This window comes from Cervus elaphus, chromosome 27 (assembly GCF_910594005.1).
Source record: "Cervus elaphus chromosome 27, mCerEla1.1, whole genome shotgun sequence".
Classification (NCBI taxonomy): Eukaryota; Metazoa; Chordata; class Mammalia; order Artiodactyla; family Cervidae; genus Cervus; species Cervus elaphus.
Window position 1 is genome coordinate 49261731 of NC_057841.1, and position 121896 is coordinate 49383626.

Here is a 121896-nt window from a genome sequence, read left to right on the forward strand (position 1 = left end):
GGTCCTTGAATCTGGAGCCTTCTCACCTCTGAGCTGTTTAGGAATGCAGAATTTCAATAACCACTTTAAACATATAGAATCAGAACCTGCTTTTTAACATCATCATCCCCAAGTGGTTTTTCCAGTAGTCATGGACAGATGTGAAACTTGGACCATAAAAAAGACTGAGTGCTGAAGAACTGATGCTTCCAGACTGTGGACCTGGAGAAGACTCCTGAGAGTCCCTTAGAGAGCAAAAAGATCAAACCAGTCAATGCTAAAGGAAATCAGTCCTGAATATTCACTAGAAGGACTGATGCTGAAGCTGAAATTCCAATACTTTGGCCACCTGATGCGAAGAGCCAACTCACTGGAAAAGATCCTGATGCTGTAAAGATTGAAGGCAGAAGGGGGGGACAGATGATGAGATGGCTGGAGGCCATCACTGACTCAATGGACATGAGTTTCAACAAACTCCAGAAGATAAGTGAAGGACAGGGAAGCCTGGCATGCTGCAGTCCATGGGGTTGCAAAGAGTCGGACACAACTGATCAAGCAAACTGAACTGAACCATATGATTTGCACGCACATTAAAGTTTGAAAAACATTTATACTTTTCATTTTCTTTCAGATGTGTCTAATCTGTACAGTTTTCAATCATTTTTACTTCTTCAAGTTCTATATGGTATCTTTTAGTATTAAATTGGATATACTTTATAAATTCATTCCTTGCATGTATTTTTCAGTCTTGTCTTTCACTTCACTGAACAAGCTAAGATGATCATTTTACAGCCTGTCCCTGATAATTTCATTACCTAAAGTCCCTGAAGGTTTTTGTTGTTTCATTGTTTCTTCCTCTTGATCACTGTAAACTGAAGTTTTTTGTTTTACTTCAAGCAGCTCATTTGGTTTGGAATTTTCTTCTGGGGTGAATGTACGTTCTTCCAGAGTGACTCTGTATTTATATCTGCCAGGTACCATGGGGCACAACCATTATGGAGGGTCACTAACTAAATTTTCAGGCTGAAGTTTTAGTCAAAATATCTAACACTATGCATTCAAGCTACAAGACTGTGTGAATATGAAGCCTTGTGGTAATTTTCCTCCTTAGCTAAAAGCTCAGATTCCTTGTGATTCCCTCGTAGACTAGGATTACTGCTACTTCATCTTTATACTAAAGGTACAGTCCTTTGGGCTCTGGTTCTATGGGGAGAAGATCACATAGTAGATAACTTAGGACCTCTGAGATTTGCTTGCTATAATCATGCCCCAGAGCCTGTGAAGACCAAAGTCAGGTTGCTCTGGTCAACAAATAATTGGTGAAGCCAACTACAGCAGAGTTTTGTCTTACTCTCTAGATACCCCATTTTACTTCTTCCTTGAGAATTCCTTGATTTTATACTAGCTAATCAATGCTTCAAAGCTTCTTTTAAAACATTTTTTTTTTTAAATATCTAAGACTCTTAGCTGTTCCAGCAGGAGACTGACTAGGTTCAAATAGGTGCCTGTTTGATCCCAGCCAGTTGGACAAAATCCATTGTTATCAGGCAATTTTTCAAACTGCTGGTTGACACAACTTAATGTGTTAGGAAACCAATGTAACTAACGGGTCACACTCAGAATTTCAAAACAGAAATAAATATTAGAATAGAAAAATAGCTATGGACTCTGCAAGAACTAGACACTTCAATTTAATGTGTCAGGAAAGCAATGTAGAGGGTCACAATCAGTATTTTCAAAAATAAAGATATTATAAATAACTAGCAAAATAGATACCTAAGTGAGCAGACCCATGAACATTCTGCAAGAACTAGATATGTCTCAATAAACACTACAGCCAACTGTGACAAACAGCACAGGAAAAACAGTAAAGAGCATGTGATGAATATATAAATGGAAGGAATAGGTCATTTAATCTTTTGTAGAATGTTATTCCATTTGATTTTCTAGCATATGAAGGTCAACTTCTATTAGAAGGGTTCCTGCTATATTATCTGAGTTTTATATTAACACAGTTTGTAGTTTATCAAGCTAAATGCACAGATTTATAATCTTCTGTTGGTAAACATGTCATTACTATGAGTTTCAATTATGGTAAGTTTGTTTTTCAGAAAGATCATCAACAATATTTTTAAGTGGAAAATAAGACTTGAAAGATATTACTGTATCATATTTCTTAACACTGTTAGCAATGTGAATGTATTTATGACAGTGGCTTAAACAAAACAAAATCAGAGTGTTATACATCATTTTTCCATCACAGACTTTTAATCACTACATTCCAGGAGAGAAATTTGAAACATAAAAAGTTAGTGACTTCCCTTCCATCCAAGAAGAGATTGGCTTTATCCTTCTGCCTGCAACAATCAAAATATCCTGAAAGTATATGGAACAACTGCTTCTTAGATGCTGGATATCAGGCAACAAAGGACAGTGATTCTTGAGAGCGGAGCCCTACCACTGCCCCAGCTCATTACCTCGCGAGTTTCCAAGCTGTAGCACAGTAGAGAAACCCAGGCAAAGGCCAGCAGATCCTCTGAATTTAGGAAATGGAGCTGAGAATCCAGAGACAAGGGTGGTGAGAATTTGCAGGACAGAAAACAGAGACAAGGAGCTAAACAGAGAGGGATTCCTTCTAGAATTCATCACAGTCGCTATCAATAAATGCAGGTAAGTAAATTATATGATGGGGGAAAAAATACAAAAGAATTAAGAGGGAATAATGTCAAGCACATAGCAGAAATGGTGCCTATTCCCAACAGCCACAGTCTAAGACCTCACAATTCAAGAAGCACTGCATATAATAACCAGGAGGGTCTTGCCTCATTATTGTGGAATAGCTAGCCTTGGAGAGATCACTGTTCTGGAGGCTCCTAAAAAAATCATAAAACCAAGACATGAAAGAATCAAGTATTTCCAAGTAATATAACTGCATCTCAAAACAATGCTCAATTCATTCATACAAACACAAATATATTCAGCACAACATAAAATTTACAATGCTTGGCATCTAAACAAAGATTACCAGGCATATAAGTAGTAGAAAAACACAATCCATAATGAGGAAACATACCAACCAACCAAAATCAAACCAGAATGGACCCAGATGTTAGAATTTGCCAACAAGGACAGTAGACCAGTTGTTATAATTTTATTCCATATATTCAAAGACTCAATTAGCAACTTGGAATATACTAAATATAGACCCTAAGTGAATTTCTAGAAATGAAAAATATACTGAATGAAATTACCAGATAATTCATTAATCATACTTTACTTAAATGTTAATGAAGTCATATATGCTTTTTAAATATGTAAGGACCAACACTGATTCCTAAAATTTCGTTTTTAAAATATAGTGTGTATATTGAGACATAACTTAGAACATATTTCTTACTATGGTCACATTTGAAAGTTTTAGAATCACTGACGTAGGGCCTTGTAGGTCATGGTAAAAACATTAGATTTACCCAGAGCGAGCCAGGGAAAACATTGAGGATTTTGAGCAGCGCGGTTACATGATCTGAATTGTGTCTTAAGAAAATGAACTTGTGGGGCCTCCCTGGTGGTTCAGTGGTAAAGAATCTGCCTGCCACTACAGGAGCAAGGGTTCGACCCCTGGTCTGAGAAGACCCCACAAGCTGTGGAGCAACTTAGCCCCAGTGCCACAAGTACTGAGCCTGTGCTCTCGAGTCTGGGAACTGCAACTATGCTGCAACTACTGAAGCCTGTGTGCCCTGCTGCCCGTGCTCTGCAACAACAGAAGCCGCTGCAATGAAAGGCCCATGCATCGCTATCAAAGAGCAGCCCCAGCTCCCCTTCACCAGAGAAAAGCCCATGGAGCAACAAACCCAGCACAGCCAAAAATAAATTAGAAAAAAAAAAAAAAACTTGTTACTGCGAGAAATAGGTATAGAGAGACAGGGATGAAAACAGTAAGATGCTTCCTACCGTTACAGTAGTTCAAGTGAGAGAAGACACGCAGTAGCATGACTGCCCATGTGGCCAAACTACGTCATAAACTGCTGAGACAAAACAAGGTTTTCCTCAAGAATTAAAACGCTGGGCTTTTGTATCCCCAACATGGAAATGCTATGAAGAGACAGCTAATCAGCTCTGAAAATGTGGTTTCCCCAAATCATTATATAAACCATCAAGACACCAGTACTACTTCACATTCCACGTTTTAAAAAACTAAAGCTCTCTTTCAACTTTGCTGTTGTTCAGTTACTCAGTCGTGTCCGATTCCTTGCGACCCCATAACTGCAGCAAGCCAAGCTTCTGTCCTTCACCATCTCCCAGAGCTGGCTCAAACTCCATATCCACCGAGTCGGTGATGCCATCCAACCACCTCATGCTGCCGTCCTGCCTCCTCCTGCCTTCAACCTTCTCCAGCGTCAGGGTTTTTTCTAATGAATCGGCTTTTCACATCAGGTGGTCAAAGTATTTGGAACCTCAGCTTAAACGTCAATCCTTCCAATGAATATTTAGAACTGATTTCCTTTAGGATTGACTGGTTTGATCTCCTTGCAGTCCAAGGGACTCTTAAGAGTCTTCTCCAACACCACAGTACAGAGGCATCAATTCTTTGGCACGCAGCCTTCTTTATGGTCCAGCTCTCACATCCAAACATGACTACTGGAAAAACCATAGCTCTGATTATACAGACCTTTGTCGGCAATGTTTCTGCTTTTTAATATAGTCTGAGGTTATTGATATTTCTCCCAGCAATCTTGATTCCAGCTTGTGCTTCATCCAGCCTGGCATTTCCCATGATGTACTCTACATATAAGTTAAATAAGCAGGATGACAAAATACAGCCTTGACGTATTCCTTTCCCAATTTGGAACCAGTCCATAGCTCCAAGTCCGGATCTAACAGTTGCTTCTTGACCTGCATACAGGTTTCACAGGAGGCAGGTAAGGTGTCTGGTATTCTGAAATACCAATACAACTTTACTGCAATACTCAGAGCAGCATGGCTGACCCAGGTACTTGGCCCCTTGGACATAGAGATTACAGGCAGAATTTCCCCAGCCTTACATATACAGTAGGCTGAGTCTACAACGGGTCCTAGGCCTTCAGGTTTAATAAACACCTACTGGCACATTCTTGTCCCTACTGTGCATTTCCCTACCCATCTCCCATTCCTGGTCCTCACCCCTGGAAGAGTTTGGAGTCTATTAGGTTAGTGAGCTCACTTCCTCCAAAAATCCCCAGCTCCTTTCAGCCATCTGCCTTCTCTTCTTTCCCTCCCTTGTGAATACCTGTTGCTCAGATGTCAAGTGATTTCTACAGTCAGCATAAGTCAAACACAAATGACAACCCACCATTTCTTCATTCACAAGCATTTATTGAGCACCTACTATATGCCACACGGTGTTTGGCTCTGGGATGCAATTGAAATATCACCCCTGCCCTCATGGAGCTTACAATCTAGCAGAGGAAACAAATACACAGTGAACTAAAACATAAAATAAACACAGGTTGTGCTATCTGCCACAAGGGATACAAACAGTGATATGGTTAGGATATTTAGGAAACACTTTTTAGATAGAATAGTCAAGGACGGCTTCTATGAGAAGATGGTTAAAAACTGCACATGAAGTCTGACTCCCTGCTTATATGCTACAAGTCACTTACCCTCTCAGAATCTGTTTCCACATTTGTAGAATGGAAATTATCACATAAAACTTGACCAATGCTCCTTATTATGAATCACCATGAAAAATCTTCAATAACTTCTTGCTATTGCTATTTTACAAGGTTTTTCATGATTTCTAACATAGTTCTCTTAACAATCCTTAGCAAACTTCTGGCTATTTTGGACATTTTCAGCCATCTCTCTATCTGTGTGCTCCTGTAGCACCCTGACTCCACCTTTAACCACTGCACTATGATCTCCCTATTCACTTATCTATATGGCTTTAGTTAGTTAGTATTACCCGCTCAGTCGTGTCTGACTCTGTGACCCCATGGACTATACAGTCCATGGAATTCTCCAGGCCAGAATACTGGAGTGGGTAGACACTCCCTTCTCCAGGGGATCTTTCCAACTCAGGGATTGAACCCAGGTCTCCTGCACTGCAGGTGGATTCTTTTATCATCTGAGCCACCAGGGAAGCCCCATCTACTGGGTGACAACTTTGGTGAAGGTAAGTCTCTATATATACTGGCATATAATAGCCTCTCAAATATTTAATGATATGAGACTTTTATAAGCCAAAAGCGGCAGCCAAAAGGTGGAAGACATAGAGGATAGAGGGAAATTCTCATGGAGGAAGGTCCTGAGGACAACAGAGGACATAGGAGTCGAAGGTTCACAAGGTTGAACTGGCCTTTGGCCCAACTCATTCTCTGAGGCTGGAATAAAAGATGAAGGTAAGCACGGAGGAAAAGAAATCATGCTGAAGTCCTGAATCTTCTGATTGAATTTGGAAACAAGATCACCTGCTAAGAAATGTGTGTTCTGAACAGGAGTGGTAGGCTGTCATCAAACACACACACAAAAGACAAGAAGTCAGTGTTAGCGAGGATGTGGAAAAAAGGAAACCCTTGTGCACTGCTGGCTGGAGTAAACTGGTGCAGCTAGAATGGAAAAGAGTATGAGGGATTCTCAAAAAATTAAGAAGTAGAATTACCATATGATCTGGCAATTCCACTTCTGGGTATTGTAAGTCAAGTGACTTCAAAGAGATATATGCACATCAATACTCACTGCAACATTATTTTACAATAGCCAATGTATATGGAAGCACCTAAGTGCCCACAGATGAATGGGTAAAGTGCATACATACATAACACAGCCATTAACAACAAAAAAGAAATCTTGCCATTTCCAACAACATGCATGGATCTAGAGGGTATTATGCTAGGTGAGATAAACCAGAGAAAGACAAATATCATATAATCTTGCTCCTATGTGGAATCTAATCAAATGAAATGAAAATACTCATACAGAGAATAAATGGGTGGTTGCCAGGAGGGAGGGGCTGGAGAGGAGAAGAAATGGGTAAAGGTAATTAAGACACATAAACCTCCAGTTATAAAATAAGCCACAGGAATGAAAACATACAGCATAATACATTACTATAACTTCATATGGAAACAAATGGTTACTACACTTATCACGGCGATCATAATACATGCAAACATCAAATCATGTAGTCCATCTAAACTTAACATAATTTTGTACATCAACTATACTTCAATTAAAAAAGAAAAAAGGAATATTTGCATTAATTGATGAGAATGGGGAAAGAACCATGCAGTGTCAAGTCAAAGGACTGGTAGGTGACTGAGAAAGGGGTCTGAGGACATGCTGAAGGATGTGATAATGAAGTTGGATAAGTACAAAGAAAATAGAGAGGGTTAAATAGGGAGTTTCAATGGAAGAAAATGTTGAAGGCAAGATAACCAAAAATCTCACCAGCCAGTGTTGGATGGATCATCTGTCAGAACATGAAGTCACTGAGAATACGACAGAATCAGAGATGGCCAAGTACACTGTTAGGAAGTGAGGCCTTCAGCAAATCAATGGGAATGATCGATGGTAGGAGCAGAGGTAACTGACAGTACAACTTCTTGACACGGGCAACAAAAGGGCAGATTTTTGTCAGAAGCCTTGGGAAATTATTTAGAAATTACAGGACAGAGGAAGGGCAGCCACCACCACCTCCTGAGATAGGTGGAATGTGGACACAGCCCACACTGGTGAGAGCTGCAGGCTATGGCAGGCCTTTAGGAGACAGCCAAATTCGTTATGACAAGGCAGTTAAGTGCAAATTCAAAAAAAACATCAACTTGCAGCCAAGCGCGTTTAAGGGAGAAGAGAGGGTGGACAGGGGGCTTCCCCGCGGCTCAGCAGGTAAAGACTCCACCTGTGACGCAGGTGACACGGGCTACAGTCCAACGGGAGCAAAGAGTCGGTCATGACTGAGCGACTGGGCATGCACAAGCGCAAGAGGGGGAGGCAACTGGGAGAGACCAGGACACATACAGAAGGGAGACAAGTGAGAGTAAAAATGGAGGCAGAGCAGCTTGCACTTCTTAAGGCTGCACAACAAAAATAAGCTTCTTGAAAACTGCCTTTCTGAAATCTCATCTTAATCATCAAACTCACCATTGTCTCCCCTTAATGACTATTGTCCATTCTACCTTGAGAAATGGACTCAGCTCTTATTCCTACATCCACTTAAAATCTTGAGTCTTCCTTTGAAATGGCTCCATCATCCACTCCTTCCTTATTCCTGCAGCCATCACCTGAAATCAGTTCTCGTCATTTTATGTCTAGATTACCACGCCAGTCTCCCAAATAGCCTACCTAATTAGTGTCACTTCAGTTGAGTCATAAGGCTTTTGAATTAATAGGTCTGTTTCAGACACCCAAGTCCAACTGCAAAATTTGTTTCTTCATTTGCAACATAAAGACAACACTACTTTCCTTTGAAAGACTGCAGTAAGGAATGTGACATTTTCTAAGTTTCTTAGCACATCTCTTAGTAGCTAAGAATTCCTGATTTTTGAAAACTTGTTGTAAGCCCTTTGAACAATGGGACCAGATCTGTTATACCAGTCTAGTCCACATACACTTTCAAAACACAGCGAAATCTTGTTGAATGGTTTGTGAAGGCCAAAATAAGTGGGATATTTTATAACACAACACTCTTCATGTAAAAGATTTGAGCTATGAAAACATAAAAGCAGCTTTAAAATCCATTCAAAAAGAAACAGTTCAGGAAACAACATGGTATGCCAATCAAGAAAGTAATACCTTGAGCAAATGAAGACAGCAATCTGCTTTTTCTTTTCCTAGAGCTACCCTGAGAACACCAAGATGGGGTGGGAAACACACACGAAAAAAAATGAAAAAGCAAAGCTTAGCTCTGCTTTTGTTGTTGCTTTAGCCTTACCACTTTTCCAGTTTGAGTTGGACTGCCTTTGGCTCAGAAGATCCTACTGGCTTTGGGGAACTCAGAAAGGCCAAAATGGAGCCTAAGGGAAGAGGAAAAAAAGAGAGAGCTGGCTACTAAGGGCTGGCCCCAGTGAAAGGTGGTTTCAGAAAGTCAAGACTTTCTAACTAAAAATGGAAAACGTAGTGTAACAATGGGCTACTTCATAATGCAAGTAAAAATGTGTGAAAAATCATTTGGATACCCTTATAAGCAGGTGTTTCTGGAACATATCATATAGATATATTTGAAACTGAAACATCCCAGGAAAATCTCTGCCAATTATCTCCAAATCAGTTACCCCAGCTCACCAAGGTCAGAGGTGGAAGGCCTTAATGCAGATGCCTGCATACAGTTAATGGTACATATTCTTGGAAAATATGGTTAGATAGTTCTTCTCATACCAAATGGTTAGCAAAACCACTTGGAGAAGTGCTGTGCACCAAAAACTACAGAAGTATTTACATCCTTGACTCAGAAGTTCACCTCTAGGAATTTATCCTAAAGAAATAATTTATGCACAAAGACACGCACTGCAAGAGCATCATGAGATACAACCTAAAATGTCCAACAGGGAAAGGCAACAGAAAGCATGGCACATCCATACAATGTAGTTTTTAGTGACATGAATAATGCCTGTAGACTGAGAAAAAAAAATCAAGATACAAATTACACACAGAATGAATAAAACTATGTAAGATCACAAACATGTAGCAAAGTGACCGGCAAGAAACATTCAAAACTATTTAAGTGCCCTTTCTACAAGCATGTATTACCAACACAAACAGAAAAAAAAAAAATACTGAATCAGGTAAGCATTAAAGCAGAATGGGCATTTTTATATAGCCTTATTGATTTCTGCTAGGAACTGGAGTGTAGTTCCTAACAAAAAAGTGGGGGCTTATAAACCAGTCATTCTTTAAAAAGCAGAGAAATTATTAAATTTCTTTCCTGTAAGTTTCACCATATTCACGCAGAAAAGTAGCAGAAAAGATGGTGAATCAGGTTCTGTCATGAATTACCAACCTAAATGACACCTCCATGCTCCCACAACACATAGACCCAGGGTCACAAAATACAACGTCAGGCTCAAGTTTTAAATGGCACGCTGCCCTACATTTTCCACGATGAAAAAGATTAGGAAAATAAAAAGTGTTTACTTGGGGCAGGCGGAGACTTTTTTCACACCCATTGGGGGCCAGAGAGAAATGAAAGAGTTGAGAACTAATATTTTATAAAATTCAACTTTACTTAAAAAGCCAAAATGTAACTAATAAATACTTTTTTGACAGAAGAAAAGCAGACAACTTGGTTACTAGATGACAGATGTTCAGGACTGCTCTGAAGGCAGAATGGCTGAAACAGTCTGTTTCAAAACAGTCTGTTGAGCTATCTTTCCTCTGAAATCCAACCTTTCTTCACATCCTTTTAAAATTCTACCCTAGGGAAATTTGCTTTATACCCAGTTATGGATCTCCTTATTTATATTCACAATCTTTCACTTAACCATGGTATTTCCATTCTAGCTTTTTGGACTCTACGGTTTCGTTTGGCCTTTATAATCATCCCACAACAGATGCTGAAAGAATTTATACCTTCTGGGCAGAAATGGAAACAAACTCCTAAAGCAGCTTACCTAAGAATCAAAAAGTTAGTCGATATAAGCAGACCTTAGGCGTGAAGCTACATTCAGTACCAATTATATTGTCATGAGTTACCAAAACAAGGAAACATAAAAACACAGGCTGGCTAAGTGTTTGTAAGAGGTTGGTAACTGCAGTTCCTTTTCTTAAACATCGTCAGATGGCAGATGGTTGGCTGCCATCTACATAACAGCTAGAGAAGACCTCCTCTGAAACGGAATTATACTTGGTTGAGCAGGTATCTTGGCTAGTAAAAGACACTACTACAAAGGCAGGGTCCCAGTAAAAGTATTTGGTGACCATACTAAAAAAAGGACAATGGCTTAGTAAGCATGCTGTTGTCATAGAGCCAAAAGCATAATAAAAGGTACTCACCTTCAAAGATACACACATAAAAGTCTCAATTTTAAGATTATAAACTTAAAAGTATATTTTAAAAAATGTGAGTTGCCTGTATGAGATAAATTAAAAATTTATGTAATTTAGTGTAAAGCACCAAAAATGAACAATAAAACTGTTCACATAAAATAGTGAAAAGAAAACAAAGTACAACTATAACAGCACAGCAGTTATCAGTTACAAGAATCAAGTAAATGAACTAATTTCTTTTTTTTTTTTCATTGACCTTGTAAAACTCTGTGGGTTAAGCTGGGGAAGGGAGCGTCTCTGAGAATCTAATGGATAACAAAATGATAACAAATATACAGCATTTCTTTATTAACAAATTATACCACACAAACCAGGTTACTTTTTCTGTCTGATTACAGAGTTAACAGAACTTGCATCCACATTTAGAGCAGCAATGTAAAATTTTACCAGGAATAAATTCTGTGTATGGACCAAAGGACTGCAACATGTCCTAAGAATTTAAAACTGGCAACTATGATGTAACGACTGCAAGATTCAGGTTTGTTTTCCATGTTTTTAACTCTCCAAAAGGGATAATACAGCCAAAGAAGGGATGATGTAGAAAATCACAGGAAATTAAATGAGTACAAAAACAGCAAAAGGGCGTGAGAACGCGAGAAGGTGTGGAAACCAAGCCGTGAGAAGGCAGCTCCCTGGAGCTGTACCAACCCCGACTGTCCCCTGTCCTGTATGAAACTGGCGACTCTGCATCTGGGCATTTCAGTCTGAGAAATCAGCTAGATTAATGATTTTTAAACAAAGGTTTACTTAGACACAGCTTAGGGAGAGAAAGCAAAACATTAGGAAAGTAATAACTCCTTGAGAAATCAAAATTGTGCAGCCAAATGAAAGCAAAGTATAAAATTTGGATAAAAATGTTTCTCAGGGTAAAATTCAGCTTCCTTAGAGATTTAAAATCAAACACATAGTAAGAGTGGTTTTCAATGTGGGTTTCAGGCCCATCCTCTCTTCAAACTTTTCTTATACTCAAACACTTCTAATTCTGTTTTTAATCTTCTGTGGTTTCAGGAAACATTTCTTTTTTTAAAAAACAGGAAATCTGATTCCACCTCCATCCCTTTGTTATTGTTTATTCTTTAAATTTAAAAATCACTGCTATGAGAGAAACGAGATTATGACATACTTTGTCAGTATTATTCATCGCAGATTTGAACATTATCCTATAAAACAAACAAGTAAAAGAAGTTCTTAGGAAGAAATTAAACTTTGCTATTCCCACTGCCCCTAAATCTGTTCTTCCACTGCCTCCATGCTCTCAATATTTCTGGACAGTGTGAACAAAATCTTAACAAACATTCCAGCCACACCTCAATCCAAAAAAACATTACAGTCAACAGTCGCAGAGAATTTCTTTTGAGAAGGTAAGCCCCTAATTTACAGACATCTCTAGAATGAGAATGTTCAATTACCAAAAACAGCACACATTATGTCAGGGCAGACTCTGCATAGTGTTCTTCAACATAATCACTAATAAGGAGCAGCCAAATCCCAGAACTCCACTCCGCACTCACGGGCACACAATACCAGAGTGGAAACAACCAACAGGGGAAATGCTTAGCACATAGGCCATTCTTCTTTGATGGAAACGGAGAAAAGTGGAACCCAAGCTTTGGCCACTTATCTAGACTTCATTACTTCAACAAAAACAGAACAAATCCATGGAAAGGACTCATTTGGCAAACGTAACTTCTTTCCGCATATTTTTCCTTCACATCAGGTTAAACGAGAAGTTGTCATTTTAGAATCACTGATTACATCTTTTCTTAATTAGAAAAAAAGTGTACTTGAATATTTACATAATTTTATTGCTGTGTATTACAACAAAAAAAATTTAACTGATTTGTAGAATCTATCCAGTATTATGAAATTGAAATCCATCTCTCAGGAGGATATAGTTACAGCTGAATGTATCTGATGCTCAAAGAGTACACCAAGAGTAAGAAAAATCCTTGCATGTCATGTGGTTCTTGTTGCGGTCATCTGTGTTCATCTCTCAGAAGGCAAACGAATCCATCTGACATTTCAATAAATATCAAAGTAATTAGCAAAAAAATAGCTTCCACGGACCAGAGATCCAAGAAAGAGCAGTTCTGATGAATGATTCCTAGAATCGAGCGAGTCCTTCTTCAGTCCAGTGAGATGACGTCAGGAATGTTACTCCCACTGCTGGCTATGACCCCTGTCTCACTCCTGCCGCTGGATGAGCTAACATGAGTACTGCTTTCATGGGGGCTGGTGGTGGTGACAGACGTGCTGCTTGCTGTTAAGGGTGAGGTGAGACTATCCAAAAACATAGGAGGACAGTACTGCTTGAAACAAACAATGATGCGGATGAGGAAGAGGCTTCATTGATCGTAAGTAAAGAGACTACACACTGTTAGATATGCACAAGTGACAGCCACATATTTAAATCTCGGTGGGATTTAAAAATTTCTCAAAACTTCACATCTTTGGATAGAAGGTGGCACGAATTTAACATTTTACATTATTTGATGAGTGCAGCATATTCTTGACTGTCTCAAAACAGAATCTGTTGACCAAATATGTAGGTAGTAGTACAAAAATGTCAACAATAACTACAGTTATTTAATACTGAATACTGGCCCCACAATTATGACTCATACTTAATCTTGAAAAGAATCTGCTCACTAAATGAATGGATTTATACCAAATTTAAAGCACACTGTAAAAGGCTAGTAAACTTATCTTTAATGGCTTTAAGCAAAAGTGCTAACGCAAAATTCAATAATTCTTTCAAAAGTTAGTATTAATTAGACCCTTAAGGAACAATGTTAAGACTGATCAGTGGAAAAACAACATCTGACTCCTATCTACATACATGTAACAGTACTTGTGTAATTAGAAGATAGCATACACTCTAATGTAGAGACTACACGTAGCTAACTACTCCGGGATGCTCAGAATGAGAACTATCGCATGTATTTTGAAATAAAAAACAAACAAAATTTTGGAATAAATCTTAAAGGAAATCTAATTGCCTCTGAGATGGCAGCTTGACAGCCACCTCCAAGTGTTTATAATTTTTGGTTTAAATCTTAGTTGCTGATCCCCAAACAAATTTCAACCTGAGTTTAAGTACTCTGATACTGACCAGGAGGAACAGAGACAAGCACTAAAAGCTTTATTTTATATTGCCATAGACCGTTTTATATGAGATACAACTGCACTAACTTTAGTATGGTAAGTGAGGTCCAGTATACACTACAAGAGGAGCGGTCCTAAGTTTGTGTTTAGATTGACCACATGAAAGAAGATCAGTAAGGACAGCTTATCAATATAATCAATTCCAGGTATTTTTTTATCAGCAAGTTAGCCTGACACCAAGCATGCTGAATAGCCCTATAAAATCAAAACCCTCAAGGTTCCAAGATGATTTTTTAAAAAAGGATGGTTCACATAAAAATCAGTTAATACTTTAATCCTGAAGAATCTATCTCCTAGAAAAATACCTAGATATTTTGCTATAGAATATACTGATGTAACAAAGTCAATTTAGGGTGAAAAGAAACTTCTCTTTTTGTGCCTGTCACCTTGGGCCCAAACTTCCAGTACTGTTTGTGTGATCAGAGTATTAAGCCAGGAAGCTGATACACCACCTGTGGTCAGCTGACTCTGAAAGGCCTACAAAAGCAGTGATCCGTGGTTCTTCCTCTCTCCGCCCCTAGTCTCAACGCTTCTCTCAAAGTCTCTTTCTCTGTCTGCTTTTCCCATCAGCTCTCCTTGCGCCTTTTCCTCCTCTGCTATTAGCCTATCAGTGGAGTCTGTCTGTGCTCATTGCAAGCTCTTCATGGTGGGACACTGGAATACTAGTTTCTTATCTCCGACAGAGAAAACACGGATGGCTGGTTTATAGCGATTTTAGGTGAGGGCTTCTTCAAGGTCTGAATTTGACTGCCTTTAAAAACTAGGAAGAATCAAGCTAATGATTCAATCTGTTTAATCAGCTTCAGCCATCGTCTATGTACAGAACAAGTGTTTCACAAATTTTCTCTATAAAGTTTCAACATTTCCAGTCGTCCAGCACTGCTTCCCCTCATTTTAATCACTCAAATGCTTGTTAAGAAATGCCAAATGATTATATTAAACTAAACAAAAAATAATTTAAAATGCTAGTAGTAAAGGTCAAAATATCATAAACAAAAACAACGTCATGCCTCCAAGTAAAATTGTGAAATATTTATAGAAGTACTTTCTTTCCATCAATTTAAGTAACTGAGAGTTGACTGTCCTGATTTTATGCAACTGGTCATTTTTAGTTAGTGACACAACCAACAATCCAATACAAATTAGTTGCTTAAATTCAGGATACATACCTGGGGATCAACTGGAATAAGGGAAAGAAAATCCAAACCTAAAACAAAAATGTTCTGTTAATAGTTGTCTCATATTTTGGAGACAAGAATTATTTCCCCAAATCATTTTTTATTTAAGTCATAGAACATCTGGGTTAAGTCCTTACCATTCTGCTGTAGGGAAGGTCTACCACAATCAGGATATTTCAGGATATTTATGTGCATAAAACCCAAAAATGTACATATGTCTTGACAAAACAACTGGAAAAACCATCCCCAAAGGCTTAAAAGGGGTAGAGGAGTCCAAAATTTAAATAGAACTAGTCAAAGCAAATTTTCACTTAGCAGAATGAGAAGCAAAAAAATGAAGAGATGATCATCTGGATTGAGACATTAAAAAAAACATGCTTAGCCTCTTAAGACACTTCACATTTATTTTTTAGAAATACACATTAAGCTTCATCTAAAATATCACTTCTTAAACAAATAAATGTCTATTTCACGGACAGCTCTCTGTCCCCCAGTTCCCACAACAAAAAGGAGTAGTACACAGTTCAACATGCTGCATAAAGCAAGCACTTCATAGCTGCTGCTTACTAACAAGCTAAATCTTGCCAGCGTGTACTGGGTTATAAGCTAATGCAGTTTTCTAAAGATTTGGGATCCTCCAATTATACTTTAGAAATAGGAAAGTGACAAAAGGTTGCCCAGTAATACTGTCTTGAAATATTAAAGTTATAACAATAAATAATAAAATCTTCACATCTGAAAAGTCTAACAATAAACTTCAAGGTCAGTTCCCCTAGGCCTCTGTTTGACTAAATTCTAAAACATTTAAAAAAAAAATTATATATTAGGTATAAGATTACTAAGGCCAATTTCTATTTATTCTATGAATTTTTATATCCTGGTATTCAACATCACCTCAAGTACAGCAATCGTAACAGAGTATACTATGATACTGGACTGTTACTCTAAATAGAGAATATTAGTGGGAAATGATATTTAAAATATTTAATAACCTGTGTGAATATAACTGATAAATCAGATGTTTAAGTAAGTTTATTCCCTTATAATCTCTAAATAAGGGTATAATGATAATACTTATTGAATAATACAAGCTGTAGCACCAATAATTTGAAAGAAGTCATTCAATTTCTAAATGATTTTTGAAAACTGCTGACCTGACTTGTCATTTCTTATGCCTATCACTAGCTATAAGATACAAGATTTGAGCCACCACTGAACAAAGGGAATCATAACCAACTTTTCCAAAGAGTTCCCCATTAAAGTGATACTAAGGAGGTGATGTACTTCGATAAGAGAGTTTCTCTTCACAGTAATAATATTGCTGAGTAAATCCTCTCTCTCCTGCAGCTGAACAGTAATTCAAAATCTGTCCAGCCCTTACAATATCGTCTGAAAGTTTTATATATTCAGCATTTCTATTATTGGATGATCATTTCATGTGTGCTAACAGCCTATTGATAAAATACTTTAAGAGATTTAACTGATCTATATCTTTTGATATCTCATCCAGGGATAATTGAATATGATAACTTATACAACGCCATAATAAAAGTATCTAGAAATTTTTCTGAAATTTTGGTTGAAACCCACTGTATCTCCCTAGCTGTATTATACAGATGCTGTCTAAACAAAATTCAGTAATGTTTCAATGTAAATATTTCTCACTGAAACCATTTTCTCTCCAACAGTAACACTGAAGCTTGACACAGTATTTCAGATGTTATTCCTTCTATTAAAAAACTATTATCAACAATGTCTTATAATTCTACTTTGTAAGTATAGACTATGAAAACTCTTACATGAAACGAAGAAGCTTCATGAATAGTGATTAAAACATTATTGCCTTAATATTTTATAAAAGTTCAGTAAAATGCTGTTCTTATTTCACCATAAGTTTGAACTGCAATGATATGTTGTACTGTGTTTTCACTCTTAAGTATTTCATAATTATCTTTAACTAAAAAAGCAGGTAGTTTTAAAAATTATGATAGTACATTCTAAATGCTTTTCTCAATACTGATAAATCTGTAGTTTTTAGATTTTAAATGCTTCTTCATGTGAAACTGACTCTATATGTCTTATTAATAACAACACATTTTACTTACTTGAGCCATGAAGTTTAACAAAACATAACTGCTACATGATTAAATATGTAAATGTTTAGCACTTTCAAATTTTAATGATACAACTTTTGAGCACCATTCACACCTGACAATATGGCACTAGCAATAATAAGGCAGTCATATTTTTTCGTGAAATAATCAAGCTGCTTTCCATTCCACAAATACAAATTATGTTTTATTTTTGCATTCACTGTTGCACAGTATCAGAAGATGTTCCAAGCTGCAGTTCATTATTAATATCATTTCTTCTTTGTTCTCCTGCAGATTCAGAAGATTCATGTTTATGATGTTTAAAAGGAATGTTAAGAAATGTATTAAGAGTTTGTCATCTCTCAATTCTTGGTATTCTATTTAATATTTTATTATAAATTATTAAACTTATAAATATCAAAACTCTGTACAGTATGACTAATTACATAAAATTATGCACAAAAAATCTCCAAAGTAATTACTAATTACAAAAGAGCATATTAACAGTAAAACCCAAATAAAAACTAAACTATTTAGATCAAGATACTACTACGTAATTCATAAATGACAGTAAACTGGTAACTCTCTAAAGTACAATAGATCCTATTCTAGTCTGTTTATCAACTAATAAAGTCTTTTAACATTTTAATAATCAGTATCACTATACTAGCTTATAATGGCTAAATATCAGTCTTGGATAATAGTCTTAGATCTTACCAGCTTGAAATGTATTTTATGAAATACACAATTAACATACTTTATTGCATTTTTCTCAAATCTGTACATTTTATAAAGTAAATAGTCTGACTTTATGCCCAAATTTTGAAATACAAATTCTCTGAAATTAAAAATTCATCCAAAATCACACAATTCAAAAACTAACAGAACAAGTGATTTGTACAATGTATCTATTCTATTGCTAAATGGCCAGAGTCACTTAGTAAACAGAGAATGTTCATTATCCTTTTTCTCAGGATTAATTTTTAATTCAAGATCTTCAGGAAATGAATGCTTTGGGAATGCTTATTTGTAACACATACTAAGATGACATGTGGAAACCTTTCAACTTCATTTAAAACTAGCCACAGTTAAAACAAACATGGCAGTTAGGAATTAAGACTCTGACTTTCCCTCTTTCTTACGGACCATGAAACTTCACCTGTAACTCAAGATCAAGCTTTGTATCAGCAATGACTCTGTAACTGGTGCTGTCTGGGTTTACAAACAGTTTTTTTTAAAAATAACCAATTCCCAAAGAACATGTGGAGGAGATATTTGAAAGAACCAAAAAGCTTTTAACATTTTTTTTTGATGGACACTATTTTTAGTCTACTCTTTTCCAATAAATTATATTCAAACTGAATAAACTCTGAACAAGTTTCAAGTGACAAAATTACACTGGACCAGATTACACAACTATCAACTGTTCCAACAACACAAATTTTACCCAATAATATATATATTGTGCTTAAAATAAAGACCGTACTAAGAGGGCCAAGAAGAATAAATCACAGGTCAAAATTAACTTCCTGAATCCAGAAAAGGAAACTAATAACAGGAGGAGGTAACTGAATTTCAATAAAAGGGCCCTTCAGAGAGAAGGGAAGTCTAGTCGTCACTGGTTCTAAACTTGTGCCAATTTGATCTATGAAAAAACTTGATACTAAGGTAACTCAGGTAGCCATGAAGTTTTTAACTGTTAATATATATATAAAAGATATCCCTAAACCAACACAACATTGTAAAGCAATTATCCTCCAATTAAAAAAAATTTTTATTTAAAGGATAACCCTAAATACTCAGAGGAGAGTATTGTGGGAAAAGAGCAGGCAGATCCTACTTTTACAGGGTAAAGCTGGTAGGCAACCTGACCTCACAGTACACAAGTATATTCTGCAGTTGTGATGGGCTACCAAGAAGTGATGCGCTTTTAGAAAAGAAGAGTATGAGAATTCTCCCTAACCTGTGAAGCATCCATGAAAAATAAACCAAGAAAAAGTCTCTCTGTGGTACATTCTCTATGCGGGAGAATAAATTCTGTACAATTTTCCCACTATCCTACCCTATTTCCTCCCAACAAAATCTACAGATTGCTCAGTAGTTAAAATGAGAGCAACTGAACGTGATTACTATTTAAAACAGGCATCACCTTCACAGGAACTCTTTTCTTAGCAATTTCCTTTGCATTTTTATTTAAGATACTTAAATTATATTTGCTTCACAGATTAAGATTAAAAAAATAAATGGTAAAAAAAAAAAAAAACTTGGTAAAAAACAAAACAACTCTTCACATACCTGGCAGATCTGAGGACATGCTTGAGATTGGCGTGTGGTGGAATGGTACTGAGTAGTCTGTTAATGAAGGCGGAATAGCAGCTGGATCAACCGAAGTCACACTGGGCACCCTTACAGAAGATGGCTGATACATGAGAACCCTGTTTTAAATAGCATGGGAAATTACAAACAATCTGGCTGTTAGTTCACAGGAGAGAAGGGCTGTACTACCGGGCATTCTCAATTGTAAGTTCACTAAGCTTCAAAACAACTATATGGCAGCTACTCACTACACAGAACTCCACTCACTCTCCTTTCATAACAGTCTTCACTTTAACATGAACATATGTTGCCTCTCAATAATATCTGTGACATAAGAGCAAGGTGGCACTAAAACATAAAGAACATGGCTGGAGCAAAACATAGAACTCTGAACCACAAATAGGAAGATACACTACACACCGCTCTTATTAATGTATGTGTAACATGCATGTGATATTAGTAAGTTATATATAAAGAAATTTAGAAATAAAATAGAAGACTCCTAAAATTTGTTTTAAATCAGGGTACCTTTATGAGTAAAGCTACTTACTTACTATAGCTCAACCATAATTCCTTTCATTGTAACATGAATCATGTTAATTATTAGCACTCTTATCTGGGAATCACCTGAGTAAAGACAGTCCTAAAGCCAGACAGTCTGATAAAAACTGGTAGCAATCAGAAAAGAAAGTATATTAAGAATAAAACATTCAGGATTTAAGACACACTAGCTACCATGATACCATCTACTCTTTTACAAGGGCTATGACTTTGAAATTCACTGTTCATGCCACTAAAAACACAAATTAAATATACTTAAGATACACTTTATTATTGGTCTTTATACATATATGTATACACACTGTATATATATACTATAATTACTTTATAATTTTAAGAAGCAATATGGTTAAGCATATTTTTGAAGAAGTTCAGGAAAAAAGAGAAATGATTTTGCATTCTTGCCACTTAATATTCATTACATCTTGGTCCAGAGAAACTAAGCAACGTCACGGACCCTCCGGCTGATGATTATCTTTTTGTCCAACATCTCAGTGAGGCTGCAGGGATAGCAGCTGCTCTCCAGTCTCTGAGATGCCACCCAAGGATGACAAGAAAAAGTCGATGCCAGAAAGCCAGCCAAGAAAGACACCCAGGGAACAAGTCTGGGGGCAAGGCCAACGGCAAAATATGGGACAAGCTCAATAACCTAGTCTTGCCTAACAAAGCCACATACGCCAGACTAAGGGAGTTCCTGACTCAGTTCAGTCCAGTCGCTCAGTCGTGTCTGACTCTGTGCGACCCCATGGACTGCAGCACGCCAGGCCTCCCTGTCCATCACCAACGCCCAGAGTCCACCCAAACCCACATCCATCGAGTCAGTGATGCCATCCAACCATCTTATCCTCTGTCGTCCCTTTCTCCTCCTGCCCTCAAACTTTCCCAGCATCAGGGTCTTTTCAAATGAGTCAGTTCCTGACTACAAGCTTAAAACCTCAGCTATCGTCTCCGAGAAACTGAAGACTCACAGCTCCTTGGCCAGGGTAGCCCTTCAAGAGCTACTTAGTAAAGCATCCATGAAAGTGGTTTCAAAGCACAGAGTACAAGTAATTTAAACCAGAAACACCAAAGGTGAAGATGCCCCAGCTTCCAATAAAGAGGCACAGACAGGTCCCACCACTGTACATTTTGAAAAATAAAACTTTAAATTTGAGGGGAAAAAAGAGAAGAGTAGGGGACGGGGACACATGGACATGAGGTCATTAGGACATTAAGGGCAGCATTCCAAAGCACCACCAGTAAACTACTGTGAGCCCAATGAGAGGGGCACAATCTCCACAGCTGAAGGGACCACTACAAAGATGACGCACATCTGATACAAACAGCGCGTGCATGTGTGTGATCAGTCGCTAGGTCACGTCTGACTCTGAGACCCCATGGACTGTAGCCCACCAAGCTCCTCTGGTCCATGGGATTTCCCAGGCATGAATTCTGGAGTGGGTTGCCATTTCCTCTTCCAGGGGATCGTTCCCACCCAGGGATCAAACTGGTGTCTCCGGCAGCTTCTGCATCAGCAGGAAGATTCTTCACCACTGAGCCACCTGGGAAGCCCTGTTATTCTGTACTATTTTTCAAAACTACAGATGTAATTGGAAAGGAGGAAAACGAAGTCATCTTGAGAGGATTTACGTGGCTGTGTTGGCAACTGCTAGACCCAGAAAAGCAAGTGAACTTAGACTCATCTATTTGGGAATTACAGGAAATATAGTATGCTTGAGATAATAACATAAGCTAAGTATTTCAAAACACATTTTCCAGACATAGGTGAAGACGGACAAAAAGAGCAACCTGCCTCAGTCAGAATCAGGAGGCTTCTTGGATGCCAGTGTTACCTGGCAATCTAAAACCACAAAGGTGGGCTCTGGAGGGGGAAGGAGAAAACCTGAGATAGCTCAAGTATGTATGTTACATTAAAGCACATCTTCTTCTGGAAGTCTGAAGACACTGGTCCTCTACAAGGATAAAAGTAGAATAGGAAATCACCAGAAGTGTTTCCAAATTACACATGATCCTACCTCCCACACAGGAATGTGTATCAGAAACTGGGGCATGGGGTCATGGGATTAAGAAGGAAATAGAGACTGGCATATATTAGTACTCACAAGGGGGCATAAAAAGTGGCTGATTATCTCACACTGGAGACTGTCCTTTCTCTTGATCCTCAACTGACCTTTCAATCTGGATCAGATTCACAGAAAACAACAACACTCACTCTCCCACCCTGGCTCTTAAACCTGCACAGAAGTGAGGTCAATATCCCAATGTACTCGTCACCATAGTAACCCTTAACTACTGCACATCTTCAGCTCTCCGAACATAAAACTCTGAGTGATTAGCTATTCCTTGTTTCACCAATATAAAGTGCTACCACAACAGGTGAAAATGTCACAATCCAGTGACAGTACAAAGTATTAAATCAACATCTACAATCTCAGCAAACATCTGAAAAATTAAACAATTTAGTGTAAGTTAAATCCGATTGCCTGAACTTTGTAACATTAACACAAATTCAACTTTATATAGAATGGGTAAAATTCACCATTTGTTAGGATTATCAAATTACCTACTGGTAGCAGAGTTTTGTCTCAATCAGAATCATCACAAAGATCACATTCGGAAAGGTAAACAACTTTAATGCCTGTGCAAAAATAGATGTATTTATAGATATGGAATAATAGGAACCATGGTGAAATCCAAATGGCTATGTCTGGTGGAATTGTGGGTTTAAGTATGTGATGCTATAAAATAATAAAAACACTTTTTTAAAGCTTTTGTTACTCCCTTCTCATAGGACTGGCAAATACACACACAGGCCTATATGTACACTATGTATTATGTACACGTATAAATTTTTATAGCTTTATGCATAGTATCAGTGAAAAGGTTGGCTTAAAACTCTACTTTCAAAAAACTAAGATCGTGGCACCTGGTGCCATCACTTCATGGCAAACAGACGTGGAAACAGTGAAAGATTTTCTTTTCTTGAGTTCCAAAATCACTGCAGACAGTGACTGTAGCCATGAAATTAAAAGATGTTTGCTCCTTGGAAGGAAAGCTATGACAAACCTAGACAGCATATTATTTTTTGTCTGTTTTTTGTTTTCATGTAACAAAAAGGATTTATTGGGCAGTTTGTCATATATAAGATGAATAATAACAACGGCCAAAATATGTCACTTTTCCAATGCTTTAGTGAGTACTGTCATTGCCATTATTTCATTCAATCATCACAATAACTTAATGAGTTGCACGTTATTATTATTTTTATTTTACAGATGAGAAAACTGAGCTTAGAGAATTCCCAAAGTCACACAGTTAATACATAGCTGAAAATGTTAGAGGTTGTTTACTGTCACCTTCAGTTCATCATATTTAAATAGAAAGTCATTATCCTTGTCCTCAAGTCAGCTCTATTTCTGTCAGTGATACCAGACAGCACATTATTAATAAAAAAGAAGAGACATCATTTTGCTATCATAGGTCGGTACAGTCAAAGCTACAGTTTTTCCAGTAGTCATGTACGGAGGTGACTGTTGGACCATAAAGAAGGCTGAGTGCCAAAGAATTGATGCTTAAGAACTGTGGTGCTGGAGAAGACTCTTGGGAGTCCCTTGGACTGCAAGGAGATCAAGCCAGTCCATCCTAAACAAGATCAACCCCGAATATTCATTGGAAGGACTGATGCTGAAGCTCCAGTATTTGGGGCACCTGATGTGAAGAGTACTATCTACTCAATGGACATGAGTTTGAGCAAACTCCAGGAGATACTAAAGGTCAAGGAAGCCTAGCATGCTGCAGTCCACGGGGTTTCAAAGAGTCAGACATGAATTAGTGACTGAACAACAACATAATTTCACAGCACAAAAGGAAATTGCTGGCATACTGCTAGATAGTAAATATTAGTATTCTAGAGTACTAGATCACTAAATTCATCATACTTGGCCCAGACTTAGATGTCTGAAATTTCAATAACTTGAATTTTTATCTATAAACCTGAAATTCACCAGGTGTTCCCATTTTATGATCATAAAAATATTTTAAAAGATTCAATTCTGCTACCAATTCCGAATGATTCTTCAGTTCAGTTCAGTTGCTCCATCTGTCCAACTCTGCGACCCCATGAATCACAGCATGCCAGGCCTCCCTGTCCATCACCAACTCCCAGAGTTTATTCAAATTCATGTCCATTGAGTCGGTGATGCCATCCAGCCATCTCATCCTCTGTCGTCCCCTTCTCCTCCTGCCCCCAATCCCTCCCAGCATCAGGGTCTTTTCCAATGAGTCAACTCTTCACATGAGGTGGCCAAAGTATTGGAGCTTCAGCTTCAGCGTCAGTCCTTCCAACGAACACCCAGGACTGATCTCCTTTATGATGGACTGGTTGGATCTCCTTGCAGTCCAAGGGACTCTCAAGAGTCTTCTCCAACACCACAGTTCAAAAGCATCAATTCTTTGGCGCTCAGCTTTCCTTACAGTCCAACTCTCACATCCATACATGACCACTGGAAAAACTATAGCCTTGACTAGATGGACCTTTGTTGGCCAAGTAATGTCTCTGCTTTTTAATATGCTATCTAGGTTGGTCATAACTTTTCTTCCAAGGCATCTTTTAATTTCATGGATGCAATGATTCTTAATCTATCTCTAATCTTTGTTTCCTGTCTTGAGAATACCTCTTTATTAATGACAAAGCAATCACTCAATTTCCAATGCATGGGGTAGGGACATAATATTTTTAAATTATCTATTAATTTAGAAAAACACCAGAGGTTTTCTAAAAGTCTTATTTTCCCTCTATTCCCCATTTGCTTACTAACACTGAGAAGCCCTATGATAAATTTACAACTTAGGGAAAATTTCCAGATGCTGACACAAAAGGGAGGACATGAAAAGAATGACCAGATACAAAACCAGAAAAAAAAGAAAAAATCTTAAGAGTTGGAAGGGATTACACAGATGAAATAACCACAGTATGGTCTCCACTGTGACCCCTGCACAAGTGGCATCTACTCTACCTTAACACAGAAAATGTGATTTTAACACAAAATATCACCGTTCTTAGCGTTCAGAAAACTCCAATGGAAAGTTTTCATGTATCATTCCTCTACAGGCCTTGTATCTGCCAAATGCTGTAACAAAGAATAAACTTAACCCAGTTCATCAGTGACTCCTGTTCAAGACCTACAAGGTAAATATCACATTTTCTCTTCTCCTGGCTTCACAGCTTCAGTCCTTAGACCCACTCATCCACCAGGCTAGTTTCCACCATTCACCATCCTCTTTCCCTCCTCTGGCTGCTCTCATTAATACTGTTCTTGATGAAAGCCCTGACTGAAATGGTCTAAGTGAAAGTCATTTAGCCTAAAACGGAACAGAACTGGCATGGGTATGTATCCTGGATACTGCTTCTTTTATTAATGCAATCTAAGAACAAATCAGCTCAAGTGGTAAACCATTAAGTGAATTCTGACACTTCAGAGAGCGTCTATCTAAGTGTGTGTTAATTTACAGAAGGCCATCATCTCTTAACATGATGATATACAGTCGTCCCTCAGTATTCACAGCAGACTTGGTGCAAGGACCCTCTCCCCAAAAGGATACCAAAATTTACAGATCCTGAAGCCCTTACCTAAAATACTGTAGTGTTTGCACATCCTCCATAAGTTAATTCATCTCTAGATTACTTTATACCTTATAATATCTAATACAATGCAAATGCTATGTGAAATAGTTCCTGCTTTTGGAAACTTAAAAACAAAATATTTTCCTCTAGCTATCTGTGACGATCCACAGTTGCCAGAATCCACAGATGTGGAGGGCTTAGTTGTCTATGACAAGATCCATTTTAATCAATGTATTTCCTAATTATAAAGCATTCTTGGATAAACTCTACTTGGTATTAAAGGATGCCATTTTAATATATTATTAAATAATTTACTAAGACTGAATTCAGAATTTTCATCGATCTTCCTAATGTAAGCCTGTTTCATAACAGTTTTCCTGTTTGGTTGTTAATGTATAAGTCAAGTTTGGGTATTAAGAATTATGCCAGCTTCGTGGAATGAGCGGGGTAGCTGCACTTTACAAACAATTTAAACCAAAATTTTCACGTGTTGCTGATTTAGTCACAAATTTCCACCTTATACTCTAAATGTTAGGTTTTTCCTTTTTAACCTAGATGAGACTCAACATCTCTCTCTGTGGTAGCTGATCACAGGTGTGAACTGTCCTGATTCCTCAGCGAGGTGAGGTCATCTCAGATGACCCTTACTGTGAGCCACCAGAGATACCCTCCAAGAGGACAGTAACCCTTCAACCTGGTGTGAATCCATCTAACTATATATGTAATACTGTGCAACCTACGTTTCCCCAGTGTGTTCTAAAGCATTTCATTGGAGAGTAAACTCTGGAAATATCACATATAAGCCAGTAAACATTTCAAAACTCTATTTTCATTTTTTATCATTTAAATTCTAGACACTGACACTGAAGTCACTCAGTCGTGTCCGACTCTTTGCGACCCCCTTGACTGTAGCCCACCAGGCTCCTCTGTCCATGGAATTTTCCAGGCAAGAGTACTGGAGTGGGTTGCCATTTCCTTCTCCAGGGGATCTTCCCTATCCAGGGATTGAACCCGGGTCTCCCGCATTGTAGGCAGATGCTTTTGAGCCACCAGGGAAGTCTTTAAATTCTAGAAGTGCCAACCAAATTGTCTGAAAGAAACCATAAATGATCAGCATCCCAGAAAAAAATCCCAGTTGAAATACTTATTTCATTTTCAGTTCCACTAAGAAAAAAAATGCACTCTCACTGTGATGTGGAAACCACATCTGGAAATACAAGTATTTTAACAGTGAAGAAGGCAGCACAGAAAGCTTTAATTCTCCTGGTTTCAAAAGTTAACTGTAAAAAAGGAATGTTTCAAAAGTGCACCGAGAATATAACTCCACTTGTATAAAATGCCTAGAGGAGGCAAATTTATAGCAATAAAAAGAAGATCAACGGTTGCCTACTGGAGTGTGCATGGGGATTAACTCAAACGAACATGAGAGATGTTTACTGGGTGTTGAGAATATTCCACAACTGAGTTGTGATGATAACTGCATATCTATGAATTTACTAAAACCACTGAACTGTGCAACTCAAGACTTCAGATGTGGGATTTTATGATATGTAAATTATACCCCAAAAAGCCATTAGAGAAAAGAAGTGCAATGAGAGGTCAAAAGATAAGACTGGCACACTCAACTTTGAAATAATATGCTCATGGGATGTCAGTCGACAGAACCCTCTGCTACTTTGCTGCAGGTTCCAAAATCTCTCAGAAGTATCTATTGCGAATTACTTAAACCTGTCACTTACTACGTCAGCAACAGCTTCTGCCAGATGCCTTACAAATAAATGCTAGACCACATTTACTTGCCCACACTGTGCCTTGGAGAGGGTAAGAAGGGAAGGCAATCATTTTTTACTAAGAAAATTACCATGGGCCTGAATCAGGCTGAACTCTTGCATTATCTTATTGAAACCTGAATATAACCTTATGAGGTAGGCATTATTTAACCCCATTTTACAGAACAGGAAAAGGAGGCTCAAACAAGTTAAATATTTCATCCAAGATCACAGAACAAGTAAGCAATGGTGTCAAAATTAGAATCCACATTGGTCAGATTGCCAATTACACACTCCACACACTCCACTTCCTCACGGTGGTCTGTGATGCCAAATTTACTCCTTACAAAGAGAGTCAAGAAAATAACAGAAAGTGTTCAATATGAAATATTTAGACATGAGAAGATATCAATCTTCACTTCCCAAAGATGGGAATATCTTCTTCATCAAAATTTGCTTTCCCATGAACAACATGCTCATTTGAAAATATTTCAACTGAACAGAACACAAATTAAAGTGGCCCTCTATAGTTATGCCACTCTCCAAGAGCCATTTACAAATCTAACCCAAGAACAGTTAGTTCCAAGTGTAATAAACAATAGTGAACTATAAATTCACAAACCCTTTGGTTGGGCTGCTTTGTGTTTCTGACATAAAGATGCATTTCCTTTTGGCAGGAGGGCCTTCCTCTTCATCAGAAGAGCTTTCTACTGTTAGGTCAATGACATCCACTTTCTTCTTGCTTGCCTCATTGGCTACAGTCACTGCACAAGGCTTACTGAGGACAGCTGCAGCTACATGGAGAGAACAGAGGGGGGGAAAAAAGTGAGAGGTGTAACACAAGCTCCAGCCAGAAAGTTTTAAACTGTGTAGCATGTCCTGGAGAATACACAGCCCATAAAGCCCATACTCTGTCCCATGGACAGAGACGAGCTCTCTAACTTCAGACATCCATCTATAAAACGACTGCTTACCTAGGAGACAGGGAGCACTATGCCTTGTGAGAAGACCAAAACCTCTTTCAGAGAGCACCTGCCGAGTTATCTCCCCAGGACTGCCAGTAGATCTGTGTAGATCCTGCTCCTCACACTATCTCCCCCGGTGAGGACTCACATTATAGACAGACATCTGGAGTTAAGGGGCTGGTCTCTGGCCATGGACAAGAGTATGTGGCTTTACTGGCTGTGTATTCTCACAGACGTGGTAGTACTAAGTCACAATCATACACTTCCATTCTAACAAAGCACTGGTGCTTACATCAAAGAATACATAAGCTCTTCACCACAAGCCAGAACTGGATAAAATGTTCACCTGGATAATATCAGTTGAAAAAAACCCCAACTATCTCACTTTAACAAGTTACTCAGACATTCAAAGTTTTTCTTACCAATTACCTACTTAGGTTCTCCTTTCTGCCCACTTCCATAGTCTTACACGATATGTAACTCACTATTTCAAAGAAAATATATTATGCTCTACAATCTACTTAGTAGAAAATGCATGCTACTTGATAATGGAAAAGCAGTAGCAACTAATTAAATCACTATTTTTCTCACATATGAGGGAAAACTTGATCATTCCCACAGGTTCAGTAACAACACAGGAGAATGATTAATACTGACATAAATCCTTCACTTTTTCCTCTCTTCCTACTCTGAATACCTGTTATTCATTACATTGTCAGAATGTGAAACACAGTCAGCACAAAATTCAGTGAGTGGACTATGTCAGATAAAAAGAAACTAGGTTCACCTACAGGTTTCAATTTCTCAGATGGCCCTAAATCTCCCCACTCAGCATGGACATCACAGGGAGCTGAAGGCAGAGCTAAGTAACTCAGGGTCATATTTCTTCCCACAAAGCAATGAGCTTTAAACTCACCTTTTTTTTTTAAACCAACTAACCTGTGATCATCTTTCCCTACTCTCCATTAATGGAAAATGCAGCTTCTCTAACCACATGTCTACTTGGGGTTCCTCCTACAGACACTCTAAAAACAATTCTGGAAAACTATCCACAGAAATGTCACTTATAAATTTTCATGTTGTAACAAGCACCACATATTAAGATGAGTCTAAGGACTACAGGCAATATATTGGTGAGGATATGGAGAAAAGGTAACTCTTGATTACTGTTGGTAGGAATGTATTGGTGCAGTCACAATGGGAAACAATACAGCAGTTTATCAAAACACTAAAAACAGAACTACCACATGACCCAGCAATTCCACTCCGGGGTATATACTGAAAAACAAAAACACTAATTCAAAAAGATACATGCACCCCAAAGCTCATAATAGCATTATTTACAACTGCCAAGATATGGAAGCAACCTAAGTGTTCATCAACAGATAAATGGATAAAGAAGGTACGGTGTGTACCTACACACATACACACAAACACACACACACGGACATTAAAAACAGAAAAAAATTTTGCCACTTGCACCAACATGGATGAACTTGAACGGCATGATGCTAAAGTGAAAAAAAATCAGACAGAGACAAATACTATATGAAATCACTTATATGTGGAATCTAAAAAATGCAACTGATGCATATAACAAAAAAGCAGCACACTCACAGATACAGAGAACAGGTTAGTGGCTACAAGTGGGAAGAAGGAAGAGAAGAGGGGCCTTAGAGGGGTGGGAAGCAGGAGGTACAGCCGTTAGGTTCAGGATAAGCTACTAGGATATGTGGTACAACACAGGGAATACAGCCAATATTTTACAATTAACTATAAATGCAGTATAACCTTTAAAAACCGTCAGTCACTATACTGTACCCCTTTAACTTTGATAATATTGTACAGTGATTATACTTCAGTAAAAAATAATAAGACAATTTAGATGGTTATTTACTTTATATATGGAAAATATACTATGAAAAGACTGATTATAATGTGGTATAAACCTCTGCATATGTCTTAAGAAGAAAAACCATTCGGGAGAAATAAGATGTGTAATGATCAAAAGGTAAACTGAGCACACTGAACTCCTAACAGTAGTTCTACTGGCCAAGGTTAATGCTACAGATAACAACACACGAGTCTCACTGCTTTGCTCTCTGCGGCCACTCTGCACATACTTTCTATTTTTGGACATGGTTGGCTGGATACTTTCATAGCTTCTTTCTTCGGTCTCATTGGACACCAAGAACCATCTTCTTGGAATTTGATCTCGTCCACATCAGTACAGTCATTGAGAATTTCCATAAAAAGCCTATAAACCAAGTGAGAAGAACAGAAACGTAATTGCATGGCTTTGCTCAAAGGTGAAATAACAAAGTAATATCTTTTACCTTGGAGACAAAAACTAATGCTTTTTTTGTTTGTTTGGTGTTTTAATACTTCACACTTTATAACAACTATTAGCACCTCCCTCCTCCCAGGCTTTAGCTCCTCAACAGGCAACAAAAGAGTTAAATGACTTACTGAGTATCACCTTAAAAATCAGTGATTAACCAAAAATAGACACCTGGAACATTCTTGCTGGGACTTGCAATAAGGAAACAACCCTCAACATAACGTATAAACCAAACACAAAAATTACTGTACAAGAAATAATTTATAGGCTTATTATCAAGAAAAAAGGATCACAGGGATGGGGAAAGGAGGCAGAAATAGGGACACCAAAGTCTCAATAAATTTAAAATAACTCAGCATATAAATTATGTTACAGGATCAAAATGAAATGAAATTGGAAAACAACTTCAGAAAAATATATGGAAATTAAACAAAACAACTCATGACACAAAGATAATATTAAAACACTCCAAGTATTTTGAACTGAATGGAAATGAAAATATACTAAAATCTGTAGAAGGTAGTTAAAGCCATACAATCTTCCAACATTACAAAAGGATGCAAATCAAGAACCCCACCTTCTACCGAAACAGAACTAGAAAAAAGTAAACTAAAGTGACCAGAGAAGGAAAATAACAAAGAGCATTAAAAAAAAAGGGAAAAAATAAAATAGAGGAAAAACAAAGAAACCAAAAGCAAGTACTTTAAGATCAATAAAACTGACAAACTTCTAGTCAGACTTAGACTTACTCAAAAAGCAATAAATAACCCAAGGAACCCTGTGTCCGTTAAAGAAACTGAATTTGTAAAAACTTTACCACAAAGAAAATTCCAGGCCCAAATGTCTTCAGTATGAAATTCTACCAAATATCTGAGGAGACACAGTACCATGACTTTCCAGCTCACCTATAATGCCAGCACTGTGTGGGTGCTCAGCTGCACAGTCGAGTCTGACTCTGCAACCCCATGAACTGGGCCCACCAGGCTGCTCTGTCCATGGGGTCCTCCAGGCAAGAATGCTGGAGTGGGCTGCCATTTCCTCCTCCAGGGCATCGTCCCCACCCAGGGATCAAACCCATGTCTCTTGTGTCCCCTGCACTGGCAGGAGGGTTCTTTACCACTGCACCACCTGGGAAACCCCATAAGGCCAGCACTACTCTGACAGTAAAAACAGACATTACAGGAACACAGACCACTCTCTCTCATGAACTTAGCAAAACAAACCCAACAATATAGAGCATAGCAAATCATGACCAAGTGGGGTTTATCTTCAGAATGAAAGGTTAGTCTAATATTTGAAAATCAATTAATGCAAATAATCATGTAAACAGACTAGTCAGTTCAAGAGAGCAAGATAAAAATATAAAAGGCATCTAAATTAAAAAGGAAAAAGTAAAACTGTCTTTATTCATAAAGTATTAACTTTTCTATACAGAACATTCTATGTTCTATGTAATGCAACTAGAACTACAAAATGCATTTAGCAGAGTTTCAAGATAAACAAAAATCAACTACATTTCCATATAATATAACAAAGAGAAATTAATATAAAAACCAATACCACATCAAAGACATGAAATAATGGGAAAAATCTGACATAAGGCACACAAGACCAATATTAAGCTACCAAATATTACTGAAACCTAATTAATCAATAGCTATATATATCATGTTCATAGATTAAAAGACTTATTATTGTGCAGTCACCCTTAACTGATCTACAGAGTCAACATTATACAAGTAAAACAAACAGGGTTTTCTTCTAATTGACCAGCTGACTCTAAAATGTGCAATGAAATGCAAAAGATCTATAATTGCCAAAATAATTTTAAGAAAGAAAGAAATTAGAAGTCTCATATTACTCTGATTTCCAGACAGTGCAATACTGACATAAACATATACAAATCAACAGAATAAAGTTCAAAGATGAACCCACACACATACGGCAAACTGATTTTTGAAAAACTGACGCAAAGGCAATGCAGTGAGTAAAAGCCAATCTCTTCAACAAGCGTGGCAGAACAACCACATGACCATATGCCAGAAACAAAAATGAAGCTAAAACCTTGATTTTTATCTCACACCACATATAAAAATTAACTTGAAACAGACAAGACAGCTAAGTGTAAAATGCAATGAAAAGACTTCTAAAGAAAGCAAGGAGAAAATCTTTGTGACCCTAGGTTAGGGGAAAATATCTTCAGTATGATATCAAAGGCACAGGACATAAAAGAAAACCCTGATAAACTGGCCTTAATCCAAGAACCACTGCTCTTTGAAAGACACTGTTAAGAGCCTAAAAAGAGGATGTGGCACAAAACATTTACAAATTACATTATCTGACAATAGGACGTACATCCACAGTATGTACAGAGTTACCAAAACTCAGTAACATGAAAACGAAAAACCCAAATGAAAAATGAGTGAAAATTTAAGCAGTCACTTCACCAAAGATACAGAGATGGCAAATAAACACACAAAAAGATGTTCAGTATAGAAATAAGGGAAATGCAAATCCCTTATTTGCATTAAATTAAATCCACAATGAGGTACAACCACATATCAGTAGAATGTCTAAAGTTTAAAAAACTAACAATACCAAATGTTGATGAGACTGTGGAGTAACTAGAACTCTCATACACTGCTAATGGGAATATAAAATAGTACAATCACATTGGAAAACAGCTTGGTAATTTACTGAAAAATTAAGCATACGCCTAGCATGTGACCAGGGATTCCACTCCTGAGTACTTACCCAAGAAAAATTAAAACATCAGAACAAAGACTTGGACATGAATGTTGTTAGCAGATTTATTTGCAAGACCCCAAATCAGAAACAACACATCTACAATGAATTGATAAACTGTGGGCTATCTGTACAATGGAATGCTACTCAGCAATAAAAATGAACAAACTATTGGTACATACAGCAATGTGGACAAACCTCAAAGTAAGTGTACTGAATAAAAGTAAGTTAGACAAAGGAAATACACTTTATGATGCCATTCATACACAATTCTAGAAAATCCAGAACTATCTATAGAAACAGTAAGCATATAGTGTTTGACTGAGGAAATAATGAGAGGTTAGAAAGATACATGAGAAAACTGTTGTTACTGTTCAGTCGCTAAGTTGAGCCCGACTCTTTGTGACCACAAGGACTGTATGTAGCACATCAGGCTCTTCTGTCCTCAACTATTTCCAGGAGTTTGCTCAGATTCGTGACTGAGTTGGTGATGCTATCTAACCATCTCATTCTCTGCCGCCCCCTATTCCTTTCCCCTTCAATCTTTCCCAGCATCAGAGTCTTTTCCAGTGAGTTGGTGCTTTGCATCAGGTGACCAAAGAATTGAAGTCTGTTCTTCAACAGTGAATACTGAAGCCTCAGCAACAGTCCTTTCAATGAATATTCAGGGTTGATTTCCTTCAAGATTGACTGGATTGATCTCCTTGCAGTGCAAAGGACTCTCAAAAGTCTTCTCCAACACCACAACTCAAAAGCATCAATTCTTCGGTGTTCAGCCTACATTATGGTCCAACTTTCACATCTGCAGGTAGTTACTGGAAAAACCACACCTTTGATTGTACAGACCTTTGTCAGCAAACTCATGTCTCTGCTTTTTATTAATAATATGCTGGCTAGGTCTGTCACAGTTTTCCTTCCAAGGAGCAAGCCTCTTTTAATTTCATGGTTACAGTCAACATCCAGAGTGATTTTGGAGCTCAAGAAAACAAAATTTGTCACTGCTTCCACTCTTCCCCCTTCTATGTGCCATGAAGTGATGAGACCAGATACCATGATCTTAGTTTTTTGAATGCTAAGTTTCAAACCAGCTTTTTCAACACTCCTCTTTCACCTTCATCAAGAGGCTCTTTAGTTACTGTTCACTTACTACTCTTAGAGTGCTATCATCTGCATATCTGAGGTTACTGATATTTCTCCCAGTAATCCTGATTCCAGCCTGGCATTTCACATGATGTACTATGTGTATAAGTTAAATAAAATGGATAACAACATATAGTTTTGTTGTACTCCTTTCCCAATTTTGAACCAATATGTTGTTTTAACTGTTGCTTCTTGACCCACACACAAGTTTCTCAGCAGACAAGTAAAGCGGTCTGGTACTCCCACCTCTTTAAGAATTTTCCATAGTTTTTTTGTGATCCACACAAAGGCTTTAGCATAGTCAGTGAAGTAGTGGATGTTTATCAAGAACTAAACCTGTTGGCTTTCTCCATGATCCAACAAATGTTGGCATTTTGATCTCTAGTTCCTCTGCCTCTTAGAAAGCCAGAGTGTACATCTGGAAGTTCTCAGTTCAAGTACAGCTGAAGCCTAGACTGAAGGGTTCTGAGCATAACCTTGCTAGCATGTGAAATGAGAACAACTGTATAGTAGTTTGAACATTCTTCAGCATTGTTCATTTTTGGAATTGGAATGAAAATTAAAACTTTCAATCCTGTGGCCACTGCTGAATTTTCCAAGTTTGCTGACATACTAGTGTAGATGATTTACTAGCATCATCTTTTAGCATTTTAAATAGCTCAACTGGAATTCCCTCACCTCCAGTAGCTTTCTTCATAGTAATGCTTCTTAAGGCCCACTTGACTGTACACTCCAAGATGTCCAGCTCTAGGTGAGTGACTACACCATCATGGTTATCTGGGTCATTGGGACCTTTTTTGTATAGTTCTGTGTATTCTTGCCACCTCCTCTTAATATCTTCTGCCTCTGTGAGGTGCTTACCCTTTATATCCTTTCTCGTGCCCATACTTGCATGAAATGTTCTCTTGATTTCTCCAATTTTCTTGAAGAGATCTCTAGTCTTTCCCATTCTGTTGTTTTCCTCTATTTTTCTGCACTGTTCATTTAAGAAGGCCTTCTGATCGCTCTTTGCTCTTCTCCGGAACTCGGTGGTCAGCTGGGTATATCTTTCCCTTTCTCCCTTGCCTTTAACTTCTCTTCTTTCCTGAGGTTATCTGTAAAGCCTCCTTGGACAACCACTTTGCCTTCTTTACTTCTCTTGGGGATGGCTTTGGTCACTGCTTCCTATACAGTGTTATGAACTTCCATCCATAGTTCTTCAGGCATTCTGTCTACCAGATCTAATCCCTCGAATCTATTTGTCACATCCACTGCATAATCATAAGGGATTTGATTTAGGTCATACCTGAATGGCCTAGTAGTTTTTCCCTACTTCAATTTAAGCCTGAATTTTTCAATAAAGAGCTCATAATCTGAGCCAGTCCACTTCAGGTCTTGTTTTTGCTTTCTATATTGAGCTTCTTCATCTCTGACTGCAAAGAAAAATCAATATGATCTTGGTATTGACCATCTGGTGATGTCCATGTGCAGAGTCATCTCTTGGGTTGCTGGAAGAGGGTGTCTGCTGTGACCAGTGTGTTCTCTTAACAAAACTTTGCTGGCCTTTGTCCTGCTTCATTTGGGGCTTCCCTGGTGGCTCAAGTGGTGAAGAATCTGCCCACAATGCAGGAGACCTGGCTTTGATCCTTGGGTAGGGAAGATCCCCTGGAGAAGAGAATGGCTACCCACCCCAGAATTTCTTGCCTGGAGAATTCCACGGACATACTTCATTTTGTACTCCAAGGCCAAAGCTGCCTGCTAGTTCGGATATCTCTTGACTTTCCATTTCTGCATTCCAATTCCTTACAATGAAAAGCATATCTTTTTCTGCTATTAGTTCTAGAAAGTATTGTAGGTCTTCACAGAACTGGTCAACTTCAGTTTCTCTGGTGTTAGTATTTGGGGCACAGACTTGGATTACTGTGATGATGAAGGGTCTGCCTTGGAAATGAACCGAGACCATTCTGTCCTTTTTGAGACTATACACCAAATATTGCATTTCAGACTCTCTTGTTGACTTCGAGGGCTACTCCACTTCTACAGATTCTTGCACACAGTAGTAGATATAATAAGTCATCTGAAAGTTCAAATTCCTAAAATGTCAATGTTCAATCTTACCATCTTCTCCTGGACCACATACAATCTACCTTGATTCCTGGAGCTAACATTCCAGGTTCTTAGGCAATATTGTTCTTTATAGCATCGGACTTTGCTTTTACCACCAGACACTTCTGCAGCTGAATGTCATTTCTGCTTTGGCCCAGCTGCTTCATTCTCTCTGGAGCTATTATTAACTGCCCTCCACTCTTCCCCAGTAACATACTGGACATCTTCTGACCTGTGGGGGGCTCATCTTCCAGCATCCTATCTTTTAGCCTTTTCATACTGTCCATGGGGTTCTCCAGGCAAGGATACTGGAGTGGGTTGCCATTTTCTTCTCCAGCCACCTTGCTTCCCAGGTGGCTCAGAGCTAAAGAATCCACCTGCAAATGCAGGAGCCACGGGTCTGGTCCCTGGGTGAGGAAGCCCTCCTGAGAAGGAAACGGCAACTCATCCCAGTATCTTCCCGAGAAACCCATGGACAGAGGAGCCTGGTGAGCTACAGTCCATGGAGTCCCAAAAGAACTGAGAAAACTTCAAGTGTGATAGACATATTTGTTGTCATATTTTAATGATATTTCAGGTATATATGGGGTCAAAATGTATCAAATTGTACACTTTAAACAGGGATAGTTCTTCTACCACAATAAAACTGATAAAAATGAATGAGGAAAAACGCTACCTTCCTTAGAAGATGTAAAACTTTAAATATGTATTTTCCCCAATTATATGAAAAACAAAATTCCAATCAAAATCAAAACAAGATTTGTGTAATTTAAGAATGCTTTCATTCAAGTGAATATGGCCAACTGCAATGATGGTCAAGAAAATTCTGATTCATAAGGCCTAAGAGATATTAATGCATAACAGAAATCCAATAATTAAAACAGTTTTATACTGAACAATACTTTGATCAACGGCACAAATAACAGCGCAGAAATGACACTTGTGTATACAAATTTTTAAATGATGGAGGCAGTGTCCTAAACCTATGAAGAGAGAATATTCATTAAGTGCTGGTGAGCCGACTGACCAACAACCAGGTGAGGTGTAGTAATGCGATCGCATACTCCCCACCGGCAGTTTCTTCCCCATCCCCAGTTCTCTTCACAGAGTTCCACTCTTTACCTTACAGCACTTAACATTTACTACACAATTCTTTATTGTCTCAATTTTAGACCTGACACAAGGCAAGTAATTAATACGTATTATGTTGAAAGAATTCATGAAAGAATGCATAATAGAATAAAGAACTGCATGAATGAAAGGGGGGAAAAATGAAATCTTGAAGTTTCTGACAAAAAAACAAGTGTTTGTTCAAATGAAACCTCCGAAACTCTCTAAAACACATTAACGATAAGCAGTGTACCCACGACACAGTGTCAAGTATCCAGAAGCACACCCTAAAATATGAATAGGCAAGAGGGCATGAAACATGCAACTTCTCAAATGGTTCAAAGGTTCCTGAGAACAGTGATAATTGTCTTCTTCTCTCCATACACAGACACACACACACACAAAAATACATACAAATTAGGAGGCAATGTGGTAAAACAATACGGCAGAATGTTAACAACTGACACATTATGCTACTATTAACAATTTCTTGGTAAGTTTTAAATTATTTCAAAGCAAGTTAAAAAGTAAAAGTTTACAGACAGAAAAAGTCCCACCACTCTTTACTGTCTCATTCCTCTCTATAGTAATACTCTTTTCAAACTTCAAAAAAACCTGCTGCAGAATTATCTTTAAAGATCTAGGTTATTTTTCACTCTATATTGAATGAAAATGATAATGTATACACACATTACTTACTAACAATTAGGTTGTATTATTTTCCTAATTTCAACATACACAATATGAGCAATTCTGCTTAAGAGTTTGGGCTCCAGAGTCAGAAAAACCTAGAAGTGAATTCCCACTTTAAACTTACCCGCTGCATAACACAACTCTATTTACCCTACCACTTAATTAGTATGTTTTTGCAGAGACTTCATTGCTCTTCTAGTTCTAGAAAAGCAAAATGACATCACTAAGGGGATTTTACCCTCTTTCCTATAGGTAATGAAATATGATCATGGAAAGAAAAAGAAAAGGAAACTACTCACCCTCTTGCCCCCAACACTATAATACTGTAGAGACAGAAGGGCCACTAACTACAGTTTAAAAATAAGATTGAGTATAATTAAGTATTATGTTGGGATATACTTACCCATCTAAAATTAGACTTTCATAGGCAGCTTTTTTGTCACACACAGGACAAATCCAGGTGGGTTTCTTCTCATTCATTTGCAGATAAAGGGCAGCATCAAAACACTGTAGGTGTGTACAAGTCACAGCACGGCATGGGATTGTCAGCCTCATTTTCCCTAACTAGAAGACAACATGGAAAGTCATTTCAGAAAGGAGAACAAAGCCTCAAGTCATAAAAATCTGAAGAAGTCATACAAGACTAACAAAATGAAAAAGAAATTCAAGCCAGAATTTATTTCCATCAAGACTCCAATATACTGTATTTGTATTCACTGCTTGAGCTATAATTTTTAAAAGACCATTTCACTTTCTGAAAGTAAGTAAAACTTGTAAAATCACAGGTAGACAAAGATACATATAAAATGAAAACATTTAAAGCATTATCCTTCAATTACAAATAAATAATTTTTTTAAAAAATGAAAACATGTCTCTGTTTCACCTCTTCTCCTGTTTAAAGGGAACCTCTGCCATCCACCTCTTGCATGTTCTTTCATAGATGGTTCTATGCATAATCAAGCATGTCTTTTAAAAAATATTTTCACAGAAATGGTGGCATGCAATTCACACAATTCTGTACTTATATTTAAACTGTTTCTAATCCTTTATCACTACAGATGATGCTGCAATAAATAGCTATGGGATAAATTCCTAGAAGGAGAAATTTTGAGTCCAAGCATATCTGTGATTTTTGTCCCAATGACAAACTAACTTTCACAGAAACTACCTAGTGATTTACACATATACATGTATTAATGTGCTTGGCTCCCCTCAACCTTATCAACATAGCAGTTTTTTAATCCTTTAACCTCTGCCAATCTGATAGGTGAAAAACACCCCATTATAGCTTTGTAATACATTTCTAAATGAAGCTGAGCTTTTTATAGCTTCTAAGCGTCATTTGTGCTTCCAAGAACTGTCTATTCAAAACCTTCTGATTTTCTTGGTTATTAATCTTTGGTTACCTATACTAGTCAGTCTCATATATGTGATATGAACTGCAAATGTATTTTTCACTTAAGAAAGAAAACTTTTTACTTTCATATAATCACATATGTTGAAGTGTCAGTATACTGATTAACCTAGTTCTCTATTCAATTCTTATTCCAATTGGTAGAGGAATACGAACATCAAGACATACATAACATCCAGATTAGATCAGACCAAGTTATTCTGTAAAGCCTTTCAAACTTCCCTGTATATTCCCTTTACAAAAAAATCTCAGTTTATAACCAGTTCTCTTATTCTTATAGAAAATCTACCTGAGGGACTGGTTTGTCATTCCCTCCTCCAGTGAATCGCGTTTTGTCACAACTCTCTACTATGACCCAACCGTCTGGGGTGGCCCTACACAGCACGGCTTATAGCTTCACTGAGTTACAGAAGACCCTTCGCCCCAACAAGGCAGTGATCCAAAAAAGATGTCCTTTCATCACAGAGGATCGAATTGAAAAAGCAGCAAGTCAAGAGATACCTGGAGTAATATGTAAGTTTGGCCTTGGAATACAAAATGAAGCAAGGCAAAGGCTAACAGAATTCTGCCAAGCAAACGCATTGGTCATAGCAAACACCCTTTTCAACAACAGAGACTCTACACGTGGGCATCACCAGATAGTCAATACCAAAATCAGACTGGTTATGTTCTTTGCAGCTGAAGATGGAGCAGCTCTATACAGTCAGCAAAAACAAGACTGGATCTGAGTGTGGCTCTGATCATGAGTTCCTTACTGAAAAATTCAGGTTTAAATTGAAGAAAGTAGGGGAAGCCACTAGGCCATTCAGATATGACCCAAATAATAATTAATTATGATTAGACAGTGGACGTGATGAATAGATTCAAGGGATTAGATCTGGTAGACAGAGTGCCTGAAGAAGTATGGACGGAGGTTCATAACTCTGTACAGGCAGTGGTGACCAAAACCATCCCCAAGAAAAAGAAATCCAAGAAGGCAAAGTAGTTATACAAGGAGGCTTTTCAAATAGCTGAGGAAAGAAGAGAAGCCAAAGGTAAGGGATGTACACCAAACTGAACAGAGAGTTCCAGAGAATAGCAAGGAGAGGTAAGACTTTCTTCAATAAACAATGCAAAGAAGTAGAGGAAAACAACAGAATGGGAAAGACTAGAGATCTCTTCAAGAAAACTGGGGAGATCAAGAGAACATTTCACGCAAGGATGGGCATGATAAAGGACAGAAAGGGTAAAGACCTAGCAGAGGCAGAAGAGATTAAGAGGAGGTGGCAAAAATACACAGAAGAACTATACAAAAAAGGTCTTAGTGACAGGTATAACCACGATGGTGTGGTCACTCACCTAGAACCAGATATCCTGCAGTGTGAAGTCAAGTGGGCCTTAGGAAGCATTACTATGAACTAAGCTAGTGGAGGTGAGGGAATTCCAGCTGAGCTATTTAAAATGCTAAAAGATGCTATTAAAGTGCTGCACTCAACATGTCAGCATATTTGAAAAACTCAGCAGTGGCCACAGGACTAGAAAAGGTCAGTTTTCAGTTCAATCTCAATTCTGTGTAAAATTACGATACTGTGTTCAAAAAGTTAATTATACACACTCAATCAGATCCCTCTTTAACAACTACTGCTGAAAACATAGCTCCCTTAGGTCCCAAGGACAGATATCATAGACTACACTCTCACTTTCCACATTCATGTCTACTCTAAATCACTTTACAAAACAGAACATTTCACATATCATGAAAACAGAACATTTCTCCCACCACCTTAAGCTATCATTTTCCCTAATTTTTGCCTAATAAACCCAAGGTTTTTTAGGCTTATCCTCCCAACTGCCTATAATCCTTTCTTTCCTCTCCAGTTCCCATCACCATCCTAGTTCCTGTCTTATTTCCATTCGCTATAGTGTCTCTACCTCTGAAACTACTTTCATAATCTAAGATCCATCATCTATCTTCTAAGTTTGTTCAAAACACCTATGCTTGCTTTTCTAATAACATATACCACATCCTACAGTTATCAACCCAACATATGTTAACAGTAGGACAGTCTGAAGAGTACCATTCACTGTTTTCTTAGAAAATGTTCTGAAAAACATCAGGTAGAATGAATATTGAGGAAAAGCTCAAAAGACAGTCTCAAAACAGATCTGTTCTCACTTGTAAGCAGAGAAAGAAAACATTTAATGAACTTTAAACAAGATCTTGTTATTTCTTCAAATAACAGAACTGATAATTTTCTTAAAACTGTTGGTTTTCTTAAAACTGACACATCTGAAAGGAACCTATTCTTATACAGGAGAGACGCCAACCACTTCAATATGCCACTTTCACTATTTTGAATGTCCAAGAATCCAACAATTTGGTTATTGTTTTGGTTGTTGTCATGTAGAATAGCACAGTGTTTGAAGGAAAAGAGGAAAAACACACACAAACAAAAATGCTTCAAAAAAAAAAAAAAACTTACAGAATATGGCACTCTGTAACTGTACAACTTCTTAGTTGTAAAGAGAAGTAGAGAGAAGTGCTTTCTTCCTGACAACAGGCTGACATACTAAAACATGAAGTAACACAAGTTCCATTCCCAAACAGTGGCTGCGCTTAAAATATAGCCAGCAATGAGTATCTGCCAGATACACTAGGGTTAAACCATTAAGAAATTTCTAATATCCAAACTGTTTCTGACTAACAAAATGGAAATTTCATGTGTTTCAATTTAGTGTCAATTTTAACATGGGAAGGAGAAAAAGGCACTGTGAGGACACTGGAGTGAACTGATGCTCAGTGCCTAGAGAGGGCCTCTACTGCCCCCTCGGGGCCTTAAAGTCCTCCTGCAGGCCTTCTCTCTGCTCATAACCACAGATTCCCAATTTGGAAGCAATCCCAATCTCATGTAATTCTATCCCTTTTCAGTAAAGGTAAGTTCAAGTAAGTGATAATACATAATAAAGCTTTAGAAAGATACCTGCAAATACTGCTTTCCAGAATAACAGAGAGGTAGATTTATAATCAGAATATTTATATTTTTGGCCCCATGTGGCAATATGTTACCTCGTCAAGAAAACTGGAATAATGTCAGAAGACCAAACTCTTTATTCTTGTTCTGCTGCTGCTGCTGCCAAGTCGCTTCAGTCATGTTTGACTCTGTGCGACCCCATAGACGCAGCCCACCAGGCTCCCGTCCCTGGGATTCTCCAGGCAAGAACACTGGAATGGGTTGCCATTTCCTTCTCCAATGCATGAAAGTGAAAAGTGAAAGTGAAGTCGCTCAGTCGTGTCCGACTCTTCGCGACCCCATGGACTGCAGCCTACCAGGCTCCTCCGTCCATGGGATTTTCCAGGCAAGAGTACCAGAGTGGGGTGCCACTGCCTTCTCCTATCCTTGTTCTACTATAACCTAAATGTGTGATCTGGGTTAGCAACCCCTCTCAGTCTCAGGGTCCTCATCAGCAAAATGGGAACAACTCCATACAGGTTTGCTAGTTAAGACAGTCTAAGAAGCACGTAATACGAGCTTAACAAATTATCCCTTTCTCTGACACAATCCTCTTTCCATTTAAAAAACTGTACACAATGGTAGCTGGTTGCCAAACCCAACCCTCCCCCCCAACCATATCATAAATTTCTAATTGCAGGACTTCTCTCATAAAGTTCCTCTCATCTAGAAAGGGTCCTTCCCAATAGTGATTTTAAAGAAGCCTTCATCCACTATTCCTGGTTTCTCCCATCAATTAGCACTAGGTCCTAAAAATTTTGTTGCTATTTTTCAACACAGTTTATATGCTGATAAAAGGAGCCAACCCTCTATGTTCAGTATTAGCTGTGGATTATCTATAATTAGCAGTGACAGATTACTGTGAACCTAAAGCTCTCTTTCCTCTTCGATACAATATCCTTTTACATCTCTTTTTGCTTAGTCACTGCCTGAAGAATGCTTGCTTTCTTTGGAATTATAATCCTTATCCATGAAGATTCTTGAATGGGAAACCAAAAAAGTTCAAAATTTTATACTGTATCATTCATTCCCATACTTACTTTTATAGGAAAATTAGTAATTTATAAAAAAGCAAAATGCCTCAGCATGTTTCGCTGCTTTACTTACAGGGCACATCAAGGACACCCGAAGGCTAGTGGTAGCAATCTCACTGTCAGGATCCGCAGTAAGTTTTTCTTTAACTTGAGGGAAAATCAACAATAAACACAACGCTTAAAAAATTGTGACTTATGAACAGAATTACAGAAATATATGCCATCTTATTTAAAATTTCCCAAATACTTCAATAGATCAAGAAACTACAAAAACAAAATGTTAAGTATTAATGTACTGAACACACAGCCACACTTCCAGTATTAGGTTAAAGAATTACAAACTCTAAATGACATGTTTAATCAAATTTTTAAGATCTCTTTTTAAAAGTAAAATTGTGGGTAAGGAAGAGTTTTTAAAACAGAGAGCTGTTTCAGACTTAAGAACAATACAATTAGGGAAGACAGCTCTACTCTGAGCTTCAGTACTTTTCTAAAACACATGTATGACTATTTTAATTAGGGAGTACATGTAATTTCCAATAGTTGTTAAATCTGTAAATAATTTTACAAATAAAATATTCTTATGCTTTTTAAGAAAAGGTAAAATATTTTTATACTTTGACTACAGAAAACCACTATGGATGCAGGATTATCTGCTATCTTCTTCACCACATAATACATACAAGTTACTGTTGACACAAACTAATAAATACATAAACTGCCTTCAGATGCCTAATTCTCAACACCATGATAGGGAGAACAGGACTGGAACTAGAAAGAGTGGAACCTTCGTCAGTAAGAAGAATTGTGGGAGATTTTCCTGGCTTTCAGTTCTAGACAGGAAGATCAACGCTGTGTTGTGTGAGATGAGAAATGATCTGAGTATAAGAAACAAAATACCATTTCAACAGCCCTACTTGGCTCCCTTTCCAACCCACAGATTCTCTCTCCTTTCTGGTTCATTCAGTGATATGGGAGGTAACGGGGGGAAAAATATTCTCTTTCCCAGAAAAAAAAGTCTTGTTCAATTAACATCAGTTACTAAATTATTTACAGCTTGGGTTACACATTTTTTCCTCTATTATAATACAGCATGAAAGTTTCAAAGTACAAAATAAAACATCTCAGAAGGCAAATATTATTTCTGATGGATATCAACATTTCTTTTGCAAAAAGACCTTTTAAGTTAAAAGTATAGCACACTACACACTGGAGGACTTGAAGACTTGCATTCCTATTCCCAACACAGGCATCAAAACTGCCAACAGACATTTATCAAAGTAACTTTTTATGAAAAGGCAAAATATCAATATTAGTTGAGATTCAAACTTCATCCTCTTGGGAGCAGTTTCTAAGACAAGGATTTTTCAATTTATACAGCTCCATTCTTAAGAGTATTTTTAACTTATAATTTATTTTTGGTTTTTAATAATTATTCCCAAATTGTTTCTGTATGGATATAGATGTGAAGCTTTTAAAATTTCCATTTAAAGCCATCTCATATGGTCAGTCTTACAAACAATACTTACTTAGTGCTCTGGAATGATCAGGGTTTCTAATACCTTTCATTTTTAATCTCTGTAATAACATGGCTGATGTGAGCTGTCGTACAAGATATACAGACATGGAGTAATTCTACAAAGAAAGATAATCTGTGTTAAAGATGAGAGATAACAGTTATTTACATAAAACACTTGTCTAAGAAACTCTGGTTTCTAAAAACAACATTCAAAATAACTTATACAGGAAAGTCAGTGACTGGGAAGGGAACAAAATCAACTCAGTTACTTTAGGGAAGATGAATGCTTCACCCTATTAAAGGTATTTCTCAATGACTTACCACTTTAAAACATCTATGTGAAAAATAAAATGCTCAGATCAATGGTTTTCAAACTGTGTTTCTAACTTAGCAAAACTGGTACCTTAGGAGCCACCTTAGTATAAATGAGAATACACCCTCCTATGAACACTTCTAACTAGAATTTTCTGCTTTTTACGTAATAGGGAAAATACATTCAATGAAAAGTGAGTTCCACTACAGAAACAAAGTTCAAACACCTGTGGTCTAAATTAATATTTCTAATCCAGAGTTCCACAGTTCTAATTTTGGCAGACACCTGCTACATGACCTTAGGCAAATTATTCACATGAATCCCAAATCAGCTTTCTTTTGAGAAAAAATTTGACAAATTAATTGCTATTTCCAAATGGGCATTTTACTAGAGAAGGGGCAGCTACTGTAGTATATAAGACACATGAAGAAATAATAAAAATAAAAAATACAAGGTGAGAAAATAATAGCATCCAATTCCATACCCTCTTAGACTTGGCACAAAGGAACTTTCATGAGGTATTTATAAAGCAATGAAGAGATGATATATAATTTTACTTAAATACTTAAAACCCATCTTACCAGTTCACTACACATATTCATTCAATTGATTCTACAATACTTTTAATACTTTATTAAATACTTTAATATCATTTTTATTAAATGATACTTTAAATATCATTTACAGACCAAATACTTTAAATATCATTTTTAACATCCTGCCACAGTCCTTTCACATATCTGACTACCCAAAAGAGTATACAAATTTAATCATTACAATTGCAAGGAAAGAATATTATTTCCATTAAGTGATAGTCACTCAGTCATGTCTGACTCTTTCAGACCCCATAGCCTGTAGCCTGCCAGGCTTCTCTGTCCTTGGAAATCTCCAAGTCAAAATACTGGAGTGGGTAGCCTTTCCCCTCTCCCAAGAAGAGGATCTTCCCAACCCATGTCTGTCTCCTACACTTCAGGCAGATTCTTTACCACTTAGGCCATCAGAGAAGCCCAAGAATACTGGAGTGGGTAGTTTAACCCTTCTCCAGAGGATCTTCCCGACCCAGGAATCAAATCATGGTCTCCTGCATTGAATGCAGATTCTTTACCAGCTGAGCTACCAGGGCAGCCATAATATGGGATTTAAAAAACAAAAAACTGCTAAGCCTTCAATATATGCAATTATTTACTCAAAAACAAAATCTGTAAGGTCATAATCATTTCAAAAAGATATACTGCTTTCCTGCTCAAATTTCTCTCAAAAAACTTTATTATCTCACTAAACATTAAAGCATTAGTACTTGCTCAGTTAATAATGTCCCTTATATTTGTACATAATGCCCATTCTCAAGATTTTACTTATTGTTCATAATAAGCAGGCTCCACAGAATTAAGCAATTTTGCAAAAATCAAACAATTTGCCAACTTGAGACTAAGCCAAGATTTCCTGAATCCTTATCCAGTGCTATATCACTGTTCATTTACGTTCATGCAAATAAAAAATATTAGGGATCAGTGTCTTAGATAAACAAGTTATAGTAAAAATTCAGAAATGAGAGCTAAAGAGAACAATCATTAACGAGGTCCTAGTATCTGTACAGGCCAAAGATTAATACAAAATATTCATCATGTCCAGCTCAGCAATTACCTCAGTGATAAAACCAAATTAATTCTGGCTACAAACATGACTCAACTTCTCCATCCATAAATAGGAAAGCTATCCTTTATTTCTATGAAATTCCAACATTAAAGCTGATGATCAAAAACTAATTGAAATCTCTTCCATTTCTATTACTTCAGTTATGTAAATAAGCAGTTCTAAAATGGAAATCCCTTGTTGTATTAATCAGTATTTCATAATTGACAAAAAGCTTTTTAAGACTAAGAATCTGCAGAAACCCAGGTTCATCAATCTAAAAGTATGGAGGAATTAATACAAATCTAAGTAAATATTTTCTACTAAATATAAATATAAGTAAATATTATAAGATGCTCATTTAAGTATCAGCCGTGCATATAAAGGCGGGAATAGCTTATGTCTAATCACAACAGGAGTACATTTAACCGTTTCCCCCAAAGCCTCATAAAGCTTTCTTCGCCCCTCTTCATAAATATATAACAGTAGCCCAAACTCCCACTTTCTTAAAATACCACTTAAAACACACACATAAACACAAGTATGATTAACCATTAACTTAAGAAATACTGTTAAGGTACTTACCTCCTTTGGAAGATAACAGAGAGATGCTACTGAAGAAACCTTAAAGTTTTAACCTTTAAGAATCTCACATCTCTACCCTGAATTGAAAATTATGGCTTTTGGGGGTTAAAAACAGAAAAGTGAACGAGATTTCACTAGTAGCCTAAGAAAAAGCAAAGTAAATCAATACCACCTAGAGGAATCACTTTCATGCTCCTCAGAGAAAAGAATCTTTACCTTTCCAATTTCTGATGCCCAAGAAATGGAAATCTGGTTTGGCACAGCTGAGGATAACCTAACTAAAGATGTAATATTCAAAGGGCGTCCAGGGCGCTTCTGTTCAATCCCATTTTTAGGTGGTGGTGCATAGCCCTATAACCATAAAAAAGAAAAGCAATTTAAAATTCTCTGAAGAGGAGCAAACATTTTCTCCAAATACAGTATCTTGCCTAATTTCAGTCACACTAAATTCTTTCAGTTTATCCCGGAAATCACACAAAACCCAGAAGAGGAAAATAACCTTTTAAAAACATTGAATATTTTACAAATCCAGAAAAATACATGAACAAAAATTCCATGTTCCATTAAAATCAAAGGTGCTGAGATCTTGCCATATTGGCTATGATTTTTTTTTTTTCCTTTTTTAAACAATAAAGTTGAATCTTTTTATACTGATTCATTTTAGGAACTCATTTTGAACTCATGTGAATTCATTCAATACCAGGGGTGACAAAGAGGGAAAACGAACTCTGAAAATTTTTAAAAAAGAGCAAGCTGGGGAATTTCAAAGGAATTATTAAAATCTTGTGAGGGATAAAAATGCTCTCTTGACCTGCATCCAAGCTGCTCAGGTGAAAGTGGTATGGTATTACCATCTCTTTAAGAATTTTCCAGTTTGTTGTGATCCACACAATCAAAGGTTTTTGCATAATCAATGAAGCAGATGTTTTCCTGGAATTCCCTTGCTTTCTCTATGATCCAACAAACACTGGGTTTGACGTCTAGTTCCTCTGCCTTTTCTAAACCCAGCTGTACATCTGGAAGTTCTCAGTTCACATACTGCTGAAGTCTAGCTTGAAGAATTTTGAGAATAATTTTTACCAGCATGCAAAATGAGTACAACTGTCCAGTAGTCTGAGCATTCTTTGGCACTGCCCTTCTTATGGACTGGAATGAAAACTGATCTTTTTTTGTGACCAATGCTGAGTTTTCCAAATTTGTTGACATACTGAGTGCAGCATTTGAAGATCATCATCTTTCAGCATTTGAAACAGCTCAGCTGGAATTCCCTCACCTCCACTAGCTTTCTTCGAAGTGATGCTTCCTAAGGCCCACTTGACTTCACACTCCAGGAAGTCTGGCGCTGGATGAGTGACACCATCGTGGTTATCTAGGTTGTTAAAGACATTTTTTTGTATAGTTCTGTGTATTCTTGCCACCTCTTCTTAATCTCTTCTGTCTCTATTAGGTCCTGACCACTTCTGCCCTTTATTGTGCCCATCATTGCACAAAACATTGCTGCTCCATTTCTTCTAAGGGATTCTTGCCCACAGTAATAGACATAATGGTCACCTGAACTAAATTCGCTCACTCCTGTCCATCTCAGTTCACTGAATCCTGAGATGCTGATGTTCACTCTTGCCATCTCCCGCTTGACCACGTCCGATTTACCTTGATTCATGGACCTAACATTTCAGGTTCTTTGCAATACTGTTCTTCACAGCATCGGGCTTTACTTTCACCACCAAACACATCCACAACTGGGCGTCGTTTCAGCTTCTTTACTCTTTCTTGAGCTGTTAGTAACTGTCTTCTGCTCTTTCCCAGTAGCATACTGGACACCTAGACTTGGGAGGGGGACTCATCTTCTGGAGTGGTTATCTTTCACCTTTTTGTATTGTACATGGGGTTCTTGTGGTAAGAATACTTAAGTTTTTTGCCATTCCCTTCTCCAATAGATCACATTTTGTCAGAACTCTCCACTATGAACTGCCCCTCTTGGGCAGCCCTGCCTGCTATGGCTCACAGCTTCACTGAGTTACACAAACCCCTTTGCCACGACAAGGCTATGAGCTATGAAGGGTACTCCACACATATACACCTTTATTTTTGCCCAAGTATTCTTTAAATGCAACTTCTAGACATGTGACTGGACCCATACTTTTATATGCATCTTTAAAAGACCTCAGGAAATAAAAACAGTATGGTAACCTTACAAAACCAACCATGATTTTAAAAATTGTCTAATATCTAGTTTATATTGTAACTTCTCATCTGCCTCGAAGATGTCTTTTATTCTTTTACTGAAACTTTCAAATGTATACTAAACTAGAGAAAAAAGTCTAAACAAACTATCACCCAATTCAATAGGGTACTTACACGTAGTCTTCGCCCATCTCAGAGTATTTATATGAAGTATCCCAGACACATTATTTTATCCATACACAGTTTGACATATAAGATGTCCCTTTAAGAGTCTGAATCAGAATCCAAACTAGAGCTTCACAATGTGCTCAGCTGTCTCTGAAGTCTCCTTTACTCTACATTAAAGAATAATTTTTATACTCTCTCACCCTCTGCCCCAACTCCTACTCTGTCTCTGATGCTATTGTTCTGTTGGGGACCCCAGGGCCCTTGATCTGAAGAATATTCTCATCTTCTGGATTTAGTTGACTGCTTCCTCACAGTTTGAAGATGTGACACTCCATGTTTTAAGCTGGTAATTAGTTGCACAGACTTGACTAGATTCAGGTTCAAATTTTCAGAGACAAAAACTTCACAGAGAAGCTACGGACTTCCTATTGTACCACGTCATGAGGTGCGTAATGTTTGTCTGCTCCATTTTCAGGGATGGCAAGGTCGATCAGTTCAGCTTATGTCAGCCTGATCCCTCCCATCTAGCTGTGACCTAGTGGTTTCAGTATCCACTGATCATGGTTACCTAGATCCATTATATGATTCAGGGATTACCAAAAAAAAGGTTTTTTAAATCCATTCTTCCTTTTGCTTGTATTAAACCTTTCCATAAACAATTTGACCACATCAACATTTGGTTACTCCAAAATCAGTAATTCTCTCTTTTATCAATTTTTAGAGCAATGAGTTGATGCAACCTCCAATGGTTTATTTTGGCATAATTATGAACTCACTTATGTTTGAAAATTTTGAGTCTACTTAAGTATTATATTTTAGATGCCAATATTATCCCATCTTAGGCCAAGGAAATCTCTTCACACTGGAGCATGTGTGTGTTCGTTTTAACAAAAGAAAATACTGATTCTACTTTACACCAGATTTACTGTGAGGCAGACCATTGGCATAATTAATATATGCAGGAAAAAAATTATGTATCAGGAAAAAGAAATCCACAAACTCAGGAAGAGAATACATTAAGATGATGGCGCTGGTACTGACATGTCTCCCACTGCAATGAGAGGAAACACTTAGGAGATTTTTGCCGGCTGCACTGTAGCACACATCCTCTCCATTCTTTGGAATCTCTAAATGAAATACTCCCCCACGTCAACCCCCCCGACACACCCCCAACCTCACAGCTCCACAGGTTTACATCCATTTCTCAAAATCTGTCTAAAAGGAAAAATAATTTAGCCTTTCAAAACTCGCCAGGCAAAGAGGGTTTTTTTTTTCCCCTCTCTCTTGCCCTCAAAAACAAAATTTCCTCATTGGGTGGTCAGTCTGTACAACGGCAGCATTTGGGTCAAAGATGGAGGCATGGGGAATATTCCTGGAGGCGGTTTCACTTGTGTCTGCCCTCACTGCACATGTCATTCTACAAGCCCTGCTATGAGCTGCTTACTGTCATCCCTGTTATCAAGAGACTGGAAAATCAATGGATAAAAGTACCTTTTAAATTTAAAAGTCATCATCTTGATCTGGGTAAAAAAAAGCACATAAACTGCTTTCATCACTATTTGACCCTTATTATCCAGGGACACACTGCTATTATCAAGGGAACACCATTTTCCATTCATTTCACTCTCTGTTCATGCAGTAGAGTTTCCAACCATTATGGATCCATGACTGCATACTGCAATAAGGTCATACAGACAGGGACTTGTTCCAGGACACAAATTCAAATATATTCAGAGCCCTAATGGGAAATCCCCTGACTGTCAAAGCTCATTCCTCCAAGATCTGTTGTGTAATAAACCAGGATCATGGGCAAAGACCACATGTCAAACTTCTCTGTGGCCTGCTGATGCTTCTTACAATTGGAATAAAGTCCCTGAAGATCTCCATGGTGGTAAAGAGCTCAATTCTTCTCCTAAGGTGGCAGTATACTCACCTGATAACACACCAGTCAATGCCCATATTACATTACCCCAATCTATATCCCAATATTGGGATATTACAATATCTCAATCGTGGATCAAGGGAAGGTCTCAGCAGTTCTCCAGCAGTTCCATGTACCTTTATGTCCGCTGTCCCACAGGAATTCACAAGGCTAAAGATGAAGAATGTCTTTGGGAAAGGCTGGCATCTGATCTTTGGGACCACCCTATTAGTGTCAGGCAAGCTCCCCCTTGCCCCCACCACCTCTCCATTGCCTTCTGTTTCTGAAATCCTTTTTGACATCCTTTGTTCTATGCTCCATTTCTTCATCTCCCTCACAAGTGCCCCTGGAGCCACCGCAGGACCCTGGCTCCAGAGGTGAGTGTGGGACTCACCATATAGTAGTCAGTATGTTCACCAACATCCCTAGTGTAAGTATTCAAGGGCTGATTAGTGTTTTTGGAGAGAAACCAGCAGTGATGAGCAACAGTGTCCCAGAGAACGTGCTCAACTACCTAAGTTTTTCTCTCTCATCAGTCCTGAAAGAGTGACAAATTCAGAGCTATCCACAGTGGTAGATAGAATTATTATACCAAAGCATGCCACTGACTGGTCCCCTTGGAATATTCTGTGGAACATGTGTGTACACTTCTGTAACCATCGTATTTTCGGCAGCAACACCAGAGTTTAAGTACAGCCTCACATATTTCAGAGACACAATCTGAAAACTAGCACAATCATTTAATACTGGACAGATCTTCCAGGTGGGTCTATAGACACCAAGAAGATTATCATAGTCAGATATTTCTTTAAGGAGAGTGACAGAGTTAAACAGCAATAAAAGTCAAAGGTCAAAAGAAATCTTAGCCCATCCAAGACAAAGAAAACTGGAAATGAAAAGCCATGGAAAATGTGCTATCATTCCAAAATCTTAGGTTTCCTCTGCCACACATCTGGCCACCCAGTGGCATCCTTCAGTTCCAAGTAAGCCTGCTTCTTCCCCTGGTTTAGATCTTTATATGATTCATCCAGATAAAAGACAGCTCCTGAGGTCCCTGTTGCTTACAGCCAGAAACCCAAGATGCAAAATGTTCCCCCTGGGTTTTGAACATGCACAAGACCATGTAAATCATATAAATCCACAGGCTATATATGACAGAAATGAGACTCCGGACAACCAATAAGTCAGATCTTCGAGTACAGGGGTCAGCCTTGGCCACGGGCCATTGTCACTTTGGGGTTCAACTACAATCACTTGGCCCTGGTAGAGCTGAGATTTCTAGACTTTGTTGTCTGGCTTGCTCAGCTGCTCACAGCTGTTGTTCATATACTTATTTCAGAGCCAAATCTTGCACTCAGCAGGAATGCTAAACAGTCACCTCATCTCCATGTCAAATGGTGCCTGCTTTGCCGAATACGGCAGCTTAGCATCATGGGAGAATCACTGTTCTCACAGCACTTCTTCAGTTAAGATACATAACCACTCTGAAAAACAGGCCATGCTCTACTATTGAGATTACAGCTCTACTGCCACACAGCTGTAGCAAATTTGAAGTTTAGTTCAAACCTCAGTGGAGCCAGATACATACTCCTGTTCAACAATTGTTATTTTAAGATTTGACATCTATCAGGTCAGAAACAGGCTATACAGACAGAGACAGAGAGGGAGACAGAGAGAGTGTCTCTCCCTCTCTCTCAACAGGCTGTCAATCAAACACCACTGCATCCATCTCTCAAGGGTGTGCACCATCAAGGCTCAAGCTTGGAATCCTCAATCAGCATGTCCAGTTGTCCTCAGCAGCCTCTAACTTTCACCATCTCATTCAGACATCCACTGCAACGTGCTGCCCTAATGTCCTTCCCTACAGGTCCTGCCCTGCTGCTATGCCTTTTGAAATCATCTTAAGAATCTCTCACAGCTTCCTTACTTCCTGGCACAAGATGCTTCAAGCTCATCTTTTCCATCTCCCCCAGACCTGGAATCTGCCACTTCCGCAAGGAGCCATGAATCTCTCTAATGGAAAACAGTATTTAATGCTGGGACTGTTCACTGGCACTAAGCAGTCACGATTTTTAAGCCTTGTTAGCATTTATAATAAACTCACAAGCAAAAGCTTGATGTATAAAAACCAACTTACAGGCAAAGGAAACAGCTTCCCATTTACTTTTATACACAGACTATTGGGATAGTTATCTTCTTGAGGGCAACTTGTCTCTGCCAGGCAAAGTCTGCATTAAAGAAAAAAAAAAAAAACTCTTAAATATTGTACTCAAATTTACACTTTACCAATTCAGGACTATATGCACATAGTTAGCAAGTATAAAAGTAACAGAAGAATTTCAAACTCACCTCAGCTGAACTTGTACTGTATAATCTCTCCTACCACCTGGCAAAAAATCCCTGGTGGAAAGAGAAGAACAAGTGGGTTAGGAAAACACAACCAGAATTCACAGAAATATGCCCAACAGAAAAAAAAAGCATTATTGGTATTTTTATTTGTAGTCCTTAAAAAATGAACATTAGCCTAAACAATGGCAGAAGGTTTAATCAAAACAAAACACTAGTGATAGTTCTCATATGCCTAACATTTAGTCTTGACTTTACAGCAATTTTAAAGTATTTGCAATTCATGGGAACTTTCACAATACAATTTTTATCAATAGACAACAGATTTGGTTAACATGAAAAGGAGCACATTAGGTTCTAAGACTGATGAATTAATTTGCTCACAGTGGTTTTGAAACCTTTGCTGAGTATTCCAGTCACTTGAAAGCATTTTTAAATATAAAGGCCCACTCATCAGGTATCCTTATTGGCTCTGAAGCACAGTCAGAGCATTAACAGTCTTTACAACTACTCAGGGGATTCTAATATAAGAACTAGGATAAATAACTGGTGTCCAGAGTCTCAGACCCTCTATACCACAGCAACTTCCTAACTATGCACCCAATTAAGGACACAGAGTATCTGAGAATTTCTAGATGAGAACCTAACAGAGTCCCATATAAAACATCTCTGACACTGAAACTCCTAAATCCTTGCCATCAAAATGGAGTCCACAGTGAAGCAGCACTCTTAACTATTTGGGAGTGTCCTAGTTAGAAATGCAGAATCTCAGGTCCCACCTCAGACCTACAGAATTAGAATCTGAATTTCAACAAGATTCCCAAAGCGATATGTATTCGCTTTATAGTTTAAGAAATCTTGCCCTCAGCCACTGTCATAAATCTTGGACTGTATCAAAGAGAAGGTCATTAGAGCTAAGTCCTGTCAAGAGTACATACCGCCCTCCACCTTGCTCCCACGGGGCTAGCCTTCTTACTGCTTCCAGTTCTCTATGTTCCCCGGAAGGCAGTAATGCAGAGGAATGACCAGCTTGAGTCCTACAGTTCCAAACTGCAGGACCTTGGGCAAATGACTCAACCCTTGTGCTTGGCTATACCTGTTAAAGATGGAAAATGACTGCACCTACTTCATGAAGTTGTGGTGACAAACGTGTTAATACATGTGAAGTGCCTCGATATAAGAAGTGCTCAACACGTGTGAGCAGCTGGTTGCTATTATTGTTAACTCTGCTTCTCCTGCCAGTAGTAATCCACATTTCTCAAATGTCTATTCACAAAATCGTAGACAACACTGACCTCTTGTGAGTAACTCGTATCATTCTGCTCATTAAAATCAAACAACACTGCAAAGTCTGGGTGCTGGAGCATCAAAGATAAATAAAACATGATATTTGCTTTCAAAAGTCACATATGCTAGTAGGTAACAAATATATACAACTAAAATAATATGGTATTATAGTATACTATGTAAACTAAGTATTACAGAAAAGAGGGAAATTCTATTTTCTCTTGAAAGTTCAAAGCAATTTCCGTAATTAGTCTGAACAAATTAGAAAAGAGTTTGGACAGCTGTGGTTCTATTTACACTTAAGAGAGACATACTTCCATCAGTAACAGCGGCTTCACTAGTGATGTCATACTCAACAAAAGGAAAGCATAGCAAATGCTTGTTAGGTTGGGAACACAATTTTTAAAAGACTAACCTAGAAAGACAGATGGGAGAACGTTTATAAAGGATTTTGGATAGTTCACTAAGGATTCATGCTTCATTCCAGTAAGGAAGATTAACATAAACTGCGAAATACAATGTGTTATGTATCTTCACAAATATGACATGTAATGACTAAGCATCTTCTGACATTTTCTGACAGTAACTGTTCTAGGAACTTTTACATGTTGAATTCATTTATTAGATATAAAGGCATTTACTACATGCCAGACACTATATGACAGGCCTTGAGAATATAAAAATGAGTAAGTGATGTTGGTTTCATTAAGAAGTTTGTAAATTCAAGCAGTCAAATAAATGTTTAATAGAAAATAAGTTCATGAAAGTAGTACAGTGAGAGGCAAAGGATATATTTGGGGAAACATGGAAAGGCATCATAGAAAAGGTCAGACTTGAACTGGCCCTTAAAACGTGATTCAGGTCTGCCAAGCAGAGTAAGGAGGAAGAGGATACGCAAAGACGGAGAGCTGGGAAAGCCTACTTGGAGTACAGGCTGATAGAGAAGAGTGATGGGAGATGAGATGATTTAAAAAAACATGAATGAGTATACCCCGCTGAGGCCACTTCTCCCAAGTCAAGAAACAAAACTAACCTACCACAAACATACAAATACAAGTAGCAATTCAGGCCAAATGAGCAGCAGAGGAACATTTTCCACATGAAGGAGCTAGATAAAACTTCAGAAAAAAACTGCAGAGATAGGCAAATCTACCCAAGAAAGAGTCTGGAGTAATGATCGTAAGATGACCTAAGAACTTGGGAGAAGTTAATTTCTGCACAAAGTGAAAAGTTAGAAGTTTTAAGAGTTAGGAAATATAAAGAACAACCAGAGATGAAGACTATAAAAACTGAAATGAAAAATACATTAGAAGGAATCAACAACAGGTTAAATGATACAAAAGAATGAATCAGTGAGCTGAAAGAAAGTAGTGGAAATCACTGCTGCTGAACAAAGAAAAAAGAATGAAAAGAAATGAGGACAGTTTAAGAGACCTCTAGGACATCAAATGCACTAATAATTCGCAGGGGCCCCCAGAAGGAGAAGAGAGAAAGGACCTGGGAACATATTTGAAGACATAACAGCTGAATATTTTCCTAACATGGAAAAGGAAGCAAAAATAAACAAATGGGACTTCATCAAATGTAAAGGCTTTTGCACAGCAAAGGAAACCATCTACAAAACAAAAAGACAATCCATGGAATCGCAGAAAAGATTTGCAGATAATGTATCTGATAAGGGATCAACATCCAACATATATAAACAGCTCATGTGACATCAAGAAAATAAACAATCCAATTAACAGAACTGAATAGCCATTTTCCCCAAAACAGAAATGCAAGTGACCAACAGGCACATGAAAAGATGTTCAACATTGTTAATCATCAGAGAAATGCAAACCAACACTACGAGTTAATCACCTCACATGGTTCAGAATGGCCACAATCAAAGAGTACACAAATAATATATGCTGGAGAGGGTATGGAGGAAAAGGAACCCTCCTACACTGTTGGCGGGAATGCAAACTCGTGCAACCACTATGGAAGTTCCTTAAAAAATCAGAGTTACCATATGATCCAGCAATTACACCCTCAAGTATATATCCAGAAGAGACAAAAGCTGTAATTCAAAAAAATACATGCACCCCAATATTCACAGCATCAACAGTAAGACATGGAAATAAGTGTCCATTAACAGATGAATGGATAAAACACACACACACACAATAGAATATTAGTCTATAATAATATAATAATGCCATTATTATATTATTATATAAAAATAAGAATAAAATAATGCCATTTACGGCAACACTGGGTGGACCAAGTAAAGAAACATTTACTTCTAAGTGAAGTAAATTAGAAAGACAAATATCACTTATATGTGGAATCTAAAAACTGATATAAATGAACCTGTTTACAAAACAGAAAACACAGACATAGGAAAAGAAAAACTTATGGTTACCAAAAGGGAAAGGGAGCTAGGGGAAAGGATGCATCAGGAGTATGGGATTAAATATACCACCATATATATAAAATAGATAAACAACAAAGACTTAAAGTATAGCACAAGGAACTATACTCGGTATTTTATAACACCCTACAATGGAAAAGAATCTGAAAAAGGTATCTGCATATCTGAGTCACTTAGCTGCACACTTGAAACCCAACACTGTAAATCCACTGTACTTCAACCTGAAAACGAAGGTGAGCAGAGCAGGTGTGGCAGAGAACTGTCAAGCGATGGAGTGCGGACTTCAGATGCTATCACTAAGGGCTTCCCTGTTGGCTCAGACGGTAAAGAATCTGCCTGCAATGCAGGAGACCTGGGTTTGACTGCTGGGACGGGACGATTCCCTGGGGAAAGAAATGGCTACCCACTCCAGTACTCTTGCCTGGAGAATTCCACGGACAGAAGAGCCTGGCGGGCTACAGTCCATGGGGTCACAGAGTCAGACACGACTGAGCGACTATTTAACACACGCTTACACAGGGTTTTTAAGCACAAGGAAGAAAAAACTGAATGGGCTTTAGAAAGATCAGTTGGGTCATCTGGGAGAGTTAGGAGATCATTACACTTGCATAGGCAGAAAATGAATGCTTGAAAGTTACTTAAACATAAATATCAAAGAATATGACATTTAGGGACAAAACTAATAGGACTAAATGACTGACTGGATACAAGGAGGTAGGATAAGGAGCAGGGAACACCAAGCATGGTGCCCAGGTTTCAGAATGGTGCAACTGGACAGACAGTGATGCTACGCACCAGGATCAACAGAGGTAGAGCCGGTTATGGCGTTCAGTCACCAATCACTGTGTGAGGTGATTATTTCTTCAACTTCACATGCTAGGTAAATTAAGATTCAGTAGGCTTTAGTAACCTACCCAGGGGTATACAGACTTAAGTGGTTAAGCCAGAATTCACATTTCAATCAGTATGAACTCTAAAGACCACGCTAGCTTCCGAAGGGTAGAGTTGCTTCAAGTTTTAAATCCTGAAAGAGACACAAAAGGATGAACAGAGTAGCAAACTGCAAGGACCTGGCAGATGAAATGTGGGATAATATAAAGAGGCCTCTGTTCAGGCAGAGCCCACACCATTAATGGAACAGGCAACAGGAGGAAATATACTAAGCAAAAACCTCTTTGAAGCCAGCTAATTTAAGAAAGAAAAGAAAAAAGCACATTCATGGATACTATCACAGAGCAACGAGGAGAGAATCACACCCTGATTTTGGGAACATGCAAGAGACGGGAGTACGAGGAACTGAGACAGCATGATTGCAGAGGCAGTGGTACCCAATGGTAGCAAGATCCATCTTCACAAGAGGGAACAGAAAAAACCACCCAAACCTGAATGCATTCAAGCCTCTGGCTTAGACCTTATCGCCATTATAGGCAAAGGGGAGGGGATGGATGCACAGCAGTTTTCAAATTTGCTGCAAACTGGAAATGCGTGGGGAGCTTTAAAAACTACTGCTGTTGGGTTCTATTTTCAGAGATTCAAATTTAATTGGTATGAACGAAATCTGGGTATCTGGAATCTTAAAAGCTCTCCAGTTGATTCTAATACACAGCAAAATTTGAGAACCATAGGGATAGAAGTTATATGATACCACAAGAAGCGTAATTATTCAAATCCAGAATGTGTAATATGCTAACAGAGTCAAATAAACCACTCTTTTTCAAATTAAGTGGTAGAAAGTAAGATAAGGGTAGAATCAGAGCTCCTTAGAGAATTTATCCTTCCCACAACTGGGGCTTGTGTCACTTCGGTCGTGTCCAACTCTGTGCAACCCCATCCCTGGGATTCTCCAGGCAAGAATACTGGAGTGGGTTGCCATTTCCTTCTCCAATGCATAAAAGTGAAAAGTGAAAGTGAAGTCGCTCAGTCGTGTCCGACTCAACTCTTCGGGACCCCACAGACTGTAGCCCACCAGGCTCCTCCATCCATGGGATTTTCCAGGCAAGAGTACTGGAGTGGGGTGCCACTGCCTTCTCCCAAGATTCATGAGTGAATGCTAAATTGGTGGCAAAAAGCTGAAGATAAACAGAATATGTGCTTAATCTCAAAATATCTCCCCCAGATATTTATTAACAAAGGGAGGGGAAAAAAAAAAAAAAACCCAGCAACTTCACAGTGCAGAAATCTGGTGAACAGTACCTTACCCAAGTGATCAAAATTAACATGACCAAATATAGTATGCATCACTATTATGAATCCCGTTACAATACACTGAGAAGGGCATATATTAGTAACTCTTGCCAAAAATGCATAATCTGAATCTAATCATGAAAAGACACCAGATAAAACCAAACCAAGAAATATTCTACAAAATTTCTGACCAGACTCAATAAAAGTATCAAAAGTTATGAAACACGAGGGAAAATCTAAGAAACCATCACAGATTGAAAGAAATCAGTGATACATCTATTCTATGTGATTTGGGATTCTGGAATGAACCCGGGAATAGAAATTAATTAGCAGAAAAACTGATAAAATCTGAGTAAGGTCTATAGTAAGGTTATAGTATTGCACCAAGGTTAATTTCTTGATTTTGATAACTGCCATTTATAACTATGAAACATGTTAATATTAAGGGAACTTGATGAAGAGTATTTTCTACTACTTTCACAACTCTTCTATAAACCTACAGTTAGCTTAAAGTAAAAAGTTTTTTAATTGTGGGAGACATAAAAATCAAAATAATACACAGGCCATATTTGAATACTGAAAACAACCCTGAAAATTTTAATACAGGCTAGACACTGTTTTATGTGAAAGAATCATTTTTAGTGTGATTATGTTAAAAATTAAGAGATGTATCTTGAGGTATTTTTGGGTGAAACTACATGATGTCTGAGGTGGGTTTTAAAATATTTCAGGAAAAAAAGTTGAGGCGTAGTCACATACAGATTCCAAAATGTTGATAATTATTAAAGCCAGGTAATGAGTACCAAGCTGTTACTTCCACTTCTAAGGAAATTTTTTTTTACTATTTGATTAGCCAACTCTGTAAAGGTTGGAGCTTGCAGGGACAACATGGGTGTCTTTTGTCTTTTTTGTTGGGAGGATCACTAATAGCCTATTATGGTTAGTATTTTTAAAATTTTTTTGTGGATAAATATTCCTAAGGTAAGATTTATCATGTTAACCATCTTGAAGTGTAGTTTTGTGGCTTTAAGTACATTTATACTATACCATCACTACCATCCATCCCGGAGACAACCATGATTAAAAATTTTTATTGAAATTAATTATTTAGTCATTCATTTTTTGACTAATAACATTCACACAGTTCAAACTTCAAAAAGATACTAAAAAAGATATAAAGTGAAAAAATTCCCTCAACTTGGACCACGGCCACCTGATTCCCTCCTCCAGAGGCAACTTACCATATTTGTCCAGACATATGCTATACACTTAAGCAAATTACACACACGCCTTTTTAAGACAGTGTGTGTGCTTAGTCACTCAGTTGTGTCTGACTCCTTGCGACCCCATGGACTGTAGCCCACCAGGTTCCTCTGTCCATGGGATTCTCCACGCAAGAATACGGAGTGGGTTCCCATTTCCTTCTCCAGGGGCTCTTCCCCACCCAGGAATTGAACTGAGGTAGGGCTTCCCTGGTGGCTCAGACGGTAAAATTGTCTGCTTGCAATGCTGGAGACCCTGGTTGGATCCCTGGGTTGGGAATATCCCCTGGAGAAGGAAATGGCAGCCCACTCCAGTATTCTTGCCTGGAAAGTTCCACGGATGGAGGATCTATGGGATCACAAAGAGTCGGACACGACTGAGCGACTTCACTTTCACTTTCCTGCATTGCAGGCGGATTCTTTACCAGTTGAGCAACCAGGGAGGCCCTTTTTAAGGCTAATTAATGGTACATATTATTCAAATTCCATGCTTTGATTTGTTCACTTAAAAATGTATTTTGAAACCCAGTGATTAAATAATCTCCCTCCAGCAAAGGCCAACCCAACACCCTCAAGAAGCTTGTAGTAATCTCCTCCATCTATAAATCAGCTCTTATTTGTCATTACTACATTGGTGTTTTCCATGTGACACCCTGTAATGCCAACAATCATTTTATGTATATAAGCCAGTTCATTAACTGGATTGCAACTTGTAGAAAGGAGACATGCCATATAATATAATGCTTTGTAGCTAATGAACCCTTAGGAAATGTTCTCAAGCAAGGCATCATCAGTGAATAACAAACAATACTAAATAATAATGATGTGGCTTGGGATATAAAATATAACTTTTAATTTACCCTATTCATTTCTCAGTTGGTTTATTAGTACTCCCAAGTTTGAAAGTACTTCCAATATAAAAATGTCCTGCAATCTCTTGCCACCAGTGAACATGTGCATTCATTTTACTTCTTTGATAATTTCCTTCTCTAAATTTTCCAAAACCCCTATTATTTGGATATTGGGTCTTTTGGACTAATCCTTAGTACTGTCCCCTTTTTTCTCTTTTACTGTCCAATGTTTGGTCTTTTTCCCTTCTAGGGAGCTCAAATTTTACCAAGTCAAGGTATAAAATTATTCTGAGGCTTTGTTGAGAGCAGTGATGTGATCAGTGAAAGAATCTAAAGTTGTATCCCATACTATTCCACCTGACAACATTGTGTTCATCTTCAAGATGTTAGGGTGTTTAAGAGAAATCCATAAATTCTGATCCGAGAATGCACATTAACATAAGAAAGACTGAAAAGTCTGACTTGAAGAACTTTTGAAACTACCTTGAATATAGAATTTCCAAAACTTAACTGCAGGACCTTTATTTTTTAAAAACTTGTATTAACATCTCACAGAAGGTAAGAAGAGCTGAAAGGATGCAAAAAGATCTCTAATTTGCTCAATTCTGGGTTCCAAATTTTAACTCTACAATTCCAGAATATCATTTAAATCTTTTTAAAGTCTTATAAATAATGTATTAACACCAAAGATGACTTATTTAATTGGAAAAGTATATAGTACAGATTTCCTTTTCTTTCCTATCTCTTTTTAGTTCATTGCTCTTAATAAAGGTGTTTAAGTTTATCCTATTTTTTGAAATGGCAAAGCTCAGAGTACTTTTCATAAATGTTTTCAGATTTCTGCTAATTTTTCTGGCCCAGGTAACCACATAGCTCAGAATGGTCCTCTAGTTTATGTTCTTATCCCAGTAAAATTATTAATGTCCACATTCACTATAAAAGAGCGTCTGGGTGATGAACTTTATGTCATTCTATCTTTGGGGCTGTTAACACAATTCTTTTTTATGTTACTATATTTGGAATTAAATTTTCATTAAAAAAAAAAAATTACTGCCAGAAGTGACAGAAAGTAATTCAAAGGGGTTTTATTCAAAAATTAAAATGTTTTTCTAATTGTTGTTCAGTCATTCAGTCATGTCCACCTCTTTGTGACCCCATGGACAGCAGCACACCAGACTTCCCTGTCCTTCACCATCTCCCAGAGTTTGCTCAAATTCATGTTCACTAAGTCGGTGATGCCATCCAACCATCTCATCCTCTGTCATCCCCTTCTCCTCCTACCTTCAATCTTTCCCAGCATCAGGGTCTTTTCCAATGTATCGGCTCTTCACATCAGGTCGCCAAAGTATTGGAGCTTCAGCTTCAGCATCAGTCCTTCCTTCCAATGAATATTCCGGGCTGATTCCCTTTAGCATGGACTGGTTGGATCTCCTTGCAGTCCAAGGGACTCTCAAGAATCTTCTCCATGACCACAGTTCGAAAGCATCAATTCTTTGGTGCTCAGCCTATTTTATTGTCCAGCTCTCACATATGTACGTAACTACTGGAAAAACCATACCTTTGACTAGACAGACCTTTGTCAGCAAAGTAATGTTTCTGCTTTTTAATATGCTGTCTAGGTTTGTCATTGCTTTTCTTCCAAGGAGCAAGCAACTTTTAATGTCATGGCTGCAGTCACCATCTGCAGTGATTTTGGAGCCCAAGAAAATAAAGTCTGTCACTGTTTCCATTGTTTCCCCATCTGTTTGCCATGAAGTGATGGGACCGCATGCCATGATCTTCATTTTCCAAATGCTGAGTTTTAAGCCAGCTTTTTCACTCTCCTCTTTCACTTTCATCAAGAGGCTCTTTAATTCCTCTACACTTTCTGCCATAAGGGTGGTGTCATTTGCATATCTGAGGTTATTGATATTTCTCCTGGCAATCTTGATTTTAGCTTGTGCTTCATCCAGCCTGAAATTTCACATGATGTATGAATATAAGTTAAATAACCAGGATGACTATATACAGCCTTGACATATTCCTTTCCCAATTTGGAACAAATCTGTTGTCCCACGTCTGGTTCTAACTGTTGCTTCTTGAGCTGCATACAGGTTTCTCCAGAGGCAGGTAAGGTGGCCTGGTATCCCCGTCTCTTTTAACAATTTTCCAGTTTGTTGTGATCTACACATTCAAAAGCTTTAGTGCAGTCAATGAAGCAGATGTTTTTCCAGAATTCTCCTGCTTTTTCTATGATCCAACGGATCACAGAATTTGATCTTTGGTTCCTCTGCTTTTTGTAAATCCAGCTTGTACATCTGGAAGTTCTCATTTCATACACTGCTGAAGCCTTACTTGAAGGATGTTGAGTATGTGAAATGAGTGCAACTGTGCGGCAGTTTGTACATTCGGCACTGCCCTTCTTTGGGACTGGAATGAAAACTGACTTTTTCCAATTCTGTGGCTACTTCTGAGTTTTCCAAATTTGCTGGCATACTGAGTGTGGCAAGTTAACAGCATCACCTTTTAGGATTTGAAATAGCTCACTGGAATTTCATCACCTCCACTAGCTTTGTTAGTAGCGATGCTTCCGAAGGCCCACTTGACTTCACACTCCAAGATGTCTGGTTCCAGAGTATCTATTAAATATCTGTCTAACCTTAGTCAAAGTATACTATGCTTACTTAAGGAGAAATGGCTCAATTGTTATGGACGGAATTGTGTCTCCCCAAAATTCATATGCTAAAGCCCTAACTCCCAATGTGACTATGAAGTCGGGGCTTTAAAGAGGTCATTAAGATTAAATGAGGTCCCAAGGGTGGAGCCTTAATCCACCAGGACTACTGTCCTCATAAGAAGAGGAAGACACACCAGGAATACACAGGCACACAGAGGGAAGGCCATGTGAAGAAGGCCACAGCAAGAAGGCAGCCACTTGCAACGCAAGCCAAGGAGAGAGGCCTCAGCAGAAATGAAATCTGTCAATTACTTTTGGACTTCAAGTCCCCTGAAATGTGAGAAGAAAAATTTCTGTTGTTTAAGCCACTCCATCTGTGGTACTCTACTATAGCAAGCAGAGCAGACTAAGACACCAACATCCCAGAAAACACATTCCAAACTCCTCTTACCTGGATATGCATATCTCTCTAACTTGCTGAGGTGTCAGAGCAAAAATAAAAAACTTCTCTTGAAACCGCTGAATACTGCTTTGAACTGAAGAGGAAAAAAAAAGAAAGGTAGTATTCCAATAACAAATTCAATAATAGAAGAACCTATAACAACCAGGCACTTCTGATAAAGACTGCCAAATTTTGAAATTTTTATTGTTAAAATACACCAAAATAAAGTACTGAGTTACATGCATCTTGGAATCATGAAAGGAAGGTCACTCTAAAGCAGGTTCAATTTTAAACATTTACCATTCTTTATTGTAATATTCTAATCATAATCAAAATATAACACAACCCTTCAAAATTATTACATTTCATCCTTGACTACAGTATCTTCCAATGAAAAGTCTGAGGAAGTAAAAAAAACTCTCCCCAGGAGAACTCTAGTCAAGATTCAGGAGTTTTTGTTTGTTTTGTTTCTTTCTTTGTTGTGTTTTGTTTTCAACACTTTGTACTCAATTACATACACAGAGCACTCATTTAAGAGAAAATTTAAAACTCTGAAACTTCTAAGTTGGGAGAGTTATTAAGACATAAATAATTTTCAGCATACAGAAGATTATGTAGTTAAAAAAGATTATCTAATGAAGTCATTCTTCAGAAGTGCATTTTTAAAAATTGACATGTATTTTCTTCACAAAGAACTTTTCACAGTTTTACACTGACCCATTATTCAATTATGTTCTAGTACTCATTTAAACAATGAATGCCTTCAATGAACACTTGACTGAATACGCATCTAAATTCCAATAATCGATCGGTTACAATTATCACTAAAGATTGCTTTATGAGAACATTTTAAAATAATCCTCCTATGCACACACCAAAATTTTTCAAATTTTATGAGATTTAAACAGAATACAGCAAACTTGAATCACCTGAATTTTATCTTTACAAAAATAGTCATATTAATTATCATCAGTGATGTTTAATACTAAAATACTTTTCACTCTATAAATACATCAGCTACAAAGATCATTTGGGGAGGGCAGAGTGCTAGTATTCATGCTTCCTGTAAAACAGTGGCTTTAATTCAGAATTGAGTGAGGAGACTTGTTACCAATTGTTCAATCACAGAAATCACTCCTTTCCTTCCCTTTAGTCCTTCATCTTCACTCCTGTAGCCAGTGCCTCATTGAGTTCTGTTGTTTTGATTTGCTTTTTTAATTTTCTTATCAACTGCCTCCTATTTTCACCACCACCATCCTCCCCAAAACCTAGAATCACTTTGTACAAATGAAGGGGCAGCCCCGCCTCCCTGCTGGTCCCTCATCAGAACATCAATGCAGAGCTCGTCATCCTTCGTAAAACTTTTTCATCATCGTTCCCCCGCTGAAAAATGCTAAGATCATCTTATCTCTGAACGAACCACATTCACAGTGCCTTATTTATAAGGACCTCCATGACAATGTCGTTCCTAGCAAATCTACATTTGCAATGTCTCCCTAAGTCCTGCTCTATTCAAAGCAGTTTCTTCACTATCAGGTCTCAGAACTGTGCCATTTTTATTTCTACTCCTTTGACTACTTAGATCTGTCTTTTCTTGATGTCTACTCTCCCATAAACTTGACTGATTCAGAGCAGGCACATTCATCCTTCAAAGCTCCCTCAAGTTACCACTCTTACTCCAAGAAGTCTTGATTAACTTTCCCAAGAAGTCTAGATTAACTTTCCCATTCATTAGGCCAATACAATATTTAAGCTTTAGGTTCACAAATTATAGGGTTTCATCATACAAGCATATAACTGCTTGCTGCTTTTCCGTGACCTTAACATTCTCTCCAATTAAATAGTAAAATTCCTAAAGCCCACGCCATACTTCTGACTTCTCTACAATTAGGCTACATGACCATATCCAATTAAACCCTCATTAAGAACTTGTTATGAGATTATATTTTAATGGCTTTACATTAATGTGCATATCACTTTGTTATTGTTGTTGTTTAGTTGCCAAGTTGTGTCCAACTGTTTTGCAACCTCATGGACTGTAGTCTATGAGGCTTCTCTGCCCACAGGATTTCCCAAGCAAGAATACTAGAGTGGGTTTTCATTCCCTTCGCCAGGGTATCGTCCAGATCCAGGGATCAAACCAACGGCTCCTGCCACGTCTCCTGCATTGTAGGCAGATTCTTTACCACTGAGCCATCAGGGAAGTCCATTAACTGTTAACTGTACCCAGAGGCTTAATGAGTATTTCCTAATATTCAGAAATTTAATACTATGAAAAGATACTGACCTTTATTTATTACTCTGTCACCTACCAGATTACAAAGATTAAAAGACCAACAATACAATGCTGATAAGGTATAAGGAAAATAACACATTCATACATTATTGGAAGTAGAAACTGGTACAATGCTTTTGAAGCAACTGCCAAACTTCTCTGCAAAAACTGAATATCAAAATATTACATAATCATACTCTCTGACCCAACAAATTCCCATCAAGGCATTTACACTTTGTGAATATGCAGTGCGAGTATTCAGAAACACACGCAAAAATGCTCAGAGCAGCAACGGCTGTAAGACAGTGCCCCAAGACACGCTATACACAAAAATACTTCTGAATAAATAACAACTGAAAACGTACATCAACAGAACACTGGTTCAGCTGTGGTACATCTACAAGATAACAGACCTACTATCGTCTACAGATGCATCATTTATTTCTAAGAGACACAGTGAAGACGGTCACAGCACAGAACTCCAGAAGGTGCTCGTCACAGGAGAGTCAAGCAGAATAATGCCCTTGCCCCTCCACCAGAAAAGTGGCACAGTGGCTCTGCGGTAAGAAAGGGCATTTTTAATACAGAAAAATGAGAATTGTTTTAAATGAGAAAAAAGATGACATAACATGCCAGAGAAACAGTTAATTACTGATAATGACTCTAGCTGTGTAATAACTGTGGCTATGAGGGACTTTTCCTTTCTGTTATGCTTCCATGTCTGAAGTTATCAATTACTAGCATAAATTACTTTTGTAAACTGAAAAACAAAGTAAAGAAACTTTAAGGAATCAAAGACTCAATATTTTGAAGGTATTTCATAATATTAAACAGTTTGACACATCAACATATAGATGCTTAAAAAGAGAATGAACAAAAAGAGCTAGTCACAGAAGAATATATACACAGTATACCACATATACATTTCAAAAGCAAGTTAACTGAACATTACTTTTTCTCACACATATATGGTAAAACAAGCAAGAGGAAACAGAAATCCAGAACAGTGATTTAACTCAAAGAGGAAAAGGCAAGAAGGTTTCAAAGATACTGGCAATGTTCCTTTCCTAAAAAATGGGTAGTGGTTTCACAGGTTTTCATTCATAGATATTCTTTATAATAATGTCTTTAATATATTCTTTTATACAGACTGAATATACACAAATTTTTTAACGAGAAAGGATTTCATCATCAAAAGAATAAAAAAAAAGAAGAAACAGAAAATAGGAAAAAAAAAAAAACAAAAAGACAAAAATACTGCCAGTGAAAGCAAAAGCAAATGAGAATAGCTATTTAAGGGAGAAGAGAAATTTTATTAACTTGTTTTCAGATTAGGGGATAATTCATTTGTTACAGTAAAACCTCAGCTATAGGGAAATTCATATAGTATTATTGTATACACTCACACTTTTTAGATGCAATAGTCTATCATTTTAAATGCTAAAATAATTTTTTTAATAGAAATAATACCAAATTGCAAAACTATATAATAATGTATCTTCTTAAGTAGAATGTATTTGTCATGACAGTTTTGTTTAGCATCTACAGATGCACCTTGCTGTAACAGCAAATCCCTCAATACTAAGAGGCTATTGGTTTCAATGTTCCCAAGAGGTTTTGTAACATTTTTTGACTTTTCGGTTGTTTTTTTTTTTCCTATGAGGGCTCTTCCAGTCTTTCCCATGTTGTTAATTAATTCCTGCTCAACAATATGTTGATGGCTTAGAAATCATCTAATCAACTATATATTAAATCAAGAGTATGGATGTCAAGAATATGTGCTCTGAAATATGGTTTTGGATCTCTTTCAATTCATAACGCTTTCTACTTCTCATTTCCCAAATGTAAGTAGGGGTCTCCATAATAGTGCTCCAAATAAATGGATTTACCCAAAATTTTTATTTTTACAAGTATTTTCAACATGATATAACCAAATCATTAAAACTTAAAAGCAATTCCTGAATGTCACTGCATTGCTTTAGACAGTATGACACTAGCCTTTTTTAGATCACTGTTTTATGAATCTAAGAATATATACATTAAGAAAATTGTTTTCTTTTCTTTCTTAAGGAAAGCAGGATAAGGAAATGTTTAAGCCTTGTTTTAAAACAAGAAATCAGTTTATAAAGTTTACAGAAACAACGATAAGCAGGACTCTTGAAAAATACACACATCGACAATTGTTTAGCTCAGGAGCAAAAGATTATTTTATAAGTCCCGAGGTTATATGTATCTCTTACATTCTAATGTAAATTATGAGCAAAAGGCAGGTTTTCTTCTTAATCGCTCTTCAACACAAAATGCCTCCAGTATTATTAACATCATTATTAAATCACACAAGATACAAAAATTTTAGTAAATTTATAAAAAGCCTATTACCTTCCTTTAACCTTACTGAGGTTAATGAAAGAAAAACCTATGAAGAACATGGAAAAGGAACCAAATTCCTATTTCTGTTTCTGAACACAGGGAAAGCATGAAACGCGAAGCACTCCACGAAGCCTCTTCAGAGTTCGCTGCCTGGTGCCCCACGGATGCCAGGGGCAGCGAAGACACCTTGCTGCATCTTCTCTCCATCTCCAGCCGTCTTCCTTCCAGGCACTCAACCTTCCAGTGGAACCAGGACCCCAGACAGCCGCCTCTTCTCAGTCCTGCCTTTAGCCATATTCCTGAGGAGTCCCTGGAGGCAGGGTCACCTACACACACTACTAATCTGAATCCTTCTCCAAACACAAATAATTTTATAGTGATTGCTAAGAAACATGTGAATGATACTACATATGCACTGATACAAATCAAAAACCATGAAAAAAGGAGAAATAAATTATGGAAACATTTTAACCAGATAAACGAACCTGGTTAAAAAATGAAAGTAAAACCATAAAAGAAACACAGGTAACACACATTTTAGATGTTTGTTCCTGCTATTAATTATACAAATGAAAAATCTAAACAAGATAAAAGTTGGAAGAAAAACTGCAATGAGAGACAGTCTCTCACTTCGTGGAATTCACACTGGCACAGTTGTACTGGAAACTAACCTAGCACAATGTTATCAGGAGTCCTCACTCTATGATGCAATAATCCTGCTCACAGGACTGTACAAACAATAAAACATGAACAAATACAGAGTCCTTATTTCAGAATGAATGTAATGAAGAGATAAAATACATTATTCTACCTGCCTGGTTCAGCTGTGCTAAACAAAACAACATAAGGAGCCATACTGACCCCATTTACCTCCCCATTAACCTCAAAACTCCCTTCTAGCCCAACCAAGATGTACAAGTGTAATCCTATACAAAATGAAAAAAGCATATTAATATATTTAAGAGAGTTTTCAAATGACTTGAAACAAAAAAAGTGTTTTTCCTAGGATGGACAGGAAAATGATCTCCCAGCCTAACTATGAAATGTCATTTCCCAAACAATTTATCAACAAATTCAAATACCTCTGTAAATAACTTCATTAACCAGCAGGAAATTATGCCATTACAGCACAGAAGTCATCAACTGACGTAAAAATTTGTTGGAGTCACATGTATCAATGTCTAACAATATAAAATTTACTACCATTTCTGCACAGTCACCGGTTATTAAACAAAAAGCTAAAAAATGTGGCAAACTCTGTCACTTTAGGAAAAATTTAAGTAAAAAAGATTTATTTCTTGAAAAAAAAAGTTTTAAAAGCCATGTTGAACAGAAACTAAGTCTCTGTAAAAACAGCAAAAATATCAAAAGGCAAAATCCCAGGCAATAAATACGATTTGTGTCTGTTTGTATACACACTGAAGCAATTTGAGTTCTAAGCTGTAAAAAGGAAATTTGATCAACGAATTAAGTTTTATGCCAGATTTGTCATGGTTGCCCGTATTTCTTTTTACCTGTACATTTAAGCATTTGGCATTTGAATTTTATAATACCAACAGCAATTCATTACTTAACAGTCGAAGCCCTCTTGCTTTATTTACTCTCTTGTCCAGAAGAAACGGATTTCTCTAACACTTACCTAAACTCGTGGGCTTGATGAGAACATCAAGGACATCGTAAAAGGGTAAGTTTTTTAACTGCACATCAGGATGGACAGGAGGGATTGGGGGAGATGGCTGCTGCATCTCAAACGCGGGTTTAGTATCTTGAAGCAGCACAGAACCAACAGGAGAGGACGGGGAGTGAGGTGTGACTGAAGTGGAAGGCAACGCGTGGATCCCAGCCACAGCCAAGTCAGGCTCTACAGGTGAGGAGCCACCATCCAAACTGAAAACCGGTGATTTGATTGCGGATAAATCAGAAAGGCCTTCGAGAGTCCGCGGGTATCGGCGTCTATACAATTCTCGGATTTTAATCTGAACCGCAGGGCTGCAGCCACTCTTCAACAAATGCAACGCCCTCATCAGGAGGTCATGCTTACGTCCACTTTTATTCCGTCCGGCAAAGCCTAGTAACACTTGGAGTTCAGAAACCCTAAAACTAGATACCATATTCTAAAAGGAAAAAAAAAAAGGATGTAAGCCAATAGTCAGCCCCAAACATATGAAAACCCTATCTAAGATATACTGTAAAATCAGATTTTTCCAACATTCTGTTAATATCAACTGGCATGTGCTAGTAATCAGCATTTTCACATATCACTTACAATTGTTAACTGTTTCTACCATCACCACCCTTCCCCGCCATCACATTCACATTATGGTTTTAAATATGTTTTGCTGTTCTCAGTTTTGGAAATCTATGGTCTGTTGGTTTCTGTTGACCACTTCACTGTCTGACTATGAAATCTATAACCAATGAAAATACTCCTTTTCACAGTGTACAATACACAGTGTAATATTTATTACAGTATTATCACCAATTAAACAAAAAAATTTAAGTTTCTACAACAATGTACGTCTAAAGTTTCTGATGCTAAGCAGGAAAAATCTACAAAATCAAGACAGAACTATAATCCAAAATCCTATAAATTTTTCACCCCAACTCCAATATTAAGGGACAACAGGGTTTCCCTGGTGGTTCAGACAGTAAAGCGTCTGCCTGCAAGGCGGAAGACCTGCGTTCGATCCCTGGGTTGAGAAGATTCCCTGGAGAAGGAAATGGCAACCCACTCCAGTACTATTTCCTGGAAAATTCTATGGATGGAGGAGCGTGGTAGGCTACAGTCCATGGTGTCGCAAATAGTCGGACACGACTGAGCGACTTCACTTAATCACCAAGAAAATAAGGATTTTTTTTTTTAAATACTAAAGATAAAAATCACATCATCTTTATTCAGCAGTCGAACTCCTGAAATGACTGAAATTGTCACGTGTAAAACAAGAACTCTATGGTGTAAAATGAAGGCTATAAATAGCTCTGTTCCACATTTCACCTTATTTATTCAACAAACCTAGTAAATTTTTCCTATCATTTACTGCGTCATAAACCCACCCACTTACGTCATTTTCAGTCAATTCTGAACTCAGAGGAAAACCACAATGGGGTCAGTTCCACCTGTGCCGCACAAGCATCATCTGCCCGGAAAGAGGAGTAAGACCTGAGTTGTCCAAAAGCCCTTTCTGAAACCAACCAGCCCTCCTCCTCGGCAATACACACTCTATAGCTGCCTGGGATGCCTATTCAATCTGGTGAGTATGCAGGGGCCATACTACGGTTGGCAGTGACTCATAATAATGCCTCTGTTTTGCACTTTTAAGTGTCACTGATAACCCAAGAACAATTGCTAAACTCTTCTTGGTATTTAAAACAGTTGTTAGGAATACTTGCCAGTTTTCCAAACTGCAAATAAATTTAAATATATCAAAGTAATCTGAATGTATATGCTGTATCATAATTCTACTTCAAATACTCTGTCTCCAAATTTCAAATTGTACAAGTCAGAGAATATTACATTGTAATCCCAGCAAGGACTTTATATTCTTGATCAGTACAATTCAATAGAAATAGGAACCACATATATAATTCGAAACTATCTGGTGACCACATTAAAATACATTTTAAATTTACTTTGATAATATACTTTATTTAATCCAATATATCAAAAGCATTATTTCAACATGTAAAAAGTGGTTGCAATTGAAACATAGTTTATTTTTTAAGTGTCAACAAGATCTTTTTTCATACAAAGTTTTCAATACCCAGTGTGATCTCACACTTGAGTACATCTCAGTTTGGACTAACTGAGGGGGTGTAGGGAGCCACGGTGGAGGAGCAACCACCCTGGACAGTATGGATCTAAGTCATACTCTAACAGCAACATATATCACAAGTACCACGATCATTATATTTTAATTTGCTTCACTTCCCCCATGGGTAAAAGGAAGATTTTATTTATCTTACCCTACCCGTATGCTTTGGCCACCTGATGCGAAGAACCGACTCATTGGAAAAGACCCTGACGCTGGGGAAAATTGAAGGCAGAAGGAGAAGGGGGCAACAGAGGATGAGATGGTTGGATGGCATCACCAATGCGATGGACATGAGTTTGAGTAAGCTCTGGGAGCTGGTGATGGACAGGGAAGCCTGGCTGCTGCAGTCCATGGGGTCAAACAAAGAGTTGGACACGATTGAGCGGCTGAATTGAACTGAACTCCTATGCTCAGGACAACAAAGATGGAAAACAAGAATTTCTGGCCTATCTCATGGCACACCAGTTAAGAGTCACAGTTTCAAGCATATAAAGACTATGACAGCTTTTCAGGAAGTTTCCTCCCAAGCAAGAAATGCAATGCCTCTTTCCCAAAGTCCTCAATCTTAAAAAATTCGTCAACTGAAATCTGCTTATACTACAGTAGCACAAACAGTAAATCTAACAACTAACACTAGTGAGAGCTGAACTAGTTGTGAGGAGAACACGAACACCACAAACAGTCAACAATGACAGTCCTACAGATAAAAGATATCTGTGATTCTTTATAAAGAAATCAAGCTAACTCAACACATGGTGTCTCTCCTTACCCTTATTTTCAGGTAATTCTTCATTTTAAGGAAACTTCGTTTTACAGAAATGATAAAATAGACCACAAGGCATTCTAAAGCTTGACTCTCAAAAAGGAATTCCTGGGAGGTCTCACAACACTCATTTTCAATGGGAACTTTATTTGGCAAAGAATGCTAATGTACTTGGTCTAACATCTATTGTAAATACACAAATGAAAATGAATAAAGAGATAGAATGCAGAATTACAGTATTGTGAAGCAAAACAGAAATCCCCAGGTTTGGAGAGGGGCAAGGAAACAACCACAGGAGGCAGGGCAGCCTTTGCCCTGCAAAATGCTGCCAAGATAACGTACTGCAGGCCTTTGCTCAAAGACGAGGGCTTTGAGAGTCCACAGTGTCCTGTGGAAAGCTTTACACCAGCCATCAGTAGCTGAAGGTCCCGGCACCAAGACAGGACACCGGCAGTCACGCCATCTTTCTGGTAATCAATTTCTAGTTTAAAACAACAAAACTCTCCCTTTATTTAGCATTTACCATTAAGATATCCCCTAAGAAGCTTAACCAGTCAACTCCTATGTATACGTGTTTCTTGGCAAACACCGCTGGATCCCACTTCTTCTTCAAGTTATGCCTTTTCAAAAAAATATCTGTCTTCAACCAATTTCAGCAGTCACCAGGTAAAGTGAGCCTGCTATGAATACTACCAAAAATGGGTTTCAGCTACTGCTTTCCACCAACCTCTGATGTCAGTCTTTTTAATAACACTCCTTTTCAAGGGGATTTTACCCAGTTCATCCTGCCAGCTTCCAAGTCTGCCCTCTTAATACTTCAGTTACAACTGCTGTGTGCGCGACAGAGAAATTTCTCAGTGTTTGTGGACTGACTTTAAGAAAATTTATGAACTATGCTGGCATGACTGATTTTTAAAAAAGATAACATGATTGCTAAGAAGAGCTAATTTGATTGAATAAAGCTAATCTAGGTTAACTGACGTTCAATTAAGATTAGAAACGTAAAACAAGCTTTTTCATTGTCAAAATTATTAAAAAACTGTAAAGCTGGAACTTTATACAACTGAAACATTACATATAGGAGTGAAGGCAAGTTGACGGTGCTATGTGAGCCCAAAAAAGCACAGAATTGGGGGAAGCTCTAGTGGGTTAGACGTCATGGTAAATATCAATACAGCTCTGTAGAGTCTCCATCTGCTACGACACAGGGAAAGGAGAAGAGCTGCTGAGGCAAACTAACAAATCACATCATTAGTATCACTTTTTCCAGCTACAGTATTAAAACAATCTACACCTGCATTTGTAAGTAAGGATGCATTAAAAAAATCAGATACATCACCAATCCATCAAAGGCATGATTGAGCTGATGCCGTAAGAAAAACTACTATGGCAAATTAGAAAGATAGATGCAATTCCAGAAGTCAATAGGAGGCCTCAGTTCCTGTCAGATCATGTAATCCCTATGATTAAATCCCATTTTACTTGAGATATTTGATGTGGACCTCTTCTTTACAACACACTGATAAAAAATAACTACTTACCTAAAAAAATCAAAACTGAAAATCAACTATTAAAAGAAACAGTAAAGAGAACACTACATTTTAAAAACCTATGAAATAAGTCTAAGCTTGGGGGATCATCTCCTAAATACCTTCCTTTTGTACAAGATTTAAAATAAAGAAGTCAGTTCAAGAAGCAAAAAAAGTTGACAACAAACACACCCTTGAAAAGAGTGACACCTCCAACTAATAAAAAAAAAAAAAAAAAGAAGAGAGTGACAAATTAAAGGATACAAGAAAACATGACTTAGAAAGCAAAATGCAAAAAGTCTATAAATTCAGTCTGGAAAAGGGGGGAAGAAAACAAATATAGTCCTAAGAATGAGAAGAGAAATATAAAGACTACAAATACTAAGCAAATTTCTTTAAGAGAACAGCACATGCTGTTATATAAAGACAAAGTTATTTCCTAGAAAAATATGTTACTCAATCTGATTCAAGGAGTATTATCTTTGTCCTGCTCTACTTCCAAAATTATCTGCCCAGGAAAGATAGCTTAGTAAATAAATTCCTCTACCTCTTCAAGGGAAAAATGGAATTTTGTTCCTTAAACTATTCAAGAGCTTAAGAGTCAGAAAATCAAATACACGCTAATAAAAAAAACAAGGAAAAAACTATTGAACACAAAACACAAACTTTTAAAATATTACTGTATTTCAAACTTCATCTGGTGAGTCTGCTCATCCAACCAAAATTTCAGAGAAAAGCCTGATGAAACAGGGACCCAGTATACCACCTATTCTGTCATTTCCCAAGACAGATGAGAAGGAATCTTTTGGTAACACACTAATGTTTCCTATGAGTACAGACACAAAAGCCTCAAAGTACCCAAATATAATTTAATCTAGTAAAATAAAAATGGTTTAAGATAAATTCAACAAATTACTTGGTTAAAATGATTTCTGTCCTTACAGTCACATACTGAAATATTTATGGACAGAACTTCTATAAAGTACATGGAATTTCTGTTAAAATCATTTGGGGAGAGTAGATGAGGACATACACAATTGCTTTTGGCAGGAAAGCTATGACAAACCTAGACAGTGTGTTGAAAAGCAGAGACATCACACTGCCTACAAAGGACCATATAGTTAAGGCTCTGGTCTTCCCAGTGGTCACATACAGTTGTGAGAGCTGGACCATAAAGAAGGCAGAGCACCAAAGAATTGATGTCTTCGAACTGTGGTGCTGGAGAAGACACCTCAGAGTCCCTTGGACAGCAAGGAGATCAAACCAGTTAATCTTAAAAGAAAATCAACCCTGAATATTCATTGGAAGGACTGATGATGAAAGCTCCAGTATTTTGGTCACCTGACATGAACAGTCGACTCATTGGAAAAGTCTCTGATGCTGGGAAAGACTGGGGGCAGGAGAAGAGGGCATCAGAGAATCAGATGGCTGGATGACATCACCCATGCATTGGACATGAACTTGGGCAAACTCCGGGAGATAGTGAGGGACAGGGAGGCCTGGCAAGCTGCAGTCCATGAGGTCACAAACAGACACAACTGGGCAACATGAAAAAAGACCCGAGTTGATAACTGCAAGGTATGGGATACACAGAGAATTCTCTACCTTTGTCACCTAGAATATTTCCATAATAAAAAGTCTGCTTGACAAGGGGAAACTGGTTGTGGGGTACATGGCACTATCTATTCAAGTTTTCTATTAGTCTGAAAGTGTTCTATATTCAGTTAGACCAAAAAAAAAAAAAAAAAAGTCATTTGTTTGAATGTAGGATAAAGAGATTGCAGTCTAAATACCATTTCCAAAAAAAAAAAAAAAGCTCAGGCTCCTTGAGGAAATGTCTAACTGCAAGTCTGAAGCAGAAAATGCACAAGACATGCCTAGAACATCCTATCCAGAAAACAAATTATCAAAGACTACTGAAAATCTTGTCAGAAGGACACAGAAAACAACTCACAGCCCAGGACAAGCTGATGTGAGCAGCAAAAAGACGAACACTGCATCAGATTCAAACATCAAATATATGAAAAATCATTTCTAAATAATGATACTTAAAAAAACTCGCTGATCTCCTTTGGAAAACACTGGGAAGCCAACTCATTAGTACTCTGAAAATGGATAAGGTAAGAAGGAAAACAACACAAAAAGATTTACTGGCTCAAAAAAATGCATATGATTAGCTAGATAAATGCTATTAGGTTGATACAAAAGTAAATTGTTTGGACTGTGAATTTTAAATCATTATAACCAGGCTCAAACACATCTTTATTAACCAAAATAGGAACTGTTACAACCAACACATTTTTGCCAACGAGAAATGTTTATTCTTGTAGCATAAAAATCCATTCTTCAGGATTCGACGAACTCTTGGAAAGCATTTTCTGCCTCCTGCTGGTTGTGGAAACATTTTGCCTGCAAAAAGTGGTCGAGATGCTTGAAGAAGTGATAGTAGATTGGTGAGAGATGGGGTGAATACAGGGAATGACACAAAACTTGGTCCCCAGCTCGTGAAGCTTCTACAGTGCTGGCTGTGCACTGCCCTGGAGAAGAACTGGGCCCATTCTGTTCACCAATGCCGGCTGCAGGAGCTGCAGTTTTCGGCACATCTCATCAATTTGCTGAGCACACTTCTCAGATGTAATGGTTTCACTGGGATTCAGAAAGCTGTGGAGGATCAGACTGGCAGCAGACCACCAGACAGTGACCAGGACCTTTTTTTGGTACAAGTTTGGTTTCGGGAAGTGCTTTGGGCTTCTACTTCGTCCAACCACTGAGCTGGACATCGCCAGTTGTTGTACAAAATCCACTTTTCATTGCACGTCACAGTCCAACTGAGAAATGGTTCATTGTTGCTCAGTAGAATAAGAGAAGATGACACTTCAAAATGATGACTTCTTCTGATTTGTGGTCAGCCCATGAGGCACCCACTTAATGAGCTTTTCCACCTTTCCGGTTTGCTTCAAATGCTGAACCACCACAGAATGGTCAATGCTGAGTTCTTCGGCAACTTCTTGCGTAGTTGTAAGAGGATCAGCTTCGAGGATTGCTCTCAGCTGGTCACTGTCAACTTATAATGGCTGGCCACTGCAGTCCTCAACTTCAAGGCTCTTGTTTCCTTTGTGAAACTTGCTGAATCATCACTGCACCATACATTCATTAGCAGTTCTTGGGTCAAATGCACTGTTGATGCTGTGAGTTGTCTCTGCTGCTTTACAACCCACCCTTATTGCAGGAGCCAAGAGGAACTAAAGAGCCTCTTGATGAAAGTGAAAGAGGAGAGTGAAAAAGCGGGCTTAAGACTCAACATTCAAAACACTAAAATCATGGCATCCGGTCCCATCACTTCACGGCAAATAGGTGGCGAAACAATGGAAACAGTGACAGACTATTTTCCTGAGCTCTAAAGTCACTGTGGACGGTGACTGCAGCCATGAAGTTACAAGAAGCATGCTGCTTGGAAGAAAAGCTATGACAAACCTAGACAGCATATTAAAAAACAGTGACATCACTCTGCCAACAAAGGTCCATATAGTTGAAGCCATGGTTTGACATGACACACTAGTCGTGTACAGATGTGAGCTGGGCCATAAAGAAAGTTAAGTCCTGAGGAATTGATGCTTTTGAACTGTGGTTCTGGAGAAGACTCGTGAGAGTCCCTTGGACAGCAAGGAGGTGAAACCAGTCATTCCTAAAGGAAATCAACCCTGAATATACACTGGAAGGACAGATGCTGAAGCTCCAATATTCTGGCCACCTGACATGAAGAGCAGACTGATTGGAAAAGACCCTGATGCTGGGAAAGATTAAAGGCAGAAGGAAAGGGGGTGACAGAGGATGAGGTGGTTGGATGGCATCACTGACTCGATGGACACGAGCTTGAGCAAACTCTGGGAGACAGTGAAGGACAAGGAAGCCTGGCAAGCTGCAGTCCCTGGAGGCTGCAAAGAGTCAGACACGACTGAGCGACGGAACAACAACTAGATAAAACCAGAAAATGCTGAAAAGATGTCAATTCCCCCCAACTTCAGTTATAAATATAGTAAAATTTCAGCAAATTTTGACAGATCAAACTTACAACAAAGAAATAAAATACAAATATGACATGTGGTGATGAATAATACAGAGGAAAAAGGAAATGAAGTGAAGAGGTAGAGAATTTGCCATTTTAAAGGAAGATGTGCCTGAGAAAGTGACTGAACAAGTAATAAAGCAACCAATGGATATCAGATGAAAAGTATTACAAGGCACAGAACACAGCAGATGCCAAAATCCTGAGAAGAGCATACCTAACATATTGAACAGAAAGTAAAAGCCCACCAAGGCTGAACCAGAGTAATCTAAGAGAATGAGTATTACGAGAGCAGAATAAGGAGCAGAGAAACTGACAAACCTGGGGAGGAAGGGAAATAGCCTAAACAAACATTTACTGGAAAAAATGATAATATGAAATTTGTGAGGCTAAGAAAAGACGAAAGTGCTGGGCAAAATGGCATGCCTGAAAGTTGGTAGAGGTGGTAAGCAGTTTAAAGCATTCTACAGCAAAGGAAGAAAAATACAATAATTTTAGATTTATATATATATATATATATATTAAAGTTTCAAGAGAAAATTTAATTACACTTCAAGAGTTTGTGAGAAAGCAAAAAAAAAAAAAAAAAAATACAAATTCCACAGCTAGTAAAATGGAGAAAACATGAAAAACATGGGAGGGAAAAAAAACCAAAAGACAGCAAGAAAATAGATGAGAAAACAAAAATGCAGAAAAAGTAAGATGCTCAAAATCAAAGTGTAGAAATAAATATCAATAATCCCAACAAATAAAAATGAAATATTTTCCAATTAAAATAGCCATTAGGGATATCACTACAGAAATCACAGCATCAAAAATATGGGAATACTAAGAACAACGCAACACACATGAATTTGTCAACTGAGTTGAAGTGGATCAATTCCTTGAAAAATCAAACTACCAAAATTCACCCAATACGAAATAGATAATTTGAATACTCCCTTTAATTAGGAAATTTAGCTCTTAATTTTAAAACTAAAAAAAAAAAAAAAATTACCACACCCATATCATTTTACCAGAGAATTCCACTCAACATTTAAATAAGAATCAGTACCAATTCAACATATCTTCTGGAAAACAGAATATGAAAGATACCCAAATTTATTTTATGAAGCTAGTAATAGCCTGATACCAAAACCAAACAAAATCAGTACAAAAAATGAAAGTAAAACCAACATCCTTCACAACTGTAGATGCTAAAATCTTCAAGTATTAGCAGACTTCAGCAATATGTAAAAAGAATACCAAGACCAAGTCAAGTGTCTACTCCAGCCATATAAAGTTGGCTCAATGTCTGAAATCACTGAAGTACGCCATGTTAACACTTAAGTAAAATCATATGATTATGTGTGTGTGTGTATGTATGTATATATACATGCATCAATGAAGAAAAAAAGCATGTGGCAAATTCAACAACCACTCATGATAAAAATTCTCAGAAAAAGAGGAATATAGGAGAACCACCTCACCTTGACAAAAAGCACCTACAAAAACAACTATAGTTCATGGTGAAAAAAAAGAATGCTTGCTTCTCCCAAAGACTGGGAATGAGGCAAGGATGTGCTGAAAATCCTAGCAAGTGGAATAAGATGACAAAAGAAAAGACAGAGTGATCAAAAGAAAAAAATAAAGCTGCCTGTACTGGCAGATCCCAAGGAGTTTGCAAAACAATTACTAGAATTAATAACTGGGGATTTCTCTCGTGGTTCCAGTGGTTAAGAATCCCCCCTACAATGCAGGGACACAGGTTCAATCCCTGGTCACGGAACTAAGATCCCACATGACATGGAGCAACCAAGCCCGCATGTGACAACTGCTAAGCCCACGTACACTAGCTGCAACTAGAGAGCCTGTGCGCCTCTGCGAAAGGCCCCGAGTGCCACTGCTGAGACTGGACACAGCCAAACAAATAAGTGAGAAAAAAATTTTTTGAACTGTTAAAAAAGAGAGAGAGAGATATTTAATAACTGAGTCCAGCAAGGTCACAGGATACAAAAGCCAACACACAAATACAATCACATCTCTATATACTAACAAAGAACATGTGGAAATAAGTAAAACACACAATATTATTTATTCACTCCAAAGAAAATGAAAATATGTATATTCAAAAATATAACAAAACACATACAGGTCTTGTATGCTGTAAACTACAAAACACTAATAATGAAAGAAGTCTAAAAAGTGCTAAATAAATGGATCCCTTGTGCACTGGAACAGGCAACAAAACAACAAAATCAATTTTCCCTCTGTCAAGACACAGATTTAACACAATTCCTACCCAAATCTCACCAAAACGTTTTATAGATATACATGAGGCTATTCTAAAATGTGTATGGAAAGGCAAAGGAACTAGAAGAGTTAAAACAGTTTTGAAAATCAGAAAATCAGAGAGAGAGGACTCTGTCTATCCCATTTCATAATTCAGCTTAGTATTCAGGACTGTAGGATGGGCAGAGAGGGAGAAGTAGAGGTCAGTGGTACAGAACAGAGAACGCAGGAATAGAGCTGCACAAATACACCCAAATAGCTTTTGATGCTGGTGCAAAAGTAACTCAATGGAGAAAAGACAGCCTCTCAACAAATGATGCTGGAGCAGCTGCATCACCATAGACCAAAAAATGAACTTCTACCTAAGTCTCACATTTTATACAAAAAAAAACTCCAAATGGGTCATACACATAAGTATTAGGACACAGCTATAAAACTTATGGGGGAAAAAACTTAGAAGAAAATAATCAAAATCTAGAGATAAGCAAACAGTTCTTAGACTTGACACTGAGGAAGAATCACAAAAGGAATAAAAATAATATACTGAACTTCATCAAAATTAAAAACTTGTGCTCTTCCACGATCCTGTTAAAAGGATGAAAACAACCAACAGGCTTGGAGAAAATATCTGTATCCAAAAAGAACTAGTATCTAGAATATATCTAGAACTCTCAAAACCCAATAGGAGGGATTCCCTGGTGGTCCAGTGGTTGAGAATTCACCTGCCAATTGCATGTGACACAAGTTCAATCCCTGGTCCAAGAAGATTCCACATGCCAGAGGGTAACTAAGCCGAGGCACCACAATTCCTGAGCCCGCGCTCTAGAGCCCTTGCTCCACAATGAGAGAGGCCACTGCAGTTTGAGAAGCCCGCAGCGGCACAGCTAGAGAGGAGCCCCCTCACAGCAATCAGAGAAAGCCCGAGTGCAATGACAATGATCCAGCATGGCCAAAAATAAATAAATAACAAATTAATTAATTGAAAAAAATCCAATTAGAAAAAAGGACAAAAGACATGAAGAGACATTGCACCAACAGGATACAGAGATGGAAAATAAGCGAACGAAACTATCAGTATCATTAGCCACCAAGTGAAGTCGCTCAGTCGTGTCCAACTCTGTGTGACCCCGTGGACTGCAGCCAACCAGGCTCCTCTGTCTGTGGGATTCTCCAGGCAAGCCATTAGGGGAGTGCAAATTAAAACCTAAGGTACCACCTAAGATACACACCAGAATGGCCAAAATCAAAAGCAGTGATATACCAAATGCTGGCAAGGAGGCTCTCGAGAAGCTGGATCATTCCATACATTGCTTGAAGGGATGTAAAATGGAACAGCCCCTCTGGAAAACAGCTTGGTAAGTTCTTAAAAAAACCCATATACACAACAATCACACAACTCAACAACTGCACTCCTGGGCATTTACCCCAGAGAAATGAAAACTTACATCAAAAAAAGAAAAAAACTATGCATAAATCTTCATTGCACTTTCATTCATATTGGCAAAAACTGTATAAACAACCCAGAACTTTTTCTACAGGTACATGGTTAAACAAATCCATACCACAGACTATAATTCAGCAAGAAAAAAGGATAACCTACTGATACACTTAACAACATAGATTAGCTTCCAGACAATACGTTAAGTGAAAAAAAAAAAAAAATTCAAAAGATGGTCCACCTTTGTGTATGAGTCCATTTATATAACATTCTTGAAAAGACAAAATCACAGAAATGAAGAAAAAAATGAGTGGATCCCAGAGATTAAGGGGATGTAAAGGAAATAGGTGTGGCTATAAAGACAATAATATGAAGGATGCTTGTGGTGATGGAAATGGTCTGTACCTTGTGTCAATGTCAACAGCCTGACTGTGATATTGTACTACAGTTTTGCAAGACATTATCAACGGGGTACCTGGATAAAGAGGACATGGATGTCTCTGATGCCCCTGTATTCCTTCTGACAACTGTCAGTGAATTAACAATTATCTTAATAAAAAAATTAATTATAAAGTACAAAGACCAACATTATTACAGCAGAGTCATTTTTTAATCCAATACCATGACACTCATAAGAGATAAAACTAAAATAAAAGAACAAAAATGTAGGGGGAGGGGAAATTTTCAAAGTCAGGCAGAATCAGCTGACCCAAAAATAAATAAATAAATAATAGGTATGTTAATATCAAACAACAGTATGTAACACAAAAAGCATCATTAGATATAAAGAGGAACTACAGAGAGTAAAAGTTTCAATTCAACAGCAATATAAATTTAAACTTTTATGTACTAGTAACAATTTTAAAAGCTGATATAAACTACAAAGAAAATTGAAAAAATAATTCTAGCAGAAGAACAATATCTACTCTTAAAAAACAAAGATACAAGATTCTAACAACAGAATTAACAAGACTAATAGTAGACATACAAAATTTTGCACCAACAACTAGAAAATACACTCTTTTCAAATACAAAAAAATTCTCCAAATACAAAAAGTCTCAACAGATTTCCAAGGACTGTATCCACATAGATCACGTTGCCCAACCACAATTACAAATCAACAACCAAATTAACTAAGAGAATGCCAGCTGTTTAGAAATAAAACTTTTAAAATATTTTTATTTATTTATTTGCACCAAGTCTTAGCTGCAGGACCTGGGATCTTTACCTGTGGCACGCAGGATCTAGTGACCTGACCAGGGGGAGACCCAGGGCCCTCCGCATTGGGAGCTTGGAGTCTTAGCCACAGGACCACCAGGGAAGTCCTCTGGAAGTAAAACTTTTAAAGAACTCATAAATTAAGAATTCATCCCGTGTGTGATTCAGGGAAAGCAAATACATAGACATTCATGACCTTAAATGTCTTAAAATGCCGAAAATGAATAAGCAAGTCATCCAACTAAAGAAATTAGAAAAATAGAAAAAAACCCAAAGGAAGTATAAAGAAAAGAAACAGGAAAAAGAACAGAAATTAAGTAGGGAAAGGATACGTTAAAGAGCATATAAAAGACAGAAACTTGATTATTTGAAAAGGTTTTTTTGAAAAAAAAAATTGGCATTTTTAGCTTTTAAAACTAAGCAAGAAAAAGGCAGCACTAAAAAAAAGATTAAAAGGACATTAACTACAAAATAAGAAACTAACAATTTATTGCCATAAACTCAAGAATGTGGATGAAATGGACAACTTCCTATTAAAGTATAACCTACCAAAATCAGTTTGAAAATTGAAAATATGAGCAATCCTATAACCAAAGCAATTGAATCAGTGATTAAGATGTGTCCCAATTCTACAAGGAAGTTCTACCAACCACTCAAGAAACAAATCTTTCTAATCTCACATAAACTCCTCCAAATTATAAGGAAATATTACTCATTATTAAAGACAAAATTGTACATTAACTATATTTAAACTGAGTCCAATAATGGAAAAAAGGGACAGACAGGGTTGACTTAATATTCGAAACACAAGGTTGGTTTAAACATTAGAAAACAAATCAGTGTATTTCATCACGTTAAGTTAACAGAAGAAAAACATACGACCCTCTCAAAAGATGCAGAAAAAGTTTTTGATAAAATTCAACATCCATTCATTTCTCTTTTCAATTAGCAAACTAGCAATAGAAAGGAACATCCTTAACCTGAAAAGATTATCTACAATAAACCTACAGCAAGCATCATACTTAACTGTGAAACTCTGAAAGCATTCCCTTTAAAATCAGGAACAAGATCAGGATGCCCCCATCACCGCTTCTATTCAACATTGTACTGGAGATCCTAGCCAGCACATTAAGACAAGAAAAAGAAAGAAAAAAAAAGCATAAGAATTGGAAAGGAGGAAACAAAGAGGTCATTATTCACAGATCTGTCTATGCAGAAAATCCAGAAGAATTCTACATATAATTTATCACAATTAGAATAATACCAAGGCCATTATACAAGGTCAAATTGTACCTCTTTACACCAGCAAGGTAGAAAACATAATTTTTAAAGATACCGTTACTGATTTGACACAAAAATAAGGTACCTAGAAATATATCTAACAAAATACTTGCAAAAGTTTTTTGAAACTATTAGAAGAAAATTATAAAAACTTCATTTGAAAGAGATTGTAAAAGATCTAAGTGAATGAATGTTGCCATGTTCATGCTTAAGAAACAATAACAAAACGTCAGTTCCCTTCAAATTGGTTTACAAATTCAATGCATTTCCCATCAAAATCCCAACAGCTGGGCATGTATCTACAGAACTTTAAAAACTGACTCTAAAATTATATGGAGGAGAAAACCACCAAGAAGTTCCTTGAGGAGCTACAAGGCAGGAGGACTTGGCCTATTTCTGTGTCCCTCAATGACTGACTAGATGGTTTCGCACCAACTCTATGAAAACTTTAAAACTGAACATAATTTAAGAAAAAAAAATTGTTGAAAGGCAAGAAGCACAACAAAGGCAGTAAGAACCTGGAAGGCCAAGACTGTGGAAAGAAGGTAAGCCTAGAATATGGTATCTAATATTTGATGCCTTTCCCCTGGAGATACCTGCCAATGGAAAGGGGGCAATGGAGAAGTTAAGAAATCAAACAGAACTTTGCATATACTTACAGGGCTGGGAAAACTGAAAAGATATTTGCAAAATACAACATACAAGCCCTGGTATCTGGGATACGTTAATAAACTCCTACAAATCAGTATGAAAAAGACAGATGGCCCAATACAAAATTGGAAAAAGACTTAGCAAGCCACCTCACAAAAGACCAATAAGTATACTAAAAAGGGCTTAACATCATTAATCATTACAGAATTCAAATGAAAACCACTTAACATCCACCAAAATGTCTAAAATTAAAAGGATGGATGAGAAAGGAGAAGAAGCAACTAGAACTCTATTACTTTAGTGGAAGGGAATTAACAAAAAACCACAACTACATACAACAACATGGATGAATCTCGCAAACAAAACGGATAAAAAAAAATCAGACACAAAAAATATACACTATAGTATATAGGTCCATTTAAATAAGATTCAAAAAGCAGGCAAAACTAATGTAAGATGTTCAAGTCTGGCCAGTAGGTATCTTCTAAGGAGGAGGAGGTTAGTCACTGGGAAAGGACTCACGGGAATGGATGCCAGTCATGTTCTATTTCTTGCTGTACTCTCATGGTCTGCTTACTTACATATGCCCTACAGCAGTAGAAGTTTGTTTTTATGGAAGCTGTTAAAAAGTTACAGTAATTAAAACTACGTGATGGTGCTATCAGACTTAGAAACTAGTCTAGGAAATATAAATAGGTTCAATCGGGGAACCACTACAAATCAGGAGGAAATTTTTTTAAAAAACTGAGCCATAAAAGCGAACGAACTTGAGTCAGCTGAACTGATGTGGATGAACCTTGAGCCTATTATACAGAATGAAGACAGTCAGAAGGAGAAAAACAAACACTGTATATCAATGCATATAAATGGGATCTAAAAAAAACGATATGGATGAACCTATTTCCAGGGCAGAAAGAGAGACACAGACGTATAGAAAAGACTTGTGGACACAGTCTGGAAAGGAGAGGGTCTGATGAACTGAGAGCGTAGCATTGAAAAATACACACTACCAATGTAGAGAACGGACTTGTGGTCACAACAGAGGAAGGAGAGGGTGGGACAAATTGAGAGAGTGGCATTGAAAAATACACATTAGCATGTGTAAAACAGGTAACTTGTAGGAAGTTCTATAACACAAGGAACTCAGTCCTGTGTCTGTGACAACTTAGAGGGGTGGGATGGGGGACTGAGAGGGAGGCTGAAGAGGGAGGGAATATATGTGTACCCACAGCCAATTCATAGCGCTATACAGCAGAAACCAACACGACACTGTAAAACAACTATACCCCAATAAAAAAATATATATTAAAAAAAAACCTAGTACAAACATGGGCAAAAGACAAGAACAGAATCTCAGATGAGGGAAGAACATGTATATCAGCACAGTAAAAGATGCTCAAACTCATTAGCAAAAATCAAAAAATTGAAAATTAAAAGGGGATATTTTATATCTGATAAAATTGTTTGTCTGATAAAAGTGCTAAGTTAAAAAAAAAAAAAAGTGCTAAGTAATGAAAACCTCTGCATTACTAGAGGGAGCAAATACTGATACAATCCTCTTTGGAAAATAATCTACCATTATCCAGTATTGTTGAAGATGCATCTTTAATTCCCAGCAACGCTACTGTTAGAATTTCTGCAGTAAACACACTGTGTTAAATAGTCACATCAAATGAGATCAGTAAGGATCACAGACAGCGCTGTACCACGCAAGTAGCTCTGTTACCAAAGTAAGCTGCTTGTGTTTGTGTGTGCTTGCGCGCGCACACGCATTTTCAGAGCTTTCTGGATTTCAGACGCATAGAAAAGAGACCTGTTGCAGGAGGGGAAAAAGGAAATTCTTCCAACAAGAATCAATAAACTAGCATTTACATTTACACAATGAAAACTCAGAGACAATGATAAACCGAAACATCCCAAATACATACAGCATTATTCAATTTGTATAAAATTTTTAAACACACACACAATTACAAAAAAATCTGCATATGTAAAATTTGTGATTTGTATATATATATATATATATAATTTTATATCTATATAATGTGGATGTAATCAGAGAGGGGCACTCTGCTGATCTAATGAACAATTTCTTAACTAGGATGGTGGGCACACAAATGTTTATTTACCTATACCTTACAATGCGGGAGACCTGGGTTCAATCCCTTGGTCAGGAAGATCCCCTGGAGAAGGAAATGGCAACCCACTCCAGTATTCTTGCCTGGAGAATCCCATGGACGGAGGAGCCTGGTGGGCTACAGTCCATGGGGTCGCAAAGAGTCGGGACTGAGCAACTTCACTTTACCTGGTATAAACAATTTTTTGTATCTATTAAATAACTTAAATATTTAAGTTTATTAATTAGCATGACATACACCAATACATACATCACTAATAACCATTATCAATTCAGAAAACAATCAAGAGGACTTTTTTAAAGGAATTAGTATCCTAAGAGAGTTCAAGATATTTTCCCCCCATAAATCAAGGACAGGTTGCTATTTTTAAAAAAGGGGGGGGGGGACAGGATAAAGCTCTTCTAAATCAAAAATATAATCACTAAAATAAATTTTATGGACAAGTTAGTTCTAAGACAAGTCAAGGAAATCTTCCAGAATATAAACAAACAAAATGTCAATTTAGGAAATCTAGCATTCACCTGTCAAGAGTCTCAGAGAAAATAGGAAAGAAATTATCAAAAAAACAAAAAATAATTCCCCCGACCTGAAGAGCCTTACCACTGAAAAGGTTCCACCAGAAGGAATGAAAAAGGCCCACAACTAGACACAGTTCACAATCCAAAGATAAGGAGATAACCATAAAGACTGTAAACAAGGTTTCCATGAAAGGATAACCATCAGATTTGCAACAGATCTCTATCAGCTGGGTGTTTTAAATTCCAAAAACAAAGCTTTCAAAATTCAGAATGAAAAACTGTATTACCAACTTATAATTCTGTATCTAAATTTCAACTAGGAACAAAAGCAAGTCATTTTTTAAATGTTCAAGAAATCAGAAAGTTTATCACCAGCATATCATTTCTAAAACAAATACTTGGGTCAGGGATAGGGATTGGGATCGTGGGATTAGCAGTATATACAGCATGGACAATTAGGTCCTACTGTATAGCCCAGGGAACTATATTCAATACCCTATGATAAACCCAAATGGAAAAGAACATGAAAATATAAACAGGTGTAACTGAGTCACTTGCTGTAGAGCAGAAGCTAACACATTATAAACCAACTATACGTCAATAAAATTAAAAAAATAAAACAACTATTCAAGATTATATTCCAGTAAAATCAAAAAGGAGTTTAAAAAAAAAAAGAGAAAGACATGAGATCCAAACAACAAACCAAACCCAGGAGTGCAATGTAATCTCAGGATAACAGATGTATAGCAGATCTAGAAAGCAAGCTGCCCAAATTATAAAAGGCTGAGAGCTCCAGAAAACCCATCTTCAAGAAAAGTTGAATGGTTACAGGATGAAAACACACTGCAATATTAAAGTTTTAACAATGATTTCTAGGAGCTATCCACAATAAAGCAGGGCTTTGTAATATTGCTAATTTAAGGAGCCAGGGTTTAACAACACAGAAGAGCTCCTCTACAGCTCCACACTACTTGGTTCTACAGTAACTTCTTACTTATATCCGCACACATATCACAAAGGCTGGTTATTAGTATTCAATTTGTAGAGTCTTTCTGTAGAAGCACAGAGAAGTTTAGAAAAGTTATAAGCCATAATATAAAAGTTACAAATCTTGACAACGTATTAGAAAATGAAGGCTAGAATGGGAAAGAAGGATAGTTGTTGTACAGTCACACAGTCGTGTCCAACTCTTTGTGACCCCATAGACTGCAACACGCCAGGCTTCCCTGTCCTTCACCATCTCCCGTAACTGGCTCAAACTCATGTCTATTGAGTCAGTGATGCCATGCCGTCTTATCCTCTATGGTCCCCTTCTCCTCCCGCCTTCAATATTTCCCAGCTTCAGGGTCTTTTCTAATGAGTCGGTTCTTTGCATCAGGTGGCCAAAGTATTGGAGTTTCAGCTTCAACATCAGTCCTTCCAACAAACATTCAGGACTGATCTCCCCTAGGATGGACTGGTTGGATCTCTGCTGTCCAAGGGACTCTCAAGAGTCTTCTCCAACACCACAGTTCGAAAGCATCAATTGTTCTGCGCTCAGCCTTCTTTATGGTCCAACTCTCACATCCATACATGACAAGAAGGGTGGAAGTAAGGAGAACAAAAGGAAAATGGTGGGTGCGAAATCCTCTCTAAGACTGGAAATGAAAGCGGTGTCTAAAACTGACGGGTCATAAAACAGAAATCTGGGACTTCCCTGGTGGTCTAGTCGCTCAGAACCCTCCATCCAATGCAGGGGCACCAGTTCAATCCCTGGTCCAGGAAGATCCCACACAACTAAGCCCGAATGCCACAACTCCTGAGCCCACAGGTTGTTACTACTGAAGCCCACGCTCTAGGGCCTGTGATCCACAAGAAGCCACTGCAAGGAGAAGAGCAGGCACCGCAACAAGAGTGCCCCCACTCCCTGCAACAAGGGAAAGCTCGTGCACAGCAACTAGGACCCAGCTTAGCCAAAAACAGTAACAAAACAAATGCAACTAAAGAAATGCAAACTTCATTCGCATGATTAAAATTAGTTTTACTTTCGGCTTTCGGCTAGGAGGCGGCGAAGGTGCAACTTTCTTCAGTAGTCCCGGGTTCATCCGATACCAGCCGCCTCCACCATGCCACCTAAGCTCGACCCCAACGAGATCAAAGTCGTGTACCTGAGGTGCACCGGTGGGGAAGTCGGTGCCACGTCTGCCCTGGCCCCCAAGATCAGCCCCTTGGGCCTGTCTCCAAAAAAGGTCAGTGATGACATAGCCAAGGCAACTGGTGATTGGAAGGGTCTGAGGATTACAGTGAAACTGACCATTCAGAACAGACAAGCCCAGATTGAGGTGGTACCTTCTGCTTCTGCCCTGATCATCAAAGCCCTCAAGGAACCACCAAGGGACAGAAAGAAGCAGAAAAACATTAAGCACATTAAGCACAGTGGAAACATCACTTTTGATGAGATCGTCAACATTGCCCAGCAGATGCGGCACCGGTCTCTAGCTAGAGAACTTTCTGGAACCATTAAAGAGATCCTGGGGACTGCCCAGTCTGTGGGCTGCAATGTTGATGGCTGCCACCCTCATGACATCATAGATGATATCAACAGTGGTGCAGTGGAGTGCCCAGATAGTTAAGAACTGCAAAGGAAAAAGAAAAATAAAGGATCATTTGACAACCAAAAAATAAATAAATAAATAAATAAAATTAGTTTTAAAAAAAGCAAAGAACAAAAGAAACAGGAATTTATTATGGAAAATTTAAAATAATAATAATAAAAGAATCAACAGTATATTTTAGGAACAAAAATGTACCTCATTTCTAATCAAAGTGCTGAGGCAGGTAGAAAATACAATGACCTGAATCTCTTACCTACTGAGTCAAGCAACAGATACTGTTCATAGAGTTGAAAGAAAAGTCAAAACATAGATATGCTTTATTTTTGACTTTTGGAATTAACCTAAAAAAATAAAGAGAACTACCTTTATTAAAGGCAGTAATATCAGGATTTATGAAAGAAATTTAACAAAAAAAATCTTCTGCCTTTTCACTTAAAAAAAGAATGAAATAAAAAGATGAAGAAAAGAAATAAGAAATTTTAAAATATTAAAACCATTTCCAATTGGGGGGAGAAAGTCAAACAATGTCTAAGGTCATACAGTTGAAATTCATGATCCCCAATCAAAAAAAAAAAGCTCTTAATCTAGATCTGCTTTTTACCAACTTGTATGAATAATCATATGGAGAGCTCTGAATGTCTATGTTGTTTATATTGTTCTCTGAAAAGTCACACACAAAAAAAACCTTTGTTTCAAAGGGAAATTGGCATGCCACTAGTGGATTTAAAATGAACATTCATATACAATAGTTTAGACTATGACATCAATTGATTTCATATCACTTTTACTTCAACTGTGAATTTCTTAAATTCAGATTCCTGAATAAAAAGTCTAGCTGTCATGATAACTCAATAGGGAAAGAATCTTTAACAAATCGTCCTGGGAAAACTGGATATCCACATGCAAAGGAAATTTTATCTCCACCTCACACCATAAACAAAAATTACCTCAAAATGGATAAACAATCTAAATGTAAAAATTAAAAGTATAAACTCTAGATGAAAACAGGAATAAATCTTTGACACTCCGTATGGCAATGGTTTCTTAGATTTGACATCAAAAGCACAAGCCACAAAGAAAACACAGATAAAATTCAAAACATTTGTGCATCAAAGTACAGAGCAAAGAAAATGAAGTACAGTCCACAAAAAGGAAAAAGATACTTGAAAACCATGTATCTGACAAAGAATTTATGTCTCAAATATATAAAGAATATAAACAATAATAAAAAAAAAAAAACCAATTTAAAAAATGGGCAAAAGGCTTGGATAGACATTTTTCCAAAGAAGATATACAAATAGCCAATAAGCACATGAAAACACGCTCAACATCGAGTCACCAGGAAAATGCTAACCAAAGCCACAAGAAGATACCACTTCACATCCATGAGGTCAAGTATGTGGAGAAGTCATAACACATACATTTCTGGGAGGAATGAAAACTGGTGTAGCAGTTGGAAAAAGAGTTGGGCTGTTTCTTAAGAACTTAAGAGTTACCACATGACCCGGAAATTATGTTCCTAGGTGTCTATCCAAGAAAATCAAAAACATATGTCCACACAAGACTTATACACTTAGAGATGAATGCTCACACTAATCAAAATGTGGAAATCACCCAAATGTACATAAACTCATGAAAGGATAAACAAAATGTGGTGTATTTTATACAATGGAATATTATTCGACCATAAAGAAGAAAGAAGTACTGATACATGCTACAATAACAAACCTGGAAAGATTATATGTTAAATCAAAGAAATCACACGATTCTTTCCAAGAAAGGCCACATGTGACATTGTGTTACTATGAAATGTCCAGAATAGGCCAATCCATAGAGCCAAAGCAGACCAGTAGATGCTGAGGGCTGGGAGAAAGAGAACATAGGAAGGGACTGACAATGACATGGGTTATTTGTGGGTGATGAAAATGTCCTGAAATTCAATAGTGGTGATGGCTGCACAACTCTAAATTGACCACAACCATTAAAAGGCTGAATTTTATGGTATGAGAATTATATTGCGGGGGTACTCTTTTGCCCCCTTCTGATGCCTATGTCAGAAGCTTTCTCTATCTCCTTTATACTTTAATAAAACTTTATTACACACACACACACACACAAAAGAAAGCAGGAGTCATAAAAAAAAAAAAAAGAATTATATTGCAAGAAAAAAATGTTTTAAATAGCTAAGATCCAATTCAGAAAAACAAAGGCACAAATATTGACAAAAGACAAACATCTGGAGGATCTAATGGTTAGAAAAATGTCACCTTTATCAGAATAAATATTCTTGTAAACCAGAGGGATGGTGCGGACCTAAGGAGCAAACACACACAAAATGGTCTACTACAGCTAAGAATACCTTGGTTTACTATGAAAAATTATCTATTTCACTTTAAATTAAATACCTGGTTTTGAATCTGCTTTCATAGACATGATCTCAAATGGAAGCCCTCCTGGAAATTGAGTTATGTCCACTAATAACAGCTTTGAGTTACATGGTGGATTCTGTTACATCTATCATATGTATTAGTCTACTTCTTGGCCCAATAGATGGGAACTTGGAGGGATGAGGACCTCTAAGCTCAACACCCTCCTTCCCCACTAACTTCCCATTTTCCCTCTGTATCCCAACAGCACCCAAAGGTACCAGGATGGCAAGTAAGAAACCAAATACTCAAAATCTTTTAGGTAGAAAATCTTCTGTTACAGAATTACTTAAGCCTCTGAGTAGATCTTCTGTGTCTGGTGTACTAGAATCTATTAGGTTATAATCACTGGCTCTTACACTAGATTCTTGCAAACACATTCACTCTCCTTCTCTGAACACAAAAGATAACTCTCAGTGCACAAAAGGAAGGGGGTGAGGAATACACGAAACAACCTTAAAAAAAAAAAGTTACAATAGATCCCCCTCCACCCGCACCCTTGGGAGAAGTAGGAAGAGTGGGTTAACCAGGTTAAATTGTAGCAGGGACCTTTTTATGGAACGCACCAGTAGCGTATTGAAATTACACAACTGGAGAAGATAAGGGTAGAAAGGTGCTCTGGCTGAAGAAGAGGAGGGACTTCAGATGACAACTACTCTGCCTCTCCTCCACCGCTGTGCTTGCCCTGCCAGAGGCTATTCTGGAGGAAGAAAGCAGGGCAGCAGCAGTGACGAAAGTCCAGGCCACCAGACTGTATGAGCTTGTTCCAGATTAATTCACAACTAGTTAGTTAATTCACAAACTATTAGGCTGGCACAAAAGTAGCTTTGGTTTTGGACCGTGAATTTTAAATCATTTTAACTAGGCTCAAACACAGCTTTATTATTCACCAGAGGAATCGTCACAACAACACATTTTTGCCAATGAGAAATAAGTCTGTTTATTCCTGCACCATAAATATCCATGCTCCAGGATTTGATGAACTCTTGGAAAGCATTTTCTGCCTCCTGCTGGTTGTGGAACCATTCTCCCTGCAAAAAGTTGTCAAGATGCTTGAAGAAGTGGTAGTCGGTTGGCAAGAGGTGGTCAGGTGAATACGGCAGATAAGGCAAAACTTTGTAGCCCAATCCGTTCAACTTTTGAAACGTTGGTTGTACGACACGCAGTTGGGCGTCGTCGTGGAGAACTGGGCCCATTCTGTTGACCAATGCCGGCTGCAGACGCTGCAGTTTTCAGTGCATCTCATTGATCTGCTGAGCATACTTCTCAGATGTAATGGTTTCGCTGGGACCGAGAAAGCTGCAGTCGATCAGACAGGCAGCAGACCTCCAGACACAGACCCTGACCTTCTTTTGGTGCAAGTTTGACTTTAGGAAGTGCTGTGGAGCTTCTTTTCGGTCCAACCACTGCGTTGGTTGCCAACTGTTGTATAAAATCCACTTGTCATTGCACATCACAATCCAATCAAGAAATGGTTTGTTGCTCTTGAGTAGAATAACAGATGACAACATTTTTCAAAACAATGATTTTTTTTTATTTGTGGTCAGCTCATGTGGCACCCGCTAATGGAGCTTTATCACCTCTCCAATTTGCTTCAAGTGCTGAACGACCATAGAGTGGTCGATGCTGAGTTCTTCAGCAACTTCTTGCATACTTGTAGGAGGATCAGCTTAGAGGATTGCTCTCAGTTGGTCGCCATCAACTCTGGCGGCTGACCACCGCCCTCCTCATTTTCAAGGCTCTCCTTTGCAAAACTTCTTGAAACCAGCACTGCACTGTACGCTCACTGGGCATTGCTAGACCCAACGTGTTGCTGATGTTGCAAGTGGCCTCTGACGCTTTATGACGCATTTTGAACTCAAATAACAAAAACTGCTCGAATTTGCTTTTTGTCTAACATCAATGATTTGTATAGTCAAAATAAACAGCAAGTAATAAATCATTAGCAAAAAAAATACAGCAAGAAACACACATTTAAATGATGTATAACACAACCACATTCAAGAACGTATTCCAGTATCAAACGTCAAAGTTCAACAAAGAAAAACCACAATTACTTTTGCACCAACCTAATAAATCACAAGCAACTGGAACAAGTTGAACTGAATACATTCTTCTCTGACACATTTAAAATAAAATCTCAGACCCACCAGAGATGCTGGGAGGGTGCTAACAAAACCCTGTGCACACGGGAACGGAGGGGAAGGAGCAGTGACCCCGACAGGAGACTGGGCCAGACCTGCCTGAGTGTGAGTGTCTCCCGTGGAGGCCCGGGCCCACAGCGACCTGCCGCAGGGACAGGGGCTCTGACTGCAGACCTGGGAGGCGCGGCAAGTGGCGTAAGTCCTCTTGGAGGAGGTCACCAAGAGCCCAGCCGCAGACAACCCACAAACTGGAGAACCATGATAACAAGGAAGTCCTCGCACTGTTGCAAAAGTTCTAGGGCCCACAACAGATTTCCCAGCCTGGGGATCAGGCAAAAGGACTGAGAATCCCCAGGGAATTTGAATCTGAAAGCCAGTGGGATTTGATTGCAGAATTTCCACAGGACTGGGGAAACAGATTCCTGGATGACACAATAAAACCTCATGCCCACCAGGACCCAGGAGAAAGGAGCAGCGACCCCGCAAGAGACTGAGCCAGACTTCCCTATGAGTGTCCGGGAGTCTCCAGCGGAGTCGTGGGTCGACAGCGACCTGCCATAGGGGCAGGGGCACCGACTACAACAGTCCTGGGAGCCACAGCCTGTGCTGGCATAGGTTTTTTTGAAGGAGGTGGCCATTATCACCATTATCCCTACCATAGTTTGGCCTCAGGCCAAACTATAGGGAGGGAACACAGCCCCACCCATTAACAGAAAATTGGATTAAAGATATACTGAGCATGGCCTTGCCCACCAGAGCAAGACCCAATTTCCCCGACAGCCAGTCCTTTCCATCAGAAGCTTGCACAAGCCTTTTATTCTCATCCATCAGGGGGCAGAATGAAAACCACAATCACAGAAAACGAATCAAACTGATCACATGAAACTATAAACCATGCCATTAGGGCCACCCAAGATGGGCAGGTCACGATGGAGAGTTCTGACAAAACGTGCTCTGCTGGAGAAGGGAACAGTAAACTACTTCAGCATTCTTGCCTTGAGAACCCCATGAACAGTATAAAAAGGCAAAAAGATAGTAGGACACTGAAAGATGAACTCCCCAGGTTGGTAGGTGCCCAGTATACCACTGGAGAAGAGCAAAGAAACAGCTCCAGAAGGAATGAAGAGGCTGAGCCAAAGTGGAAACAACGCCCAGTTGTGGCTGTGTCTGGTGGTGAAAGGAAAGTCCAATGCTGTAAAGAACATCATTGCATAGGAACATGGAATGTTAGGTCGATGATCAAGGTAAACTCAGTTCAGTTCAGTTCAGTCGCTCAGTTGCATCCAACTCTTTGCAACACCATGGACTGCAGCAGGCAGTCTTCCCTGTCCATCACCAACTCCCAGAGCTTACTCAAACTCATGTCCATCGAGTCAGTGATGCCATCCAACCATCTCATCCTTGGTAGTCCCCTTTTCCTCCCACCTTCAATCTTTCCCAGCATCAAGGTCTTTTCAAATGAGTCAGTTCTTTGCATCAGGTGGCCAAAATATTGGGAGTTTCAGCTGCACCATCAGTCCTTCCAATGAATATTCAGGACTGATCTCCTTTAGGATGGACTGATTGGACCTCCCTGCTATCCAAGAGACTCTGAAGAGTCTTCTCCAACATCACAGTTCAAAAGCATCAATTCTTCAGCGCTCAGCTTTCTTTACAGTCCAACTCTCACATCTGTACATGACTACTGCAAAACCATAGCTTTGACTAGATTGACCTTTGTTGGCAAGGCAAATTGTAAGTGGTCAAGCAGGAGATGGCAAGAGTGAACATAACATTATAGTAATCAGTGAACTAAAATGGACTGTAATTGGCGATTTTAATTCAGATGACCATCATACCTACTACTGTATTCAAGAATCCCTTAGAAGAAATGAAGTAGCCCTCATAGTCAACAAAAGAGTACGAAATGCAGTACTTGGGAGCAACCTCAAAAACGACAGAATGATCTCTGCTTGTTTCCAAGGCAAACCATTCAACATCACAGTAATCCAAGACTATGCCCCAACCACTAATGCCGAAGAAGCTGAAGTTGAAAGGTTCTACGAAGACCTGCAAGACCTAGAACACCCAAAAAAGATATCCTTTTCATCACAGGCGAATGGAATGCAAAAGTAGGAAGTCAGGAGATACCTGGTGTAACAGGCAAGTTTGGCTTTGGAGTACAAAATGAAGGGCAAGGGTTAACAGAGTTTTGCCAAGAGAAGACACTGGTCATAGCAAACACCCTCTTCCAACAACACAAGAGAAGACTCTACCATGGACATCACCAGATGGTCAACATCGAAATCAGACTGATTATATTCTTTGCAGCCCAAAATGGAGAAGCTCTATACAGTCAGCAAAAACAAGACCGGGAGCTGACTGTGGTTCACATGATGAACTCCTTATTGCAAAATTCAGACTTAAATTGAAGAAAGTACAGAAAACCACTAGGCCATTCAGGTATGACCTAAATCAAATCCCTTACAATTATACAGTGGAAGTGACAAATAGATTCAAGGGATTAGATCTGATAGAGTGCCAGAAGAACTATGGACGGAAGTTCGTGATACTGTAGAGGAGGCGGTGATCAAAACCATCCCCAAGAAAAAAGAAATGCAAAAAGGCAAAATGTTTGTCTGAGGAAGCCTTACAAATAGCTGAGAAAAGAAGAAAAGTGAAAAGCAAAGGAAAAAAGGAAAAATGTACCCATCTAAATGCAGAGTTCCAAAGAATAACAAGGAGAGATAAGTAAGCCTTCCTCAGCAATCAATGCACAGAAATAGAGGAAAAAAATAAAATGGGAAAGACTAGAGCTCTCTTCAAGAAAATTAGAGATACCAAGGGAACATTTCATGCAAAGATGGGCACAATAAAGGACAGAAATGGTATGGACCTAACAGAAGCCGAAGAGATTAAGAAGAGGTGACAAGAATACACAGAACTGACCTTAATGACCCAGATAATCACAATGGTGTGATCACTCACCTACAGCCAGACACCCTGGAGTGTGAAGTCAAGTGGGCCTTAGGAAGCATCACTACAAACAAAGCTAGTGAAGGTGATGGAATTCCACTTGAGCTATTTCAAATCCTAAAAGATGATGCTGTGAAAGTGCTGCACTCATTATGCCAGCAAATTCAGAAAACTCAGCAGTGGCCACAGGACTGGAAAAGGTCAGTGTTCATTCCAATCCCAAAGAAGGGCAACACCAAAGAATGTTCAAACTACCACACAATTTCACACGCTAGCAAAGTAACACTCAAAATTCTCCAAGCTAGGCTTCAACAGTATGTGAACCGAGAACTTCCACATGTTCAAACTGGATTAAGAAAAAGCAGAGGAACCAGAGAACAAATTGACAATGTCCATTGGATCATGGGAAATACAAGCGAATTCCAGAAGCACATCTATGTCTGCTTCATTGAGTACACTAAAGTCTTTGTGTGGATCACGGAAATTGTGGAAAACTCTTAAAAGACAGTATTACCAGACCACCTACTGCCTCCTGCGAAACCAGTATGCAGGTTGAGAAGCAACAGTGAGAACGAGACATGGAACAACAGACTGGTTCCAAATTGGGAAAGGAGTACATCAAGGCTGTATACTGTCACCCTGCTTATTTAACTTACATACAGAGTATATCATGCGAAATGCCGGGCTGGATGAAGCACAAGCTGGAATTAAGAAATATCAAAAACCTCAGATGTGCAGATGACACCACCCTTATGGCAGAAAGCAAAGAGGAACTAAAGAGCCTCTTCATGAAGGTGAAAGAGGAGAGTGAAAAAGCTGGCTTAAAACTCAACATTCAAAAAATGAAGATCATGGCATCCGGTCCCATCACATCATGGCAAATAGATGGGAAAATAATGTAAAAAGTGACAGACTTTATTTTACTGGGCTCCAAAATCACTGCAGATGGTGACTGCAGCCATGAAATTAAAAAGACTCTTGCTCCTTGGAAGAAAAGCTATAACAAACCCAGACAGCATATTAAATAGCAGAGGCATTACCTTGCCGACCAAGGCCCATATAGCCAAAGCTAGTTTTTCCAATAGTCACGTATGGATGTGAGAGTTGGACCAGAAAGAAGGCTGAGTGCCGAAGAATTGATGCTTTTGAACTGTGATGTTGAAAGACTCGAACGTCCCTTGGACTGCAAGGAGATCAAACCAGTCAATTCTAAAGAAAATCAATCCTAAATTTTCATTGGAAGGATTGATGCTGAAGCTGAAGCTCCAATACTCTGGCCACCTGATGCAAAGAGCCAACTCATTGGAAAAGATCTTGCTGCTGGGAAAGACTGAAGGCAGGAGAAGGGGACAAGAGAGGAGTGGATGGTTGGATGGCATCACCAATTCATCACCAACATGAATCTGAGCAAACTCTGGGAGATGATGAAGGACAGGGAAGCCTGGCGTGCTGCAACCCATGGGGTTGAAAGAGTCGGACATCAGTGAGCGACTGAACAATCGCACCCTGAAAGCTTCTAACACACGATGCATTATTGTAATCATCTCTGACTATTTGTTATTGTTGTTTAGCTGCTCAGTCCTGTCTGACTCCTTGTGAACAGAGACCATAGCCCGCCAAGCACCTCTGTCCATGAGATTCGCCAGGCAAGAATACTGGAATGGGTAGCCATTTCCTGCTCCAGGGGATCTTCCCAACCCAGGGACTGACCTGGCATCTCATGCATTGGCAGGCTTCTTTACCACTGAGTCACCTGGAAAGCCCAATGTGACCCTCATCTCCTGGCTTAAATGCTCGGCCAATCAGATCCTGTCTCCCCTAAGAACTGAAGGGAGTGTGCTGGTATTCTGCTGGTCACCTGAACTGCGAGTGGCAAAATGTAGGGATGTCGCACTCTGCTATGACTGGACAAGAGTCCTAGTACTGGCCCCCAAGGCAGTCTCAGAAACAGAAATGGTCAGGCAGCCTCTTCAGGGTCTACCGGAGGGGCCTCATCAAATAAGGCCCCTCCCCCAGGAGAAGCACAGGCACAGGAGTCACTGAGGCAGTGAGGCCTACATTCCCCAATTCCGGACCTTCTGCACAGGGGACACCAGCATTAGCCAGCAGTGATCTGCTCTGGTGACATGGGCTCCTAGGAAGTGGTCCTGAGTCATAATGGACAAAGATAAAGGAAATCCTCGGAGCGGCATTATGAGCCAAACATGTAACATTCAGACCTGCTGGCCATTTCCTCTACAGCCAAGAATTTAGGCAACAAACCAATGCCCGTGACTTTTCCCAGTCCTTTAACTTACTTCACTCTCCCTCTGATCATCAGAATATACTCTGAATCAGAAACCATTTAGAAAACACTTAATGTGTCCTCCTCTTTGCCTCCTTTCTAATTAGATGTTTAGCCAGTTGTCTGGTTTTCCCCTCAATATCATGTCATATAAGCAGGGTATTGTTTATCATTCAATTTAGTTCACGGAGTGCAGGAGGACAGGCAGGGGACACCTCGTGGACCTGAAGGAAACCGGGCAGAACAGTATAGCTTAGGCTCTGAGGAGCGCTGACTCTGAAGTTAGACCTCTGAGTTAAAAATCTCAGGTCTTCCAGTATCAAGCTGTGTGACTTCCGTCTGGTCATTCAACCACTCTGGGCCTCACTTTTTGTGAGAACTATTTAAATAAGTATGTATGTAAAGTTCTGAACCCAGAGCCAGGCACATAATAAGCACTTTATTATAATGGATATCTGCCACCATTATCATCAAGGTTTGCAATGAGGAGTGGGGAGAGCTACAGCACATCTTTAAGTGCAAACGATGCTATTAAGCAGTATGGCAAAATCTGGGGTGATAACTCAGCATTTGCATAGCTCATACCCTCCTCACTTCTGAAAATTCTCCTGTTTCCTAAGGCAACCTGTGGGGGAGGGGCCATCTTCTAGCAAGTGCAGGGAGAAGCAAACACAGCTAATTTACAGAAAAAAATGATGAAGCTGACCCACAAAATAAAATGGGAGAGAAGAGAGGGCTGAGGGCCAGAGACGAGAGTGGAAGGAGGGAGAGGGAGACAAAGACAGAAAGAGAGAAAAATCTTGGTTTTCAACCACTTTCCAGTTCCTGGTTCCACTCCAACCTGTAAGCACTGACTGCCTTTTCTGCCCTCCGTGGTTGTTCAGTCGATAAGTCTTGTCCTACTCTTTTGCGATTCCATGGACTGGAGTCTGCCAGGCTCCTGTGTTCATGGGATTTCCCAGGCAAGAATACTGGAGTGGGTTGCCATTTCCATCTCCAAGGGATCTTCCTGACCCAGGGATTGAACCTGCATCTCCTGCATTGAAGATGGGTTCTTTACCACTGAGCCAACAGGGAAGCCCTTTTTTACCTTTCACCAATAAATTCTCCATTTTTTATTAAGCTGTGACCAACATTTGTAAAAAGTCTAACGCAAGTCTTGGGAAAGTTTTCATCAACAACAAAAAAAGCTTAGAAGAGGTCAAGTTACATATACCCATTAGTACACAAAAACTAAGACAATATTGCAGAACCAAATAACCACAAACTTCATATCCTCAATCCACCCTACATCTGATGCATTAATTTACACAGGTAAGGCTCAGGCCTTGTTGTTTCAAAAGCTCTACAGGTGTTATTAGCTCTACAGCTGAGACTCACCCTTACACTTAACCATATGAACATCATTTACCTACTAGCAGGTTCTCTGTATAAACTAACATAGTGCATAAAACGTATTAATATAGTTTTCACTGGGAATTAAGTAATTTTTGAAACAGCTGGAGAGAAAATGGCAGGCACTACTCAAAACAAAACAATTTACCTTTCTTTTGCCGATGTTCACCAAAGCAGCCAGGTAACCAGCCAACATCCCTCCCCCCAATACACCCCACTCCAAAAATCCGTAATAAACATACACACTGAATCTTTTACCAGATTCCACTTTCTTCTTATTCTGAAAAAGTAACGCTAACAACATACGTCTATGTTGTGCAAACTGATTGCAGTTAAAAGTTTCTATTCACCCGTTCTTCGAAGACTATTTACTTTTTAATCAGGATTTCCCTCCTTAAGTATCTTATTTATGCCGTCAGTAACTCAGCGGTCCATTAAAAAAAAAAAAATCTGGCTCGTTTATCACAATTCTGTCTCAGTTAGGGCTTTGAAGGTTACCAGCTCCGGGGAAAAAAAATATATATCTTTTCCGTTCTAACCTCAACACAGCCCATTTCAAACCTCTACTCTACAATACAAGCGTATCAACAATAAAGTTATGACCTTGTTCTCATGACAACACGGACTTTGCGGAGTTCTTACCCATAGTACTAAGAAAAACACCAAGGTTTAAGGCCGATGATGAAAAGCAGGATTCCCAAAAGACTACGCTCCTCTCCAAGACGTGCAGGGAACACTGGTGGGAGGAAGGGGCCTTCCTCGTGACAGATCGTCCTGAACAGTAGTAGCATCACCCCAAGGAGAGAGAATTCTAAAAGCAACTTCACGTTTCCGAAAACAGCCTCCCACTCAAGTCAGTGGCCCGGAGACTGAGGAATCGCCAGACACGTACACCCCTCGCGAACGTGGAAAAGCAAACCCTACTCCCGACTTCATCCCTTAAAATAAATGGAGGAAGTTGGGTCCCCAGGAGCCCCTGGCGAGAGCGGCCGCGGCCCCTCGCGCCAGGTGTGCGTACCCCCGACGGACCCCACGGGTCGGCTCACCCTGGGCCCCAGGGCCCGCCACCCCTGCGTGGCCCGGGCGTCCTCCGCCGCCGAGCGCTGCCCCCGCGGCCGCGCGGACGCCTGCTCGGACGCCGGCCAGGCTCGGAGCTCGGGGCTCCGCCAACCGCTCCCCGCGAAACAAGAAGGTGGCGGCCGGCGACGTTGCGGTTTCCCCGCCTCCCCTCCCGTCCCCTCCCCCGCGGCCTCCGCTCTCCACTCCCGCGCCCCCGCTTACCCTCAACTCCTCGAAATCCGCCATTTTATACCACCCGCGGGCGCCGCCGCCGCTGCCGCCACAGCACCCCCGCCCGCTGCCGCCAACAACGCCGCCGCCACCACGGCCGCCGCCGCCGCCTCCAGCACCATCCTGCACTGGGGGCCGCTAAAGACGCCGCGGCCGCCGCCGCCGCTGCCGCCGCCGCCGGGCCTGTCACGTGATAGGCGCTGGAGCCCCGCCCCCCGGCGAGCACGGCCCCGCCCACCCAGCCCACAGCCTTCCGCCCGCGTCTTCCGCCCGCGCGCCGGCCCTCCCCGCGCGCGCTGTCCTCGACCGCGGGTCCCCGCCCTCTCCCGCGGCCTGCCCGCCTTCTCGCACGCCTTGGGGCCAACCCGGGTCGGTAGCCGTGCAGCCCTCTGCCTCCGGTCCCCGGCCTGGATGCCAGGCCTCAGTTCCTGAAGCGCCGGGGCGACTGCAGCGTTACCGGAGGGCCTGGGCGGAGGGAGTGACGGAGAAGAGGTGGCCTGGGACTCGTGACTGGAACACTTAGGGAAAATTCTTACGGGGCCCATCCCCACGGTGGCTGTGGACAGAGGGGTCCACCCAAAATAAAGGCATCCCCTGGGTTAGTTGCGGCGGAGCAATCTAAACGTGGATGTTGGATAAGCTATTGTTCCCATCTCGTGACGCAGGGTTGGTAAGACCTCTTTGGGTTGCCAACAGCCTCAAAGTGCTAACCTGGCTAGTTCTTTCTGACTTTGAAGGGCGACTGAATGTCAAGGATTGCAGAGTTGAGCGGGTTGGGGGAGGGAAGTTGGAGAAGTGAAATAGGAGCGCGCCCAGAAGGGCCCTGATAGAGGGGTCAGGGAAATCAATAGGTGGGAAAGATGAAATGCCAGAGGCAGAGACGATGGAAGTTTCACCTCACCCCTGAAGTGCTGACCAAGGATGAGACAAGGTGCTGAGTCAAGCTGGTCAGAAATTACCTGGACCAAGTCTGGGATTCAGGTTTCCTTGAAGAAGTGGATGGAGCCCATTTCAGACACCTAATGTTGACCCCTGGACCAAAAATAGTTTTCCAGTCTGACTTTTCACCTAATTCCTGTTCCTCCTTCAGATCTCAGTTTAAGTATCAGTCTTTCAGAAAGACTTCTTAAACCCACATGGCGCCTGTGCTGTGTTTAGTCGTTCAATCGTGCCCGACTCTGTGACCCCCATGGACGGCAGCCCGCCAGGCTCCTCTATCCATAGGGATTCTCCAGGCCAAAATACTAGAGTGGTTTGCCATGGGCTCCTCCAAGAGATCTTCCCAACCCAGGGGTTGAACCCTGGTCTCGCGCATTGCAGGCGGGTTCTTTATCATCTGAGCCGCCGGCGCCGTTTTCTTTCAGATCCGTCTCTGACCGCTCACAGAACCGGAACCTTTCCTTCCTGGTGTTTTTACAGGGTAATTATGTAGGTCTTTGTGTAATTATTATATAAATAATTCATGTTTACCTTTTTTCCTTAAAAATGTTTTTAAACCCACTAGACTGTAATGACTGACAGATGCCTGAAAAAGTGTTGGCCTCCTATTTGTTTAGTGAGTAAAAGAATGAATAGTATCAGGCTAGAGTACCTTCTTATTCTGGCTTTCCACCATTGATTTCGTGGTCTCAGTTTGACTTAGTTTTGACATTGGCTTATTAGTCTTAGGCCTTGACTTCCACCTCAGAGTTTAACATTGTTCAACAGACATTTAAGTGAAGGCCTATGTGGGCTAGGAGTTTTAGGGGAATATATGAGTAGAATATAATACAGCCCTTCCTCCAAGGCACTTACAACCCACAAGAGGCACTGACACGCAAAACCAAGAAAAGCCATGCTACAATTACTGAAGTGTTCATTGTAGGGTTGGGTAGCTTTGCCTGCAAAGTCTAGATGCTGTCTTAGACTGGCCTAAACCACTACTTGGTCTTAGCAGGCCAAATTACTAATTGGGCATCTTTCCTAAACTATACTCCCTAATATTAATTCAATATTTGTTTAAAGGAAAGGCTGAAAAAAAATAAAAATAAAATAAAATAAAGGAAAGGCTGAATGGTAATGGGTAAAAAGCAAGTGTCTTTTTACTGTCATAAACAATTTAGCTCTGATCCAAGTTTGTAAATCCTACTCATCAAAAAGAAATCTCTGCACTTAGTTGGATATAACTTCTTTATAGTGTGGTATAATACATCCTTGGATGAGATTTGAGGAAGGAGGTAAGTACCAAACTCTCACCGTTACTGTAGACCACATACCTAACTACCACGCCTGCCACGTGTAGAACTGTTCCCCTAGAGGAATTCCATTTAACAATTTTCTCCTCATTACATTTTTAAGTGATTAAATATGATAACACTTTATGGATTGAGCTTCTAGGCAGTTACCTGGCTGAACCACCCCCTTTATCTAGCTCCAATTAAAAACATAAGTATTGTAATTAAAGTTTCCTGTGGCTCAGATGGTAAAGCATCTGTCTGCAATGCAGGAGACCCGGGTTCGATCCCTGGGTTGGGAAGATCCCCTGGAGAAGGAAATGGCAGCCCACTCCAGTATTCTTGCCTGGAAAATCCCATGGACCGCGGAGCCTGGTAGGCTACTGTCCATGGGGTCGCAAAGAGTCAGACATGACTGAGCGACTTCATTTCAAGTTTATACTACACAGACTCAAAAGTCTCACAAGTAGTTTTTCCACATATTAGCTGTCTTAACTATGGCAAAGTCTCAACTCAGTTTTTCTAATCTATTCCAGATCTCAGGATGTTGAAGAATTAAATGAGATCAGGAATTTTAGTATACTTTATAAACTTACCTTTGATAGGTGATTGTTTTTGTATTTAAACAGCTGATAAGCATACACCAAAAAAAATATTAAGCACTTAAATATCTATATGATATATTCCAGTACTTTAGAAAAGAATATTCTCTTTTCTAATTGGATGATGCATGAGATACTGAATTTACTTTCCAAGCACCTGTCTTCTTAGTCCTTTCCCTGCGTATCTGTAGACCCATCAGTCTCTTGATCTCAGTATCTCTCATTTTGTTTCCACTGATTTCTTCCTTTTTCTCTGTATCCGTATTCAAGGCTCCTAGATAGTTCCAAGACACCTTTGTTGCTTTGCCAAGTGCACATCTATTTTAATCAGATTTCTTCACATCTTTTGCACTTTGCCTTAGCCTTTACCGAATAATATCAAAAGAAAATGAACAATGAATTTATCTTTTATATTCCCATTTTTAACACAAAATTTGAAAGCATAACACAATAAATATACTTTCCAACTAGATTCAGCAATTAGTAATATTTGAACAATTTTTATTAAGGTATAAATAACAGGTAAACCCTTGTATCTTAAGTGAACTCTTCATCTAGTTTTGAAAAATGTTTATCAAAACACAGCACTTTCATCACCCCAGAAAATTCCCTTCTGCTCCTTCTCAGTCAAACCTCCCACCAGAAATAATCAATGATCTGATTTCTAATACTGTAGAGAGAATTTTAAAATGAGGCAAACTTATTTATTTATTTTAAAATGCTGTTATAACCTCAGTGCCAAAACCAGACAAAAATTAATTCTCCTATCTAAATATAAGTAGATTTTACCCCAGTAATGCAAGGATGGTTTTACCCTAGCATATATGTTAGAGACTTGGTAACTTGGTACAACTCAACAACAGAACAAAATTCTGGATTTAGAAAATCATTAACAAGTGCCAAGAGTAAAGAGTTATATGGTCAAAATCGTAGAAGGCAATATTTCAGGCATTTAAACTGAACATTTATCCTGAGGAATTTGACAATCAAAAGTAAAATCTATAAACTGGGACTTCCCTGGTGGCTCAGTGGTGAATCCACCTGCCAATGCAGGAGACAAGAATAGTGGGTTAAATCCCTGTGTCAGGAAGATCCCTCGGAGACGGAAATGGCAACTCCCACTCCTGTCTTCTTGCCTGGGAAATCCCATGGACAGAGGAGCCTGGCGGGCTGCAGTCTGTGGGATTACAGAGTCAGATAGGACTTAGCAACTAAACAATGACAAACTAAAATATAACATTTGCAAAGTCCAATAAACAACCCCGATATTTAATACAAGACCCCACGGAGTAAAGATAAACCAGAAATGTCAGCATGTCCACAAATTACATTCAGTTTTTATACTAATCAGGAAATCTCACTCCTTGAATATTGAAAAACAGGTCCAGAATGGTACTCTACAGACACTGGGCAGAAACAAAAATTCTCTCCAGGTAAAGAGCATATCACTCCAAACCTCAAATTAACCTACAGATAATTTTCCAAGTTAAATGACCAACACGTAATCAAAAATCAGAAAAAGACTGCAATAAAAACATGCTTACACAAGTAAGTAAATTAACAAGCAAACCTTGAAAAATATTATAGATACTCTAGAATTGAGACGTTTAAAAACTCAAAGGATAGGTTTAATAGTATATTACACACAATTTAAGAGAATAACTGGAACATGTTAGAATGCTAGAATGAAGGTAAGGGAAACAAAAAGATGGAAAATGTGTAAGAAAATGTTAGACATAAATTTGAGGCAGAGAAGATAATGTTGAAAAAGTCTACCAAATGTTTGATTGGAGTCCTCAAAGAGCAAAAAACCAAAATAAGGCGGAAGCAATATATGACAAGATAAAATTGGAGATTTTCACACTGAGTGAAAAAAAAAAACCACTGTGGGTAAAGGGTTAATAAAACCCTTTTCCTTTCCGCATGAAAACTTGACCTTAAGTTAATTTTCTAGCTCTTTTCACCTGGAAACATAATAGAGGATTATGATAAAAATGACCTCTGATTAGTAAATTGCCTCTGGACCAGGAAGAACTATAAATGGTCTACATTTATAGACCTGATGGAGATACCATATTAGGGACTTAATGAGTTCGGTTCACCAGCAAAATACACCAATTGTAAACGTGTATCACTTAAATGACATGTCCTTAATGTATCATTCAGAACTACAGTGAGAAGTAAACAAAACCCACAAGTATAGTCAAGCATTTTACCATACTATCTCAGTAATTGATACAAAAAGCAAACAAAATCATTAAAGATACAGATTTTTGGAACTGCATGATTAGCAAATCTGACTCAGTGACCACAAATAACGTGCGTGCATGCTCAGTCGCTTCAGTCGTGTCTGAGTCTCTGCGACCCCATGGACTGTAGCCCCCCGCCCCACCCGCCGGCTCCTCTGTCCATGGGATTCTCCAGGCAAGACTAAAGCACACACACTCAGACCCTTCTTTCCCTCTTCAGAGAAGAAGGATTCAGAGAAGAATGTGCCTTTCTTGCTGTCAAGTAAGCCAGATGCCTTGTGTGCAGCTTTATCGGAAGAATTTCACGTGATTAAAAGACGGGTGACTGTTTTTTTTGTAAAGTCACCAGGAGAAATCCTTGTCCAAATACTGCAGTAGCTCCCTGCCAGGTGGGGTGCCCTGCTTTGTCCCCGGGTCCCAGTTCTGATCAGACTCAACCACGTTTGTCTGAGGTAGAGCTGTGAGAAGACCCAGAATGGGACTTGCAGAAAATGCATTATTTTAAGTACATATGGAACATTTACCAAAGTTGATCATGACAGGGCAAGCCTCAGCAATTTAAAATATTGTCATAAAATATGCACAACATAAAATTTACCATCTTAAACCCTTTCAAGTGTACAATACAGTGCCATTAAGTATAGTCACATTTTGTACAACCATCACCACGGTTCATCTCCTGAACTCTTTTCACCTTGCTAAACTGAAGCTCTATGCTCGTTAAATAGTAACTCCCTATTCTCTTCTTCTCCCCAGCCCCTGACAACCACCATTCTGCTTTCTCCGTAACTTTACTCTAGGTACCTCATATAAACGGAATTACATGGTATGTGTCTTTTTGTGACTGGCTCATCCATAATGTAGCATATGGCAAAATTTTCTTCTCTTTTAAGGCTGAATAATATTCCATTGTATGTATATACCATAGTTTGTTTATCTGTTTATCTGTCCATGAACAATTAGGCTGTGTCTTAATCAGGTTGGGTTACTGAAACAACATACCACAGACTGTGTGGCTCAAACAGTTAACATTTATTTCTCATAGTTCTGGAGGCTGAGACATATAAGATCAAGGTGCTAGCATCTGGTGTCTGATGAGGCTCCCTTTCCTGGTTTCCATTTGACCACTTTCTTACTATTTCCATACATGATGGGGAGAGAGATCTCTGGTTTCTTGATCTTATAAGGGCATTAATCCAATCCTAGGGCTTCCACCCTCATGACTTCAACCAAGCCTAATTACTTCCCAGAGGCCCCACCTCCAAATAGCATCACAATGGGGATTGAAGCATCAACAAGTGGGTTTTTGAGGGACACAGACATTGAGTCAATAGTAGGTTGCTTCCACCTTTTATTGTGACTAGTGTGAATAAATATCTCTCCTAGATCCTGCTTTCAATATTGGGGGTATGTACCCAGAAGTGAAATTACTGGCTCATATGGTAATTCTATTTTTATTTTTTGAGGAGCTGTCACATTTTCCAAAGCAGCTATGCCCATTTTACATTCTTGCCAGCAGTGTGCAGTGGTTCCAACTTCTCCACATCCTCATCCACCCTTGTTATTTTCTGGTGTTTAATAGTACCCATAATAATAGGTGTCAGATGATATCTCCTTGTTTTTATTGCAATTCTCTAATGGTTAGTGATACTGAGCATCTTTTCATGTGCTTATTAGCCTTCAGTATAACTTCTTTGGAGAAATGTCTATTCAGTCCTTTGTGCGTGGAAGCCAAGTCGCTTTAGTCGTGTACAACTCTTTGTGACCTATGGACTGTAGCCCGCCAGGCTCCTCTGTCCATGGGATGCTCCAGGCAAGAATACTGGAGTGAGTTGCCATGCCCTCCTCCGGGGGATCTTCCCGACCCAGGGATCAAACCCAGTCTCTTACATCTCCTGCATTGGCAGGCGTGTTCTTTACTACTAGCGTCACCTGGGAAGCCAGTCATTCCTGTACTCATTTTTAAATCAGGTTATTTGGGTTTTTTGTTTCTGAGTTTCAACAAAATTTTAAAGGACTGGAAGCTACTACAAGTCTCTTTCATTTAACTTCCCTATGGCAGAGATTGTCTTGAAACAGTGTTTTATCATCTCTCAGGCTCTGATGAGATATAATAAGCCATGATGGGGACTTACCTCGTGGTTTAGTGGGTTAAGAATCCTCCTTGCAATGCAGGGGACTCAGATTTGATCCCTGTTCGGGGGACTAAGAGCCCACATGTCATGGAGCAACTAAGCCCCAGCACTCTGGAGCCTGAGCACCACAACTGGAGAGCCCACGTGCCACAAGAACTGAGCTTGCAGGTCTTAACTAGAGAGTCCATGGGCTGCAGCAAGAGATCCCACATGATTCAAGGAAGATCCTGAGTGCCCCAGTTAAGGCTGGACACAGCCAAATAAATAGTTTTTTAAAAAAGCCGTAATGACTGTATGTACCCTTGATAGGATGTGATGAGAATGGCAGTTTACCTCTATGATCTTCCTCTCAAAACACCCACGTGTGTGAGTGCTAAGTCACTTCAGTCATGTCCAACTCTTTGCAACCCTATGAACTATAGCCCAACAGGCTCCTCTGTCCATGGGATTTTCCAGGCAAGAATACTGGAGTGGGTTGCCATGCCCTGCTCCAGGGGATCTTCCCAACCCAGGGATAGAACCCACATCTATTAGGTCTCCTGTATTGGCAAGTGGGTTCTTGACCAGTAGCACCACCTGGGAAGCCCCCCACACATAAAACACACACACACACACAACCCCAGTTTAATCATGGGAAAAGTTATCAGGCAAATCTCAATGAAGGAGCATTCTACAAACCATCTGACCATATTCTTTAAAAGTGTCAAGGTCATTGAAAATAAGGAAGCGAGAGAAACTGTCACAGCAAAGAAGAGTCTGAGGAGACACAACAACTAAGTATGACGTGGAAGCAGTCCATAACCCTTTTGGCACCAGGGACTGGTTTCATGGAAAATAATTTTTCCATGAATAGGATGGGGGAGGTAGTTTGGGGATGATTTAAGTGCATTACTTTTATGATGCTCTGACATGAAGCAGAGCTCAGGCAGTAATGTGAGCAATGGGAAGTGGCTGTAAATGCAAAAGAAAGAGCTTTGCCCACTATTCATCTGCTGTGCAGCCTGGTTTCTAGCAGGCCATGGGCCCATCTGGTCCATGTCCCAGGTGTTGGGGACCCTTGTAATACGGTATTCTGGCTGGATCCTGGTATAGAAAAAGGATAAGCACAAGAGCTAAGGAAATCTGAATAAAGTGTGAACTTTAGTTAGTAATAATGATTCAATATTTGTTCATTAGTTGTGACATGCATGTGTGTGTGCCAAGTTGTTTCAGTCATGTCCAATTCTTTGCAACCCTATGGACTGTAGCCCGCCAGGCTCTTCTGCCCATGGGATTCTCTAGGCAAGAATACTGGAGTGGGTTGCCATGCTCTCCTCCAAGGGATTCCCAATCCAGGGGTTGAAAGCCTATCTCTTAAGCCTCCTGCATTAGCAGGTGGGTTATTTACCACTAGCACCACCCAGGAAGCCCAGTTGTGTCATATATTAATCAAGATGTTAACCACTGTATAGTACAGGAAATGCTACTCAATACTCTGTAATAAGCTATATGGGCAAAGAATCTGAAAAAGAATGGGTATTTGCATGTGTATAACTGAATCAACTTTGGTGTACACCTGAACTAACACAACATTGTAAACCAACTATTCTCCAATATAAGATAAACGTTAAAATTTTTAAAAGATGTTAATAATAAAGGAAACTGGAGTATATAGGAGGGAATTGTGTTCTATCTACACTACTGGAATCTAAAACCTATTTTATTTATCATAAAAAATTTCCAAAATTAAATTTGTCAATGAGAGAAAGAGACTGGCTACTGGATTTTTTAAATATAATTTCAACTTTTGAATGATTGAAAAATACAAAATATCTTATCAATTATGTCTGCAAAAATTTGAAGATATTGTCATTAAAATGTCTTGACCAGGAAATACAGACAATTCAAACATTAAATCTGACCTTAGAAGTCCTCTCAAGCTTTTCATTAAAACTCTTGAAGTTTTCTATTTGGAAGTTTTAAACAAATTTAAGATTTACATTTTCTGTAATACTTTAGTATTCCATTTTTCTTATAATAAGAAAAAAGTAATGAGCTTTTTCACCAAGCTCCATGTAGGCATTCCTAGATCCCCTCCAGTTTATGAACATGCCTCAGAAATATTATTATTATCTTTGTGTGCATGACCTGAAAAAGGTTAGGAGGCACTAACTTAGAGAAACTTTTATACATGCACATGTGCACCAGGAGATATGTACAAGAATATTTATTACTTCACTGTTTGTAACAGCAAAAAATTAAAAATAACTTGTCCGTCAAGGACAGGGTGACTATATGTATTGTAGTGTTTTCCTGTAAAAGAATGCTATGTTTAGAGTACGAAAGAAATGAATAAGCCAGAACTGCATATAAGAATATGGACAGCCCCCTAAAAAATGCTAAGTGAAAAAATCAAGTTGGAAAAGTTATATACCTTTTATATAAGTTCTGCAAAAGGGGAAAATAATGCTGTATAGTTATGGATATGTAAATACATGCTAGAAGTTCAAAAACATACATGCGAATGATGAGTATCAAAACCAGGAAAGTGGATACCTCTGAGAAGAAGGGACTAGGATCTGGAGGCTAGTCTTGGGGGTTTTACTATATTTGTAAGGCTTTCTCTCTTAAAAAAGATCTGAAGCAAATATGGCAAAATGTTAAGATATGATAGAATTGGAAAGTAAGTATATCAATCTATTATCCTCTATACTTGCATGCTTGAGATATTTCATAATGAAGCAAAACACATAATACATCCTAAATCTGATCATTCTTAACTACTTCACGGCTTCTGCCCCCGTTGTCCTGGATGACCACAGTTGCCTACTGTCTATCTTGCTTTTTATCTTGTTCCACTTCAATCATTCTTCATATAATAGCCAGGATGGCTTTTTATAAATATAACTCTGATCTAATCACCTCCCTGTTCACAACCTTTTAGCAGGTTTACAGCACTCTAGAAATGAAAATTAAACTCCTTACCACAGACCCTATTTATCTCTCACATTTAGCCCTTCTTCTTCCTCCACTGTCATTATTTATTCCCTCAAACTGTGGGACTTCTCACTACCTCACATTATATTAATTCATGGTTTACAGGTATAGTTCTTCCCAGAGTTCCCACCCCCACTAGAATATATGTTCCTTGAAGGCAGGGACTTTGTTCTTCACTGCATCCCCATTGCCAAGAGCATCATTTGATTCATATGAAGCATGAAATAAATATTTTCTGGAGGAAAAAATAAATGATTTCATTTTCATTCAAATAGAGGAAGAATAATACTTCAGTGCTTAAAAATGATATAATGAAACACATGGAGTCTGAAAATGACAGGTTGCACTCTCAGTAGCAACAAAAATTGCCAATACTCATTAAGCACTCATTATGTGCATTTCCAAGCACTGGAACCACATACACTGTGGGGTACATATGAACCTTGCTTTCCTCCTAGGCCCTGCGAACCTATTTGAGATACGGGAACCTCCTCCCTAGCCACAGCTGATTGGATCTGGAGGAGAGGGGACTGAGAAAAACCCATCTGTTAGCTAGAGGGAAGTGATCGCTTTCTTTTTCTTGAAAATCTGTGCTGAGTGATGTGTAGGCTAAAAAAGTTTAAAGATGAGTCATGTTAATGGCAGGACATTTTTGAGCGAAAGGAACAGCTGCTGAGGTCCCTGAAGCTGCACCGATATCTATCCTTTCTGAACCTTGTTGTTCAGTGTTTCTTTGGCTTAATGACATAAATTACCCACTATTCTTCCAGAAAAATCCACTGCCTTCATTTTTAAAATTAATAGGGGTAGGTTACTTTGTTTTGTTAATTATTCATTCTCTTAGAAACAAACAAAACTAACAATTTCTTAATCAAGGAAACTTGACTAGGGCAGTCTTTCCCACACATGGTCTCATTTCATTCTGAGAAGGTATTACTGTTCCCACTTTACAGGTGAGGAGATGAGGCTTGAACATGTCCGATACCTTTCCTAAAATCACAGAGCAGTAAAGAATGGGGCAAGAGTCCTATCCTGGTCTATGTGGCTGAATGTGCCTGCAGGAATGGAAGCAGGAAACCTGTTCACAGATCAAGTTAGGAAGACGGGGCAAACATTTTGATATCATTTAGGGTAAATTAGAAAGTGGCATTGATAACAGAGACGGAGTAAAAACCAGATTTCATTCTATTTTTGGATAAGATCCAGTATAACCTCTCTATTCTTATATTTCAACAACTGTTGGCAAAGAGACATTTACACCAACACAGAATGTCTGTATGATTAAAACTTTTTCTCTTTCCACCGACAGAGTTGACAGTTTTAAAAGAATGACAAGATGCACTTTTTTAAGGATACATTCTTTTTAAGCAACATCAAAAATAGTTTTGGGGGAGCAAATGGGCAAGGGAAATTGTTGTTTTATCTCCTTCCCACCTGCTGCAGCAAGGGCCCCAATAAAGCCTTGCCTGAATTTCTTGTCTGACCTCTAGTCAATTTCTATTGATTGAGGAAGGCCAGGAACACTGACCATTATCAGCTTCAGGGCTCCCAATGTAAGACAGTTGTCCCCTTCTGGGGAGAGGTTCTTGGCACCTCCTGGACCACTGGATGCAGCTTCCCCGTGGGTGACAAGTGGCCACCTGACCATCTTGTTTCAGCGTCATCAAGGTTGGGAAGTCTGCCTTCCTGGCCTTTGGGGGCTTTAGTAACCTCATTGAGGCAATGCTTTCCCCTCCAACTTGTCCTTTTCCTTCTTCTGAAACCTCTGAACCTCTGTTACTTCTCTCTGCCTCTGCTCTCTCTGTTGCATCCTTTTGAGAGAGTAGACTTAGGGCAGCTACAGCATCACTTTCAGCTTGTGAGACCTGCTCCTTCTGGCTGGCAATGGCTCACCTTGACTGGTGACGAGCAGAAGTGGGAGAAGGGTGTCTTACACAGACCGTGGTTCAGCAGGCTCTCCCTGACAGCAGTGATAGAGGTTTAGATCTCATATTGTGTAGTCCTATCTTTCTAGTAATCTCGTTTTTATTTTGCTGTTGTCTCTTTTTCTTTTTTCAGTCTTTTCTGTCCCTCCTTCCTTTTCCTCTTTCTTGATCCTTATATCTGCACTCCCATCCCCTCTATCCTGAAAACTTCTTGTATCTTTAAGTTTTTGTCATTGGTCTGTTTATGTAGTTTTGTCTGCCCAACTGCCCCTGCAAGTCTCTGCCAAAATTGTGGGCATGGTGAAGCATTTAAATCTTGAAATATAACTGCAGGCCTCATTGCCTGAGACTCCAGCCTTGAGTTACTTTGTGGGATTTTAAAGAGCAAAAGGAAAAGAAAGGAGTTTGTATTTTTCCCTCTTCTGCTTTTGCAATGTAACTGTTCTACGTGGGCTCTGAGGAGCTTGCATTTCTCTCCTCTCTGCCTTTGCAATGTAACTATTCTTTTTGCCTGAGCTCAATGGGGCTTGCATCTCTGTTCTAGGCTTTGCAATGTAACTATTCTGCCTGGGCTCTCAGGAATTATCTGACTCTTCTGAGGTGCCCCAGACTGAGGGGGGCGGGGAGGGACCATTTTATTTTATTTTTTTAATATTTATTTGCTTAGCTGCACCGGGTCTTAGTTACAGCATGTGGGATCTAGTTTCCTGAACAGGGATTGAACCTAGGCAGCCCCTGCTCTCGGAGCATGGAATCTTAGCCACTGGACCACCAGGGAAGTCCCAAGGGACCATTTTAAAATCAAGTGGGAAAACTATGAACTCTCTGGTTCTGTCTGTCTTTATGTAAAAATTAACTTGTAAATGAACTGTATTTAATGGCTTAAAGGAAATTGAGTTCTTACATACATTCTTGGAAATATAAAGGAGACTCACCAGAATACAACTTGTGTTCATGTGATCTGGGAAATATTCAATATTTAATTAATATCTGATCTTGGAACTAGCTCTTTTTTTTTTTTTTGGAACTAGCTTAAGCTTATGGATTTAATTAATACAAACCTGTCTTTAGAATCATCAGAATTAAGTATAATACATTAATTTTCCCTAGGGTTCCTGGAAGTCAATAAGTACATTTGTTTTTATTATGAAATTTGTCAACAGGAAAAATAACCTGATATGATTGAATTTTCAAGTAAATATAACCGGGATAAGAAATTTTTGGCAAACTCTACAGAAATAATTATGTTTTAGAAACATCCATCGGAAACCGTCTCTCCAAATCTTGCTAAATTAAAATTAAGTTAAATGATAAGAATAAATTGAGTATCCAGGCCATTTCAAAAAATATAAACTATTGGGAAGGTTGAACAGGTCTAAAATTTACCTACTTTTGTCTTCTTTTGAGAGAGAAACTAAAGCTCTTTGGTGCCACTATGAGATGTTCTCTCCCAATCTATAGAATGCTAATGTAAAGACAGTTCATGGTTGCTTAAGTAAAGTAGGATGTGTGTTTTCAGAAAAGAAGGTATGAGGAATGGAAATGTATTTTGTTAAAGGAAAAACGGTGATTTTTGTCCTAAAGCCAGTTATTTCTAAATGGGAAGAATAAGAGACAAAGTATGACTACAGAAAGTTGCATAAGGTCTGCAGAAGAGGAACACTGAGAAAAGAATTTTGTATGTGTTCAGGATTTTCTAAGCTTGGATTAAATTTAATTAGGTGAATGGATTTTGTTAAGAGCAAGCTGATGCAAGACTGGATTTGGTTTCTCTCTTTCATAAGAGAACAAAGTTTTCCTGGAATGCTGCCTTTGATATCAGATTATGTGAGTTTCTGTGCCTTTAAGTGATCTGTTTTTTTTTTCCCCCAATTTTATTTATTTATTTTTGGCTGCACTGAATCTTCACTGCTGCATGGGTTTTTTCTAGTTGCAGTGAGTGGGAGCTACTCTTTGCTGCCCTGCACAAGTTTCTTATTGTGATGGCTTCTCTTGTGTAGCATGGGCTCCAGGCACATGGGCTCAGTAGTTGCAGCACATGGGTTCAGTTGCTCCACGGCATGTTGGATCTTCCTGAACCAGGGATCAAACCCATGTTCCCTGCACTGGCAGGCAGATTCTTAACCCCTGGACCAGGGAAGTCCTGTAATTGTTTTTTAAATCTTTTTTTTTTCCCACCTAACTCAAGGGATAATTGTTCCACAGTGGCCTTTGAGTCTATCAGACTGGGTGTTTTAAAGCTTTTTGAAAGTTTTGACAGACTTCCCAAAGAGCAGATTCTACTTAAAGTTCCTTTAATCTCCAGCTATTTTGAGGCGGTCCTTCAAAGTGCTGCTAGAGCATCCCAAAGAGAGATTCTAAACTAAGTGTGTTGGTATGTTAAATGACATGGGAAACTGTCCAAACTGTTGCCTATGTCAGAAAGAATCATCAGGCTCTCCCCAGTTCTATCACAGTCACCAAACGGATAGGAGAGAGGGTTTGGGGATTTTCTGCTCTCTAGTCTCTCACCTTACTCTATGTCCAAAAAAATCCCCTATGGGAATTCTCCCAACTCTAGGGCCTCAGGTCCTGACCCCCAAGGCATTTTCCATTGCATCCAACTCCAGCTCCTCCAGGAGTTCCGTTTTGCAGCTCTAAGACCCCCTTCACTCCACGCCTTGGCAGCCTCATACTTTGTTACAGACTACCTATTGGGCTGGCCACTTCTAAGCAGTGCATGTCCTTTGCCTTATAGTGCTCAATGTCAAGGAAAATAGCCCAACATAGGGAAAATTGTTATCGGACATAAGCTTTATAGACAACAGATCTCCCTCAAGGAAAGCCCTGGCAACACTCTGGCGCTGGTTCAAACATCCCCTAGTGAGGACACTTGGCATGAGGGACTGGATCAACCAGAGGCGTCTGGACAGGAATCAGCGGGAGAGCAGAGGACGCCCAGAATCCCACTGGGTAAGAGGGAAATTCAGAGGACACTCTGATCCCCCTTCGACAGAAAGGTCCTAGTAAATGTCTCTGCATGTCATTTCCAGGAGTGCTCTCAGTTGCAGGTTACTCAGCATGGGAGAATCCTCTTCTAAGCCAGAAGAAACACCTCTGGAATATATACTTAAAAAACTGGAAGTTAAAAAAAATAAATAAATGTGCTGAAGAGGGGAAAACTTAAACTCTGCCATAACAGAGTCTTTATATAAGTTGGTGGGATGGAGAAATATGACCTGAAAATGGGTCTCTAAATTACAACACTACCTTGCAATTGGATCTTTACCGTCACAAAATGGGAAAATGGACTGAAGTTCCATATGGTCAAGACTTCATGGTCCTTTACCAAAACCCTGCTCCATGTGGCCTGGGCAATCAGAAAACACTCCCAACATTTTAGATGATTCTCTTTTAACCTTCCTCAATTCTCAGGGTGAAACCAAATTTCCCGTTCTTCTCCAGAGCCCCCTACTTCCTCAGAGGCACTACCAGATACCTCTGACCAATCCCACACTCCACCTCCCTATGTTCATTTATATCCCATTACCCTAGGAAGGAGAGGCTAATCCCTTTGGGGTAACCTGCAGTGGAAATTTTTATCACCTAAGATCAGGAAAAGTATGCCCCCTTTAGGGAAGAGGCAAATGGTGAAGGGACAATCAGAGAACATGTGCTCTTCTCTTTAACCAACTTAGACCAATGCAGACAGAGGGCTTCCCTCATAGCTCAGTGGGTAAAGAATCCCCCTGCAATTCAGAAGACCAGGGTTCGATTCCTGGGTCGGGAAGATTCTCTGGAGAAGGAAATGACAACCCACTCCAGTATTCTTGCCTGGAGGACCCCATGGACAGAGGAGCTTGGCAGGTTACAGTCCATTGGATTGCAAGAGTCACACTCGACTTAGTGACTACACCACCACAAACAGAGACTGAGATGGTTTTCTTAAGAACCCAATAAGTTGGTTGCAGGGTTTTAGACCCTGACTCTGACCTTTCATTTAACTTGGAGGGATATCCAAATAGTCCTATGTACTTGTGTACCCCTGAGGAAAAGCAGAGAATTTGGGCAGCAGGAAAGGGGTGCTCTGATTGTTTGAGCTCCAAAATCACTGCAGATGGTGACTGCAGCCATGAAGTTAAAAGACACTTACTCCTTGAAAGGAAATTTATGACCAACCTAGATGGCATATTAAAAAGCAGAGACATTACTTTGCCAACAAAGTTCCGTCCAGTCAAGGCTATGGTTTTTCCAGTAGTCATGTATGGATGTGAGAATTGAACTATAAAGAAAGCTGAGCACTGAAGGACTGATGCTTTCGAACTGTGGTGTTGGAGAAGGCTTTTGAGAGTCCCTTGGACTGCAAAGAGATCCAACCAGTCTATCCTAAAGGAAATCAGTCCTGAATATT

The 121896-nt window shown here is 38.8% G+C and overlaps 2 protein-coding genes and 1 pseudogene across 10 annotated transcripts; 2 read left to right on the forward strand and 1 right to left on the reverse strand.

Annotated features, from left to right (window-relative positions):
* Positions 1 to 5310: 5310 nt before the first annotated feature.
* Positions 5311 to 105602, reverse strand: PIAS2 (protein inhibitor of activated STAT 2). Of its 9 annotated transcripts, XM_043888739.1 has the most exons (15): positions 105398 to 105602; positions 86758 to 86846; positions 72272 to 72746; positions 65997 to 66081; positions 54896 to 54946; positions 54684 to 54774; positions 48490 to 48624; positions 45754 to 45859; positions 44298 to 44371; positions 39189 to 39349; positions 30795 to 30928; positions 28329 to 28500; positions 19733 to 19872; positions 15336 to 15373; positions 11263 to 13310 (listed from the first exon to the last, which is right to left on the reverse strand). In XM_043888739.1, the coding sequence occupies exons 3-15, from the start codon at positions 72741 to 72743 to the stop codon at positions 13128 to 13130; spliced, it is 1842 nt and encodes a 613-aa protein (XP_043744674.1). In that variant the 5' UTR covers positions 72744 to 72746; positions 86758 to 86846; positions 105398 to 105602; the 3' UTR covers positions 11263 to 13127. The 9 variants fall into 9 exon arrangements, with proteins under 9 accessions (XP_043744679.1, XP_043744674.1, XP_043744671.1 ...); XM_043888744.1 differs by lacking the exons at positions 11263 to 13310; positions 86758 to 86846 and adding an exon at positions 5311 to 8972 and having other exon boundaries at positions 105398 to 105601; XM_043888736.1 differs by lacking the exon at positions 86758 to 86846.
* Positions 20849 to 21453, forward strand: LOC122684607 (annotated as a pseudogene).
* LOC122684625 (60S ribosomal protein L12-like) lies at positions 92409 to 92991 on the forward strand. The gene has a single exon (XM_043888746.1). It carries the CDS (start codon positions 92424 to 92426, stop codon positions 92928 to 92930), a length of 507 nt encoding a protein of 168 aa, XP_043744681.1. The 5' UTR covers positions 92409 to 92423; the 3' UTR covers positions 92931 to 92991.
* Positions 105603 to 121896: the final 16294 nt, after the last annotated feature.

Bases quoted from the DNA above. Each gene is read 5' to 3' on its own strand.
- LOC122684625 (XM_043888746.1), top strand. From the start codon at position 92,424: ATGCCACCTAAGCTCGACCCCAACGAGATCAAAGTCGTGTACCTGAGG.
- PIAS2 (XM_043888736.1), bottom strand. From the start codon at position 105,421: ATGGCGGATTTCGAGGAGTTGAGG. The intron at 54,775-54,895 runs GTGAGTTTGAAA...TCTTTAATGCAG, and splicing joins ACAGTACAAGTTCAGCTGAG to ACTTTGCCTGGCAGAGACAA. The intron at 45,860-48,489 runs GTAAAGATTCTT...CTTTCTTTGTAG, and splicing joins GGGCATCAGAAATTGGAAAG to AATTACTCCATGTCTGTATA.